The sequence below is a fragment of the Dicentrarchus labrax genome, unplaced genomic scaffold (genome assembly GCF_905237075.1).
Source record: "Dicentrarchus labrax unplaced genomic scaffold, dlabrax2021, whole genome shotgun sequence".
Taxonomy (NCBI): Eukaryota; Metazoa; Chordata; class Actinopteri; family Moronidae; genus Dicentrarchus; species Dicentrarchus labrax.
This window is the reverse complement of record NW_026136705.1, coordinates 31,059,597-31,203,775: the sequence shown is the minus strand read 5'-3', so window position 1 is coordinate 31,203,775 and position 144,179 is coordinate 31,059,597. Positions and strand designations below refer to the sequence as shown.

The window sequence follows — 144,179 nt, the reverse complement described above, 5'->3', positions numbered from 1 at the left end:
GGGCCTCGCCATCGCCATCAACAGCGGTGAGAGACAGAAAACGTTACCGTTGTTTTTAGGAATCCAAAATCAATTGATTTAAAACAAAAGCCAGGTTGTGTTTGTTGGAGGGTTCTGCTGAATATAACCCAGTTTACTGTCTCCAGAGGGCGCTGTGTGAAGGCTCAGAAATGACCTCACATGATGTCATTTGCAATCTCTGACCGAACTGTCTGCGGTTAAGTTGCATCGTGGGTAATTTAGGTACAAGCTTTTGAGCAGAAGAATGTGTGTGTACTACCAATACGTACTGATTGGGCCAAAATGTAGCATTCAGTGTCCAAACAAAAGCAAAATCTTCAGTATGAACTCCGAGGGAAATTTAAAGATCGTGGTGAATCAATAATATTTTGACCAAAGAACGAACTTCAACACTCGTTACATTTCAGCGAATTAATGCGACAAAACGCCCGTGAAAATCATGAAAATCCACCTTAACTTGTCTTTGTTAAGACCTCAGTAAGATGATACAGAGTTTTGGTGGTTTGCTATTAGCTGTGCTGATGTTAACTTCCACTTTCCAAAACCAGGAACTGGTCCAGAATACCGCAAAAACAAAACAGGGAACTTTACCGAAACAAATACGGTAGAACTTTTCTACCGTCACGGTTACAGGATATTAGTACTGTTGATGGTTAAAGTTGGAGTTTTATTCCTTTTTTATCGTATAAATAGAAGTTGTTAGCATCAACAGGAGAGGTGAATCTGTGTTAATGCTCATTATCTTTTTCTTTCTAGTGTTTAATGATATTTCAGTGCTTGCTAGTCCTCTCACCTGGATCCTGCTGTTCACTCTCATCGTCTCCATAGTAACACAGGTGAGCTGTAAAATCATCAGTGTTTTTTAATGACATTAATGCTTGATAGCTAAAACATAGGGCAAGAATCTGGAGATACAATGCGTGTCAGGATACAGGAGTCGATATTTTCTTACAGTTCTCAGTGTCCTGCAACAGTCCCAAATTCTACTTTCAACTGTCCCAGATTGAGCAACCGATGTCCCAAATAATAAAATAAACAATAATAAACAAACATAATGAATATACAGTAGTTTAATACATTTGTTTGAAATCACACTATGTGTCTGACTGCAATCAGTTGGTCACTGGTTGAGTTACTGATGTAAACTGTAGTGCAAACCGGATTCTGATTGGTGTACAGCGATGGAAATAATTTCCCAAACTCACGACAGGGACATCGTATATTTGAAGTAAAAAAATGTTTTTAAAAAATCTACAAAGGGAGGAAGAAGATCAAAATAACTATCTAAATATTTACAAGCTCAACAGACTATTTACATATAAGCTATAGAGTGATGTTTTTCTTTGCTCGCAGGTGAACTACCTGAACAAGTCTCTGGACACCTTCAACACCCTGCTGGTCTACCCAATCTACTACGTCCTCTTCACCTCCGTGGTTCTGTCCACCTCCATCATCCTCTTCCAGGAGTGGCGGAGCATGGCGGTGGTGGACGTGGTCACGACGCTGGGAGCCTTCCTGGTCATCGTGGTGGGCGTGGCCATGCTGCACCTCTTCAAAGAGCTGCAGGTCGGTGGTCACTCCCCTCCACATTAATGTGCTTTTAAAGCTAAGATTTAGCTCCACTCAGAGTTTCTGATGACGGTTGGACGAACTGGAAAGCGGACTGAGAACCAGCCTTACATACTTTTGGTCGTGTATCAGAGTTCAGAGAAAGAAATAGTGGATATTCTGTTCTGGTTACAGGCTGTAAGACTACAAAGTGCAACAGGTAGACGTAATAAAACATGCTTCGATTGTCTTGCAGGTGACGATGAGGGAGCTGACCAGTCATCTGTCTCAGCCGGTGGAGAGGGAGGGGCTCGCAGAGGAGATTTCAGGCAGTCCACGAGCAGAAGGAGATGGAGGTGAAGGAAGAAGGAAGAATAGAAAAGAGGATAAATATGGGCTGATGGACAACATGGTGATAGAGAGTCTGCCTCCTATGAGAGAGGAGGGACCGAGAGTCTTCATCATCAGCTGAGAGAGAAGAACACAGGTTTGTGTTTCCTGTGTGGACGTTGGAGTCCAAACTCACTCTGACTGATGTTATAAGCACTTTTTTAAAGGTCCAGTTTGACAGTGTTCCAGTTCACTATTGAGGTCCATCAGCTTTCATACAAAGAAATAATATTTAACTGGACATACTGTGCAGGTCCTGGACAGAAATCTGAGGGAAATTGACCCCATTTACACTTCATGTCTTGGGCAGATCGGATTACTATTGGATCTGAAAAAAGCTGAAATGCATCCAAGAAGGATTCACTTCAGTCTTAACTCTACAATCTGCAACATGACTACAAAGAGAATTAAAACCACCTCAAAGATACAGAATGACTAGAAAGAGCCACAAATAAACTACACACAGGCAGACACCTACAAAGAGACATAAGACATTTGAAAGTGAAAGAAAATGTATTAAATGAAAATGAAATTGTATTAAATCATGTCTGGATGGTGTCCATATATGCAACATTTGAAATGATAAGTGTAAATGGGGCCACGGTCCCTTATTCTTTGAGAAAATAAGGCGATCTCCTGCTACACCTTCAGATCGCCTTGTTTCCTTTTCCTCCTGAAGGTGACGAGAGATGTGTTCTGTAATGTGACAAAACGTTTTATATGTGAAAATTCTAGCCCTAACCCTAACCCTAACCCTAACCCCAACCACCATAAGTAACCAGCTTCTGATTTCCTTTATGCACAATTTAAATGACCTTTGTTTGTTATTGTTGTCAACAAATCTCACGCAGGAACCAAAACCAACGCTGTGTTTGTCTCTTTATACTTGCTGGCTGCTCCACGCTGTCTGTGGCAGTCTTTAAAAATACTGTGTGTAATGTGTTTACAGTAGCTGTGAACTAGGGATGCTACCCGAAACCATGTTCTGAATTGAGATCAGTTGTGAATAAATAATAACCTGCAGTATTTTTTTAGGTCACACACACATGCACAGACCAGGCAGTAGTGTAACTTGAGAGCACCTCGGAAGTGTGGTGACCTTTAAAGTCAAGTCGACAGTTCATCAAAGTCTGCTAATAAACAGGAAATAGACCCCAGAATTCTTTAATACTTTTATTTATTTCTTGTCTCAAATAGAATAAAACTAGTCATTTCGTCAACACATAGTTCAAACTTAAAAAAAGTATGTGTGAACAGGACAAAGTATACTCTCAGGATAAAAGTGGATTGATGAAGGTGTTCAAGATCATGATCCTCTTTCAGTTTCAGGTGTCACACTGAGGCCCCTTTTCCACAAATTGGTTTTTGAACCAGCTCCTGGACTCTCTTGGAGCCGGACATCGTATTTAAAGTAAAAAATGTTTTTAAAAAATCTACAAAGAGAGGGAGAATGGTCCATCTCCGATGGATTTAATGTGCATTGTGTGTGATGTAGCAAAGAGCTTGTGCTGGTACCACCTCATTTTTTCTAATTTGAACACCTAACAATCAAAATGATATCCCATGAAGCATAAACATAATAATTGAATTAGTAATGATCAGATCTTCTCAGAATAGTCCCAAATACTGTATCTCTGTGTGAACAACAGGACATCCTTTTAGTGCTGACCCTCCAAATCAAAGTAATTGGATGCATCATCAACACAATGCACAACGACCTTTTGAATAGGACACGCCTAATTTGTTCCCCAAGGAAAACCAACTTTTCAGGTTTTGAATCAATGAGTTTCGGTGGAAATGCTGTGAGCCGGCTCCCCACTGGTGGACAAGGACTATGAGAGGGATCAGATTTTGGGCAGGAGGGATAATCTGTGAGTTTTAATTAGGGTTGTTCAGATACTAATACCAATGTCAGAGAAACCTCCGATACAGCCTTAATGCTGGATGTCTGGTTCTAAGCTGATTTAGCCTGGCTAGGTAATGTAGATTTTCACAGATGGACGGACATGAACGACAGTAACGTTAACTTAACCGCTGTAAACAACCAATTCATTGTTTATTTTGATCATTTCATGGATTTGTTGACAGTAATAAAACACAGACTGTTTGGTGGGAAACGTTGGAACATTTCAAAAAGATATCTCTCCATTGCACTTTATTCATTTTGTTCATTATCATTTCAAGAGCTGTACAGACTTGGAACATATCTTGTAAAATTATTGATAATACACAATTATAATGATCTTATTTCTTACATCACTGTAAAAATGTTGAATATTTCTATGGTAACTGGTGAAAGTTCGTTTGAACAGTGTTGTATTTCTATCTATACATTCCTTGACTTTGTTTTTATTATGTATTTATTTTTATTCTCACAGAGAGTTTGATTTTATTTGAAAGAAAAACCATATCAGGCGGTCAGACTTTGTTTCTTCTTCCTGTTGGAGGATGTTTCTGTCTGACTTTATGTTTCCGTTGTTTCTGTCGTCTCTGCTGATGACTGCAGTCTATGATGCAGGCGGACAACGCGAACTGTGGTACACACTGACCATCATTCAGTGTTCGCTGTTATGTTAGGGAAAATACAAAAACACATACATTTCTATTTATGATGTAAAAGAACTGGTGGATCTAAACAGCCAAATAACACATTTGTAATGAAAGCAAAACAACAAATAGATGCAAAAGGACAACTTTTTTGCCTCCACCGTGGATAATGTGTGACCCTGACGACACTGAATGATGATCAGTAATGAACTGTATAGTGTGTGTGTGTGTGTGTGTGTGTGTGTGTGTGTGTGTGTGTGTGTGTGTCTGCAGCTGAAGACTCGGCTGTTTATGAAGCTCAGACTAATTAATCTAATTATAGACTTGCACAGTGTTTTGAAGCTGCTTAAAGAAAACAAACCGCAGTTATTCTCTGGTTTTAGCTGATTCAACAAACATCGCATGTACTTCGCATTAACGCCCGTCAGTTCCCACAATGCAACTGTGTTTGTGGTTCTTAGATTATTCATGTGTGTTAAAGTTTGTGTAATCCGTTGTTATGTGTGTGGTGTGGACCCTCACTCTCTCGCTGACAGTTGGAGGTTCAGATTGATACCGCTCTCATGTCTTTACCTTAAATATGAAACCACAGCCAGTTAGCTTAGCATAAAGACTGGAGACAGAGGAAAACAGATGCCTGGCTCTGTAACAAAATCCACCTTACGAGCTCCTTTAAAGCTCAGTAATTAACGTTATATGTCTGTCAGAGACACAGAACCCCACATACAACAGCAAACGATCATTGGACTCTTTGGTTGTTGTGCAGATTGAACAAAGCGGTTCATACGTTGATTTAATTACAACATTTGTGTAAAGTCTAACATGAAACTGGAATTATTAGAGTGTAAATAAAGGTTATTTTTTTGGTCGAAAAGTAACAGATGTTAGCTGCTACATTAGCTTTCTTGAGTCATGTGATCTGAGCGCTGTTTGTGTTTGTTGTTGAGGTTTTATCTCTCGCCACAAAACCGAGAACGGATTCTTCTCGGTTCGGTCTGTCATGTGACCGGGTTGCTCTGCAGATGAATAACTGAGCAGACTTTTGTTGCTGAAACTGGTTATTAAAGCTTGAAAATAAAACATACTTTGTACACAATCAGGCTAGCTGTTTCCCCCTGCTTCCAGTCTTTATGCTAAGCTAAGCTAAGCGGCTGCTGTCTGTAATGGACAGACATGAGTCGGTTCCTCTAACTCTGCCCACATGACGTTCACTGAATTGTGTTTTTCAGTCCGTCTGCAGCAGGTTTCTGTTATTGAAATGAATGCAAACTGAATTCTGTCTGCAGTCTCCCTGTATTGTTTTGAAAAGTGAGCAGCATTTATGCAAAGTATGTGTGATGTGAAGCTAAGCTGCTCGAACCAAATGCAAAAACTCTGGTTTGGTTTTTGTTTCTGATGCGTCAAACTTTATAAATATATCTTTATATTTTTAATGCACACGGTTCATTTCATTAAAGACTCTTAAACCACGTTGAGTTTCTTTATTGCTGCTTATTCTGTTGCTTTGGTCCTTTTTGATGAAAGTAATACTGTTTGACTACACTGTAAAACCTCATGAGTTAGTTCAAACTGAGGAAACCGATCACATTAAACCATTTAAGTTACAATTTCAGCATGAAAAAACATTTGATTTGAGTAGAAGTAACTTTTACTGTTAAGGTAACTTATGTAAATTAAGTTAATTGTACTAATTCCATTCAGTCAGTTGACTCATATCCAACAGCTGATCTACGGTAAAAACAATATATAATTAATTGAGTATTAAAATGGTAGCCAATTAGTTTTATTTTTTATTTATGTGACAAACATCAAATCTTTACACTTTAAGAGATCATTAAGAATTATATGGATGCATTATTGGGCTTATGATGATTAATAAACTGAAGTTATACAGCATTATAATGCTTAGAGTATTACAATGATAATAAGTTGTTGTCAGGTTTTAAAAGTGCGCTCTGGAAACTAATGAATGAATCCAAAATAATACCAAACTATAATCAGTATATATCTGTTCATTGCTCAGGTAAATGTTTCTTCCTTGAGGTCTTTTTTGCCACTCAGAGGCTCTCTGGGAGTTTTCTCAGAATGTGTGTGAGTACGGTCCCAGATGTTCAGGTTATGTTTACTATGACCAAATTAGTTTGGTGTGTTAGCATGCTAATATTAGCTAATTAGCCAGGCCTTCTGGGAAGTTGCGATCACAACAATTAACGCAAATTCAGCCAATCTCCGTCATATTATAAGATCATCATATGTTTGTAGTGTGGCCAGCTAATCCAGGGTTTGTTTTTAATAGTTTATTTAGCTTTTTCATTTACAAATGAAGCATATTTTTGTAATCCTGAACTGTTTTGGTAAACTCACAACCTGATTTTATTCTGACTGGAACAAGTTCTTTGATTTTTAATAAATTATACAAAAAATAAGCAAATTATTTTGGCAATTTTAACTTTCTCCCACTTTCATTCCAAAAAATGCCTAAAAACATCACAACATGCCTTTTTTTAGAAAAGCTGCGGTGAAATCGGACATTTTAGGCCGCAACAATCCCAAAAACAGGGAGAGAAATCCTGCAGTAACTGACAGAAGAAAACAAAGTACTGAGGCAGATATTTCACTCCCTAAACACAGCGTAGATCACACGTTAGTCCAGTTGTAATTTCTCTATATTGGCTCCCTGTAATGTTTTGTTTGGGAGTAATATTACTATACTAGGCTTTACACAGTCTGGGCCCTCTGTAACTAAAGAGTTGTTGACCTCTGACCTCTGGGAGGAGCCTCTGCAATGCAAAAAGGATCTCAAGAAAGTAAAAAAGTCTGGTTTCTAGGAAATTAGTTTAATTTTTTTTGTCTAAAAAGAAAAATAATCGAATAACTGAGTTTTCATTGCGTGTGCTCATTGTGTGAATAAATGTTGCTTTCTTTATCTTGTGGCTGTCTAATATTGAATTTAATGGCACAAATAAAGTTAACTGAAGTGTGAATATTTGGAATATCTATATCTATATTTTTTGACAGTTCTGTGGTATTTTACGTTGTTTTTTTTACTTTCTTTGCACCAAACAAATAAAAAAACAATAACCTTGTGAGGAGCTGTGGTTGTCCCTGTTAACCTGAAGCCCTTGAGCCTCTTTATAAGTCCTCCTCCCTCCCAGCTGGAGGAGCTCTCTTCAGGCCTGAGTGGTTCTGTGAATATCTTTACCAGGATCTGGTCCAAGGGGAAATTCTTACATCATACTTCCAAGAATTTCCCTGAATTTGGTCACCGGGAGCAACTCCTTGTACTAAGCTTTATGACAGCATCTCAGTGTCTACAGCCTCAGACCTGCTATATACTCCTATTTGCACTGGGTTTAACTTTTCATTCGAGCAAGCCGGTTAAATTTGAGTAACCTATTGAGTAAATGTTTTGGCTCAACAAAAAAAATGAATGCAACAGTTTGCATCAATCTTTTTTAATAGTGGCAACAAATGTGCTACATTGAGTTAGCTTGTTCCAACTCGTGTCCCCACGTTATTACACAGCTCATCAGAATAATGTTTAAAAGGTTTATGTGAATCAGTAAATTGGAGGTTTTATCTTGCAGCCATGCATTTATTTAAGTGGTGACAATACTGCCCTCTACAGGTTAACTGCAGCAACTGAAATGAAACTGAGAAAGTGTAAAGGTTTTTTTAACTGGCCAACTAAATGTGTTGTGTATGTGCTTGTTAAATATGTATTCTCTGAGTCATTGTCATGGCTTTACAATCATGACTGATAATGACCTCTGTTTGTATTAGCATAAACAGATATATAGGTAGTGTAAAGTGTCTTCTGAGCAAAATCGAACCCCAATTTTAAATTATAAATAAAACAGTTTTTCTTATTTTTGCATGTTTGAACAGTTAATTAAGTAATTAAGACGAAAATCAGGCGATCTTCAAATAATATTCTTCATGTTTAACCTATTAAGATGACTTGACATATTTATTTTACATACATATTTCAGAATCAATGAGTTCTCAGTTATTTAATGTTAAAATTGTTGTAATGTTACATAAATTATGACTAAGCTGCATAGTGGGCATTGTGACAACTGATGGTTGTACGATCTTAGACTGTGCAACGCGCAGACAACGATAATCAGAGGAAGATAAAAGAAAACATTAGTTGTAAACTAATTAGCATTGTCATTATTTCCTCTTCGGTACGTTCCTGTTCGTCTGCTTGTTGACCAGCGCTGATCATTACACACTGTTCCTGCTCTGCTGCTTCTCCTGCGGGGAAACAGCCTCGCACAGGAGCCAGGATGTTGTCAGTGAAGTGTTTTGTCAGTAACCTCAGTGGACTAATTATCCTGCAACAGAATCATCAGGAGACAGACAGACGACAGACAGACAGACAGTGTCAGACAGGAAACTCAACAACCTGCAGTTAGTTGGAGACAGAGTCTCTCTGGGTGTTCATCAAACTTTCACTCTGGAGCTGCCGAGGAATTTGAATTGCAAACTAGAGCAGCACTGCAGCTGGTCAGTGAACGCCACATCCAGAACGCACTGCAGCTGGTCAGTGAACGCCACATCCAGAACGCACTGCAGCTGGTCAGTGAACGCCACATCCAGAACGCACTGCAGCTGGTCAGTGAACGCCACATCCAGAACGCACTGCAGCTGGTCAGTGAACGCCACATCCAGAGCTCATTAACTGCAGACGAACACGTTTTAATTAAATAACACATCTACATGTCTGTGGTTAAGTGTGGAATATGTCTGCCACGAGGAGGTCTCTCACATCAAAACAACAAAGGAGGAAGTGCATTAAGGTGGTGAAGCAGTGAGGGATCATGGGAGTCTTCACCACCATTGGCGTCATTGCAGTCAGCTTCTCCCGGTTAGGATTCCTTCAGTGTTCATGGTTCAGGAGGTTTCTACCGGGAGCCCAATGATCCACAGAGGTCTCCTCCTCTCCAACACAAACAGACCCGCTGATTAAAACCACTAAACACACTGAATAAAGCAGTTCCACCTTAAACACACTGAATAAAGCAGTTCCACCTTAAACACACTGAATAAAGCAGTTCCACCTTAAACACACTGAATAAAGCAGTTCCACCTTAACAATCACTGCTTCTCCCACGCTGTTGGACAGACAAAGGACCTTATTGATTAAATGAACTCCATATAGAACAGCTCTACAGTTTATACACTGTTTACTGCTGTGGGTCCAGTTTCCTTTGTTTTGTTTTGTTTTTGTTTTTAATTCAACAAAGAAAATTACAAATTTGGTCAGGCAATATGTATATATATATATAATACGTATTAGAAATGAAGGGATGAACAAAAAAAATAAACAAATACCTTAAATTAGATAAATAAGGCCATTAGGAAAAAAATGTGACATCCGTTGAGGATTTTGTGAAATATGTTTCTGTAAAATTCTCTGTTGTTGATTTTGTTAAATTCATACAGATACATGTTTAAATTCACAACCCTCTTCTCTTCTCTCTCTGACTGATAGACTGTTCTCTCTGTTAGACTCTGCAGCTCTTATAAACAACATAATGTCTCTGTGTTTGTGTGTCAGTTCTCCAGACGTCCACTTGGTGTCACTGTGATATCAGACAGAGACAGCCCAGCAGGAGGAGGCGGACTCCCTCCAGTGAACATTAATCCCACTGAATGTCTACACTGTTAGACACACTGTACCTCCATCCTCCCCTTAAATAAAGACCACCGCAGGTCTCTGTTCATCGGCTGCTGGGTAATTGCTATTCACCATTACAACAGCAGCCTTTTTACCTGGATCCTCCTCAGCAGCGAGCGGTGACCTGAATATTCAGCAGGAGTCCCAGAGGAAGGTTTTAGCAGCGGTCGACAGTAAACGGCTGCTGGGTTGTTAAAATCACCTCGTACATGAACTCATTAGAGATAAACAGCTCAGGATGCTGTCTGTCTCACTGTCTGTCTCACTGTCTCACTGATCACTACCATCAGTATCTACATTATCTTTATTCACGAAACATCTGAAGAGGTTTCTGATTAGCAAAGTTTCAGGACACTTCATGGATCTGACATCACATATTTCATCTGCTTCCTTTTTTAAGTCTGATTATATTTATAAAGGAGGATCTTTTACATATATATATATATACATATATTGTTTGTGCTAATACATTACTATTTTCTGATGTATCTTGACTAAAATAACATAATGTTATGATTATTTTTCAAAATATGACCTTTATTTTCCAGTTTACAGACTTCCTGAGATACATTCACCATTTAGGGTAAAAGTTTAATTTCCTCCTTTAAAGAGTTCATGTGCCAACCTGTAAAACATTTTCCAAACAAATCATTTAATGTTTCTTATAAAAGGTTTTTATAAAAGTGGAAATAATAGTTATTCATATACATTTGAATGCCCTAATGTGTCTACATGTAAATTAATCAATAATACACGTTTAAAAGTTCATTATATTGATTATCTGTAGAGTTAAATGGGTATATCTGTGCAATGTGTCCTTAATGCAAGTTGTTACAATAGAATTCATTAGTTTTCAACCAAAACTTATAGATTCATCTCTAAGAAAACAAAACTGTCTCAAAAAAAGTTCCAAAATATGTTAAACCTGCCAACATGGCAACGTCAAGCATTTAAACACAGCGTCCTGCTGCCACAAACACTCAACAGAGCACCAAATGTGGATTCATCCGCCACTGAAAATAGTCCCGAACAAATATCCTGCTGTTTGTTTGATAGAAACTACAGCGAGCAGCTGTTTGAGGGCATTACTGAGCCTTTTTAAGGAGCAACCATAAACTCGATTATGTGACTGTGCAGTGCCTGAACCCTAATTCAGCACAACCAACTGTGAACCTATCGACACGTCACCCATCTGTTTGTGGAGTACCGGTCTGAAGCCTCCAGTCTGGCGCCATCGAATCAGGAAAAACTGCTCTTGCTTTTTCCGCTCCACAGAGGTTGAATTAGCTTCAGGACTCTCTGAAGTTACACTGTCTCTCTCTGACGAGGTTTTATATGCAGAACGCAGGTGTTTGTCCCAGTTTCATCTATTTATTTTATTCTTCCTATCTTGTAGTAAATTGTCTGGTGTTTGTGTATTTATTAAATGTTTTATTGTGTAGCTGATCTGTTGTTTCAGCTTTTGGTTTTCCTTTATTAAACAAAGTTTTTGATCTGTTTATTGTACCAGTAATTTATTCTGTGTTTTATGTTTAATTCAACACAACATGGTTTTATTTACTTCATATTTCTATTAAGGATTAATCCCTCCCCCATGTCATTGCATTGTAGACAGTTTACTAAGATCATAAGATATATATTATAAGATTTTTCATGGATGCACGATGTGGATTTTTAATTAATAATTAATGACCTGCTGTTTATGGCCAATACCAATAAGAGAACCCATACTTTAGCTTTTTTGTATTTTTAAAAGAAGTTTATAACTTTTAGAGTTTTTGCACTCGTTAAGGTAAGAAAGGATTCATAGCTCTGTTGTTTACAACGACAACAACAACCACAACAAAAACAACCTCTGACTCTCTAAATGTTAATTTCTTTTCAAAACCTACTCTGGCTTTCATAGAACATAAAGTCTATCAACCGTTTTGCAGAAGAACTGAAAATAAATTATTATAATTATCAACCGATAATTCGGCTGTTATTTAATTTTCCTGTTAATTTGAAGTAATATAAATTTCCCATTTCTGAGCAGATTATTTTCTGTTTATGGAACTTTTTATACAAATTGTTATCTGTATTTTGTAGGTATATCATTTCTAACAATTGAACAGACCTAATAGGCTTCTTCTTTTGACAAATCCAGTGTTGTTTTGTCTCTGATGTTTGGCCGTTGTTCTATTAGACACTTTACTGTCAGCCTGAAAGGGGCTAAAGCCCGAGGTTGAAACATGGTTTGTTTTGGTCACGTTAATAACATTAATATAATAACAGCAGATTGTGGTGAGAGTGAGAAATGTTGAGTGAAGCGTCTGATGCAGGTTTAATGACGATCAGCAGTCATTCAGCACATGATGATGATGATGATGATGATGATGATCACGGCTCTATCTGCTGCCGCTGATAACGACTCACTGTAAACCAAAAGGCCATAATTACATTTTGCACGCTTTGATTGGCTTTTCGTTAATTCCCTGACAGCCAATCAGCTCGGCTCCTCTGTCTGGGTTGCTCAACTTGCATCCATGTTTGACGGTCACTTTAAAACCCCATAATCCTCTCTGAGAGGTTGAACCCGCTGCCTCATGGATGCAAACACAAAAAGCTTCTTTTTTCTGTCCTTCCTGTGGTGGTCTGACAGCTCCACTGTCGTTTATGCACATTTCTTCTTATCTGACAGTTTCCAACAGATGTGGCTTCATAATTCCTTCAGAAATCTGCTTCCTCCACTCGTCATTATGTTCTGTCCTGTGTGATCTTTTATAATCCCTCAATTCCATCTCCATCAAGCTGCGAGTCTGTGTGTGTTCGTACATATGTCGTATAACTGTGTGGGTATGTAAGTGTGAGTTTGGTGCGTTGAGCTGGAAGGACTCACTGAGAATGAGCTGTCAATCAAAAGGTAGCCCCGCCCTGAAGCATACCCTGCTTTATGGTCTGTTTTACTCTAAATGGGACCATCAGTTACTAAATGAACATCCTGCTGTATGGAAGAAGACTGAAACTAGAGACTGCGACCAGAAACTCATCAGGAAACTGTTTACTGAGCTCATACATCAACTGAGAGGTCGACTTATTTCTCCATAAGACTGAATGGTAGCTGTGTGTTATTGCAACCAGTTGAGCTGCCCCCTGCTGGTCGTTACACAGAGCGCAGGTTTAAGACATTAGATCTTTTCCACACATCCCTGAACTCATGCATTAGATTCTTTAACACCTGTAGAAAGAGATTAGAAACACCTGGAAACAACAAATATAATCAGAACTACCAACATGGAGGTGAAACCAGCACAGGTACATTTTCTGTCTGTAATTGTGTTGAACCAACTGTGTCACAAGCAACATGGAATAGAAAAGAACAGGTATTGAATATAAAGACATTTTCAGGTTGAAACACATTTATTAAACTTGTCTTTTATCCTTTTCATCAGACTATCTCCCCCCAGGACCTCCGTACACAAAGGAGTTAAAATAAACCTCCTGTCACATCATTAGAGCGACAGTGTCTCTTGTGTCTTTTTACGATTTCACACCACCGGGAGAATGAAAGGTAGGAGGAGGCCGGTTTGGCTCCTTTTCTAGCTGCATATCCGCCCATTTAAAACCACGGGGAGGCAGCGGTTGTTTGGATTCGAGCGTAGCCGTTATTTCCCTGGCAGGCAGACTGGGATGGAAGCTACCAGAAACTGACAGAGATCCTGGATTGAGAGGGTGTAATGTGTCTATAAGCCTCCTTTAAACGGCCGGCTGCGAGACAACAGGGGAAGGAATGAGCAGTTTCTCCGGGGTGTGCTGTGTTATTTTTAATTGAAAATCCACCTTACATTAATCAGATTCCTTCAGATCTCTCTCCTGTAACCCCGGGCTGTTAACTCTGGAGGAGAAGTAGGCCGATGACGACGGAGATCAAGAGTGGGGGAGATAGAATGATTAAATAGATTTATATTATTATCATTGGTATTAGTGTCTTCTCTCTGTCAATATGTACCATAGATTAGTTTTCTCCATGAAAATAAACTAAAATACTAAAGCACAACATCATCTCATTAAAGGACAGATAGAGGAGGTTATTCTGTATGTTTTACTATCAATAAAACCCCTGAAACAATCTGTTCTTCCTGTTCTCTCAGCTCCAACCGCATTACGTCCTACTGAAGATGTAAATCTTTAAAAACACCAAAACAACCCAATAACTTACATGTTAAAGCTCCCGTGTGTAACACTGAGGAGCATCTATTGTCAAAAATGTAATATAATATTCATCAGTATGTTTTCATCACCTGAAAAAAAGAATTGTGTTTCCTCAGAATGAGACTTTTTTTTATCTACAGACAGACTCTGTATCTTCTAGTGGCGAAGTCTGCCATGTTGAACCACCATGTTTCCACAGTAGCTCAGAACAGAAACCAAACACTGGTTCTAGATAGGACTTCGCATGTTTTCTTCAATTGGTTTCAATCATCGACATATAAAAGATGAACGTCCCAGATACAGCCGCTGCCACCTTCCACATTCAGAGTCTACGTCAATCGTGACATTTTTATAGCTTCATAAACTAATTAAAACCAAACTGATCAATACTTATGAATACTGGAACAAACATCAGTGTGTAAGAACTACTTAGAAATGCCTAAAATCATCTTTGCGTCAAGATTTCCATGTAACTGCAGAATTCATTACATCTCCAAACAGCAAACAGCGATCTGCTGCACCCAAAGCTCCTCCCTCTGAGAGCGGAGACGTAATCTACTGTTACTTCAGTGTGAACAGATGTCATTTTGGGGCATTTGAATCTTCTTCAGTCTCAAATACAGAACGAAACAAAGAGTGAAGAAGGTCAGGATGGTTTAAATTCTGCAGAATATTTAAGGCAATCTGTCCTTCTTAACAGCTTAGCTGCAGGCTGTCTTTCTGTCTGTTATCTGCATTAACACAGGGCCTGAAGACGAGGACGAGTCTTTAAGTTTTTAAAATATAGTTTTGAATATCAGCCTCTAAAATAAGCTGAATATATGTCTCTACAGTTACTGACATTGCGGCTGTGAACTCCACAGAGTGCATACACATTATTATAATGAGCTGTACTGTGTTACCGTACAATAGTGTCCCAAATATATTCATTTGTTTCCCTGGTTTTTAAATAACGGAGTGTGTGAATCTCATAAATCAATAATGTGATCAATAACAGGAGCAGAAATGCATGAAGCACAGATTTTTGTCCTGATAAATATAACTGAATGCAGATATAAATCAATCCTAATTGTTTGGTTTCCACAGGGAGTAAATATGTATTGATAGTAGCAACAATATAAAAATATGTAGTATGAGAAATATATATATATCTCATACTATATATTAGCCATACAAGGTTAACCTAGTTGATACTAGCAAATGTCCAAGACTGATGATAGCTAACGTTATAATGTTTATGTAAAATAATGAGAAACGTATTCATCATCAGTAGAAAGTTTCTCATTATGATTATAATGGCAGACTTGTGCTTCCATAAAGTTTTCATAATGAATGAATGAATGAATTTTATTTAGAGGCCTAAAACGTGTTTCTACTGACTCTTGTTCTGTAACACAGAAATTCAGCTCATTTTCACAACTTTTGTTTTATTTCAAACTATTTCTTTGCAGTGAAGAATGGTCTGGTGTTTTGTCGGCAGCCCCTCGGGGATCCAATCCTCCTCCTCTTCATCGCCGTTCTTCTGGAAGTTTCTACGAGGGCGAGCAGCGGAAGCTAATGGGCCACAAACTCCTAATCAGGGCCTTTCTGGGGCTAATTGCCAGCTTTGTTTCGGCCCCGTCTGTCTCCGTCCTCCCTCACAGCCGGGGGAGTAATGAGGCGTTACGTGATATGATGTCCCCCTCAGGACACCAAACCATTCAATGAAAGGTCCTGGGAGCTCGGAAAAGAGCAGAAGCTAATGGAGAGAAACAAGGACGAAAAGACGAAGTCATGAGAGAAAGAATCGGATGGAGAGATGAGGGATATAAGTGTGATGAAGACAAAGGCGATGGGGTTTGTGCAGGAGAGAGAAGGAGGGAAAAGTTACAGAGAGAAGTGGAAATTAAGACATTGCAGAGATGGATCGATGAAGCAAAGAAACAAAAAAATAAGAAGAAAAGGTGAAAGAGCCACAGGGGACCGAGCTGAAGACGGACTCTGGAGAGGAATCAGAGAACCGGAGGCAAACAGCGTTCATTTTATTGAGCGTTCTGGTATAAAACAAATCATCTGAAAAAGCCTCATGTACTCCACAAAGCCTCGACTTTACTTACAAAAAGTGAAGAAACATCTCAACAATGAAGATGTCAGTCAACCTTCTTCATCGCCGTGCCCAGAGACTTTAACAGCGTTTATGAGAAGTTCAGTTCAGCTTGATAACGAATGAGTTCATCTGAATCTGCAGCTACATTATATATAGTTAGAAAAACAAAATATAGAAACAATAAAGAAATAGTTATTGATGAGTGTCCTGACATATACAGCTACCTTATTGAATCTCATATTTCTGTCGTCTGTCCAATGTGACGTTACTGTAAACTAATTCCATCGCTGTGGCGAAGTGGAAACCGCTGTTTGTGTTCATTAATCGTCCTTTTTCTTCTTTCAGAAGAAGAAAACAGGTCTGTTTTATCTCCACTTTCTGTGTTACTTTCTGCTGTTTATGAGGTTCATTATTAGAAGGTAGGTCAGCTCAGTTTATGTGAATTATTAAGGTTAAAATCCCCTCTGCTCCAAACTGTCAAACCAAACTCCATTCAAAAAACGTCTGTTTTAAGGGAGTAAAACCTTTATTTCCACCATCACTGAGACTATTCTGATTCTCTTCCATCTCCAGACACAATCTGCTCACATGTCATTTACTCCTATTGACTACAAATATTGACTCTCAACTGCGGTTTACCAGTTTCATCCTCTCTGCGGTGACTTACACCAGTGGTTCCAAACCTGGGGGTTGTGACCAAAGCTTTGCTGGGGGGTTGTGAGGCTTTCTTGATTTTAAGGGGAGTAAAAATAATTTCAGTGGTTATTTAGTTTAGATTAGAGCTGAAAGAGCTGAAAACCATCTATGAGAGAGAAGAAAGCACTGAAGTTTTTAATTTTATCCAAATTGCTTGTTTTTCTCAATCATTCTGCAGGTGCTGCATTCATATTTGGCTTCACTGCAGTCATCAGTTGTTCTGTATGTGTTGAATATAATATATATATAATCAAATAGGTCAATGAGTCAGTTTACCGACAGGTTGGGAACCACTGACCTCAACTCGCAATAATTGTTTCACCCAAGAGGAGTTGAAGTTGAAGACAAGTAAATGGTTGCTCTCATCTATGTCATTATTGTGCCTTGCATAAGCAAGCACAATACTATTATTCCTCGGGCTTAATTATTGTGCCTTGCATAAGCAAGCACAATACTACTCTTCCTCGTGCTTATTATTAAACTTATTATTATTCTTCCGTACGCTTTTTCGGCGCGCTTCTTCTCCCGCAGCTTTTGTCGCACATACACAAAAAAGGTATCAAAACGTGCGGCTCGATGAGGACATTAGTGCTATGACTTTTCTAAGAATTTCGCCAAACGGTTTGCCGGTAAATCGCCAAAAACCGGTCCAAAAAATGAATGGGTGTGTATTGCGAGAACCTCCAACTGAAAAAAACTGCCAGAGTGCGTGACATCATCGCTAGAGTGTGGGGAGAGAGAAAAATTTGTCGAAAAATAAATTTGTAAACTGCTGTCACGGCCACAAATTTCACTCTACCGAAATAATTTATAGATAGAAACGTAGGTAAATCCGTTGGGGTCGCAGTGATACCACTGCTGAAGCTGTCAGACAAATAGTTTTGGCGGGAAACGCACTGATGCGCCAGCAATGCCCTCTCACGGCCCCATCTACTCCCATGTTAATTTTAGAGGACAAATCCTGAAAGACGCTCGTTGAACCTCTTCTCTCTCAATCTCCCCAGGTCACATTTTTTAACTTTAGCCACTGAAACTCGGCAGGGCTATAGTCAACAAGATGACGACGCTCACGGTGTTTTCGGTTTTTATTTCGGTCGTTCCTGGCCATCCTTTTGAGGGGATTCATTTTAAATGTTTTCTGTCTCTCTGAGGAGTTAGAGACAGAGAGAGAGCGTGCGCAGCTGCTGTGGGCTCCCCTGATTGCCATGACAACCAAAGCCTGCTCACTCACACACACACACACACACACACACACACACACACACACAGCTAGCTACAGAGAATGACAAGACATTAATAAGCTAGCGCTAGCTAGTTAAAGATAATTAGCAGGTGGCTAACAAGCAAACAATTTAAAGCTGAATGATTTTAATATTAACACAAAATAAGTTCAATACACCTTAAATATTTTACCCTACTATGAGCTGTTCCTTAATTTACATTAGCACTCCTTCAGGAGCATAATACAATTAAACACATTAACCAAAGCTAGCACTTAGCTAGCGATTAGCGCTTAGCTAGCAATTAGCGCTTAGCTAGCCATTAGCATGTATGTAGCGATTAGCAGTTAGCTAGCGATTAGCGGTTAGCTAGCGATTAGAGGTTAGCTAGCGATTAGCATGTAGCTAAGCACTAGCTTTGGTGTATGTGTTCATATGTGCTAGCTTTAGCTAGCTAGCTAAAGAGAATGACATGATATTAATATGCTAGCGCTAGCTAAGGAGGATGACAGGTTATCAATATGCTATAGGGAGGATTACATGGCATTAATAAGCTAGCGCTAGCTGGCTAGCTAAAGATAATTAGCAGGTGGCTAACAAACAAACAATTTAAAGCTGAATGATTTTAATATTAACACAAAATAAGAACAATACACCTTAAATATTTTACCCTACTATGAGCTGTTCCTTAATTTACATTAGCACTGCTTCAGGAGCATAATACAATTAAACACATTAACCAAAGCTAGCACTTAGCTAGCAATTAGCGGTTAGCTAGCGATTAGCGCAGAGCTAGCGATTAGCATGTAGACATGGTATTAACATATGGGCCAGAGCAAGGCACAATCAAAATTGCTTTAGGAATTTTCTAGTATTATTATTCTTCTTCCGTACGTTTTTCGGCGCGCTTCTTCTCCCGGAGCTTTGATCGCACGTACACAAAAAAGGTATCAGAACGTGCGGCTCGATGAGGACATTAGTGCTATGACTTTTCTAAGAATTTCGCCAAACGGTTTGCCGATAAATCGCCAAAAACCGGTCCAAAAAATGAATGGGTGTGTATTGCGAGAATGTTCAACTGCCAGAGTGCGTGACATCATCGCTAGAGTGTGGGGAGAGAGAAAAATTTGTCGAAAAATAAATTTGTAAACTGCTGTCATGGCCACAAATTTCACTCTACAGAAATAATTTATAGATAGAAACGTAGGTAAATTTGTTGGGGTCGCAGTGATACCACTGCTGAAGCTGTCAGACAAATAGTTTTGGCGGGAGACGCACTGATGCGCCAGCAACACCCTCTCACGGCCCCATCTACTCCCATGTTAATTTTAGAGGACAAATCTTGAAAGACGCTCGTTAAACCTCTTCTCTCTCAATCTCCCCAGGTCACATTTTTTAACTTTAACCACTGAAACTCGGCAGTGCTATAGTCAACAAGATGACGATGCTCACGGTGTTTTCGGTTTTCATTTCGGTCGTTCCTGGCCATGCTTTTGAGGGGATTCATTTTAAATGTTTTCTGTCTCTCTGAGGAGTTAGAGACAGAGAGAGAGCGTGCGCAGCTGCTGTGGGCTCCCCTGATTGCCATGACAACCAAAGCCTGCTCACACACACACACACACACACACACACACACATAGCTAGCTTCAGAGGAGCATTTAAGCTATTAATAAGCTAGCGCTAGCTGGCTAGCTAAGGATAATTAGCAGGTGGCTAACAAACAATTTAAAGCTGAATGATTTTAATATTAACACAAAATAAGAACAATACACCTTAAATATTTTACCCTACTATGAGCTGTTCCTTAATTTACATTAGCACTCCTTCAGGAGAATAATACAATTAAACACATTAACCAAAGCTAGCACTTAGCTAGCGATTAGCGATTATTTTAGCGCTAGCTTTGGTTAATGTGTTTATGTGTGCTAGCTCTAGCTAGCTAGCTAAAGAGAATTAGAAGGTAGAAGAAGGTATTAGAAGGCTAGCTTATTAATTAAAATGCTTTGCTTGCTAGAGAGGATAAGCTACTAATGTGCTAGCACTCGCTAGCTAGAGAGGACAAAGGATTACTTTTCTAATTAAACGTCACAAAAGACACTGAAAATCTTAATTAGCCATCTATTTCAACTTGTTACACCTGACACAAGTTATACAGATTTAGTAATAAAACATCAAGTTAGATTTATTTTGTGAGGAAGAACTCAGACTGTTGTAACTGCCTATGACTGCACAGTAAGAATAGTTTTCTTTCTTAATTATGTATTATTTATTAATATGAATATTGTTATTCATATTATTGAAAGCATTACTTATTATTGTTGTTATTATTATTACTATTATTATCATTATTATTATAACTACATACTTATTATTCCCACCATTGTGGTTATTACTTATTTAGTTACTTTAGCAATTTTAATAAAAGCATGACGCTTCCTGCATAATCCCAGGACAATATTATGCCAAGCTCCATTTAAGAAATACCATATATTAAAAATTATTTGCGCTTACATAAAAGCACATAACTGTAGAAACTAATTCGGCATCAATATAATACATGAATACCAACTTTTTGGCCGACTTTGTCGCATCAACTCGTTACCAGCCTCACTATTTCAGTTGGAGAAGACCGTGGCAATAGATGGAAAAAAGAAGATTTGTCATTAAAATACGTGGTTGTTAGTGGATCACGCGGACGCCGAATTAAACATGGGTGTCTCCCCTCATTGTACTGTAAACTACTCGGCAGTGTCAGTAATGTATGGGCCAGTGTCACGGGCCAGAGCAACGCACAATCAAAATTGCTTTAGGAATTTTCTAGTTATTTTGGTAAAGCTGTTTTCCAATCCAGCGTCTGGAGATTTCTAAAAGAAAGAAACCTTTTTTCTTTTATCTAATGAATCAGGTGTCAAATCAATTATGAAACCATTTTAAATAAACATAAGAATATTATTCCCATCATAATGTTTAATAACGTTTTCGCTCCAACATGACCTTTCGGTGCCGTCGAATTCCAGAAAACAAGTTTGTCGTTTCTCAAACTGGAGGCGTATTGATCGTATTGATGTGTCGTGCTTTGTGCAGGGTGATTTTCTTCAGGAATGTCAGCTGAAGAGTCGACACTCTCTCGTCACATTATCATTTCAATACCAGACTGAGATTTCTCTGATCTTCCTCCGTTTCTCCACTGGGGCCCAAATTTTCCTGTCAGTCAAATCTAAAGTGGATTTCTGGAGTGTCGCTCAACAGAAAAGCTCCTGCCGTCTAATCTCAGTGTTTTTATATATCCACCATTTTGGCAACTTTTCTTTCAGTCTGACGTCTTTCACATCTTTCTGCAGACTTCTGCATTCAGAAAGTGTCATTTGTGCCCATTGGTCACGGCAGATAACGGCAGATAATTAAACTGGAGAGAGACTCTGTATCGCGCTGCTTCATCTGACAAAGCCGCACTGGTCTTTAGAGGGGATTTTTTTTATTTTTTAACCATCAATAGACTTGAAATAAAGAGTTCTAATGCGTCTCATGTCGAGCTGGAAACGGGAGATAAAATCGGATTCAACCTCCCATCGTGGTGTCGCCCTGTAGCACCAACAGATGATTTCATAATGTGACAGATGAGGAACATATACAGCAGATATATTACAGGAAGTGATTTAAAGAGCAAGAGACACTGCAGGCGGTGAACAGGACAGCGTGTCACTTAAAATCCATCAAAACTCTTTCTGATACGTTGAATATAAACTTAACCTTTAATCTCTGTGTTTCTAAACTTTTTATTTGACTAATTTTCTATCATTTAGTAAACTGACACGTTTTATAGATATTTCACATAATATATTAAAAACTGCACCATTAACCCAAACAGTGAACTCAGTAACTGGAAGAATTTTGTGTAAAACGAGTGATTTTAATTAACAGAAGTAAGCCAAATGCTGAGATATAGGTCTACTGTGTATATTTTTTACACTTTCTAGCACACCTTAAAATCAAGAAGGCCTTGCGACCCCCCATGTGACCTAGTGGGGGTCCTGACTCCCAGGTTGGGAACAAAACATTGAATCTGCAGCCTAGAACAAAAGCAAAGATCGTTCTCTCAATGTATACTTAAATGTTTGACACAGCACCACCAAGTCCTCTAACGTAAATGAAAGAATACATTTATGGACAGTTGTTCCATAGCAAATCTTAGTGATGAAGACTGTGTCAAATGGCCGAAAGCCCCAGGAGAACACATTTAAATTCATCTGTAGGAGAGACAGAACAAACTACAGAAGTCGAGATAATGTTCACTTTTTATTAAACAGAGTAACTGATCCGAATGTAATCAACAAAATCAAAATCATTATAAACTGATGAAAACAATTAAAAATAACATTATTCAGACAAACAAGTGTAGCTCGGCACGTGTATCATTCATATCATACAAATGTGAACACGATTTTCCTGATTTTTGTTCAGTTTCAGAGTATAAAAAGTTCTGCTGCGATGCTTCGATTGTGTGTTCAATCCAGAAAACACGGAGGAGAAAATACAGAAGAAATGTGACGTCAACCAGAACTCAACCGAAGCAGCTGTTCAACTAACACGTGATCAGTGGAGCCGCAATGCGTTGAGATTCGTCGTTTAAACCACACGGTAGAGCAGAATCACATAAACTGTACGTTTCACAAACGTCCACAAAACCTCAGATTTAAAGGAAGATTCACCCCAATATGTTTAACAGCAGTTTCTTCCTGTGAATGAACTCGTAAACATGTTTTGTTCTGATCATTTCAGCAGCATCGAGAGCAAATGGGGGCTCTGAAAATGGGCTTTCCTCAAATAAAAGCCGGGTCTAAAATAACAGTCGGGGGCGCGGTTGCCCCGAACATTTAAAGGCGGGAAAACAAGGGTGGATAAACTCCTGGTGTCTGTTATATAATGTACAACTCAGCAAAATGTACATTTCCATTGCTTTATTTAATTAATTCAATATAATTATGTCATTTTTAACATTACGTTGTTCCAGATTACTTAACTGAAGTGTTATTGTCCTATTTTATCATCATGTGTAGTGTTGAGTTCGTATTAGCAGCATAATGCAGTAAATATTGTGGTGGAGAAAACACCAATTAGAGGTCTTCGCGGGTCCACTCGGCTCTGTTGAACTGAGACGGGTCCAAATTACGCTCGAGCCATTATGATACAGTGTGTCTAATACCAATGTGTATCGCTGATCCTGTGGTTCATCATAATGACTGTCGGCCAGTGATGCATTACTTAGTAATAAGCAGGGCTGCCCCCTAATAGTCCACTTAATCGTTAGTCAATGAGAAGAGAATGAAACAGAGGAAGAGGAGCCAGTTTGTAGCCAGTTAATTAGCCAGTTACTGTTAATGTTATCCATCATCCATTGTATCTTTCAGTCCACCAGGATTTGTCGAGGGCAGCCTTAGTAAAAAGTTACACGAATGTGATTTTTTTTTCCCCGGCAATTAGTAGTGTAAGGATTACTATTTGAAACTCAGTAATTATATTATAGTTGCCACATTTCTTAGATAAATTAGCATTTGTTCATTATCGTAACAGGAGTCTGATGGACTGTTTCTTGCGTTGTGGGATCCGTTAGCTCATATTTTCAAGCCCCAAACCTCAAACCATAGGTGGTTTCGTCAGGATGGCAGACAATTATTTCAGCGCCCAGGACACCTACGGAGCACGCCTTTCAGTACCATAGAAGCCATGAATGAAGCAATTTTGACGCCGGAGAATTCAGAAACGTGGTGCATTACTTTATAAGCAATCAAAACAAATATTTGTTAAATAATTATTGTTTTTATTGTTGTGAAAACAAGGAAATTTAAATGCTTTACAGATTTGTTATTTTTCAGGACTCAAGACATCGAGCTTGAAAATGGGACAATCCCGGTAGGTAAGCCTCTACTACCTCCCGCTAGCTCCATAGTCTTCTTTACTGCATGTTGCATCTGCTGTTAGTTAGCCATCGGTAGCTTTGCCTACATTTGGTTGGTAACCCTTAAGTCGGGGATCAGTCAGTTTTGGAGGAGTTGGAAGCTTCACTGCGAGCACTTCCCGAGGCTAAGCTAACGTAAACTGTTGTTTGTTTTAAACAGAAGTGTGGAGGCGTTGTAGATGTTTAAAGGCACCTTTGATGGAGCTGAGCTGAATAACCAAACTAATGTGACTAATTACTTCTGTTGAGTAATTAGTAAATTAATAATTACTATAAATTCTTTTATGAAACACCCCAAGTGAAGAAGTTCAAGTACCTCGGGGTTTTGTTCACGAGTGAGGGTAGAATGGAGCAAGAGATTGGCTGGAGAATCGAGGCAGCAGGGGCGGTACTGCATTGTTGTCACGAAAAGAGAGTTGAGCCGAAAGGCGAAACTCTCGATCTACCGGTCGATCTTTGTTCCTACCCTCACCTATGGTCATGAGAGATGGGTCGTGACCGAAAGAACGAGATCCCGGGTACAAGCGACCAAAATGGGTTTCCTCAGGAGGGTGGCCGGCGTCTCCCTTAGGGATAGGGTGAGAAGCTCGCGAGGGACTCGGAGTAGAGCCGCTTCTCCTTTGTGTCGAAAGGAGCCAGCTGAGATGGTTCGGGCATCTGATGAGGATGCATCCAGGGCGCCTCCCGAGAGAGGTGTTCCTGGCACGTCCAGCTGGGAGGAAGCCACGGGGCAGACCGAGGACCAGGTGGAGAGATTATATCTCAATACTGACCTGGGAACGCCTCGGGATCCCCCAGTCAGAGTTGGCCGATGTGGCCAGGAAAAGGGAAGTTTGGGGTCCTCTGCTGAACTTGCTACCCCCGCGACCCGACTCCGGATAAGCGGATGAAGATGAATGAATGAAACTTCTTTTATGAGTAATTAATAACATGTTTCAAGTAACATCCCCAAATCTGGTCAAAATATTCTAGTAAATCAGCAGCCAGTGTGAAATATTTATGCTATTAAAGGACATTTAGGATATCTTTGGGATTTCGGATATAGTCGGGATTCAACGGTGATGAAACTTTCCCACCAGTTAATAAACTTGTGACTTTAACATTTTACGTTGATGATTCAATATCCAGTCATCAAACACACGTGGAGCGGACGACTACTCGTTGTTACGTAAGTATTCAGAGAGAGTAATCCGTTAAAGTAATCCATCTAACGCTGATACTGATATCTACAGAGCGCGTTCAGCCTCACTTGATAGGAAACGAGGAAAACGCGGCAAGAGATTAGGGAGGAAACCCTCTGCTGACTAGCGTTTTGGCGGTGCTATTTGCAGACATACCAGCACACACACTCATAACAGCGAAGATAACTTGTGAAGGCCACGATGTAGAGCCTACGAACAACTATAAATCAACCTTTACGTCATGTGATGATTGTAGCGTCCTTTGTTCGACTGTATTGTGATAAAAGCTAATTATGGTGGAGGCGGTGAAAATGATTTTTCTTGCAGGAGGTGAAAACAGAACTTTATTAATTTATTTGTGTTCATTATTTCTATTTATTTATGTCTTTGAAGCATTTAAACTGATTAAATTCATTTTTGGACTTAGTTTCTGTGTTAACTGATGGTTTGTCCAGCTCGGGCTTTAGGGAAGTAACTGATTACATGTAACTGAGTTATGTAATCAGGATACCAAAACTGTAAACCATTAGAGTTACAGAAAAAGATGTAATCAGATTACAGTTACATTTAGTAAAATGGGGATTATTTCGCAGGATTACAATTCTTTAAAAATACCGGAGCAGAGGACACGTTGATGCTAAACATCTTTCCATTTCCTTTCATTGTTACAGAACACATTTACATCAATACTTCTTACTGATATTGATTTCTCTTATCTTAATTTAGTGTTGACGTAGGCTAATCCATATGACGTAATAGGAAGTAATCAAGTTACTTTAATATTGTGATACATGGATTAGGTTACTGCAGGTTGTGGTCTTCTCTCTCTGTTTGGGTCTGTAAAGGTTGACTGGTTTACTGTTCAGGTCGGGTATATTTCAGATCGGGTCCAACGTTTTTTGGACCTCTGAAGACCTCTAACGACATCACATCTGCGTACGTTTGCCACAAAATGTACAAACAAAAGGCAGGAAACTCTTCACACTGAAACTGTATCATTGTGTCTGTGTGTGGAAATGCTTTAAAATGTTTACATGCTCACACTTCCTCAACCCTCTCGGATACGAAAGTGGCATTTAGTGTGAAAGTGATGAAGCTTTCAGTGTTACTGCCCAACTGGAGGAGGAGGAGAGGAGGTGAAGGGACGGATTGAGGAGAAGAAGAAGAGTGGGTGCAATAATTAAGATTTTTTTAAAAACGAGTCCTTCCTCTGTTCCCGGGTTATTATTGCAGAAGAGGAGGAGTTTAGTTTAAGACAGCGCTCGTAGAAAAAGTAGAGTTTCAGTGTTTGTAGGTTGTTGAGCCCAGTTTCTCGTCTTGCAGGAGCATGTCGACTCAGCCCAGGTGTTGTGTTCAGGTGCTCTCTGTTCATCAGAGTTCTGTTGTATATAGAGTCCAGTCACGGGGAACATGAACGCTCCTCCTGCCTGCCAAAACCTCCATCTTTTCTCCTTCGTTATTGAGATCTTATTCTCTTTCCCTCCTTATTTTCTAACTCATTTTCTTCTCTTTTTATGTCCTTTCTCCTCCAATGTCCTCCTCTTTCTCCTTCTTTCTTTATTTTCTAACCCTAACCCTTTTTCTTTCCCTCCATTTCTCCATACTCAAATCTCCTCTCTTCTCTTCTCCCTCCACCACCTTCCTTCTCTTTTCTTTCCTTACAGACAGACAGGCAGGCGGGAGCGCTCCATCCAATCAGGAGTCTCCGTTTTGATCACATGCCCGTGGAGGACAGTCCCAGCCCGGCAGCTTTGCCCATGCAGGGTAAACCTTGAGCTCCGGCTTTCGGGAAATCATGCGCCACCACACGGCCGTTCTCGCCTCCGAGACCCGACGCTCCTCCTCCATAACCACCGCCTGCCGCGCCTCCTCCTCCGCCCGCCATCCCGCCGAGGCTGGTGCTCATCATGGCGGCATCGATGAGCTCCTGCAACACAGAAACAGAGAAGAAGGAGCCTGTTTAAAACTTAAAGACACAAATCTCTGAGGGGGCTGAGGAGTAAAAATCAATTCAGTAGAAAGAAACATGTCACAATGAAGCTTTGTTTGTATCTTTATTTAGCATTTGAGTCGGCTTCAATCTGTCTCCGTCATAAATAAACCTTCATCCCTCTCGACTAATCCAGCATCGACAAATCAGAAATGTCTTTTCAGATCATCTTGCTTGGTGGATTGAAAATCATTTGAACACATCACAATAAGAAACTGTTGGACACAAACAAACAACGTCCAACAAACTGGATATATTTTACCAACTGTCTTGTTGAAACAGAAATCAGAGAGCTGTTTGCTTCCTCATATTTACGCGTTGGATTTTGATATAAAAATACAAAGAAATTGAGTTTTTGTGAATGTTTTGTCATAAATTGTTAAATAGGGGAACACAATAAGGGTAAAAATTTAACATTTTTTATTTCACCTGGACTTTAACATCGTTCAGCTGTGATATCAGTTGTGTATGTGGACACCTCTAGTGTGCAGCTATGAGGACACGTAAGGTTGTTCAGTGTCTTTGTTGTGTTTCACTACTCAGTCCCACCAGGAGGTTGTGAAGGCAACAACATATGTTTACATTTTGGCAGCATTAAAAGTTAGCCAAGTTAGCTGTTAGCAGCTCCTGTTGGCAGCGTACTACAGGATGTACAGACTAATATCACTGGATTACTCTGATACTGAAGGAAACTTAAAAACATGCTGATTGTAAGGCAGGTTCTGCAGTTATACGGAGCCTCTTGTTTCCTGTCATTTCTAAGCAGACTGTTGACATTTATTCTCAGTGGACATCAGAGATAATAACATCCTCAGGGAGTGTAAGTCACTCTGGATCTAAAACTTTGTGTCCAGATTTGACTGCGTTACGACTCGGAGAAGAGGTGCGATTTTGCCGCAGTTGGGTTGAATTACATTAATCACCGCAATAAGCCACAATAACTAACTTCCTGTTGTTTAAAGAACACCTGCACACACCTGTTCTTCTTTGGAAAGTAAGTAAGTATAAATCAGTGTGTGTGTATTGGGTCATCAGCAGCAGTAATAACAGTAAAAGTTGTTTTGGAGCAGCAGAGTAAAGCTCTCTCTGCGTCTCCTCAGTGAAACTAATGATGTGGATCCGGAGTTAATATCCTGTATCAGGCCTCTGAGGCACTCACACTCCCTCGCTGTTCGCCGCCTGGCATCAACAGTCATCAGGAAGATTGGTACAAATAAATCCCAGGTTTATTCATTTAGTGAGCAGCTCTAACACTCAGAGCAACACCTCCGAGCCGGCGCCCCCACGTCTGAGCAGCAGAGTCAAACACTCATCTCCCTCCTGCCTTCACCTCCGCGCTAACAGCTAACAATCCACCTGCACACACTGTGAACACTGGGCCGCACTGTATCTCTCTCACTTTAAAGGAGGGTTTTATTGTCATAGCAAGTCTACATGTGCTGTCACAACACAACAGTACAGCATCTGTCTCTGCACAAAGACTATTAATGCAGTTGCCTGCAGGCAGAACAGCCACCTGCTGAAACATCAGACAGCACATTTGTAACTTGGTGTCTTGAATAAATTATTTTTTTCTCTTTCACAATAAATAAATAGTGGGGAGTACTTACGACACCCTTATTTCAAACGTAACATACTGCAGTCCCTGTTGGACGATTGGACAAACGTAACAGTGATTGACTGAGTCCATTGCCGGTTGTTTTTTTGGCTGATTTTTGTCATTATGCTAATGTGATGCTCTGCCTCTGGAGAATAAGGGTGCTCCGATTGATCGGTCACCGATTGTAATCAGCTGATATTCACTCTAATTAGTTTGATCGATCATCTGGAGCTGTTGGAGCCAATTTTTTGAATTTATGGAGTGTTTAAGTATCAGAAGAGTCATTTTGAATTTATTATTAAAATTAATTTATTATCTGTTCTGATTAACTCAGACTTCGATCGGCTGTGTAAAGAGGAAGAGGTGTGACTGAAGAGGTCTTTTGTCTGAACAGACAGGTTGTTGAAAGCTAGATAGGATTGACACAGTCTTTGACCTCATGTTTAGTTTGAAAACGTTTTTTGTTGTTTGTTTTCTTTTAAAATAATAATCGACAACGGAAAACAGAAACGAGCGACTCAAGCCTTTTTTTGGATCTTTACTAACATGTGAGTCAAGAGTCAAACCCTGTAACCTGGCACAGCGGTTTGAATAGAAAAAGGACAAGACAGACGCATTTATTCTATTCCACAGGAATAGAAGTTATGTGGTCGGGCCGCTGCTATAATAACAGTCAGAGACCTGTTATAGTAATGTGCAGGAAACAGAGAGATGTTCTCGGAGCAGATAAATCAACAGTTTAGTTTTCGATATGCAACGTCATTAACGAGCCTCCTCGTTAATATGCGAGCTGAGTATTTCCCAGCAGCGGCTCCTGGAATCGCAGGTGAAAACATTCAAAAAGTTGTGTTTCTTGGGCGACTTTATGAAACTTACTGCTGACCAACAAAGGAACAAAGCAGACACATTCCCTGACTGGAGCGCCCTTACCTGAAAGTGTACGTAAACGTCTTTTTGGGCCAGTGTGACGGACGCCGTCGCTGTAATTACACGGTTCGGCCAGTATCTCTTATTGACTTCAAAGCGCCACCTCAAACCAACTTTACATCTCACTGAGGAGGCTCTGAGATGAACCATCAGTGACTTTGAACAACTGAAACATCAATCAGTAATAAACCGATTTGACACCAGAACAGCGTCACCGTTAAAAAAGATTCACTTCTTCTCCAGAAGAGAACATAGTGCAATATTTATGACCGAGGATCAATAATGTATTAGAAGAGGATGTATCATGGTATATTTCTGCATCAACTATAAGTCCCATGTGTGCTGCAGAGCTCCTCCACCATACATCCACCTCTGCATCAGGTAACCGCAGTGTAACCCCTCCATCTGCTCCGACTGATGAAATCCTCCACACATGTTGTGTCACCGCTGCCTTCAGCTTTTTTTGTTCGGTCTTTGTGCTCAGACGCACATGTGAGGAGAATAACAAAAGTCCGGCAGAGATGAGAGCAACACGCTGGTGGAGAAAATGGCTCTAATGACTTGTTTGTTCCTTCTGAGCAGCCCATCAAAGTCTGAGTAAAAACCAGCTCGGTCTGTAATGAGGCGACCGCAGTTTCATCACATACTGCCAGCGATAAAGAGGGGCTTGAGAGCAGAGTGTCAGATAAGTCGAGTTCAGCTGATGCACTTTCAGATGGCAGTAATATGTTAGTGCTCCCGCCCTGCGGCTCTAGAGAGTCCAGCAGAGGTCCTTGAGTAGGTCGCATGGGGTCCGCAGCAAAAGGAGGAACATGATGTTTGAACTTTTATCACATCTTTTGGAAGTACAAGGAAAGAAATAGAGGTGGCGGTTTTTATTGTAATCTATAGTGATCCTAGTTTGATCATTGATAGAAAATAAAAAGAAAAAAGATTCTTTTAGACAAATACTCATCTACTGTGGGGAAGCCCTGTCCAGCTAGAGCTACTTTACAGACAAGGACCACAATAAGCAAGAAATCAAACTGTGAACTCTGTGTTCATTAAAACTCTGCGTCAGTTAGAAGAAGAGCGTTGTTATTGTTCGCTCGTCAAACGGACTCACCTTCATTCTTCTGGACTCGATCCGGGACTTGTAGCAGAACTCGACCAGAGCCACGAGCATTGCCAGCCCCAGCCCACCGATCAGGATGTAAAACACTCCCGCCACGTTGCTCAGACTGAGCGCGCTCGTCTTGTCCTGTCAGCGCAAAGAGGCGGAGTCAGCGGCAACCAATCATGGTGCAGATATGTAATAATAATAATATATAATTATAATTCTACTGTAAATTAAAACATTAAAGCTAAACACAACAAATATCTTTCTAGCTAACAAGACACTTTTTCAATTTTCAAAGGCTGTGATAAAGAGGCAACACGTGACTTTAAAATGAAACATGAATTCTGAAAGAGGAACTCCACTCATTTTACATATAATCAATAATTACTTTATTCGTAATCCTGCTGGTGAAAACAAAAACTAAGTTTTTGGCTCAACAAAAAAAATGTACGCAACAGTTTGCCTCAATCTCTTTGGATTAAATTACATTCAACAAATGTACTACATTGAGTTCAGGGGAATTAGCTTTTCCTCTACAATCAAAGGTATTTTTAATTACCGCTTAATAATTGGTAACATAAAAACAAATTTTTAGTTTGGATTAGGCAACTCATAAAAATGTACTTGTCCCAACTAGTTTTTCCACGTTGTTTATGTCAATACAACTCATCAAAATAATGTTTGCAACTTTAAAGGTTTATCTTTTTACGGTGGAAAATCCGAAGGTACAAACTTGTGTACATAATAATGTATGTGGATAACTGCTGCTAAGTGCAAGCTGAAGCTAAAAATGATAAATTAACTAGATTAAAGTCTCTGCAAGTAACTTCCATTTGTATTTATTTTTATCATCTACGTCTGTGAATTAAGGAAACCAGAGTTGGTGATTGTTGGAAAGACTAACAGAGACGGTTTGGGTGAGTTTTATTTTGTTTCTGTTTGTGTTTTATCTGCTTTGGTAAAATTACTGGTTTTGTTAATGGAGTCTGGTGGGCCGTAGTGCCCATAGTTTTGGTCTGAGATGCTGGTGCGACCTCTAGTGGCAAGTCCCCCTTTAAAACTCATCTCCTACTGAGGGTAAAATGACCTTCTTCATTGCCTCAAGTCACAGCCTTTGACAATCAACCTTTATATATCTGTCACATGCAACGTCATGCTCAGAAAAACAAACAAACTAAAAACTAAACTCTATAGACGGGTTGCTTGTGTTAATTCACCGGCTTATTAATCTACCTTCTCTACACAACTTATATTTAGTATAAATAAAAGAAGAGTGATATCTGTTCTTCACAGTGCGATATCACTTCAGTTCAGTCCGTACTAACGAACACAAATGTGTTATCACACCTTAAAAAACATTTCTTTAAGAAAAATCTGATTTGATTGGTTGTTGAGAACTTCTGCGTGTTCTTCTGTCACATGCATCACTTGGTTTTTGATGGGCGTGACTTAGCGTTCTCATCCAATAGCATGCAGCCTGTTAAAAAAAAATAAAACGAATAGGAGGAAACAGCACTTAAAGTGGGCGGGGCCTCTCTTCAACAGGAAGTGTTGTGAAGCTGGGGGAGAGCCTATCACAGGGCTTTCCTCTCCAAACTGTCATGTTCACATCAGCCAATCAGCTTCTCTGAAAATTATACTAAAAAGACACTTTAAAGTCAGACTGAAATGAACGTTAACTATTACTCTTTTTAAAAAGAAATATTTGTAATATTAGTGTTGACTAAAAATCCCTTTGAGAACACAAAGTAAAAGTAAAGATGATTTCTTTTGTGTAATTTGTCCTCATTGATGTTATTTTAATACACATAAAGAACTAAACACAATGCTGCAGCAATATAAAATACTGATTGAGGATGCTAACTGCTAACCAAGGCTAAAGGCCTGGTTGCACCAGCATTTAAAACTGGTTATTGCTCCTGTGGACGACGTAAATCCCGACAGATTTTACATGCAGAGTAACTAGCAAGTTAATTAAAATTGGTATTTAGCTAGCTGCTAACAGAAAATGTGCCTATATATATATATATACAGTATATATATGTTGCTTTTATTAACCATCTTCTAAATGTATATAGCATATCTTAGTACAGGAAATGGGAAGTTGACCGACGCTCGCTCGACTGTGATTGGAGCACAGAACAAAAAGGGGCGGGGTTTAGGAAGGGTAAATTGGTAGTGACTGGCACTAACATGTTCCTGGCTTGTTTGCATTTTAGTATTTTATTTGTTACTATGAAAGCAGTTGTGGACAGCAATACATGGAAACTTCAAGTTCAACTATTAAAAGTGTACATTGCATTTTGATATCTGAGTTGACCTTACAGTAAATCTACTTTGACTTCAGGTGATTTATAATCACAGTCAAGGCTTTTCTGAATTCTTTGGAAAACCTTTAAAATTTAATTCCAAATGTAGTTTAAAATGCATTCTGACAGACGTAAACTGTCTTCATGAGATCAAATATTAGAGATCTCACTATAGTTTACTACACTTGTTGACACTTAAGGTGGCCTTTACGTTTCTCTGTTGTGTACAGGAATACGTTGGGATTGTCACCAAACCTTTTTAAAGTGAGTAAAGCTGATCAGTGCCCTGCTGCACGTCGTATAGAGCAGGTAGACGTAAAGTCCAATTTGTGGTGCAACCTGATTTCTCCCTGAGAGGCTTCTTGTGTGAATGTTCTCAATAAATGGCGGCAGAGTGTGAATGGAATAAATTAGGCAGACAAAGACGCATTAGTTTGTCAATTTTCTGATGTCTCTGTGTGGTTACCTAAGTTCTCTCTACTGTTTGTCTCGCTGCTGCATTTTCAGTCTGACGTTAAGTCTTTTCTCCTCGCTGCTGCACTGATGACAGACTGATGAACGTTTTCTCCCATTTGTTATTCGCGGTCTGTTGCACAGCGAGTTCAGAGGAAACAGGAGGTACATGACAGATTGGAGACAAAAACATCAGTGTGTGTGTGTGTGTGTGTGAGAGAGAGAGGGGAGGAAGAGGAGGGGTGGTAAAGCTGTGGTCAGTAGCTTCAATTTCATCAACTGTTGGTTAGCAGCCATAAACAGAGAGAGAGGGAGGTAGAGAGACAGCAGAGAGAGAGAGAGAGAGAGAGAGAGAGAGAGAGAAACAGTAAAAATATATTTGCAGTTTTGAAAATCTGACTTTTTACATCTAATGTGAATGTAAAAAAAATCTGGCTTTAATCTGGGGCTTCTCCTCCAGGCCAGAATATCTCCTCCTCTCTTTAAAAAGTAAAACAAAAAAACAAAAAAAATCGCCTGAAAACGTCTTTTTCAAACCCACAAAGATAGTCTAAAAATATAAATGTAAATGTGGCAGCCAGAGGCAGCGAGGATTTGTGATTAAAAGTGATGTAAAAAGTCACATTTTTCATTCCCTGGTCCGTCTGTCTGTCTGCGGCTGCTGACCACAGAGTATATTCTGGAGATCAGAAGGACAGCTGAGCAGAGAAAAGCCTCTGAAGAAATCTACTGATCTGGAGACATGAAAACCCCTTATCTCCAAAAAAAAGTCTGCTTTGTCAGAGTCTGGCTAAAGCCTGGCTCATTTTCTCATCAATTTGCATAAATTCATCTGACTAACGCAGAGTTTGTAACAAGTTTTGTGGTGACTGAGTTCATAAATTATACTCAGCACTTTGGAGTCATGAGGTTTTCACATGCTGTCAGAATACTTTAAATGTTTTAATTTGATTTATCCTCCAGTTCGGCAGAATGAGCAGCAGTGTTACACTCTAAAAACAAAAAGTTATTTTCACCATAAAATAAGTTCACTGATCGTAATAAGCAGATTTTTGTGCCGGCAGGTTCTGAATTTTAAACTTTAAAGAAAATTTTGACATTTCGGTTTATAAACTTTGTTTCTTTGCCGATATTTACAATAAAAGATCGACACCACTCTCATGTCTGTACAGCCAATGTGATGCTACAGCCAAGAGGCAGTTAGCTTAGCTTAGCATAAAGACTGGGGAAATGTATGAAAAGCTAGCCTGGCAAATTCCACCTACAAACACTTATCTTGTTTAATCAGCACCAAAGTTGTGTCGTTGCAGTCCAGTCTGCCACCAAAGCCTGTAATAGACCCACCGATCCACTTTAGGATACTGTGTCAATGTCTCGTTTTGCCTCACCTAGATGTGAAAGTACACACTTGTATGAAGGTGCTGTACAAACACAGGACTCAACCAGGAAACCGCCGTTCGAGTCCTGTGTGAAACCAAAAGTCAGCGTTTATCAGGTACAATGGTTTCCTAAACCTAAACCCAATCTGCCACGGTGTGTGTATTATACACATTGGTGTGATACCGGGTCGTTTTCAGGGAAATCACTGCTCCTGGCCAAGTCCATCAGATAACCCTTGGATAACCACAACTTGATGTTTTTCCACTTTGGATTTAATTGAATGGGGATGTTTCTTTCCTTTGGACAGAGCCAGGCTACCTGTTTCCCCTTGTTTCCAGTCTTTATGCTAAGCTAAGCTAAGCTAACCGACTGCTAGCTGTGACCTTATATATAACGGACATATGAGAGTGCTATCAACCTTAACATCTAACTCTCTTTTATTCCATATTCTGAATGTGTGTCTACATTGGCCTTAAAACTAAATGCAGTTTGGTGAAACTGTATTTTTACAAAATTTACAGATTGTGACAGCACAACAAATTCAGTTCTTCATCACATCATCAAATATAGATAAATGTTTCTGACAGACACCATCAGGGACTGAGGAAAAACAAACAGATTTAACCAGACCTGAAGCAGAGACCTTTATTGTTTGCTTTTCCTCAGTACCCGGGTGTCAGACCTCAAAACGGTGACTCTCAATTTGAAGAACTGAGGTTGAAATTTGTTGTAGCACCGCAATCTTCAATAATCCATTAACAGCAAGCTGCGAAAGCTGTGTCTCTCTGCCCTGTCTGGTTGTAAGTTTAAAGTCTGTCCCTATTCCGACACCCAGAATCACTGATGGTCAGAATATGGTCAGGAACACACCAACCGGTGGTGTCACAGTGTACTTACTCACCCTGGAGTACACTTCTACATCACAGTAAATCACCAGAGGTCAGTAAAAACAAGGTTTTCAACTGCTGTTAAAGGCCCTAATAACCAGCTTCTTCCTCTGATTGGGCACCAAATTAAAGTTCAGTACCTGGTGGCAAAAATATCTGTCCAGATGGAGGAACCATTAAAATGCATTTACAGGGTCCATCAGGGTCCTAGACTGTGTAATGGGCAACCAATATTCAAAAAACTATCTAGGTAATTACTTTAAATAGTAGAACAAAAAGATTCAAATTAGCATGAAATTAACATAAAGTTTCAATCATAATTAGACAATACCTTCAAAAAACTTTTCCTTTTCAGAGTGTATCTGCTAAAGTTTGAAGTTTTGGGGGTCTGATGGGGGTAAGAGGGTTTGGGTGAGGGTAAACCAACACATGACCTCGGGACCAGGCCGAGCGACCTCAAGAACTGACCTTTCTGCCGGAGTCCTTGTGTCCACACTCCCCTTTGTCATACCACCACTTGTTTTTCAACTTGTCTAAGACGGCTTGTTCATTGAGCTTCAGTACTGCTAGGTTTACTGGGATTCTTCAAAGAACCATGAGAGGAAGGGAGGGGGAGGGGGGTTGGGAATAACATAAATAACATTATGCACCTCCATGTTATCTTATGTTATTGTTCAGCTGCACAGCAACTGGGCTGCGGTGGCTGCAGCAGCAGCACCAGCAGCCATTTTAGCAAAACTGGCATTTGCAGTAAAGATGCTTTGGTACGCTACAGAGAACACCTCAACAACAACAGAAAGAAAAATAAAAAATCAACTAAAAAACAGGCACAATCACACATAAAACTGTTTTGGAAAATGTCAGCGTCAAAGTGATATGCATTAATACTCCATCTAGCTTGCTTTGGCCTGACTCCCTACGTGCGAGATGTGTATTACTATATCACTTTGGGTAACCGGCAAGAGCTGAAAACACTCCGGGATCTTTGGATTTACTGAGCGAAACACTCCTGTCCAAAAACCAGAAAACATAAACTATTTTGCGGTGGTTTGAAAGATTGCTGCAATTTAACTTTTTTGGGGGGAGGGAGATAGAGTCACCAGTGTCCTTAAACATGGAACTGATACCAGAGGTAAGATGACCAGAGGGGGTATTTTTGCTGAGCGAGCTTACTAAAGAATCTACGTTCGTGAACTAACGGTTTATTTCGACCAGTTGGTTATTGACGGAAAGACTAACAGTGTGAGTTCTGTGAGTATTATTTTGTTTCTGTCTCATTGTTTTTTAAGTTTGAATTTTGTATAACTAGTCTGTCCAAAATGGGGTAAGCAGTTTAAGCTAGCCTGGTGCCCGTTTTTGTTAAAGCGTCGTGTTTCACAAATGTTTGCGGTTAAGCCGGTCAAGTCGATTTACAGAAATAGCTCCTAAATAATAACATTTCTTAAATATCGACATAAGTTACATTGATGGGATAGATAACGTATTTTTATAATGTTTATTTTATGATGTTTAAAACAAATTAAATCATAGATCCACCCTGATAATACCCCTAGAATACAAACTACATCATGATCTCTGCTCCGAAGGTTACAGTAAAGTCCTGTTTTGTAATGAAAGTGTTCTAAGTGTGTTTTATAAAATACCCCCTGGATCAGAAGCTGTGAAGTCAGAAATTTTCCTCAACAAGGCCTGAGAGTGAATTATTTTCATGGATCAAATCACCAGAGGTGGAACCAGTGTTATTACTACTGTGAAAGACACCAAACTGTAGCTTCCTGTAAAGTTTCAGCAGTGCCATCCGGAGTGTTTTACGCTTTATATTTAAGTTGTGGGTTGTTGCCGGTTACCCCCTTGTACCATTGCCTGTCGTTACCCGTTTGGGGTTACGGTGATCTGACCTTGGAGTCCCCTCCCCCGGTGCCGCACTCTCCCTTGTCATACCACCATCTGTTTTTCAATTTGTCCAACAGGCCCTGCTCGTTCAGTTTTAATACTGCCAAGTTAACAGGGTTTCTACGGGGAGGATAGTAATAAGGGATAAAAGGGAACTAGATGTTAATGAGCAGAGGACCGCCATAGTGAAGATAGCAACATTATTACATCTGCTTATGACAGGCATGATATTATTAGTGTAGTCATAAAATGAATGGTTCTTTAAAGGACAGGTTCACTGCTCTTCAACCAAGACCTTGTTTAAAATGTTGTTTCCCATCATTTAAAGTTCTGAATATCACATCCACAGAGCTTTAGTGTGAAAGACTCTGCTGCAGCCATTCACAGGGCTTAAACACTGTTTAATGCCGCCATCATTCAGGCATTAAATGAATATAACAAATCTTTTCAAAATCTCAAAGCTTACAGACACTACTTGCATATGTTCTATAAAAGCAGTCCCAAATCATGCTTCCTTTCTTGAGTCCAAATTCTGGTTTCTGTGTAATGATAGAATATTTAAAAAATGATCAGACTGTGACTGTGAGCCGCAAGCTTTCCAATTTCCAAAAAGGAGACCAATCATCATTGAAAGAAACAGTGGCCTTATGACAGTACCAATGTATGATTACAATACATGGCTTACAGGTGAGCATCTAGGGGTTGAGTGAAGTGCCTGTTAGCCAAGGAGTTGGTTCAAGGAAGATACGGAGCTGGCAGTGATAGCTGGCTCTTGGATGGTCATCTTTCAATGGGTGAAAGAACTGTTGCGTGAAGTTGAAAGGTATCAAGTAGATAAGTTTGACTCCCTTTCAGTCATTTCAACATTGGGTTGGACTAAACTTTTGATTGACCTTGACCCAAAATGCTCTGGCCCAATGACCTTTGCCTGCTCTTTTCAATATAGGAGAGGATTGTTGACCTCGACTTGATACCATTCCCTATACACTTAAGAGCAGTGTCCTCAATCCAGGATCAGGATCTTATTCATGAGTGGTCGCTCTGGGTACTGACAAAACCTTTTGATTTAAAATTTGATCTTGGTTCTAACCAACTAAAGAAATTAGATTGTGGATAAAAAGATGAAGTGTGTATGCATGATGGTCACTCTGTGATAAAATGAGGACTTCTACAATTCACAAGGACATCCCAATTGAACCACAGCTACTTAACAATCAGAGGAGCCATTTCAGAGGAAGCCTTCAAACAATCTCTCTTGGAAGTCTGTCTCCCCAAGCACAATAGACTGGGAGGACATTCACGGGTACAACTTGGACCTGCTGGGGAGACTACAGCTCCAAACTGACCTAGGATCACGTGGGGATCCTCCAGGTAGAGCTGCTGGGGAAAGAAAACACTGGGGCTACTCATCTAGGCTCTGACATTTGAATGGATTGAGGGATGGCAAAATTTCTCTACTAGCTTGTGTTGAGTCCTGTGACCAGCTGTAGCAGAAGGTTCATTTCTCATAAGGTAAACAACATTTTAGTATGGTCTGGGTTGAAAAACAGCAAATGCATCCTATTACTGACTACTGCGCAGCACACCTCGACTTGCATTAATTTCCATTCATTACCTGGTAAATAAAGGAAGAACAACAGTCAATTGTTTGGATGTAAATACCATGTGAAATATTAAATAACATGTTGACATAAGTTGAGGTTTACTGAGGGGAAGCAGGGGCCAAAACGTCTTTCACTCTTTCCTACTATTTCACATTTCCCTTCAAAAAACACAAATACCCACAAATTGCCTGTTGTTCCCCTTCACATACCAGTGATGATCAAAGCTATTGATTAGCAGAAGGAAGCAGTGATGTTTGGCAAAGAAACATGAATCAATAAAATCATCAGTGGTCCAGTAGAACTTCAGTTTGAACAATTGGACAATGACAATCAATGTAATGACAGCGAAAGAAGAGTTTTGTTCCAAAGTGCATTATATATGCAAAAATATACAATAAAGATAAATACATTTTGAATAAGTCCAGCTGAAATGTGCACAAATTCAAAGATTATGTGAATCGAACTAAATTTTCAAGCAGAAATCTCAATTTGTAATTTTAAGAAAATCAAGCAAAAATGTTCCTGCTATATATGTAAGTGAAGTATATGTTAATACAATTGTGCCATCTTAAAACTAAATTACATTGTGTTTCTTAATTATCACCATCAGATCAGTCGGTTCAGCATTAAAGCCATTTGCTGTCAATCAATGGCCAATAAATGGGTTTACATTTGGCCTGATTATCTCACTTAGACCAACAATCATTCTTCACATTGCTACGTGTTTGTTTTAATCAATCAGATATTGTAACAATGACATTTTGGAACAATACTCTCCGGATGATCCACTTTGCAGCAGCACAGTCATAAATCTTAGCAACAGTGATTCTGTAGCAGCAGATGAGTGTAAATGAGACGCCGGTTGGAGTTTTATCAGATGAGATGATGAAATGAAGCAGTTGGTATCGTCAGCTGTTAGTACTGTAAGAGCCGGTCAACCCAGAGACAGAGTCCATTCAAGTGGAACTCATGAGATGTTTCTGATGTGTAAAGGTGATCCTCCAATATGCTCAGCAGTCAAGTGGCTTCACACAACTGCGTTGCTAGGCAACTGATAAAAAAAGCTGACTCCTTGTGCTCTTAAAAAATGGTGAATGATTTGGTGCTTTCTGCATCTGCAGTAACTCCCAAAGCTATGCTTATGCTTCAGTATAAATTACAATTTCTGAACTGTAGAGATATTACAAATTCTCATTATTAATTTGTTTTACACAAACCTAAAACCACTTTACTACAAAGGCAGAATGTGAAGCCAATTTGCTTGACTCTGCTCTGCTGTCTGTATGAAACTGGCTGATATTGTTGAAGCCTACACACAGCCAGTGATTAATTTCTTAACATAGAAGAACATATAAATTATTAAATTCAGCATGTGCTAATCTCATCTTTAGAGTAATGTCGTTTCTCTGACTCTGGGTTGGCTGCAAAATGCTGATGTGAAGCAGAAAGAATGAGAACAAGACGTTCTCTCACAGAACATCTGATAAAAACATGGACAAAGTCCACTGATGTCTGAAACAAAGAAAGGGAAAAACATGACTTTCAAAGCTGCTGTCAGGTAAAAATAAAATCACCCAAACTCCAGTTCTGATGATATTCATGTTTTAGCTGAGCTTTGGTTTTCTTTTGTTTCTTATTTTGGTTGTTGGCCTTTAGAGACAGTAATCCACTGGAAAGTAAAACCAAGTCAACGCCTAAAAAACAACCAGCAACCAGATATTGACAGAGAAAGAAAGTTAAGAGATTGATAATCCTTCATCTTAAACGCTCTTAAACCAACAATTAATTTGTACATGAACTAATTCACTCAACAGTTAAAAATAAATAAATCTACAATTAAAAGCAGGGTCCCAAATAGAAGAAGGTCAGGTCTCAATTAGAGGCCTGGTCCGGATTTAATAGAAGTTCTTTGGATTGCCGACACAAATGTAAATGTTTAAACTCTAGTCAATATGGACCTGCTACACATCGTTAGACCGCTTAGTTCATTCAGGACAAGTAATTATCATTTCTTATTTTTTGATTGAGTCCAAATTCTTATTTAATTCAGTAACTGTGAGCTGAATGAAACTAATAGTCTTGTTTGTTAACGTAAGCTTTTATCTGACAGCAGCAATGCTCATAATAGATAGATAGATAGATAGATAGATAGATAGATAGATAGATAGATAGATAGATAGATAGATAGATAGATAGATAGATGGCATTGTCAGTATTCTGGTGATTGTGGAGGCAGAGAGACAGGCATGTTGGCAGTCAGACAGGCACAACAGATGACAACAGACAGGCCGAAAGATCAGGAACAGGCAGACAGACTGAAACACTGAGACAGACGGACAGAAAAACACACATATTGACAAAGACAAACAAAAGAGAGAGAGAGACAAGACAGACAGAGAGACAGATTAAGAGACTGACAGTCGGACAGACAGACAGACTGACAGACAGACACACAGACAGTAAACGAGTCTAAAACCCAAAACTGACAGACTCTTCTGTGAGGGTCAGGTTTATGTTTTCATACAGATTTTTGAGAGTAAGAGAATGCATGAAGTTTGTTGTCATCTATAAAACTAGACTTTGTACAACAGCGCTCTGAACCCTCGTACCAAACATCTGTGGATTGAACCAGTGCTCCATGGTCTGCAGAGGTACAACCAAGTCCAAGTTGTTGTTTTTCAAGTCTTGTGTAAGTCTCAAGTCTCAAAGTCCAAAACCAACAAAACGCTGTAAAACATACAGTCATGAAAACCTCATAGCCTCTAGAAATGTGGCCTGAAATAAAAAAAAGTACTATTATATTATTATATTAGGAAACCTAGTTTAAAAAAAACTGCTCATTTCACTAAAAAGGCTAATAAAAATACTTTCACCGCTTCCCTTTGGCATCGGACAGCCCTTTCTGATGTGAAACCAGGACCTATTCAGAAAGATAAACCCAGCAGCACCAAGACACAGAGCCAGAATATTTTCACATCTAATTAAAAATACATTTTGAGCAAGCTAAAGTTGATGATTGTTGGAACATATTTTGGGTGTGAAGTGTTAATTACGATGAGTTAACAAGGCAGTTAATTTAACATTAGTCTTAGTAGAATGAGAGAAAAACCTGAGTTGAAACTGAAGGGGTGGGAGGCAGGATGGGGTCTAATAAATGATAAATCTAATCTCTAATACTTTTTAGATGCTTACTATTACATACAAAAGACCCTAAATTACATAGTTGGAATATATAGTTATTTATAGTGGATTTAGATTTTCAGTGGTCTTAACAGATATAATAATGAATCAAATATTAGTATAAGGATTGTCAACGCAAGCTCGGATGATGCTGGAAGAAGATTCAGGTCATTGTTGTTGAAATCGAAGTGCAGCTCCTGCTTTGGATTTTATCTAGTCGAGTCTGAAGTCATCAAACCCAAGACTTGAGTCTGCACCTCAGCGACCCAGAACACTGGCATATTCATGTTATCAAATAGTTTGAATAAATGTAAGTTTAGTTTGGTTAATGTAACCAAATCCTGATGTGTGACTGATACGCCTTTACAAAACTTCATTTTTAATCCAATAAACCTTTGATTTAAAACCAAGAAAACAAAATTCATGAAAGCATATGTCCCTTTAAGGACACCGCAGTTTCATAATTTAACATGTGCAATGTGTTGATGATCAACCGAAGCTGTTGACACTGTAGGACTGATTTCATATGCACATGCGTGGTTTGACCTAATTTCCCACAAAAACAGACAAAACAGGACACCAACATTAACCCCACATTCACTGTCCCCTGTCCGGAGTTTCAGAGTGTACCTGAGGGGCGATCCTTTGGGCGTGGCCACTCCATAGCCTTTAGAGTCCAGGTTGCCTCCTACTTTCATGGTGTCGCAGGGCTTCCTCTGCTCGATGTACTCGTTCATGGAGGACTCAAGCAGGTAGGCGTACTTCCCCTTCGACTTTCTGACTCTAATCACACCTTCATTGGTGTTCTTGACGAACACTGTGGGGTCGGCGCTTCGCATGTACGACCACATCTTCTCGAAAACTGCTATTTTGGACCGCTAAAGTGGGAACAGATAAAGACAAAACTATATCATCAGAAGATCGTATCAAATACTGCTCAAAGTACCTGTTATGTGAGTTCACTAGTTGGTGGAGATAGTAATCAGCCAGTCGGTGCCATTAAACCATTGCAGAATAAGAGGACATAACAAGAGAATGTCATTAAAAGAGCTCCAGTTGAAGCTCAAACGATGGAAAACCAAGTGAAAAACATAATGTAAACCAGACATTTCTGTTAGCATTCATATGAGGAAGGTTACAGTATCTTGCGATCTTGTTCGACAGTGATGGTAAAATGGAGTGTGAGATGGACAGGCGGATTGGTGTGGCATCAGCTGTAACACAGGCTTGAGGTTTCGATTTACCTGTCGATCTTCATTCCTATGACCACAAGCTTTAGGTAGTGACCAAAAGAACGAGACTGTCAGTATAAGAAAATTAATTTTCCTCCGTAGGGGGTCTGTGCTCAGCTATAGAAAGAGCTTGGACATGAAAAATACTATAAGCAGTCGGGAACTGCAAGTCTAGGTCCATCAACAGTGGAAAAATATGTCCTCCAAATAAGTCATAATTCAAAGTTTTCTGTGGAACAAAATGTATTTTAGGGTCAAAATGCAGCCGGTAACCATTAGGGGTGGTATTTGTATTCGTCCCGAATAGTCACGGGACGGGCATCACGGTTCGGTACATGCAGTCATACGACAAATACGTCTGAGTGAGTTTAAAAAAAAGTCGAGTCCTCACTTTAATCCAGGTGGCGGTATAGGGCCTAAAAGCTACCAGAAACTGTCATTACAGAAGAAGAAGAAGTAGTTACAAAAAAGGACAAAGAAGAAAAGTGATGGAAAGTGTGGAGTTGGAGGAGCTGCCGGCTTCATTTAAATCAGCTGTTTAGGAACACCTTGGCTTCCCAGTACAATATAGTGGTGATGGCACGCGAGTGGTGGACCGGACAAAGACTTTCTGCCGGCGATGTTTCACGGAGGTGCGGTATGTTGCTGGGCAACACCTCAAACATGCTAACCCACATAAGACGGCATCACCCCGACATATCTGTCACTGGTGCAACAACTTATCCCCGCTGCTTTTAAGCCACCTCTTGACATTAACACTGACAGGGCCAAAAACATCACAGAAGCAATTGGCGTATACATATCAACATCTATGTGCCCAAATGCCTATGTTACCAAAGTTGCCAGTTGGCAAGAAGTGCTACCTGACTACCTTAGTCTATCTTTTCCTCTGTATTAACAGAATGAGAACCCTCCTAATACATTTGTTTTATGTTTTATTCTATTTCTTTTTTACTTTTATAACAGGAGATGGTTTTTTATTTTGCAGTCAACTGGTGTCTGTTCAAAATAAATTAAAAAGCTTTCTTTTATATGTGATTTTATTTTATTTTTTTCCCGTTGTGCCCAACCCGTACCGAATTGTGACCCCATACCGAGGTACGTACCGAACCATGACTTGTGTGTACCGTTACACCCCTAGTAACCATGTGTCCATCGAAATGTCTCGCAAATATTGTTAGAATTTTGAGACAGAAGAAACTTTTATTTTTCACGTTTCTATCAACCTTTTCTAATGCGATACTTAAAAATATGTTAACAGCTACAGACACATGGTGCTCTCAAAATGGGCTGAGTCCCAGAGGTTAATAAGCCGAAAGCACAACATGTTCCTCAGTGACTCGCCCCAGTCCTGTTCAAAGAATACAGCACATATTTTGTCTTCTGCAGAATGACAGTATGTTCTGTCTGACCGTTAGACTGGAATAAAATGGATGTATTGAAAAATTAGAACAATGAGTCCATTTCCACCAACAGGGAACCGGCTCCGTTCCGGCTTTAAACCTTTCTAAGCATTTAGACCAAAAATAAAGTTGGTACCCAGCAGGTTTTCTTTAAGAAGTGCGTGTGACATATTCTAAAGGTTGTTGTGCATTGTGCAGTGCCCAAACCGGTTCAAGAACCAGAGCTAATTTGGTGGAAAAGGGGGCCAATGCCTCCTTACCCTGAAGAACTCTTTGGTGGAGCCTCCCTCCAGGGTACCGTAGGCGATTTCCGTCTGCTTGGCCAGGTCCTCTGCGCTCTCTATGGGGGAGACCATCCTCTCCACTGTGAGGAAGGCTGCCAGGTTGGCTGTATAGGAGGAGATGATGATGAGGGTGAAAAACCACCAAACTCCTCCCACGATCCGACCCGAGAGAGACCTGGAGAGAACGAGGGCGGAGACAGATAAATCACATGCTCACAGTCTTTTAACCACTGTTCATCTGCACATAAATTACATAAAAACAAATTAGTTGGATTTGTCTTGTAAGTTATTTGTGAAAAACAAGCCGTCATCCCTGCAGCACTCCAGCTGACCTCCAACATGGCCACCAGAAGACGTATTACATCACCAGAGAGGTTTCTGTCGCTGTCACTGCTGAATCGCTGGACAAATAATGTGTGTTACACTTGTTTTGTATCTCCTACAGTAGGTGTGACAGCTGAGGCTGAACTGCTGTCTCTGCCTGCAGGGACGCGGCACACGAACACAAGCCGTACCTCACATCAGCATCAAATACATCGACACATTCACCCCCTGCTCTGATACTGTTCGGCCCTGAGGCTCGTCTAAAGGTGACCCTGTGTGGTGTGTAATGCTCACACACATGCACACACTGATTGTTGTGTCACGATGAACAGGGTTGAGACAGATAGACGAAGCATGTCTCTGTGTGTGACAAAAAGTCCTCACAGTAATAGTAAGAACTCTGATACAAGGACTGTTTCTTTGTGTCTTTACTGATAGGACAGCTGAAGACAGACAGTGAAGGGAGGAGAGAGAGAGGATGACACGTAGCAAAGGGCCACTGGTCAAACTTGAACCGATGGCCACTGCAGTAAGGACCTAGCCTTGCTGAACTACCACGTTTTTAAGCTTCCCTACAAAGACTTTATCTTGCCAGGCTTCACGCAATGCGCCCAGTGGTTCGGACCAGGAAGCGTTCTTTGAGGAACTCCTGGCAGCTACAGCATTAGCTCCAGGTGTGGTTTAAGGCTCGGTGTGTGTGTGACAGTGTGTGTGAGAAGTGACAACCCAACGATGGCGGCTGCTAAAGAATGACAGGGACATACAAAATGATCCAATCGCCTGCAGTGTGATTTTTAAAAGTTCCTGTGACGACTTCCCAGTTGGTTCCGTGTAACAAACAATGTGCCGCAGTCGGGTTATCAAAGGCTCATTTGTCAACTGATGTTTGATTATTAATTTGTGTGATCGACTTTTTTTCCTTTCGTGTGAAGCACTTGATTGACACATCACTGCCGATAATGCTTTAATAGATAAATGAATGATACAGGCGCCACAAACAGCCACAGCCGTGTGTAATGACAGCAGCTCCCAACTGACTGATGATGAACGGCAGGTTAAAGACTGGAGCTTTGTCCTTTTTCTCACACATTATCATAAAGCCTCACAGAGGTTGTACATACAGTATATATAACGTATAAGGACACGCTTCACAACATCATTGCTTTAATGAGGTTATGAAGAAAACAGTTACTGAAACAGCCATAAACACACACACACAGTGACACACATACTTATATAAAACACACACACACACACACACACACATAGTGACACACATACATATATAAAACACACACACACACACACACATAGTGACACACATACATATATAAAACACACACACACACACATAGTGACACACAAACATATATAAAACACACACACACACACACACACACACACATAGTGACACACAAACATATATAAAACACACACACACACACTGTAGATCCAGAATAGAAACAGCCTCAGGCTTTAACAGTAACATACAACTAACTCGGCAGCACGTCACACAGAATTGTATGTGTTTCATGATAACATGTGTGTGTGTGTGTGTGTGTGTGTGTGTGTGTGTGTGTGAGATATGTCTACAGTAATTAAGTGCTGTATATCACTGATGGTACGCTTATATGTGCGCCTGCCTTTGTATGTCTCTGTGTGTGAGCACATTTTGTCTGGTCTGCACTTTCTCAAAGTTTGTGTTTGACGGGGTTAGCTGGAGACAACTAGCTTAGCTTAGCATAAAGACGGGAAGCAAAGCCTTGAAATAGTTCAAACATATAAAAGAACGACTTGCTGGTTTTAAATTTTTTTATCTGTTTGTGTTGTTTCCTGGTTGGGACATGTGATGTCCTACCTGGGGGAGATGTCACAGCCCTGCTGCATGAAGGCCCCGAGTGAGAACCAGAGAGAGTTAAAGATCCCAAAGTCATTGCTGTGTTCTGGAGCCTCTTTTTCTTTCTGCTGGTTCTGGTTCTGGTTTTGGTTCTGGTTCTGGGAGTACCCTGTAGAACAGAATCAGATCAAACAGGAAAAAACACCAACGCATTAAAATCCAGTTTTACATGTTACTGAATGAAAGTAAACACGATAAAAAAAGAGGTTTCAAGGCTTGATGATGATGATGATGATGATGATGATGATGAGGTACCTGGAGAGTGAGCGAGCTCAGAGGAAGAAGTCGGCAGAGCTCGTCGAGAGGCAGAGGAAGGCAGAGTTTCATCTTCATCATCTTCATCTTCACCCTTCCACTCATAAGGACTGAAACGACTCACCTGAGACGCAAAGTACACAGGTAACAGCTGCCTGCAGTAAAAGTCATGTTTCACACACAAACACACTTATAAACACACACACACACACACACACACACACACACTCACCAGGAAGAGCACCACGCTGACTCCGATGTAGGCGAAGACGATGCACATCCAGATCTCGTAGGCCAGCGGGTCGAGGAAGGAGAAGACGCCCGGTTTGGACTTTGTGGGTTTCTTGATCATGATGGAGATTCCCAGAGACATGAAGGGTTTGGTGAAGTCGATCACCTGCTCTCGCACCAGAGTGATGGTGAGCGGGGCGACCGCCACGTCGGCCTTCTGCAGAGAGAGAGAGAGAGAGAAAGAGAGTGTTACAGATACAAACATCATTTATTGATGCTTGTGTGTGTATTAGTGTTACTGCAGTGTATTCTGTGACCTCACAGACTCATGTTGGTTGATGATGTGCTCCTGGATTAGATCATATTTCGATAAATGGACAAACGAATGAATGAATGAATACTGATGAACATTAGTAAGAGGATGAAACAAAGTCTCTGAGGTTTCCAGAAGCTCCCTATATAAGGTTGGCAAGTAAAAATGTGGATTAATCCGCCGCTGAAAATAGTCCCCGACAAATGCTGCAACAAGTGATGAGCTGAGACGAGCTCAGGTTGCAGTATGATAGCTATTTAAAGACAGTGTGTCCCTGTGTAGCATCTTCTTCTACTCTGGCTGTTAAGAGCTAGTCTTAGCTAGTTAGCAGCTGTTAGCAACAGTACAAGGAAGGCTACAGAATGTTAAAATAAATAAAATAGCATAATCTTTACGAGCTATCAGGCTCTCCACAATACAAAAACCACAGTGACTCATAATGTGAGCTGATAGCAGTCTGTGAACAGTCTGGACCAACGCTAACACAACACACAGCCTTTCAGTCTCTATTATTCTGCAACCTGAGCTCAATAATGTCAAACTCCTTCACGTACAGTGAAGTTGGAGCTAGCTAGTTGTCGTACAAGCACAGCGACTGTTAACTGTGATGGATTATTCTGCTCTGTGGTTGAGATCTGGTCACACTCACCCCGTACACCAGTTCTCCCACCATGCCGTTCCACATCTTTGTTTCTGCGTCTCGGGCGCCGTACTTGCCGTCCCCCACCAGCTCGAGCCGGTAGACGAAGCCGACGTGTTTGGCGATCTCTGAGGCCAGTTCGGCGCAGTAACCTTCGTACCTGTCGTTTCCTTCAAGCTGCTCGTGGTTCTTCTTCAGCATCATGTACGGGGCTTCCTGTACGGAGACAGGCGGCGTTCAGGTTAAAAAACGCAGGAAGGTAAGTTGTAAACGCCGTCATGTCTTCCCAGTCTTACCAGGATGGTGGTCACTACGTATGTTCTGTTCTGCAGACCGTGGAACTCCTCCACCACTGGCCGGTAGATGTTGGTGTTCACGTAGCCTCTCCTCTCGTTCCAGAAGCCGATCTGAACACACAGCAGCAGAGTTACACTACGGTACCAGAATCTGTGTGTCCATCTGTGCTGTTTCTACTCGGTTACTCTCCTCGTCTGTCACTTCTGGTTTTGTTTTAAAGTTTTTTCACAAGTGAAGAAAAACAAAAGATCAGTTTTCCAAAATGCTAAACCTTCACGAGGATCAGAGGCAGGATGAGCGGTGGCGTAGAGTTTGGATGTGGGGGTGTATAGAAGGAGACAAGGTTATAACACAGGATTGTTTAATGAAATTCAGCATCCTTTATGCAACTCGTAAAACAAAATATATACACACACACACACACACACACACACACATATATATATATGTATTACCGACAGTAGACGGCGGTCGGCATGCAGCCAGTCTGGGGAAGCAGACGGGGGCAGTAAAGCAACTATACCATTATTCTCCTATGGTACGGCGCCTTGCATGCACTCTTCCACCATTGTTTTTGAAGTGAAGTTAGAGTTTACTCATCTAAAACTCAACGTCTGTTTCAATACGTTTTTTCTGTTAATCATATTTGATCGGCTGTGCATGCAGCTCTGCTCCACAGGCGCACCAGCTGTTTTTCCCTAAGTGCTTTGCCAAGACATAAGTGCCCGGGTTTAGCTCCTGTGGCTTCATAGTTCCTGGAACTACTTCAAACAGTGAGCTCTGCTGGTTTCTGCTTGTTTGTCTCAACTCGTCCCAAAGATGGCAGCATCAGTAAACTTAAGTGTCCGATGTGAGTCCTGGACCTCTGTGTGTCATTTTAACAACAAAGCCTCATTACAGCGAGAACTCAAACTGTAATACTGTTGTCTGATGGAGTTCAACAGAAAGCTGAGAGTCTGCAGGTTTTCATACCAAACAAGCGCTGCAGCAGCTGATTTCACTGATGATCGCACTTTTAATCAGAGGAGAGGGAGCTAATTATTAAAATGAGCTGATGTGGTGAAAACCTGAAGATTCCCGACTCCCTGCAGAGCGACGCCGCACCAAACTTCAGTTAGAAAAACTCTCGTTCAACAAAAAGAAGGAACAACCTTCCTGGGTCCGCTGTGGCTGAGCTCCATCACAGTCAGAGTGTAGTTGGTGCGATGTCCTCGCTCGTCAAACTGAACCCAACCCGTCAGGCCCTCCAGACGCACCTGCCAACACACACACACACACACACACGCCATGTTGACTCTAGGTTTCTATGGTGCATCGTTAGCATTAGTGCTGTATTGTGTATATTTGTGTGTATAAACCTGTTGCAGTGCTCGCTGTATGTCGATGCCCTGTCCCCAGGGGGCGGGAGGGTTTGCCAGACACTCCCCGGCGTTGCCACGGCGAGAGATGTCGATCCGTTGCCGCCGCAGGTTCTGAAACGCCGTCGCCATGACGCTGACGCCATCGTAGGTCAGAGCTCCGGTGTACTGAGGACGACAATGAGGTTCAGCACTAAATGATAAATGATTGATGCTATTTATGTTACTTTATTTATTTACTGTGTCGGACCGGCACATCCCTACTTTGAATGCAGGACTTTGGGGTATTTTCACTGTGTGGTACTTTTACTTCAGTTATAGAAACACTGTGTGTGTGTGTGTGTGTGTGTGTGTGTGTGTGTGTGTGTACCTTGAGCCTCCTGCGGGCAAGTTTGAGGTCTTTGCTGTCGAAGTCCAGCCAGTCCTGGTTGATCTTCTCCACAGCTGGATCGGACCGGTTCACCAGCTGGAAGCCCGTCACGTTGGGCCCGAGCTTCTGAAACTCCGTCAAGTTCAGATCCATGAAGCCCTGACGCACACACACACAGACACACACAACGCTCACTGACTGAACCCCTCCTGCACACACTGTATTCATGCGTTCTTCCAGTAAATAGACAGACTCACCAGATTGGCCAGGACGTAATGGTAGTTCTTCAAGTTTCTCCTCTGAGCAGCAATCTGAGCGAGAGAGCAGTCAGAATAAATGATATGCTAATTACATTTTTCTGATGTTTCTAATGATGATAAAAAGCATCCATTACACATTCATCACACTCATCTGTGTGTGTGTGTGTGTGTGTGTGTGTGTGTGTGTGTGTGCTCTCAAACAGCTGCTAATTGGAAGACTCAAATTCGAGGGATTAATTGCTCGCCGCCACCATCAGGAAGAGAAAGAGAGAGGGTCTCCTGATGACAGAGGACAGGAAGGGAGGAGAGGGGGAGGAAGAGGAAAGGGGGATAGAGAGGAAAGGAGGAGGAGGAGGAGGAGGAGGAGGAGGAAGCAGGTGCTGACTCCTGTCTCCCGCTCAGGTCCAGCTCCTAATGAGCATCAGTCGATGAGCGTTCACTAACACAGCTGGTCTGCAGGAGGAGAAAGCTGTTCCTCCTCCTCCTCAATCCTTCCATCAGCTTCACCTCCTCCTCCTCTTCTTGCCTCCTGTCCTCTTCCTCCTCCTTCTTTCATTATTATTGCTGTGGTTTCTGCAGGTTTCACCTCGTTCAGTTTTAGAGTAGAATCACCTGAATATAAGAATGTAGTAAAGCAGGAGAGGAAGAAGTTAGCTCCGACTGAACCAAACTCCATTCAGAAATCCAGCATGTTAAAACTGGTTTGCTTGTCGTCTTGCACACAGACCTCGGCATCATGACGAAGATGTTTCGGCATTATTTTGATCCGTTTATTGACATTAAATCTGTTTATTTTTGGGCTCATTCAGGGAAATGCAAGTAAACACAAATGATCCCACGAGTAAATTTGAACGAGGTGATAATTCACTCCCATTTGCTGTGAACACACCGTTATAATGAGCCGTTTCTATCGAAGAGGGAGTCCGCCATGTTGTCCTTTGAGACATTTTAAGACATTGTAAGTCCTAAAATTCATATTATTATTATCATATTTAATCTTTTTAAGACTTTTAAGACCCCATTATTGTCAAGGTTTAACACACAGCGCCTACACATACACACATTGTTACCAGCAGTGTAAATAATCAACCTGTCAGCTCGACTCAACATCATCACTCAGCAGATCCACCTGATACGGCACACATTCAACCAAACTAAATCAGCCAAACAAAGTCCAACTGCGACTCCAACACCGCCTGATATTTCCAGCCAGGTCGCATGAAAGTAAACCTAAAATAAATTCAGCTGAAGCCAAAAGCTTCATTTCACAGCTCCAAAGCACCACCTGATACTTCAGCCTCCGTCAGCCAGCTGGAGTTGAGCAGGAAGCGGAGTTTCCCAAATGACGGTTGGTTTCTGGCCAGAGTTCACACATCTTTACCGCTGCCCTCTCTCTCCCTCCCTCTCCCTCCCCCGTTCTCCAAAAAACATCCTTTCCACTGCAAACTTATCTTCCCTCTGCGCTCAATCACTCTGTTCCCTCTCCTGCCAGTCGATTATCAATGAAGCTTAAATCAAAGTGTTGCATGAAAATCAAAACACTGAATGCAGCTGCAACTCGAAAACCAACATCCTGCTGCTCAGAATACTGAGAGAAACCCACAAAGAGCACAAATACACACAAAATCACTCAAAGTTGAATGGAAATGAGAAGCGCAGGGCAGTTTCGGTGAGTGTGGAGACCCGGCAGCGCTCTGCTGGACTCAACAAAACAACCCTGGCCAAGAAATCTTCACAAAATAAACAAGACTCGACTGAACATTGCAGTTTTCTGACCTCAGTTCACTGGATCACAGGCTTACAGACATTCAGCACGACACTGACGACTACCAACAGATCTGTTTCACACTCTTAAAGCGAGGGTAGGTGAGTTATTGCAGAAGCAGTTATTGTTATATTTGTTATAATTCTCTTTACAACCTGACAGTAATCAATAAATCAAGTGTATAACAAGCTCAGTGAAATCCTTTCATTTGAACAGAATGAAATCAGGAGTTTTATTATATTACTATCACTGGAATTAAGAGTCTTATAAACTGTGGGGTAAAATTAATGTTTTTGTCAATGGAGTCTGGTGAGCCGTAGTGCTTGTTCATTTGTTTAATCTCATTTTAACCCTTTAAGATCTCATCCTCAGTTATATTATTCCTTTATTTAACAACATAAACTCAATTTCTTTATATTTTTATATAAAATCCAATCATTTTGTCTTCCTCAGCATGAACTAACTGATTTCAACCAATAATATCAAACATTCACCCGTCAAACTGGATCAGATTTTATGGAGAGATTATTGTCTGTAGACGCTAACTGCTAATGTTAGCTGCCGTTAGCTAGTTAGCTCACTTAACCCCCGGGGTGGCAGGAGCCACAACTGGCAAAAAACACATTACACTTCTTGTCCTATAACTTTAGTTTATGTTCATCTCTCTGTATGGACCTGAGGACCTGAGCACCCTGTGTCCTCGGTGATGTTTGGTGGTGTTTTATTGACATGAGGATCAGTGAGTGTTCACCAGGTTGAGGATGGAGTTGAGTCGTTCCAGCTCGCAGTCGATGATGATCTGAAAGTCCTTCTTATAGTCCAGATCTGCCAGCAGCTTGATGAAGCCGGCTTCTGTCAGCGTGTCCAAGTTAACGGAGGTGACCTGCCAACTGTGCTCCGCCGCCGTGTCCAAGATCCTCTGCAGCACCGACAGACCTGAGAAAGAAATAACATCAAACATCTGAATATGTGGATGTATTCACGAAGAGATCCCATCATTAATGGAGAAACAGCAGTGGCAGCAGGTAACAGTACGGCGTAAAAGTCTAACCGGTTATAAACAGTCTCAGTTTAATACTGATGCCTCTATATGACCTACATAAACACACAGGACCATCAGAGAGGAGATTGGGTATTTATATGTAGTTATTTTAATGTCTGCCACCAGCAGCAGAGGAGGTTGAAACTCTCACGCTGTAACAACTACAAAGTGAAACTGACATGGAACTTTCCCCCATGTATATACAGTATATATTGCCTTTTAATCAATAGTGACTGGAAGATGAATGGGGTGCTACTTTTTTTGCAGTAGTAGTGTAAAATAGGTCTTAAATTGTATTCATAATGCCCATTGTATCTTTAAATCTCATCTGTAATTGAGTTGTCCTTTCACATGTATGTTAATTGATAGTGAAAATAATGGTGCATTAGTTTGAGTCAGTAGCTTCATTCAGAAAATGTCTATCCCATAATAATGTGTTCACATCTGACTTTAGTGAATTTGAAGGAAGAAAGTGAGCCGTACTTATTATCTAAATCAACACAGATAATATTTATCTCCAGTTGAATGTAAAACAGTAACTCAGTCTACGAATGCATTCATGTGGAAGTAACATTGAGTTGGTCAAGCTGAAGCAAACACAGTTGAGTAGTTTCATCTGTTGCAACGGCTCGTAATGTATTAATGATCAGCAGAGTATCTTCAGCTGCCAGATTAAAAGTAAAATGAACAAAGTTTCCCTCCGAGCGCTCTAGTCAACCTCAATGTCAACCTCACTATCACCTCAATCAACCAATAATCAATGAATAAACTGTTAACGCCATCAAACAACCAACAGGTGATTCACGTGGCTAGTTACCTGTATTCAGCTGGGAGGACAGTGCTAATGCTAACTGCTGCTAAAACCACAACATGTCTGTTTGTATGTTTGTATTTATTCATATTTCCTCTTCCATCTCGCTGATAACCTCCGTCTCCCTCGTTGCTCGTGGCCGCCGCCGTGGAGACGGAGGAGTGGATGTGAAGAGACGGTGGCTCCTCAAACTGAATGTCAAGATGTGTTTTTTTAGCGGATCAAACTCCTGTGATGTTCGCTGTCTGCCTCGGGCTGGACTTGGCCCGGGTTTAACTTCAAAAAGCTGCTTCACACTGAGACGCCACAGACTCATGATGCTTCTATTTTTGTTTAAGTGGCCTGGTTTTAGAAAAAAATAGATATTAGTGATGACGATGAATGATGAAATTTTATCTGAGAAGCTTTTCGGGGCAAACTTCTTCTTTTTATCTTTAATCATTCACACCCGCTCCTCTCCTGAGCTGTGATCCATTATTTAAGCAGAGAAACCCTGACCTCACACAGTCAGACCATCAGCAGAAACGTGATACACCAGCTCGGCTTCATCATCAAACCTGGAAGACCTGATGGAGGGAAAAACAACCCTTCACCATGCTCTGTAAAGCAGGTTCCACGACAATACATCCATTAATAAAACCAAAAACCTTGTGGTGGCGCTGGAGACCCTGAATGTTTGTAGTAAATCTAATTTGAATCCAGAGATTTCAGTCGGGACCAACGAACCAACAACCGACCATCCAGGGTCCAAAATAAACGTTTTGGTTAATTTGCCAATGGAAGGCAAACAGCACAAAGTATTTTTATCGACCATAAAACTGCATCCCGGTTCAGACTTCCAGATACCTCCACTGCCCGAGAAGTTGATGATTCCCGCCATCACTCGAGTCAACTTCTCGGTTATCTCTGCACTTTGGTTTTGTAGCAGCGGTGGATACAGAGTGACAGCCGGCCGCTCTGACGCTCTCTGCTGACCCTCGGACAAACTGCTGTAGAACCGTTAGCAACTATGGTTAGGTTGTCACAAGTAACCATACTTCAGTACTTTAATACCGAGTGTTTGAATTGATACAATACTACCATTCAATAGTATCGAAAGTACCAAAGTTATAAAAAACAACAGCATGCAACCAGATTGTCAGCCTGAGCCTCAACCTTACTAACACTGAACATTATTACAAATGTGTCTGCGTTCAGTTCTGTACAATCAGTGTGCAGGTTGCTAATCTATAATAATAATTAGCATTTTTATTGTGCCTTTTTAAGTTTACTGTCATTTTTCCATGCTAGTATTGTATCAAAGTTTATGATTCAGGTGTTGTGACAGCCTCAGACGGTGGTCCGACCTCTGCTGCCGTCCTCTGTGACTGACTCTTCGGCTGAGAGGAGGTGGCGTGCTGGGAGTTTAAACTGAACTGTGAGCAGGAACGTGGTTTTTACTTTCTCTGACTGAGTGCAAATCGGATGTTTCCACTCCACAGATGACGAAGAAGAGGCTTTAAAACACGAGGAAGGCTAAAACACGAGACTCACGTAAGCCGATATCGGAGCGAAAAACAAGGAACAGAAAGTGCAAATGCTTCCAGTGTGTCTCTACAACCCAACAGGCAGAGTCTGTTCTGTGGTTTTTTTGAGTCAACACGCAGAGTAATCACATCAGCATTTTACAGTACACACACACACACACACACACACACACACACACACACAGTGTTCAAAAGACAAGTCAGCAAAATTCAGATAGACTTCAAAGAGTACAGAGAGATGAACAGAGAGACAAAGTGAGAAAGTAACTTCAAAGATACTGTCACACACACACACACACACACACAGAGGTAGTAACCCTGGAGGAGATGTCACTGTGTGTGAGTGTGTGTGTGTGTGTGTGTGTGTGTGTGTGTGTGTGTGTGTGTGTGTTGTGTAAATGCAGCACCTTCCAGCAGATTAAAGTCACATTATTTCTGAGTGTAGAGCTGATGAACGCTGTCATTAACAGCGATGGGAGGAAGAAACCAACGGATGGTAGAAAGCTCCAGAAATCCTTTTCTTACATCTGGAGAAGAGGATTTGTCGTCCAGGGGATCTCTGCAGCACTTCACTATAATGCTGTAATGTTGGTCACATTAGATGAACTGAGGCTCTAACAGGATCAATGTATGAACATCTGCTGCAACTGGCTGCAGCAGCTCCATAAGTCCAGTATGAACCTGTGCTATAAACATGTTAAGACTACTTTTGCATATTTATCACCCATAAATGGGCCAGTAGTGTTTGCACAGTGTCACTGACCCTCTAAGGATCATTGTGAAATGAACACAGGAGAGGTGCAGATTGTATGATCAATACTGGCCCACAGACTACCTGCAGGGTTCCTGATTCCTTTCTCTATCTACAAATCTACATCCTGCCTTCCCCATCCTAGGAAAACAAATCAGCTTGCAGACCCCTACATCACAGGGGATTTAGAAGAGGGTATACTCTCTATATCTGTGTACACCCTGCACAACTCCACCGTTCACAGCTCCAAGATGGTGGACCTGATCCAAAACTGATCCACTGAAAACCGGACACACAAAGACCCGAGGATAATTAGACCCTAACAGAGAGAGACCAGGTAACACCTGATCCAACAATTATAACAAGCAGCAATAATGTGAGATCATTGGATCTAATAATTAGTTCTCATGCTTTAAAGACTAATTTATACAAATAATAAAGTCCTAATGATGCTAAAAGCCCCAAAACAGACAATGAACACAGTGGTTAATGATAATCTACACAAACTTCATCATATGGCTGCTGCTAATAATCTGTATTTAAACTGATAAATTGAGTGTTTGTGTGTATTGTATGTATTTGTAGTGTCAGACTGTTGTATTGTTGATGGGAAATGACACATTCTGGAAAAGTCCTATTTTCATCAAATTCCAGAAAATACTCATTTACGTCGACTAATTTCCTAAAATATGTTCTCCTGCAGTCATTACGACATGAAAGCAGAAGAGTGGAGGCTGTTAGAGCGACACATTAATGCCCACAGTGTCACAGCCACATGTTCAACCACCACATCTGGCTGAAACGTTGAGCTGTCCACATACTTTTGGCCATGTAGCGATTAGCTGCTCCGCTGCGAGTGCAGAACAAAAGTCGAGGAAGCAGAAAAAGCAGAGCGAGGACGCAATGTGACGAGAGATTGTGTGATGACCTCTGATAGGTAACTGCTCATTAGCATCCACACAGTTTACAGCAGCTGCACGCACACACACACACACACACTGAGGCAAGTCAAGTGTGTGTTAATGATAATGTATAACCTTCCATTAGAGATACAGCCGACCAACACACCCACACTGATAGAGTGTCAGTCACTGATACTGAGAGAGAGAGAGAGAGAATAAGATTAAAGACAAAAATAGAGGTAGAGAAAGAGACACATTCACGGAGAGGAAGAGAGGAAGAAAGGAAGAAATACAGAAAGAGCAGTTTTATATCTATATTTATAAAACTGCTCTTACTCTCGGTTCTGCATCTAATTTACATAAACAGCCTGCATGAATTTACTATTAATGCACAGAGAGAGGACGGGGGGGAGAAGAAGAAAAGGATGAGAGGAGAACAGAAAGTGGAGAGGAGGAGAAGGAGGAGGAGGAGAGACTCCTCAGCAGTGTACCTGTATGTTTCCCAGCAGAGCTTTTACAGAGAATTACAGCATCAGCCTCCATCTGTCCTCTGGCACTCATTAAATCTGTCTGTCTGGTACAACTCAGGGCCAAATAAAGGTAAACACAGGGCCAACATGGGGCCAGAACAGGGCCAGCATGGGGCCAGAACAGGGCCAACATGGGGCCAAAACAGGGCCAACATGGGGCCAAATAAAGGCCAACATGGGGCCAGAACAGGGCCAGCATGGGGCCAGAACAGGGCCAGCATGGGGCAAACATGGGGCCAGAACAGGGCCAACATGGGGCAAACATGGGGCCAGAACAGGGCCAACATGGGGCCAGAACAGGGCCAGCATGGGGCCAGAACAGGGCCAACATGGGGCCAAAGCAGGGCCAACATGGGGCCAAAACATGCCAACATGGGGCCAGAACAGGGCCAGCATGGGGCCAAAACAGGGCCAACATGGGGCCAAATAAAGGCCAACATGGGGCCAGAACAGGGCCAACATGGGGCCAAATAAAGGCCAACGCAGGGCCATTTCTGTGCATTATGTTGGCATACACTTTGTTCAGGGTTCAGTGAGGTAAATACGTTGACACAGAGCTCATTGTGCGGGAATTGAAAAATACAAACAATCCACAGCGACCTTTTCAGGCCGTGTTCCTCAGCTCCAGACTATTTATTTATTCATTTATTTATTTATTTATTTCTAAAGGAATTTCAGCCTCTCAGGACGGGGCGAACTAAAACAAAACTCTCTCACTTTGAACAGCGTGTGTGTGTGTGCGTGTGCTGCATGAATGTGCAGATAACAATGTGTGTGTGTGTGTGTGTGTGTGTGTGTGTGTGTGTGTGTGTGTGCAAACGTGCATGTGGCGTGGCTAACAGTGTGTTAGCGAGAGATTAGCCTAGTGATGCAGCAGCGGTTATGTCAACCACACACACACACACACACACACACACACACAATCAGTTTCATGTTCAATTACACACAGTCTCTGTTCATGCGAGCTGATGCTTTCCTCTCCCAGCTGCTGTCTGTCTGTCTGTCTGTCCTCCTGTCCGTGTTTTGTTTTTGGATCAGTGGAGGGTTCACTGAGCGTGGCGCTGTCCGGTTCGTGGCGACCGCTGGAGAGTAAACGTCTGTCTTGAGGGAACCTCGATGGTGGGCAAGAAGACGGGAGAAAGGGCCAAATAAACATTGGCAGCGGAGGAAGGAGGGGAACACGTAAAAGCTTTCTCAGTCCTCTGGACAGTTTAAAGAACAGGAGAGGAAGAGGAGGTGAGAGGAGGACAATAAGGAAGAAGAGGAGGAGAACAAAGAGGAAGAAAAGGTTGTATTTATTGTCACAGTGATCAGTTTGTAGTAGGGGTGTAACGGTACACACAAGTCACGGTTCGGTACGTACCTCGGTATGGGGGTCGCGGTTCGGTACGGGTTCGGTACAACGGGAAAAAAAATAAAATAAGAGCGTTGGAAGAATAATTTCTCCCATCAATGTTTTGTTCATAACATTGATTGATTGATTGACAGCTAGCTAGTGTAACCTTGGTAACAACAGCTAACGTTGAGGACGTACAGCGATGTGATGACGTGGTTCTCAGTTCTGTAGCAGTGCGTTCGCGTTGGTGGAAAGAGGGAATGTGTTTGTCTTTAATGAGAATCACGTCCTTTGAAACAGTAGTTCTCAACCTTCACATGAAAGCTTCCAAACTCTCACAGACGGAACCACTAACAGTGTGTCAGCTGTAGGCCTAAAAGGCCGACAGCAGATGGAGATACAGCCTCATGTTACTGCGGTAACTGAGCCTGTTAACGTGTATAAAAACCGTACAGCAGCTCAGAGCCACAATATGCTATTTTATTTTATTTCCCACAACCGTTTGTCGACCCCCAGGAATGACCTTGCAACCCCTTTCTGGGGTCCGGACCCTCAGGTTGAGAACCACAGCGATGAGATGAGGTCTGACACACTGACTGGCTCCACAGGCGTGAGGATTCATCCTCTGGGGACCATCAATATCTACAACATGGTGGTCTAACTAACAGATGAGGAGGAGGAGATGATGATGATGAAGGACTGGAAACTCTCTGCTGTACTTCGCTGTAACAGCTGTTTGTTTCCAGGAGTCAGTCACTGTACAGAGAGCAAGGCTGTATCCATGGCAACGAGACAGAACGATAATTATGGGATGAGTCAGTGTGGATCGTTTCTTTATCTGTGTGTTGTGTGTGTGTGTGTGTGTGTGTGTGTGTTTTGAATAAAGGTCAGAGCAGGGCTGTAAGTTCATTTTGTAATAAATGGTTTGGTTGTTGATCTTGTACAAATCTGTTTGGAGAGTCCACACACACACACACACACAAACACACACAGAGAGACACAAACACACACACACACACACACACACACACAGAAGCACACACACACACACACACACACACACAGTGTAGCAGTGAGGCGTTTACCAGCAAACAGAAAATAGACCCTCAAGCAAGGTTTACTGAGAGAAGAAGGGAGGAAAGAAAGAAAGGAGAAGAGGTTAATCTGTTTAAGAGAATCAGCAGCTGTAAAATAAATGAGTAGATTTAAATATTAAAGTGTCTCTCAGACTGTAACTCCGCCGTCTGAGCTGAAATCTCAGAGGAAACTTTCTCCTCGTTAAACTAAGTTCTCGTCCTGTTTATTGATCGCCATCTCTAATCGCCACCGGGGGGCGCTGCGTGCTGACGTGGCCTCAGGGAAAGCCCCAACAAACAATCTAATGTCTCCTCGGCAGATGTTGAGGAGCAATAACATTAGACAGACTGCACCGCCGGGGCAGACAGTTACGCACTATTACCCCTGATAGACTCCCACCGATGGTTCCTGGGCAGATTTAAAGGCCGATAAGATTAGACAGAGTCTGCCACCAACTGTCAAATGGACTATAACATCAGATCGCAGGCCGTGGGGGGACACTAGGCCCGGCTGAGGGGGGGGTGGGGGCAATGACACAACTAACTGCCCTTTTTGGTTGTTTGTTTGTTTGTTTGTGTATTTGTTTGTGTTTGTTTGTTTGACTCGCAGAGCTGGAGGTAAAGTTTGACTCAGAGGAAGTTCTGGCTGCACTGAAGTGTTCGGCAGTGTGTGAGAAGCTCCCGGCTGACGAGATGAAGACGTCTGAGACTTTCCTGTCATTATGTTCGCTGACTGTCTGAACAGGAGCAAAACTGCTGCAGCTCTTCTGCAAAAGGTGAATTGTGTTTCTGCTTCTGGTTCTTTAAGACGGCTCGCTCCTTAATAAAAGCTATTTAACATTTCTGCATTAAGCTTTATGTACTATATGTAGTTGTGTTGAGTTCTTCCATTATCCCAAATGTTTCCAACAATGTTCAAACTCAGAGAAATCTGTCATTTTATTCAGGTAACGCTGCGTTTCACCGGTCGCCTGTCGATGGCGTCATATCCCCTTTGTGCCTGCGTCAGCGTTGTGGTTGTCTGCCAGAAGCTGTCATACATTGACTGTTGATCCAGTCTGAAGCCACATTGTTACCATCCACTGTTTAGATCTTGGTGCTTTTTAACTCTAGATTGGAACCGGATGAAGGATTTTAGTCATCGGACGTCTGGATCTTAAGTTATCAGAGAAACAAGCTGAGCTAACGTTAGCAGCAGCTCGGCTCGCAGCCCCTCCGGGACGTCCTTTGTCTGTCCAACAGCGTGGGAGAAGCAGTGATTGTTAAGTGTTTTGATGTGGTAGTAATTGCATATTGCACGATTAAATAATAAAAATGTCAACACTAACTGCTAGTATGAGACAGGAGATAAACACATCCTCTAACATACACACAGAAGTCATCCGTACTGTTGCATCCTCACCTGAGTTGGAGCTGTACATGTAGACGAACCTGGTCCACTCGAAGCGCTCCAGCAGGGCCATGAGGGGCTCCTGCAGCTGGGGCCGCAGCTGCAGGACGAACTGGTTGTTGGTGTGAACGGGGAAGGACGGCGTGACGAAGCAGACGTGCAGAGAGCCGCAGAAAGACATCAGCATGTTGACCGTCCGCCGGTCGTACAGACCCATGATGGCGTACACGCCCTTGGAGAACTGGGAGCAGACTGTGACAGCAGGAGGAAGAAGAACAGAGGATTATTATTTTCAGATAACCACACTTACAGTTTGAAGTTAGTCTTCGTACGACTGGTTCCAGATGTTAAAAGGTTTGAGCTTCTGCGTGCTGCAGGAGTAAAATAATGTTGATTCATATTTTCATAATCAATCCGTGGTCGTGAAACTTTTGAAAGGTCCTATTTTCTGCCAGTGTTTGGTTTGTCCGTTCAGGGCTCCTGTAGAAACATGGCGAGTGAGTACAGTTCAGGGCTGCTAGTTAAGCAGGAATTTGGTCATAAACCAAAAGTATTGGACAGATTAAGATTTTGCAAACAGACAGACGTGTGAAGAATAAGCATTTTATGTTTTTCAGCAGAAAACAAGAATTACAGATTTAGTTGCTGTCTGAGCTGTTTGTTCCACTCGTATGTTTTAATTTTTTTGTTTTGTCCTGTATCGTTGTCTCTTCACTGTAACATCCACATGACCTCTTTTACCCTCTCATCCCTCTCTGTCAGTGCACATCCCTCCATCCTCCGCCCTCTCTTTCACCTTCTGTCCTCATCCTTTAAATCTTGTCCAAAAATGACATTTGTCTGGTTGTCTGTCTTGTTGTTCAAGCTCCAGTTCGCCCTGAAATCCAGGTCACCAAACAAACCAAAAGTAAAACATAGTTCGCTCTGTTTTCTGTGACCCCTCTGTGCTTCACACACAAGAAATATTCACAATCACATTGATCAATAATGGCTTGAAAAAAAAAATAAAATCTGTAAAACATCGAATAGAAATATCTACAGGTGGCATTAGAAATGAATAAATAGTTTTATAGATATTAACGTGAAGATACTTCCTCAATTCCTTCAGACCCACACTTTTAAGAGCCAGACAGACTTTTGCAAACTGTTGCTTCTTTACGAGGCAAATGTTATCCATCGTCTTCCTCATGCAGTCTTTAATAAACTCTGAAAAGGTTTGCCCTCGTGAAGGTTTGCCCTCACTGCATCAGCGTGATCTGTCTGAGAGCGTCTCTTTACATTGAATTCCTTACAAACAGCGGCGGCCCTCGTTAGCGACCGATGACAAAACTATCTGTAACTTGAATCAGAATGATTTTGTTGTTCTGTGACAGTGCTGGTGGGTCATAAATGATGCAATCAGTCTCTAATGGCTGTGTCTGTTGGAAATGCAATAAAACAATGAATGACCTGCAATTCTGAATTAGAGACTTTGGTATTTTATAAACTTTTTTTATTTGAAGGTAAGAAATGTCCCTTTTTATAGAAGTGGTTTATTTGTCGTAGCTCATGTATCTGGATACGTATTGACGTCACTCACTAACACACACACACTTGTATTTGCACATATATTTGTTGGGCTTTAAACTGTTGAAGCACTAATTCTCTCAGTGCTTGTTTATTACTTTAATGGCAGCTGGTATGATTGATTTCTTGAATATATTTTGGCCAGACGGCGACATTTAAGCTTTTGCATTTAGTCCAAACAGTGACGTCTCCTCCATTTTGTCACATTTTTAGGCTCCATCTCTCATTTAAAACAACTTCCTCTGCAGAGCCTGTGTGATTTCTGTCATTTGTCATGCACGTTTAATGTTTTATCTGCTTTTGTCTATTTTTCGAATCTGTACGCAACATAGAACAGCAAAATCACCACTTGGTAATAAGCTAACGGATGATAACGTGTTCTTATCTTCATGGTAGACAGACATTATTCAGCTGACTTATCTGCTGCTGTGTAGCCGATAAAAGTTTCCAGTTTCACACAAAAGGCCTCCACGTGGTAAATCCCTGTACACACAATGGCTATAATCAAATTAGTCTTCATGCAGGGCTCCTTCACAGTCAGGGATTAAGTCTTAAGACAAAATAACACTCACTGCTGAGGCACTGCAAGTCATTCAGTGAATCACTGTCTTATTGTATGATCCTCTGGGGACAATCCCATTCAGACTGGATGAAAACCCGTCCGCATTATCTGTGACATCACCAGCAAAATGCTTATTTGGACAAAAAGAGGTGAAGCCTGAGTGCAGAAATGGTGTCCAGTCAATCAAACACCAAAATATATACAACACCGCTGTAATCTGTAACATTACTGCATTTAAACGTCTATTAACAGTAGAGCTATGTTGTATATGTAGTTGAGTCGTATACTTCCATTATCCCAGGGGTTAGGGGTTAGGGGCTAGGGTTAGGATTAGGGGTTGGGGTTAGGGGTTGGGTTTAGGGTTAGGGGTTAGGGTTAAGGGTTAAGGGTTGGGGTTAGGGGTTGGGTTTAGGGTTAGGGGTTAGGGTTAAGGGTTGGGGTTAGGGGTTGGGTTTAGGGTTAGGGGTTGGGTTTAGGGGTTAGGGGTTAGGGGTTGGGATTAGGGGTTGGGGGTTAGGGTTAGGGGTTGGGTTTAGGGGTTCAGCGTTGTGGTTGTCTGCCAGAAGCTGTCATACATTGTTTATCCAATCTGAAGCCACATGTTTACCATCCACTGTTTAGATCTTGGTGATCTCATTATCTTCCAATATCAATAATCTAGTATCTTACGTGTCACTGTATTATTGACTTATAATATAATATAAAATATGTCTGCCCTAAAAATGTTAGCAGGCAGACACCATGTTAAAAATACCATGTTCCTATACCGCCATGCTTCTAGATGACTCTTTAAAGTCTGAAGTAAAGGGGTCAGAGGTCGCAGGCCCTCATCCCTCAAAGTTTCTTTAAAATCAAACTGTTCAAATATCAATAAATCAGCATTAGATCAGCCACATACAGTATGTGTGTCATCTACTCTGTGCGTCCTCGGTGCAGCCTCAGATCCCCGCCGGCCAGCGCTAACATGCTAACAACAAGCAAGGTCCCTCTGAGTGGGCTAGCACTGGAAATAACCCTTCCCTCCGGGGCCGCGCTATCATGCTAACAATAGACGTCTGCCCTCGGGGGCGAATGCTATCATGCTAACGAGGTATCTGTCTCTCAGCATTAGCGCTGCCGTCCCACTGGGACGACAGACCGCTCCTTCATCAAAGAGGGCCAGGCAGCAGAGAGTCGACAGATGCTGAGAGCCTTGGGAGTATTTGTAGTTATTTGTGTTTGGGTCAACATCCCGTGATGGAGGTCCAGATGTGCGACCTACAAGAGACCTGCTGTCCTCGTGTAATCAATGAGCTGTGAACTCTTATTTCTGTCTGTCTTCATCTTTATTAGTCAGTTCCTATTTCTATCCTCATAAATTGTCTAATATAGAAACAGTCTACTATATTTATATCAGTATATACATGATATAACATCTTGGAAGCTAACAGTCGCTAACAGTAATGGTAGATACCGTTAGCTATTAGCTGACCCACCCTCCATACTTCGTCCCCTGTCATCAAACGGTCCTCTGGTTTCTGTTTCATTTCTATTTCCATCACTACGATCAATATCTACATTGTCTTTATCCAAAAAACATCTGCAGAGATCTCTAATTAGCAAAGATTCACAACACTTAATGGATCTCAATAAAATGTATTTAATCTGGTAAAATAATTCATATTAATAATTTCTCTCAATCTTCTCATATTTTTATCCGTTTCTCTTTTTAAAGTATGATTATATTTATAAGGTATCTTCAAACCTCTCCTGCACATTTCTCGTAGCAGTGACTAGTCGATTTCATGTGAAGTAAACTTTTACTTATTTCCCCTCAGCAGTCCGAGCAATCAGCTGAATCTTTACTCATAGAAGACCTAATTTAAAAGTTTGATCCGACTTTCTGGAGGCGGGAGTTGCACTGCAGGTGTTTCGGTTTAACAAGCGGCCGTGTTAACTGGTGACTTTCAGCTGAATGCATCAGTGGTTACTCACAGTGATGGCAGCTGTTGGAAACACAGCGCTTCAGTTCGGTGTATATTCCTCCGGTTCTTTATCTCTTAAATTAAACTGCCAACAAGAAGAATTCACCTGTCTGGAAGTTATTTTTAATGTGGGGAAACATACAGATTAGCAGGCAGTTTATGAGGAATCTGACACTATTAAACAGGTGAGTTTCCCACATTATAAGAACGTTATGAGCAATGTTGTTGTTGTTGTTGTTGTAATCGTGGAGGAAACAAGTAAAACTGGATTTCGTCGTAAGTCTAAAGTTTGGGGAGAATAATTACTGTTGGCAAGGAGTAAAAACTTTACTCTTCACTTTTGAAAGGAGCACAGAGTAATACATTTAGTTCAGTACACCAGCCCAAAGCTGGTTATGAGAGGTGAAATTAACTTAGGTAAGTGTTTAACGTAGATATTAAACAGAGTGTGTATGTAAAATTGATTAACTTTGACTTTACACTCGCTTTGTCCAACATAGGAGCAGAATAAAACCAGCTATGATCATCCAGTTGGCTGAGATATCACTATATTATGGACCATATGTGGCTGCCAGATTGGGCTGTCAGTGTAATGACTTGTTCAAATTCAAAATTTACAGTCTATAAGCGTAACACACAGTTTGAAGGAGTTTGATCTAGCAGAGGAGCTTTGACCCGCTGACCTCTCAGTAAGCTAAACGTTATGTTGTTTACTATGAAAATGGAGGACTGTAGCGAGCAGAAGCACGAATCAAAGCCGTCCTGAACCGACAACCGCAACACCAAATCATCTGAAAAGCTTCTGTCGACAAATCTCACTCACTATTCAGCACAGTCAGCCTCAGCAGGCCACTCGCCATAAGCTCAGCTAAACGCCGATGCTGCGCTGCGCGTTGGACGGTTCTGGCCTCCCAGTAACTCCTGATAATGGACACCTCGTTAGGCATCATGCCTTACACATCATCCATCGTTAAAGTCCACCAGTATTTGTTTTAATGAAGTTATTTATCCGGTCCGACATTTCTGTGATGTTACACTGTGTTGAAATAAATAAACTAAATCAGTGGTCCCCAACCTGAGGGACACTAGGGGTCGCCAAAGCTTCATGGAGGGTCACAAGGTCTTCTTGGTTTTCAGGCTTGCTAGTATAAAAATATAGACAGTAGGCCTACAACTGGGGATTTAATTAGCTTCTGTGAAGAAAAGTAAATGTAAACTGTTTAATAGAAAATGTCAAAAAGAACATTCAGTTTCTATGATTGTTAAAAAATATTAAAAATACATAATACAGACAGAATTGTATAAAAAGTTCCCTAAACAGGAAATAATCTGCTCAAAATTCATCCAAATCTCTCGTTTTACACAAACCTACAGTTACTGAGTTCACTGTTTGGGTTCATTGTACAGTTTTTTATAATATAAAATATGCATATCACTGAGTCAGTTTACTAAATGATGTTGGGAACAGTCTCCTTGCTGGTTGTTGACACACATTCAGAATCATTACTGCTTTTTTCTGCTAGCATTTAACAGGTCGCTGTTCAAATATATTTATTTAAACAAATAAATATCATAAACATGCGACAACTAGTCAACTAGAAAAATCTTTAGTCAAGGGCAACCCCAGTAGAAACATTGCAACATGCAATGTTTTTTTAGAAAAGCTGCTGTGAGGGCATTTTAGGACCCAACAATACCAAAAAAAAGGTTCAGGATTGCTGTTTTTGGGCCGAGTGCCGCGTGGGAACTGCTGCAACTTCTCCCTCTAATGTTGATAATAAACAATAGAATAAAATGGATTCAATATATTTGAACAAACAATAGTAACCCTGTTATAAGAATAAATAACCCCCCCTTCAACAATTACTGTTCAACAAGGACACCCGTCATAACATCGCAGGGCCTGGGCTGACCTCGCCGCGTACCCACTGAGGGTCCTCGAGTCACACATCTCGCTCCTCGCCACCTGAGGCTTTTAGACAGAGCTTTATTTAAACACAGCCCAGAGACGACGACGACAAGCGCCACGGGGCCCACAGCTGAGACCGAGTCTACCCACAGAGCCGCTCATCCCCCCCCCCCGACACGTCCGTCCAGCTCTCCGAGCTCGGATCTGAAACAGATAATAATCAATAAATGAGGGTTTGTTTTAGCTGGAGGGGATCGGTGGGTAATTGCGAGGACGTCTATTAACCGGAGGCCTTCATCGTCACCATCCTCCACCGGCTCCGTTCACTGCTCAACTGTTCTCTGCTGAAAAGACGAGACAGGACGGCCCGGAGACACACATCCGACGATCAGGTCACTGTTTCACTCCGTCGTTCTGCGTTCCCGTCACTGAGCCGACACTTTTCGTTGTCGCTTTCCCAGGATGACGCTTGATACTGACATTTAGATTTGTTTTATCCGAAGTGACTTAACGTGTGAGCGCAGCGGCGGATTCGGCTCAAAGTCTGTGATCGCTGACATTACGAGCAGCCAAAAATGGGAAAGTCAAAGGTCACAAGGACTGCAGACGATACAGCGCGCTGTCGGACTGTCATCCACACTCTCTGCCCTGATTTCCTCTCCGCTCTCTGCTGCACCAGTTGGGGTTGTAGGTGGAAGGAAACAAGCTGCCTTTAATGCGGTGGCACCTCATTTAACACTAGACTGTGTGTAAACAGACACATTAGCCAAAAAATCTGCTGAAAATATCGAATCAAATACCATTAAAATAAACGTTTAAACAAAAGTGTATGGTGCTGCAGAGATATGCTTATCTGATTATTGTGATTCAATATTCTGATTTATTGCGAATTATTAAATCAAGTCTTATATATATATATATATATATATATATATATATATATGACATTAAAAACAACTAGAGTTGTCTGTAAAAAAAAGGCACATAGCAGCAATAAGTGACAATAAAAGAAACTATGTATAAATATAAGACAATAACAAATATGTGGACGAATGTAACAGCGACAGACCAAGACTTATAAGAACGATATAAGAGATTAAAAAACTAAAACCCACTAAGAACAATCAAAACCCCACTGAGAACATGTACGTCAATGGAGGGGTTTTAATGGAGGCCATTTTGTATTTTTTAATACGAGACCATGACAAAAAGTTGAATCCATAGACTGTATAATCAAAAATGTCTCTGCGACATCTCCCATAGGTTTGTGAAAAGCCATTGTGAAGCTCTGTGTGGTCGGTGGAGGAGCTGAATAAGGCCTGGTTGCTGGAAACAGTCTCCTGTGACCCACCTTTAACTTTAACATTTAATATCATTAAACAGGTGAGGTAAATTCACCCCCCCGACAGCTGTCATTACGAGGAAATTAACTATAGAGACCAAAAGAGATAATGCCCAACGCAGCCAGAACACACGTCCGACAGTTACCTCTACGAAGTGCATTAATTCCTGATTACGAACACCTTTTAAGAGGGTTCGCTTCAAAATAAAGACTGAAAACAATAAGTCACTGTTTGCTTTCAGCTTTAAAGGAGTCCGGTTCAGTTACTGCCGATGAAAACACTTGTGATTATCACTGGAGCGGAGCTTAGTTAGCAGTTACCGGCCACATTTCATTCAGTCTTGAGCTCTCTCAACAACCGCAGCTCTCTCTGCCTGCAAAGCTTTCAAAATAAAATACAAAAATATTATTTTCTACACTTTATGGTTTTCTCTGCTGTACTGAAAACGTTACAAAATCAGCCCAGAATCAGCAGTCAGGATGGATCAGTTGATCAGCACACAGCCTCAGCTCCACACTGACTCACTCAGACATGGTGTATTTCCTGGTATGATGGTCCGAGTGGTCGACGATGGACCTTCAGCTCAAATAAAAACTGTAGATTTGAAGTTTTTATTGAAACCACCATGCAGCCGTCTCAACCTCAGGCTCTAATTACTGTGTTTAGTAGCGATACTGAATAATAGATTAAATGGCTGCCTTCCTCAGGGTGATACACCATTCACACACACACACACACACACACACACACACTCATGACACACACACACACACACACACACATCAAGTCTAAAGTCATTTAGGCTGCTGCTGCCTCGCAGGCATCAACGCAATAATCTCCTGCTGAAAATGCAGCTCTGACACACACACACACACACACACACACACACACACACCCTACAAGTGTTTCCTCCTCATCCGTCGCAGGTTCAAATCCCATCTGTCTGCTCAGAGTCTGAACCTCGTCCCTGTTGCCTCCTTGTCTACATTTACATTTCAGTCGTCCGCAGAGATTTACCCACAATTCATTCCAGAGGCGACAAATCAGCTGCTACACAAACCGAACCGCACCGACAACTGCTGTTATTCATCAGTAGAAGAAGAAAATCTGCTGGTAGTTTAGTCTCTTTCTGAGCAGCAGCAGCAGCTGATGGACGAACCGTCTATCGGTCTGTTCAACGGACAAAAAGAGTCTGACACATAAACAGGAGTTGAAGCTCCTGTTTTAATGTTCCTCCTTTGAAGCTTATGTCCTCTCTTGTCGTAGCCTACAATGATTCATACAATGAGTTCTTAATAATTTAACTGAGAATATGTGCAAAGACCATTAAAATCAAACCAGACATGCAGCTGACCAACACCAACACACCCCCGTTGCTCCAAGCAACTGTGAACCCATCGTCACCCATCGGTTTGTGGAGAACAGTTTTGAAGCCTCAGATTTGGCGTTATGGTCGTCACAATGACAGTTTGTCGGAGCCAGCGGAGGTCACGTACTGCGAGTAGAGCTGCTCTCATTGGCTGCGCAGTTTCAACTCGTCTGTATCAGGAAACAATGGCGGCTCGTCTGCTCGCACAGGATCTGGTTCTCCAGATAAACAGTAAAATGTGTTTGTGAACAGATCTGAGGAGAGAAACAGTCAACAACAGAATCTGGATCCATATCTGATCAGCACTGTTTGACAGTTTGATCTGAGTTTGGTGCGTTGAGCTGGACGGACTCACTGAGAATGAGCTGTCAATCACAAGGTAGCCCCGCCCTAAAGCATACCCTGCTTTATGGTCTGTTTTACTGTAAATGGGACCATCAGCGTGCTCTGTGTTTACTAGGTCTAGAGTGATCCGTCATTTCCGGTTTTCATTTTTTTTGTCCGACAACACAGATTAGCGCCATCTGCTGTTATGGAGACGTATTACGCCTCGCGCACATGCAGAGCGTACACTTTTCTGCCGACGGTCGGCCGTCGGGTTGGTGCGTCCTGGCCTTTATATAAACTGTCAATGGTCCAGGGTAGTATGGCTAAGCTAACCGGCTAACAGCGGCTACATTTGGCAGCAGTTACTGTCCATCAGGAAACTGTAAGTCACAGAGTTCACAGGGGAGCAAATAAAAATAAACTCTATTAAAAGCAGTTCAAACATACTTTTATACTTTAGTTGGATTTTTAAATGCTGCACGCTTCTTGTAATGGAGTATTTTTACTTTATCTGTATTTTTCCTGCAGTAAAGGATCAGAACAGTTAAGTTGTTGATGTGTGGAAGCGTTTCACCAAATCAGTGTTCTGCACTCGGAGCTGTTACACAGCGCGAGAGCGGGCGTTCCCAGGCGCCGCTCACCCGATTACAACTCAGTGTAGCATCAACATCATGGTGACGCTGTTATTTTAGGGTACAGCAGTTACATAATGGGGCTTTAAGGTCTGTAGCTTCCCTGCTGAAGTGTCTCTGAGCAAGACACTGAAATCTCACCAGCTCCAGCTGACCTCTGACCTCAGCGAGGGGTTTCCCAACAGGAAGCAGTTAAACAACCTCACTCACAACAGGTAGCACTTGTTTCATGTGCCTCAAACATCCAAACACTTTCTCTGCCCCGAATTATTCCTCAATGCAGTTTATTTCCTCTCTGGCACCCGATCCGGATCCAGTTTTGTCCGACATGAAACATGAAACTTAACGATTATTAATTAAAGATAATCCCTTTCTCTCTGCTGCTAGCCCCGTTGTATCTGAGCGCCGGCTCTTCCTTTCTGCCGGATTGTGTTGTTGAAGATAAACGTCTTTCCAGGCGATACAAGCGCCGCTCTTTTTTTTAACGCTGCACTTTTTCCTCATTTCACATTTGAGGCGTTCAACTGAGCGTGTAACTACGAGTGAGTCCTCAAGGGCAAAATGTCACCAGCTCTCTGTCTCTCTCCCTCCTCTCTTTCCACCGGGCTTCCTGCCTACACGTCTCCAACACGATGCATCCTTTATTTTTTATTTTCCACACCAATAAACAATAAATAACACACAAACAACGGGGAGCGGGGCAGTCGTGTCTTTTCCTTCTGTCGTCTCAATCTGTAGGCTCCTGATAAGGGAAGTCCTGGCAGCGAAACAGAGGAGAAACACCATTTAATTTCCCCTCCGTCTCCCTCCTTCCTCCTCCTCCTCCTCCCATCTTCATCTGAACCCTTGGGAGGGCGGTGAGTTAAAATGTTAGTTAGCTGGCTCTCATGCAACAGCTGCTCAGCTGATAGAGTTTATATTTAAAGTACAAACTTATAGAGAGGAGGAGGATTTCTATACTTTTCAACCCTCGCCTGTTGTTATCTATTGAATTAATTAATCATTTTCAGTTCTTTTTTTTTTTTTAAATGTCAAAATTCTGTGATTTCAGCTTCTCAAATGTGAATATTTTCTGTGGTTGTTTGTCCTCTGTGACAGTAAACTGAATATGTTTGGATTTTGGATGAAACAAGACATTTGAGGGCGTCACGTTGGGCATTTATCACCGTATTTTTATACAACTCACTAGTTGAAATTATATCAAGGCTTAAAGTTCTGCAAAATTCAGGGCGTGGTCGGTTTGAGTGACAGGTGGGCGCAGTCACAGACGGCTGTTTTCAGTTTGGGATTAGCCAGAGCGACTCTTCACAAACCTATGGGGGACGTCGTGAAGACCGTGGACAGTTTTACATACAATGTACGGGGTTCTCCCTCCTATTTCAGCTGCCAACTTCTAGTTTAGCCCTCCGCTACATTAAATGGGGATAAAATGATTCAATGGTGCAGCTTTTCTACAGTTTTTTTTAACGTTATCGGACCATAAATCCCATCGTTTTACAGCCTCTTCTTTCACAATGTAAACTAATGGGAAAAAGTCAGTGTGCATCACATGACAGACCCAGAAGTTAATTACTGGCTCTTCCTTGGGGGGGTTGGCGTGCTCCCTTCTCACACAAAATCCAGTTAACTGCAGCGCTTTAGTGATTTCTGTGATGGATAACGAACAAAAATGATGTGTCATAAGTGTATGTTTTGTCAAAAGTGTAGTAGGAGCCGCCCAGAGGCACGAGATAATAATACATATTCAGTGTAATAGTGTGTGTATGTGGTCCATTAAGCACAATAATAACATAACAGACTCATTTACAGTAACATTTCTGTCCCATTTAAAACAAAGTGAGTTCTGTAAAAACCAGCAAGGACTTCTCCCTCCATGTCTAGACAACCTTGTTTAATTCTACAATCCTGTAACAGAGCGACTTAACAGCCTGAAAAATTACCTGAAAAAAAAGAAAGAAAAACTTTCATTTCTGTGCTCTGAGGACTTTTTCCCTCATTTCATTCATCTGTGCTGACGGATGGATTTTGGAGCCGCTCAGCCCAAACCTATTACTTCAGACTGGGGGGTAAAAAAGCAATATTTTCTCATGAAATGGTTCCATCCTGGATTTTTAATGTGCAGCAGGGTGTTGAGTTCATGAAGCCATCAGCAGAGCCTGAGTCTGTGTTAACATGGGGTCACACTCAGGTTAGAGATCCATTCAGAACCCTGTTACATGCTCTATTAGACTGAGATGCTCGCTCTACCTCCCTGTCTCGCTTTCTCTGCCTCTCCCGATTCAATTCATTTCACTTCTATTCAGTCCACCTCCATTCAATCCAGTCTGATTTACTGGCATGAACGCTACGCCGTGTCGCCAACGTGCCCCACTGCATTTGGGTTCCTTCATAACAGGATGTGTTTATTGTTGCAGCAACACATTCATTACCATCCAGACTTGTCTTTCTCTGTGTCCTCCTCTCCGCTGAGGAGCTACAGCGACTCCGAAAGGTCACGACCTCTGCTTCTTGTCTCATATGACGATGTGTAAAGATTGGGACTTTTAATTAGCCTGATGAGGTTGAGCTGTTTTGATTTAGGATGTCGGGCTAACTTTATTTCCATGGGGTCTACCGTTCTACCGTCTTTATCATTGTTAAAAATGATTGAAAAAAAAAACATAATACAGACAGAATTGTATAAAAAGTTCCCAAAACAGGAAATAATCTGCTCAAAATTCATCCAATCTCTTGTTGTGAAGATTCATTCATTCATTCATTCATTCAGCATGGCTATCTACCAGAGCTCATTGATTACTGATTACACACTACAGTGGCCAACACTAATGTGAGATGCTGTTAGCTAGTTAGCTCGTGCAGCTAACGTTAGCTGACTTAGCCCACCCACTGTACTTTATTCCCTGTCGTCAAACTGCCCTCCTCACTTTTACAGGAATATGTAAATACACAGAGGCTTTAAAGCATTAATGTTGTTGTTTATCTGGCGAGGACAGACTCTCAATAAATAAGTGATGTGTCTTAACTGAGCTCAAAAGTCTGGGCTCCAGAGCCCTCACAGAAGAACAGGCACATCCAAACTGAAAATGTTAGATAATAAACAGCGCTGGCGCTTAATAAGCATAAATAAAGGGGAGAGAAATAAACAGCGTGCGTGCAGGTCGTGCACAATATATGCAGCAGGAAAAACACTGTTAAAGAAAACAACAACAACACAGAACGGCAGTATCAAAAGCATGAGATATGCAAATGAAAATAATCTTGTGAACAAATGTGAAGACGTAAGCAAAGTGGAGCAGTTGGTAAATGTGAGGAAATAAAAAGACAGTTGAAAATGTCCAGACAGAGACAAAATCCTCCGAGGGTCCAGACCTCCAATAACAACACAAACAGTCTGACAGATCTGAGACACATCACAGGTTAGTCACTGTGTGTCTGCCTGCCTGTCTGTCTGTCTGTCTGTGGGCTGAGACAGGGAGCTGGCTCTGCATTATGTGTGTGTGTGTGTGTGTGTGTGTGTGTGTGTGTGTGTGTGTGTGTGTGTGTGTGTCATTCTATATAATGAAGATGACTGTGTGACACAAATAGCCAGAACAAGAGCACAAAGTCTCTCCAGTCCTTTTGTTTGGAGTGCTGACGTCGGCTGCGCTCGGTTTCGCACTCACTATTTCTGCATTTAATGTACTTTCACATTTTGTACTAACAGGAAGTGATGCGATGTGTTGTCCTGACAGACGTCAACAGCAGGAAGATATCCAGAAACAAAAAGAGAAAGTTATTTTTTGCTTTTGCTCCGAGATGCCTGAAGCTTCTGTCCAACAGTCGGTAAAGTCGCCCTGTTAACTCCACCAACTGAAATATCTCAACAACTATTGGATGGACTGCCGACGTCTGTGCTTCCACCCACCAAAGTATCGAGGTCCAATCATGATGTGAAACTCTGTTTTTATATCTTCAAATAACTCATTCAAACCAAACTCATGATAGAAAATAACACTTGAACAAACATCAGCGTGATAAGAACAATAAAAAACATCTTTTAGAAACATTTATTTGACATGGAAGCAGCGGGGTTTATGATCTATACTGCTGTCAGCCACCAGGGGGCGTTAGGCTGTTTTGGCTTCAGTATTGGGGAGCTCAGAATCAGTTTTACACCTTAGACAAGTAAAAACTTGCAATATTAACATTAGCGTGTTAGCATGCTGACGTTAGCATTTAGCTCAAAGCAGACACTGTGTCCAATAGGCTGTCTATCAGCAAGAGTGGCAATACAAATCGTATCACGATTCAGTATATTGCGATTTGTTTTTATCTAATTTTATGAAAACTGTCGTAGCATAAAGAACACACCGTCGTATGAATACGTAAGTAAACACAAACATCTGTGTTAGTTTGTTTATTAAAACTAAATCTTACATCTCCACTGCCAGTGTAAGTACAGCCTCACCAAGCAGCTCGCACTACTGTAGACTTTTAATAGAGTTGAGAAGATCTGTCGATTATACCATAAGTTGATTGAGTAAATGGTATTGTATACATTTAAATCGGCTCAAGCACAGCTGAGTTGAGTCCATGTCTTTCCAGGTCATACACTGAAATGTAATGAAATGTGTGTTTTTAGATGCTGTACGTTATACGACCAAACAGACACATTATTTTGTTTTCTATACTTCCTCTTTATGAATAAACAGAGACACGAATGTGAACTCTTGCACAGGAAGTCTATTCGAAGGAGTTTATTGTGAAATGAAGTGGAAACACTCATTTCAAATATTGTATTGGCTGAGGTTTAAATGCCTACTGAACATGTTTCCTTCCTACAGTAGCAGCAGATGTTGTTGTTGTTGTTGTTGATGATGTGTGTTAAGACTCCAGCATCAGAGATACAGCTGCAGGTTTTTCCATGAACCTTACAGCTCATTTCATTCACATGATCCGTGTGTGCAGAACCATCCCCCTGCACAGATGCCCGTACTGTAGACTGTGTGCTACCACATGCAGTTAATCTTCCATCCAGAGTCGATGTTCAATTCAAAGTTATAACACAGAGAGACCTGTATCGCTACAAACAACAAAATAAAGTTATATAAAACTTATTATTATAATTATTTGTTCGATGTGTTGAATAAAAGCTCCGATGCAACAAACACTGCAGGACACTAAAAAGAGAAATTCCCTTGAGACAACGATGAGACCAAAAAAAGATTACAAAGAGTGTTTGTTGTCTATTTTATAGCCTACTTTGTTGTTTTGTAAAAAAATAAATATAAATACATTAATCCAACAGCCTGGATGCAGAGCAGAGCTATTCACCTGCAAGTACAAGTTCACTTCAGCAGGTTCTTACTGTATTTTAGAATTACAGCCGATTATAAGAAATCAAATTACAGCTCATTACTGTATTCTTATACATTTACAACACAGTACTGGTCAGAGTTTTCTCAGTATTAGTTTCCTTTAATTAGTGTGTATACGCACTGGTCCTTTAAATTAAAAACCATATGAAAGAGGAGCAGAAAACGAAGAAAAGAAAACAGTAAAAGTTCATTCAGGTCTAGTTTTGTGTTGTACTGTCACATATTTCTATTTTAATACATTTTTGAGGATGCATAAGGAATATTGTCGCTAACTGCTACAACTGTTAAACACAGATGTCCTCAGGCCATCCAGAACCGAAATCAGTGGAATTATAACTTTAATAATTTGCACATATCATTTATTTTATATGCAAATAAACTGCTTGCAGAACCGTTCAAGAATTCAGTATCTTCATACTCTGTCTCAAAGGAACTAACAGAAAATGAATGACAACCACCCGATTTCAAACCTCAGGAAGCCGTTATTACTCAGAACATTGGTTGACTGGCACTCACTGAAATCTGAATGCAGCAATAAACTGATTGAACACAGAACACGGCTCTTCTTTATCTTTAAGTTGGACAGTGACTGACACTTCCATCAGCTCAGATGGAGCACCCAGATAATTCCTGCACCTCCCAGTAGCTGACAAAAATGATTTCCTTCCATCTCTTGTACCTTTAGATTGATCTTTGCAGTTGGTCCTTATTTCTCCCGAGGAGGGTTCAGGAGAAACATAACATTCAGTAATCCCTAAGAATAAAAGAATATGATTTATTTCACGGGAGATAAAGAAAAGACGGTTGTGAGCAGCAGGAGCTTCCTGTGGGCTACAAGATGTCTGATACGATTACTGTGACACACTGAACCGTCTTCACTTCAGCTCCAGATGTTGGAGCTCGAGGAGAATCTGAGATATTAAGTAAACTAATTACGCAAAACAAATGAAACTTGTTTACATGCCACAACACAGCAGTTCAGAGACACTCCACACTTAAATAGATCTAGGTGAACTAAACTATATGACTGTACTGTTTAATATATATTAAAAAAAACAGTGTTAATGGCCATTAATCTTTAATCTCTTGGACTTTTAAATGTAAACTGATGGAGACACATCATTCACAGGAGGTTATGCTAGCTGTTGCTAACCCTCTACTCTGTATGTTTATATTGTGGCGCAGTGGTTCGGGCTTCAGATGCTGTAGAAGCACCGGACTGCAATCTTTACCTCAATCCCTCACTGACACATACACACACACACACACACACACACACACACACAGAGAGTTAGCCTCTTCGAGCCACTAGCTTAGCTACAACAGAGCCGTTAGTTTTGGTACAACACAGAACATTTTACAAACGGCGCGAATGTGCTTCTAGTGACTGTAAAAGCTTCAGCAGTCTCTCTGGGTGCATTTACACTTAATCATGCAGTAACATTCTTTAAATTTAGGACACACTGTAAATCCGTTTACATACTGTAAATATACAGTCGTTTAAAAATGTGACCAGTACTGTGTTTTAAGTTTACATAACTACATTAATGGACTGCATTTTTATTTCCAGTAATACACTTATTCTAAAACACAGTAGAAAAAGAAACTGTAAAAAATGCTGTCTAACAGTGTACTACCTCATTTAACTACAAAAAGGAAAGAAAGGTGTCCGCTGGCTGGAGGGAGCTTACTAATAACCTACTTGCTGTTGGCTATATTTTATGTAATTTCCAGCAAAGAAACATAAATATCACAATACCAACAAAGCAATTAGATAGGTACGTGGTTTCTTTACATGACAACATTAGTGTATATTAGCTTTGCTTTATCAAGCGGTATCAAAGCTAAGAAGTGTATTTCCTATAGTATAAAACCTTCCCAGCTTCCCTGGACTCCACATAGACCACAGTTTATGCTCTACATGTTGTGATTGAAGCTGTATTGTTCGGTTAGACCAGCTGTCAGACCTGCAGACCTCGTCGTCATCGAGACTAATTCCTAATAAAAGTGACTGAGCTGAGGCTGAGCTGCTCGTATAAAACTCAGACGTGTCAGATGCAGCAGCGCCGAGGACCGACTCTCTGCTCTCAGAGAAATATTTGTTTTCCTGCTTTAGATGCCGCCATGCTGCTCTGCTCCGACTGTAGAGTTTGTCTCACAGGAGGCAGAGCTCAGTCTGTTTTACATTTCACACAACAACAGACCGGGGAGAAAACAACAGACAGAGCGAGAGAGAGAGGGGGAGTATCATAGTAAGAGACAGAAAGGAAGAAAGAGGGAGGGGGAGAAGGAGGTTGGTACACATGGTATAAAGAGCAATGAGGGCAGTTTTATATCAAAATACTGATTTAAAATTCATGAAATGCCATATTTATCTTACATTATTAACAGTAAGTGTGTTTACATCCACCTGTTTTTTATGCACACTGTCAGTCTGTACATAACAAAAAACATGGAAACGCCGTAAATAGGGAAAAAAAACATTGGAATATTGTTTTACGCTGGTGGCTTTTATCAAAATAGGGAATAATAAATGGAAACAGTCTGGTTTTGGAGAATACCGTTTCCTTTTGTAGTTGGTTTTTTTGCTTTTAAGCTGTTTTCAAGCTGGAAATAATCACTTCCTGTCGGGTTAGAAACGTTCTGTATCCAGATAACGTTTAAAATATGTTTCTGAAAAGATTTTAGTTGAGAAAAGCAAATGGAAACAGAATCTTGATCCATATTTGATCAGCACTGCCTGGTTTGACAGTTTGAGCTGGACAGTAGGGTTGGGCGATTGGACGATTATATCTGCTATCAAGTCAGTTGCGGTTGCTTTTTTGACTGATTTCTCGGGCAATTATTGTCATATTATTTAGCTAATTTAATGGTCTACCTCCAAAGAATGAGAGCCGCTGCTCAGCTCCAGACTCTCTCTCTCTCAACAGCAATGTAACATCACACACTGAGTGAGGCAACAGTGAAAGAAAAAACTGTTGTAGAACCAGAATATTTCACATCTAGCTCTGTGAATTAAGGGTTTATTTTGACCAAGACTCTGACATAGGGGGTGAAGAAGGAGAAGGGCGAGAGGGAGGTTGGGCATCGGAGAGGCAGCGACAGTGCGAGGAGACAGAATATTTTCACATCTAACTCGGTTAGACAGCAGAGTTGGTGATTGTTAGAACAGTGAAAAGACTAATAAAGACTGCTTTGGTTAGTTTTATTTTGTTGAGTTTGAATGAAGTGTCTTTTGCAAGGACTTAACGAGGCAGTTAAGCTGGTATTAGTTCAGTAAAAAATAGAAACTTAAATTAAGTTCACCTGTATTTTTCTGTTTACAGAGGAAAATCAATGTTTCTTTCTTGATGTTTTGTGAGTTTATTTTGTTTATTATTTTGTGCAAATACTATATGGACGAAAATTACAGTACATCGCTGAGCATGACAGCTATAAGAACAGCGGTAAAATTTCAGATTTTACTGCCTGGACCACGAATAGAAAGACAGAGGTTAAATAAGGTATCTATCTAGTAAGTTTCCAGGGAGAAAAACTGAACCGCACTGACCTCTGCCCTGGATCTACAGCACTGGCCTCTGCCCTATATCCGTCCTGTCCTCTGTCCCTGTCAGCGTTAGTCTGATATCTTACTGCCTGGACTACCAATACAAACCCAGAGGTTATTATTTCAATCATATTCTCAATCAGCAAATCACTGCTAGATATTTTCCTCAAATTGTTCTGCTTTAAGTTGAAAAGACAAAGAGAGACAGATGAAATAAGTAAGCCAGACAGAAATAGAAATGCGGACAGGTAGCTTCACAGGAGAAGACAAAGGGAGACAAAATGAAAAGGGCAAACAAAAGACAGACAGACAGACAGACAGAGATAGACAGAGAGAGGGGGGTTTGTCGGTAGTAACCAGAGGGCAGGTGGGATCAGCTCAGGTGCAGCAGCTCCATCATTCAGACTCTGTTCACGTCTGGTTTAGAAAAATAACCTGCAGCATCGAGCAGAATCAGAACACACCTAAACTACAACTGCTACTACTACTACTACAATTACTACTGCTACTGTTACTTCAGATTAATTATGCAAAATATCACCAACAGATAAATTTGTATTATATTACATCACTAATAATCCAGTAATATGATCTGAAATTGGTCATTTAGCACAATGAGTACTTTTGGTACTTGGTAGTAATATTTGTTGCTAATACTTTTATGACTTGGTTAATTTTTTGGGCTCCTATGTTCAGTCAAAAATATAAACCTTTTTTATAATGCATCCTCCAATTTGCACTGAAAAGAAAAAAATAGGAACAAATCGTCTCTCGTTAAAAAGTACAAAACGTTCGTGTTTGGTTAAATAAAGCGGTAAACTGGAGTTAAATGAGTAATGTGTGTCCGTTAGTATCAACCTTTGATGTCTGTTCTGATCAAGATGTTTCACCTTGCTGAGTTGAACTCCCTGAACACTCCTGCAGTACAAAGACTGCTCCGACTAAATCAAAGGAAGAGATTCTGTCAGATGAGAGGTGAAGACCCATGTATGCATGACTCAGCAAAAACACTGGCACTTGTTGATTAAGAACTGCTGCGAACCGTCTGGCACGAGCTGGAAGCACTTTTTGGGATTCAGCAGCACTGTTGGGCACTTTTTTTTTTATATTCAAAGCTTCAATTGAAGGTTTCGAAATGAAGTTTGAAATATGTGTTGTCATATTTAATGATGTAATAACCCCAAATTAAATTTTAAATACCCTCTAAGAAAATCATTCAATTTGAACAAAGTGATTAATCAGATTAGTCTTTTAAGGTAGAAAATTGGTTGGTTGCCATTGTTGACAGTGGCTGTGGTTGAGGGAACTAGGGAGTGAATGAAGAGAGCACCGTTAGCAGTGAATCAGAGAAATAAAACTTAATTACATTCTAAATAAACACGGCTACACCTCCGCACAATCCTTCGAGAAAGAGTCACATTGGCAGATTTTGTGTGAAAATGTGCAGCTCAGCCCTGACATCCTCATCTTTTTTTTTCCACAACCCAAAGTTATTCCGTTTACTGAGGACTAAAGAAAGCAGAAAATATTCACGTTTGGGAAGCTAAACTCAATAACTAAATTTTTGACAACTAATTGATTAAAAGACCTGCGCAGCATTCGAATGCTAAATTAAAATTTAAATGTCAACGTTATGAATGAAGCTTTGAACTACTGGATAAAGCCCAAAACTAAAAATGAGAGAGCACTGTTAATGAATTTTTAATCTCAAAACGACACTAAACTGTGTTTAATATGCAGCAAAATGTAGTTTGGATCTTAAAGATGCAGAGTAGGGCCTTACCTATCACTGAGCAGCCTGGGGAGGAGATTTATATACTTTTAGTTTTTAGGACAATTCCATCATTTTGAGACTAAATTTGACTAACAGGATTTAGTATTAACTGCTAGAATTCATCGCCAGGCAGTTTGGAGCAGCATCTAGAACTCCATGTTGGGAGAAGACTTTATTTACAGGTCCACAATTTTATAATATCCCCGGTATCAATACAGTATATACCGAGGAAGTTTCCAGGAAAGAAATATGAAATAAGGTTATAATTATGCTGAACGACACAATTAGTGTTAAATTATTGAACTTCTCTAAAACTTGTGAAATAAAGGTAATATTAGTATGATTACCGTTACTATTATATGAATCAAATGGACAATATAGATCTCTGACCTGTATCTACAGCACTGACATCTGCCCTGTATCCGTCCTGAGCTCTGTTGCCTAGTATTATTGTCAAATGGACTAAATTAAATCTTTATTAACTATCTCTGAAAGTAATATATAATAATAAATAATATAACATTTTTGGAATTCATTAAACTTATGAAATAAATGTATTAATAATATTATTATTGTTACTATTATATTAATTAAATAGACAGTACAGACCTCTGACAGCAGTGATCTATGCTCCTTATCTAACATGTTCAGGCAGCATCTACACAACCAGTTTATAACAAACTATAATGTAGTTTTAAGCAGAGATAAGGACATATTTAAGTCACTCACAGCGGGTTGGGCTAAACAATATGTCTGCTAGCACAACCTTTATAAAGGCTTACAACAGAAGGCAGTTGAACTGAGTGTCATTATATCTGGCGATTTATATTCAGGTGTAATAAGGCCAGCTGGTAAATGCAGCGTTTTGTGCGGAACAAAACAAGGTCAGCACATTGTTCTCCAGACCTCCTGTACTGTACTGAACGCTCCCTGGAGCCAGAGTCCATTTAGTGCTGAGCTCCCTCTGGTCTATGTCCATTTACTGCTGCTGTCTGCTCTTTTAAAGCCTGCCTCCAGTTGCTTCTATTTCCCTTTCCTTAAATCCCCAGTCCGCTGAATGAAGTCTGGATGATGGAAAAATTATGCACTGACCCATGATGGCGACTACAGCCTTCACAAACCTGGAGGAGACTCAGGCAGCCCAGTCGAATGTCATACTAACAACACCTAATGTTACATCAACTAACCACCAAATCTAAAGTCATTACCCAATAAAAACATGTTACAGTCCAGTGGGACACAAACATAACAACAATAATAATAAGTGCTTTCTGAAAGTATTTGATTGAAATAATAATTCATTCTTTAGAGAGGAACTGAGTTAGCATTTGAGCACCTCTGGTTCCGCCTTCTCGAAATCAATGGGTTTTTGTTTAGATGTCTTTAATAAAATTTTCAAGTTTTGTTCTACAACATGAAATACTTCAGTAAATACCCTACCTGGGAATTTTGAAGCTTTTATGTGTTTTAAAAAACGAACGCACTAAAAACTGCTAACAAGTAGCTAAATGTGACATTAAACGTCAGCACACTGAACACACTTATCTACTCACTAGTTTGTCTTTATAGCCTCATCTTATTTATACCTGTGCTCCTGTGAACTAGTCTGGTGTTCATTTGTGAAGATTGTCTTGCTGGACAAAATGTGTAAGTATCATAAAGCTTTCTGAAATCCTGTTGGCTTTTTGTCAAAGGAACCAAGAAGATGCTAACTTCCAGATTGGTCAAATACAACATCTCTGCGGCTCTCTATAACAGAAAGACCTGGAGTTCAGTCAGAAGCTGAACAAAAACATGATGCCGAAAGTCCACGCCAAAGGGAGTTACTGTGGGAGCTGTACTGGGGAGCTGACCAATCAGAGCAGACTGGGCTTCTTACAGAGAGGATGAACAGAGGGGCAGCCATGGCCAGTACAAGAACAATAATGAGATCATTGTTGCAAGCAAATCTTTTATAGCAGACCCCTCAAATACAAGTATGACCCTGAAAAGGGGCATAATATGAGAAATGTATAAATATATAAGAAAACTTCCTGCACAAACACACTGCTTGTTTCTCTTTAATATATGTGAAACTCCATGAATCAAAAGCTCTATTTTATTTAATCTAGTAATTTTGGAGCATTAAAGGGCAGAAAGATCACTAATGAACTATCGGCGTATAAATTTGTCTACATCCACACCCAGCAGAGACAGAGAAACATGATCATTTATGTATTTCGATTGGTGCGTACGGCCACCCGATGAATGTAGTGTTAAGTTAGTAATATTCACTCTGTTTTCACTCTTTTGTCTCTAATAACTCCTGAAGGAAATATCCAGCTTTTCAGAGCTTGTTTGAATCCAACCTTTGCAGATCAGGGTCTGGGATCCATGATAAAAATCAATTTTCATGTCTGTGACATTTAAAAAGAAAAGTTTAACGTCAGACAGCAAGACTTCGGTTTCTGAACTCACAGGCGTAGGTCATGGCGAAGCTGCTCCCCGTGTCCACCATGTCCACTTGTGGCACCAGTTTAGGGACGTCCTGGTGTTGCGCCAGAGCAAAACGAAACACCTCGTACTCATGGGAGCCGGTGGGGAAAAGGCCTCCTGTTTGACAAACACACAGAGACACAGTGGGAATGAGTTCCTCTCCCAAAGCAACCAGCACGGATGAAATAACTGTTAACAGAAAGGCAGAGTTTGGGTTTAAAGACGGAGCTACTCATCGGTTTTAGGACTAGAAACTATGATTGTATTAATAAACTCAATTCTTGAGCATTAAATGACTGATACAGCACTGTGAGTGTGCACTCTTTAGATGATGTATATTTTAAAAGGTTGAGCAGCATTTGAAGGTATTATTTATTCTAGAACAACAGTCTAAGAGTGAAAGTTTCTGCTTCTTTCTACCAGTTTATTTAAGAGTCTTTCCTCTTTGTTTTTTGCAAATTGCTCCGGGTACATTTGAGTTTAACATTGTCACTAAAATGAACGACCATGCTTTGCAGTAATTGTGGTTAAAAGCCTCTTTTCTCATTCTATCAATTGTCCTGGCACTCACACACTCTCAACATAATAGTTTTGAGGGTCACGGAGGAATTATCTAAACACTTAACCTCGGACTGATTGACCCTCCTGTCTCCTCTGTGGTGAAGTGGGAAATATATATGTATTTATATTACTGCACAGCTGTACAGGGATGGCTCTGGTGAAAATGAACTTTTAGTTTCTTTTTGTACAGAAGCTGTAAATGAATATTTGTTCTCACAAAGAATCAGACATCATTTTGTTGAAGCTAATTAAAACTGCAATCGGGCCCTCTTACTGTGCACTGTATGGAGCGTGATGCGGTCGGGTTATGCACTAGCGTCATGTGTAAAGAATGCTCCGGGTGGGACTGTTGTCAAACGTAATGTGGTGCAGATTGGACAAAGTACACTGAAGTTATGACAACTTCCTGTTTCATTGCCCCGCCACTATCACAAATAGCACAACATTTGACCGTGAAGGTGTTTAGATTGCACTGATTTGAAGTCGATCAGTTCTCCAGGAGGAGCTTGTGAAAATACAACCACCAAAAATGACCACTAAATTAAAAATGGCCGACTTCCTGTTGGCTTTGGGGTATGGGTCCAAGAGGCTTTTTTGTGTGTCTCGTCATAATACATGTGCACACTAATTTTCATACATATCAGTAAAACGTGCCTTAGGGGGCTGCGTTTAGGAGGCAGGAGAAATAATGTTACACACTCATGAAAATAATAATAAACATGATGAAACAACAAATTCCTTGAGTATGTTAATGCAGTCGTGATGTGAGTGTATCCATAAATATTTGCCTCTGAGATGTTGTGGAGCAGAAGTAAAGTAGGAAGGGATGTATCGATAATAACTGTGATATCTGAAAGTTAAATATTTATATTGTGTCAATAATACACATATAATCCAGCACCTCTTGAATCATTTATTTCCATTCTTGTGTACACTCAAACATAGTGGCCGTAATTCATTTGGAAAAAATGTTACAACAGGTGAAAACACAAACGATAGGACCCAAATGCAGAACACGAGACAGGATCTCGATACAAAAATACACAGACTTTACTTGCCAGAGAACGTGTTCGGTACACAGGAGGTCAATCCAGACAAACAAACAAAGCCAGTGGAAAAGCCCAAAACCCAGGGCACACAACACGAGGAAAAACAGGCTTCACACGGAGGAACAACGACAAACTGGCAACGAGGGGAAGTAACACAGGGAATATACACACCCCACAGGTGATTACACACAGGTGCAGACAATCAGGGCCGACCAAACTATTACAAACAGCGGGAAAACACAAAGGCAGGAAGTGAACTGACACATAATAAAACAGCTCTGGTGTTTCTGAATCTGACTGATAGCCCAACATTTCTAGTATTTTCAAATGTTCTACAGATATCGCAATAATATCGTCAGCGTGAGTTCTTTTGGCCACAATGGTCGTGTTGTGAAAATCCGATATTGGGACAGCTCTTAAAGTAGCATGAAAAGGAAATACTCAAGTTCCTCAAACGCTGCATTAAAGTGACCAGAAATACAACACAGAAGTCCCAGAAGTGACAGATTAATTAAAATAAATTGTGGTGATACTTTTGTAAGTCAAGTCTTTATTTATACAGCCCAGAAAATTGCCTCAAAGGGCTTTACAGTCTGCGCAACATATGTCGGCTTCTGTTCTTAAACCGCCAGTTTGGATGAGAAAAACCCTTTAATGTGGGTTAAAGAACATCAGAGGAGGACAGACCCGATCCACATACATCATATACACAAATTATGATGATGAAAATACAAATAAATGTAGATTATAAAACGTATGTGAAGAGTTAAAAATGGTAATTAATCATTTGAGTGTGATGATGTTTATTTACAGTAAAATGCCGTTTATATTTTATCTAAAGCAAACTCTACAATATAGAGATACTTATAGGAATATTATTGGAATAGAATATGATTTATTCATCAGAGCTATAAAGGCTGGAAGCGGTCCATCTGCTCTGACAGAAGGGCTCCCTGATTCAATAAATACATGCAGAGGAAACCAACGTAACTGATTTTCAATGCTCAGGCTCACTGGTTGGTATGCGGCTGCAGTAATGCAGGTTAGCTGAACTTGATGCCACATCAGCACCAAATCCTGAGAGGAGAGTGCAGCGGGAGTCTGGCCCCCGACGGATGAATCACATTAGAACTTCATATTGGGAGAGTGACACGCTCTGCAGCCCCCAGCTGACTGATCCACGCTGAAACCAGCCGAGGTTCAAATGGGAATAAAAGATCTGATGGAGGATTCATCCGGCGTGCCAGTGTGACATTATTGATACTGAATACAGCAAATAGAACTGATTGATTGCTTTAAGTGAGTGTGTGACGCCCAGCCTGTATGTGGAGAATCATCATATATGTTAATTATTCGAATTAAACAGGTCACACTGTTCCATTTATATAATAATATGTCCTGTTATAAACAGTACAGTGTTCTCTGGATTTACCAGTGGGAGAAAGAAACTAAGTACATTTACTCAAGTACTTATGTACAATTTTGAGGTACTAACTTGAGTATTTCCATTTTTTACTACTTTATTAACAGGTTAAATTAAATAAACAAATATATCAATGAATATAGTACGACTCTGTCCACTGCGCTCCTGCTGGGCGATATACCGGGTGAACCAGGTATACCGGTTTTATTTTCCCACATGATATTAATTCTTCATTTACCGCTGTGCTGAAACAATAGATGCAATAGAACATTTGAGAAGTCTTTAAACACTTAAATACTTTGATTATGTCAGTTTATACTGTTTCTATTTTTATATGTTTTGCTTTGATGTCATATTTTATTTTTAAGTGGTGGTTTTACTACGTTGTGAAATCGTTCTCATTCTGATTCCTTCACATACAGCGATCAAAGCATTCAGTATGTACATGGAAATGTTTTATATTCTATGTGCTCCTCACAGAATAAGCCAGTATAAACCTATATAAAAACTGAATGAATGAATGAATGAAAAATACCTTCATATAGCCTACTGCCAGAATCTGAAAACTATCAGGCTGCATCGAGGCTCAATCCTGTGTTTCTATCTGACTCTGTGGTGCTGAGTCCTACAATATTCCTGTTAGAGGAAATCAGTCGAGGTGAAAACAACATGACTTTACTTTTACACAGCTGAACTGTCGTTGGGGGAATATTCTATATTAAATATATATCATTTATATTTTCTTACTGGATGTTGCAGGAAGATCAAAGTGCAAGGAACACAAAATACTGTAAGTCACAACATGAATATATGAATAGTAAGACACTGTAAGTCACAGAGGGAATCCCAGCCACTGGCATTATTACAGGAGAGCTCAGTGGGGATCCACAAACACAAGTCACGACAATAATACGATCCCAGAAATATCACAGGGAATGTTGCAGGGAATGTTACAGGGAATGTGAAGGGAATCACTTTTGTCAGAGCTGGTGGAGTGTCAGGTTTCCAAAAATCATTTAAAGTCCAAATATTATATAAAACTGATATAAATGAGTTCTATGTGAGGGTTTCTATTGATCCTCACACAGTGCGTCATTGTGTGAATATAATCTTACACACTGTGAGTTGTAATCTGGATGCAGAAAATGTTTCCACATATTAAAGGAATACAGTAAGAAATGAGATCCAGCAGGGTCCGGCAGCCGGGTCTGGCACCGGTCCCGGGGCGCCCCTGGGTGCGGGGCTCACTCACCTATGTTGATGTTACTTGGGAAACTTGTGCCGCTGCAGAGCCCGAGCAGCGGCAGCAGCAGCAGCGGGAGGAGGACCGAGGACACCGGGAAGCTCTGCAGCCGCATGTTTCCTCCAGCAGCACCGACAGGAGACACGGAACAACCGGCGTAATCCCATTCACAGCGGGGCCGGCACAGATCCACCGCAGCCCGGCCACACACTCACACATCCACCGGCAGTCTGCTCCAGTCTCTCTCTCTCTCAGCCTGTCTCTCTCTCTGTCTGTCTCTCTGTCTCTCTCTCAGGGGTTCCCTCTCAGCACACATCCATAGTTGGAGCGCAGAGCTCTGCAGCCGCGTCGACTCTGAGTGTCAGAGTGTTTGTTCACTGGTTCTGTACCAACTGCCCCCCCCCCCCCTCTCCTTTTGCCCTCTCTCTCTCTCTCTCTCTCTCTCTCTCTCTCTCTCTCTCTCTCTCTCTCTCGTTCAATTTAAATTCAATTCAGTAAGCTTTATTGACAGGAACCTGAGGGGAACAATAATCCCAGAGCACCAGAGATAATACAGTTCAATAATGTGAGGAGGAAAAACACAATTCATTTGGTAAATGAAAGAAATCAATGAATAAAAAGAGCAGTAAAGGCTGCACAGGCCGTTCTGGTTTAAAGTATAACTGTATCTTTCAACCTGGACTTAAGGAAGGGGGACAACAGGTTCTCCTGCCAGCACCGGTCGGCCCTGGTGTCCCTGCAGCAGTCTCACTGTGTCAGACTGTCTGTGTCTCACAGGAAGTGTCTCACACTGATGCCGAGTGTGGAGGACGAAGCTCTGAGGAAACCTTTTCATAATGTTTCTGTCTTTCTGAAGCAATATGAGACAGATAAATTCCTCAGGCTGTTTATGGATTCTGGTTTATGAACTGGATCAACTGTATCTTGGAGAGCGTGAATGTGGACTTTAGGTTTTGTGTTTTTTGGATTTATGTGTTTGTTTGTGTTTCTTTGTATTTTTATTATCAGTTGGAAAGTCATTTGTACAAAGTTTGTCTTCCTGTTTCGTTGTTGTTTCTGTATTTTGTTGTTAATGGCGGACGGTTACCTGCTGGAACGTTTGTTTTGTTGTTGATGTGTCTGAATAATCCCATTCACTCATTCATTGATTCATTCACTCATTCATTCACTGATACCCGTCACTGCTTTGTTGTATGTGCTCCTGCATTATGAGGTTTGTTGCTGAGGTTTGATTGTGGTTCGGTGTTGAGTGAGAGCGCTGCAGTCTTCCACCGTCGACGTACGTCCACTGTTTGTTTTCTTACTGACGGACTCACATTGTTAGTGTGTGACAGCGTTATGGAAAGGATCCTCACAGAGAACTGTAACACTTCTACCTCTCCTCGTCCGCTCTTCAGCGTGTCGTCTTATCCGTACACAAATATTGACAGCTCATTCTCAGTGAGTCCGTCCAGCTCAACCAAACTCAGATCAAACTGTCGAACAGTGCTGATCAGATATGGATCCAGATTCTGTTGTTGACTGTTTCTCAGATCTGTTCACAAACACATTTTAATACCAGATCCTGTGTGACCAGGCGAGTCGCCATTGTTTCCTGATACGGACTGCGCAGCCAATGAGAGCAGCTCAACTCGCAGTACGTGACCTCCGCTGGCTCCGACTGACTGTCTTGGCGACGACGATGACGGCAAACAGTCAACAGGTCCGCCATGAGTTGTGACCTGATCTCTTCTCAGAGTGGGTGATACCTTCATTGACTTGATATTTGCATTGTTTGTGAAAGTACTTATGACAACAACAACGGTTTAGAAAATATATATCTTGCGGCGAGGGTGAAGCGAGGGAGTTACAAACTGTTCCTACACACTGGAGCTTTAACAGTAACGTTTTACAGTGTATTTTATATTTTGGTGCTTTCGTTTCCGATGTTGCTATTACATTAATTGATTCACATATCTATTAATGTACACTATCCGTCTTTATCGGGACCAAAGGAAAGCAGGCACAATGACATCTACAGTTTCTAATCACAAAATGGCCGCCCTCCTACACAGTTTGCCCACACGAGGAATAATGGTGACGCTGATAATCCCCTTCTATTCACTTCCTCGCCAGCCAATTTACTGAGACAAAACAAAGAGAGAGAGGAAAGCGATCTCCCTCTTTCATCCGCATCCCTGCCCAATTAATTTATCTGCACTCGACAAACAGGCTAACGGCAGCGTAGGTGGATCCGCTGGAAACAAGACGATCAACTTCTTCTGGAGAACGCCTGGTTCTCCGTTATCTTCCAGCAGCTGCTGTTTGATGTGTTTGTTGCAAATATCTAAAACCATTATTGCACCCAACCGTGATAGTGTCTGTGTTACTGGCTGAGGACGTCTGTAATAGTTCCCAATGTAAAACTGTTCACAGTGAAGTCTGTGTGTAACTAAACAGCAGGAGCGTCACTGTGGAACATTTCACTGTAAACAGAAGTTCAGTAGGAGGCAGTAAAACACTATCACAATACAGCAAGTAACAGTAATATTAGCACTAATAATACTAATATTAGCAGTAAAAGCAGTAGTAATAGTGATATTAGTATTAATAATAGTAATATTAGCAGTAATATTAGCAGTAATAATAGTAATATTAGCAGTAATAATAGTAATATTAGCAGTAATATTAGCATTAATAATAGCAGTAATATTAGCAGTAATAATAGTAATATTAGCAGTAATATTAGCAGTAATAATAGTAATATTAGCAGTAATATTAGCAGTAATAATAGTAATATTAGCAGTAATATTAGCAGTAATATTAGCAGTAATAATAGTAATTTTAGCAGTAATATTAGCAGTAATATTAGCAGTAATAATAGTAATATTAGCAGTAATATTAGCAGTAATATTAGCAGTAATAATAGTAATATTAGCAGTAATAATAGCAGTAATATTAGCAGTAATAATAGTAATATTAGCAGTAATATTAGCAGTAATAATAGTAATATTAGCAGTAATATTAGCAGTAATATTAGCAGTCACTGATGAGCCTCCGCTCTCTTTGCCTCCTCGGCTCATTCAGACTCTAATTAGCTGCGTGTGATTAGCCGAAGCGGCACAAAGCAGCGAGACGTCTGGTTTATCTGCACATGAGCAACATCAAACAGTCCAATCTGCTGCCTGCTGACGGGCTGCTGCTGGAGATGGAGCCGCGATAACACTCGTCCTCTCCCCCGAACAACAAGGACACATTTGTTCGGGCCTGAAGACAGAGTTTGTTCCTGATGCTGATTATAAGCGCCGGAGGTCAGACGGATTCATCCATTAATTCCTCCTGTAATCTTTACATTTATATCTCTGTTATTTATTTATTCTACGCGAGCTTTTTGTTTATTTGGATGAAAGAAGAAACTTTAGTGTAAATTCTGTGAGTGCAGAAACATAATGTGGACATATTGATTTATTATTGTCAGTGAGAGGCTGTACACTGTAAATCCAGATACAGTCATTTAACTTCACTTTGTACATTTTATTTGTACAGTGAAAACAAAACACCAAGTAAAAAGTTATTCATCAGGAATGTTTCTGTAAGTTAGTCTCACTTAAAATGACTTTTATTTAGCAGCTTAATCAAGATTTTCTTTAACCTAAAAAACTGAGTTTGTGTGAACCTTTTCTTATGTCAACGGCCCGGATCATAATCTCGCCCCCCCCTCGTATGTACCCATACCATACATCATTGGAAAGCTTAGAATCTCGTCTATTCATTGATCAAAACGCTTTTGGGATACAATCACAACAGCAGGCACAATCGGCGCCTCAAACTAGCAAGAAAGCAATCATACAATTGAGCCAACTCACCCAAGAAGCCTCATTGTAATCCTGGAATCAGTAATAATAATAATAATCCAACAAAAACAGTCCTGTTTCAGTACCAAAGGTCCAATATATCCACTCCAGTAAGATTTATTGTCCATCTACATGAGCACATAGATAAATGCCCATGAACAGCAGTTTCTTAGAGTGTTATCTTTTAAACGAGACCAAAACCATTCATATACTGCAAATGGTTGAAGAACAGCTTTAAATTTACTTTGGGTAAATGTTGTTTTTAGGCGTTTTTACATACACGGTCAGTTCCAACAATGTTTTGAGATAAATGTACTTATCTGGTTTTACAGTGTAGGTCATGAAACGGCACATAAAACAGAAAAATGCCAAATAAAAATATTTTTCGACAGATTTAGCATTTAGTAACATGAAAAGTGGCAGGAAGTGTATGAACGGTTGATAGACCCTAACCCAAGGCATTGTGGGATTGCCGGTGGACGGCTAACAGCCTCGCTAACAACAACAATGACATATGTAAAGAAGGACGACATGACAGCTCTCCAAAAGTGAATCCAGACCCTCTCTATCGCCCCCTGGTGGCCGACTGCAGTGTCGCTCATAAAGCCTCCATGTCAGCAGGAGGACAAACAAAAAATCTAAATCAAATAAATGTTTCCCAAAGATGGTTTCTGTCATTTTAGGTCGTTCTTATCACGCTGATGTTTTCTCAAGTGGAGACGACCATCTTTTATATGTCGATGGCCTCGACCCAAGGCATCGTGGGATCGCACAGCCATGCTAACAACAACAATGGTTTTCAATACAATTCAATTACTGCAATTCAATAATCACAGGAAACATTTGTTGTCAGAGGTTAAAAGAGAAAACAAAGATGTGTGAGTGAGGTCGGTTGCTTTGGGACTGTCAGCCGTCACATGTTGAGTAAAAACAAACCTCAGACGTTGTTTTATCCGTTTATTCTTCAGTATTTTATAATCCGTGTTGCTGTCATGTAATCTAACAGGAATAAAGTCCTCACATGTTTTCATCCTCTATAACCTGCTCTATTTATCTGTTCAGATAAATATTTCAGTCTGTGCGTTTAAGTCGCCGCTGTCGGACAACCAGCTGCTGCTGCTGCTGACAGTCGATGTTTCTATACATTAACTGATCTGAAACAAGCAGCAACCTCATGAAAGAATGATGCTTTTAATCTGCAGTTTTCCATAAAGGACGATGGGAGGATGAATAAATGATGATGGCATTGTGCCCACACAGCAGTATTGTGCCCATGCAGAGTGTGTGTAATGTGTGTAATGTGTGTAAAAGCTGGTTTACAATGCCCGCCGCTCATATTCACGTCCTGTGAGCGTAAATCATGGATGTGGAAGGGAAGTGTACGTTCATCGCTCTGTTGTTCTGCATCACCCCAACCCACCCCTCACCCCTCCGTCCTTCCCCAGCCTCACCTGTCACTTACATTTACATAACAGCCATCCAGCTGATGTGACCCACACATTCAGAGCGCCGTCGTACAGCTGCAGTGCCACTCCGGACACAACCCGAGGATTCATCCTCTCATCACCTAAACGTCTCGTGTGACAGCGGTTTGGATCAAAATGAAAAATAAATGGATCAAATTCTGATTGTGAAATGAATCATTTTGCTTTTGGTTGTGAGGCTCAAAGCCCCAAAAGTTTAGAAACCACTGGTTTAATATTTAAATATGTATCGTATTTCTACATAAGCTAAACAACAAATATGACGTGCAGAACTTGACGTGGTTCCTGAATAACACAAAAACATCAGGACCGTAATGTTGGTGACGTAATGCAGTTACTGAAGTTAAAATGGATGTTTCAGTGGGGGATTCATTATGACATGTTGTTTTGTTAGTTTGGAATAATAATAATGTATATATTTTATATCTATAATAACAATAATAACAATAATAATAATAATAATAAGAAGAAGAAGAAGAACAACAACAACAACAACAGTGATAATGAAGGTTTCTATGCATTGACATCAACTTGTTTATGTTTTTATGTAAAATCCTGACCTGGAAACTAAAGTTTATAACGAAGACCTCACCTTCAACTCATCATTTGCTCCTTCTTTGACTCAAACTCTTCCTTTTTGTTTATTCTTTCTTTTTCTCTTTTGTTCGATTACAGGAACCACTGAGTCTCTGACCTGTTCGAGCTTCATCCCCCGACCTTCACCTTCATCCATCATACGCAGTACACCTTTCTAATTCCACATCCTCGTTGGCCTTGGTCTTTGTTAGAGAATGGAAATACTTGAGTAAAGTACAAGTAGTTCGCAACTGAACTGCCACAGCTGCATGAACACTGTGTGCAACCGACTCGTATTCCGGCAGCAGTAAACATTCAATTACCCTCAACATAAAATATTGCTGTCTGTATTTTGCAGTTTAGCACAAAGGTTCACATCCATTATGTCTGCCAGCTTGTTTATAATTGTTCATAACTGTGACTGTGCAGCCATTGTTGTTATTGATTGTTTCTTCCTGCAGCCCGAGCTGAGAACTGACCTGTAAACCCAGAGCTTCCCTCCAGGTCCCTTTCACTGGGAACAGTTGGATATCTGCGGGTTGCTCGGAGGCAGCGAGACGTAGAGCGATATTATGAACTTTCTGGTGACTTATAACGTGCACTTAAGTGTGCAAACGCACCATAAAACTTCCTGACAAAGACACTTTTAAAAGACATTGAAACAGCAGTGTTTGTGTCTGCGGTGGCTTTAATCTGACCCAGAATCAGATCAGACACCAAATGTGAATGAATGTTAATGAGTGCAGAGACTCAGGGAGCAACAAGCAGGTACTCGCAGTTACAACAGCATAAAAACTGTGCAGCAACACGATTCATCGCGGGTATGCTCCGGGGAACAGCAGCCAGGGGCGTTTCCAGACCTTTTGATGGGGGGGGGCTCTGACATATGCAGAAGTGGCGTGAAGTATGTGACTCAGCTTTCCACTCATTCAGATATCTTGAGGTCAGAGGTCAAGGGATCCCACATGTGGATTCAAAAGCATCAGAAGTAAAGTGAATCTATTCAAGCAATATTAAAGCGAAAACAAACTCATCTTGTTTGTGAGCGGCTGAGAAATAAGCGTCCTGATTCTGGACGCGCTGTGAATTTTTTACTTAAAATGCGACATCTTGTAGTTCTTTAATGAACAAACAAAAATGGCTCCTTGGCTTTAAAATGGAAAGACAGCACGGAGTGGAAGAGGGAAATCTACAAAACATATATTCTCTTATTTTTATTGACGAGGTCAGGATCTGCTAGTCACTACAAAATCAGCTTAATTCTGAACAGATTTGAATGAATTTTGGTTTGTTATTAATTGGACGTGATTCTGGTTTCTAGCTGGAATAAAGTTCAACGTGGTGAATTCTTTCCCAACAGTCAGTTTCCTGTCAGACAGTAATGTGCACCATGTGTTTATAGTTTATGCACCAGCTCACACACACTAGTACACATTAATAAATTGTTCATTCTGTATTTTGGCCATTAAGTGTTGCTCTGATTAGCAGTGGCTGTTCTGAATATGTTCTCTGTTTGAACGCCTGCAGCATTTTTCCAAGCGGAGACGTAGAGCTGATTGGCTCCGCCCCCACTGACTGAATGAATTCCAACCAGTATCAGGTTGAAGTTTATAACAAACTTTTATTAAAACGGGTTCAGAATTAAGCGAGTTACAGTCGATTGTGTAGCACAGTCTGAATCTCTCAGTGCTGTTAACTAGAGGATCTAAACTGAATCTGAAGTCCTTTGTCGCTCTGATATCACAACTCATTTTTCATCTCTTTGTGACGGGTGTTCCTGACGACATGTGTATTTTTGAGTTTTTCTATCATGCAAACAGGAGGGTGACATAATTCCCAGGATGCAACAGAAAGCACTCGTACACATACTGCAGGTGCTTCAGACGGTGGAACTACATCCAAGAATTACTGGACTCACAGCAGAGCTCACATCACTCATCCCCCTAAATCGTCCCCGGTGACATAAAAATAACAACCTCCTGTCATTCATTATTAAACTGCGCGGAGTTTCCCTTTAACGCGGGAGGTTCCTCTGCTGCTGAGAGTTCAGACAACCTCAGCATGTGAATCCATAACAGGTCCCGCATTAATAAAACATCCACACCGCCCTCTGGCTCCGTGTGTGTGTGTGTGTGGGCTGTACTGTGTGGAAAGTCACCTGACGTTATATAGTAAGTTATAGTTCATACATTCAACCTATAGACTGTATTCAGTATTAATATGATGACAGACTCTCAGATATGAATCCGAGCCTAAAGTTTAGGGAATAAAGTACTAACTAGCTAACATGATCTAACATTACTGAATGTCATGATATTATTGGTTGAAATCAGTTTGTGCTTACGTAAGCACACGTCACATTTTGTTTTACAGGATTTTGATATAAAAATAGAAAGAAATGTAGTTTTGTTGCGTTGTTTGACCTGCGAGGGCCCGTTCATCTCTTCCTTTCTTTTACGTGTCTGAATAAATATAACCAACAGAGTACTTTCACACTGTGAGTACATTTGGGAGCGTGTATTATCTGTAGTATTTGTTTTCTTGCTTCTGCTCGAGTAAAGAGTGCGTGCTACATTTGCCGCCTGTGTAAACAGGCAGAAAGTCAGGCCGGTGTAATAATACAGTAAAACAGGAAGTGAGGCTGATTATCAGTCACTCCATCAGTACGTAAGAGGCTGATTTTGTTTTTCGTTCCTCTCTGGGTAATCAAACGCCTCTCACTCCTCCTCTTGTGTGAAATCAAAGACTCTAATTGCCACGAATCACCGCGGCGTCTCAGCGTGGTCTAATTAACACAGCCGTCAAAGCAAAAGGTCAAATGAACTTCCTCCTCAATCATTCTTCCCGCAGTTCTCTGGAACACCTGAGCGAACCAGGAAGTCCTCGGTTGTTTTATTTATGGCGCACGAGCACATCGACGGGTCGCGGGTTCAGATCCGGCTCAGCGGCGCCGGCCCCGTTCTGCTCGCCGTCAGCCTGAATTGTTTACCAAAGCAGTTTTAACAAAAGCACTTAAGACAAAAAGCACTTTACGGAGCGCCGAAAGGCCCAAAATAACACGTTGCATCAACTCAGAACACATTACGGGGAAATGAGTTCATATGATTTCACTGCAGGAGAAGATCTGAGTGCAGCCAAAGGAGGAGGTGAACTGAGGAGATCCCTCCTTCTTTTCACCTCGTCCTTCCTCTTTTATCCTCATCCTTCCTTTCTGGGTTTCTATCCTCCATCTTTCACTGCTTCAGTCCTTCTTCCACTGCGTCCTTTTCAAAGCTTTCCATCATTTTACTCCTCTGTTCCTCACCTTTTCCCTCAACCTCTCCCGCCCCGGCCTTGTTTTTTGCTTTTGTCGTAAGTGAAAAGGTTGTCAGCGAATATTCTGTGTCACAGTTTTCAGAAGAATTCACATTTTTGTTAACAAATAAAACAGAATACAAACAGTAATGTGACAGACAAATGAAATGTCAGCAACTTCACCAGCGAAGAAAGAATTTTCTACAGTGTTTTTTTTTTTTACTGTATTTTAGGATTTTACAAATTTACAACACGGTACTGGTTGTCACAGTTTTGTCATTAAATGACTGTATTAGTTTAGTTTAATTAGTCCTTTAAATTAAAGATTGTATAAAAGAGGAGCAAAGAACGAAACAAAGAAAAGAAAAATAAACAGTTAATGTTTGTTCAGGTCTAGTTTTTGTGTTGTACTGTGACATTTTAATAAATGTTTGAAAAGGAAGTGCATAAGGAAAATTATCCCTTTGTAATTTCTTCATTATTATATTATTATTATTATTATTACAGTAATATTCTTTTAACAGGAGGATACACTGTAAAACATTTACCTACTGTAAATATGCAGTAATTCACTGACTGAACTGTGACCAGTATTCACTGATGATGATCACAGACGAGTTGAAACTGTGCAGCCAATGAGAGCAGCTCAACTCGCAGTACGTCACCTCTGTTGACTGGTATCGCCAAACTGGAGGCTCCAAAACGGGACTCCACAAACCAATGGGTGACGTAATGATTCACGCTTGTCCAGGACATCGTGATAGAAACGCCGTGATTCTCTCGCCGAGGTTTACTTATTCCACCACCAACAGGAGCACAGAGAGCTATTGCACTGTGAAAGAGGACTGATGCTGTTGGTGCTCCTGAACAGAGCCAGTATCATACACACCGCTTCGGACCGCCATGTTTGTTTATGTTCTTGTTACAGAAGTCGGCCACTAGCACCTCATTCCTTGTGATGAGATGTGACTGGTCAGGGCCCAACGTCTGGTCTGTCACGTCTTTCATCCAAGTCACATCCGAGTTTGTGACTCTGTAATGTGACACAGTGACCTGTAGTCTTCCTCCCTCTTCGCTGCCATCCTTCCTTCCTCTCCTCTGCTTTCAGGAAGACAAGAAAGTAAAGACTTCCTTTCACCGGCTCGACTGTCAGCAGTGGTTAGACCTCCAGGAGACGAGAGGAGGATGAGGAAGAGGAGGATTATAGAGCGGGGAGTTGAGTGTTTTCATTCATCTTTCTGGGTAATTTTTTTTTTTTTTTTAGTTGCGAGACCCCTACTGTGAGACCTGTCAAAGTAAGAGAGATGGAAAGAGATAAAAAAAAGAAAAATAAGTCGAGGGGAAGAACGCCTCTTTCCTCCCGGCGACAGCAAACAAACAACAACTGCAACAATCGGGGATGCTTAAAGCACTCTAAACATGTTTAATCTTTTTACTCTGCTTATCTCTTATTTCTTAAATGTCAAGTCATTTATTTTTCTTTTTGGTTTGATGTGTTTCCACGGTAACGGGATGCAGGGGCAGAACTTAAGGCTGAGAAAGGACTCAAACACTGCAGCTCGGTCAGTGGCCCTCCGCTTCAAAATATGACCTGTAGGTTCATTTCTGGATGCACCCGCCATCGGGAGTCAGGTGATGCCGAACAAAAAGAGAGAAAGTGGACAGATGGCTCAAACAAACACAGGACTTAAACCCGGAGAACGTTGAGGGTGCCATGTGTGAAACCAAAATATATAATAAATAAAACATGATACTCTTGAGGCAGTTAACATATTTGACCCGGGCTCCCGAGGGGCAATCTCTGCTTTCTATCGAATGCTTCATGATGGAGCTCTGATGAATACGGAGGTGTACAAACGGGCATGGGCAGATGAGTTGAATATGGAATTAAATGATGAAATTTGGGAAGAATGTCTACGTAACGTGCAAATGTGTACAGTTAACACCAGACACAACCTAATACAGTTTAAAACACTCCACAGACTCTATTATTCGCAGGAAAAGCTACACAAATTTTATGATATCCCACCAGTATGTAACCGATGTAAATCCAAGATAGATACTCTAGCACATTCTTTCTGGGCATGTAGTAAACTTCATTCATATTGGAAGTGTATTTTTCAGTTTTTTTTCTGAGGCTTTTGGTAAGAATTTGGTACCCAGCCCCTTGGTAGCGATCCTGGGGGCCACAAGTGTCCTATCCTCCGTCAAAAAATTTGAAAGAAGAGCTATTCAATTTGGGATGGTGATGTCGAATTCATTTATTTTTTTCTACTTTACTCTAATCCAAGATGTGCTGTGTTCTGTATGTTATGTGATCTTTGCAAGGTTTTTCCTGTTTTCTTTTTCCTGTTTTTTTCCCTCTCTCTTCTTTCTTTATTCTTTCTCTTGAAAATCAATGAACAAAATAAAATATGTAATAAATAACTTATGACCTTTCAGGGACACTGGAAGGAAGAAAATCTGTCCATATATTGACATCATACTAAATTCTAAATGCAAGATATTCATGGTTTTTGAATTATTTTGAATGACCAAGATGATTTATAGCCTATTAAATAGTTATTGACAACATTTTAAACAAATTTGATAACTTTTTAGTCAATAATGAATGAAAAAAACAAGGAAAACCTTGGTTCTTGCCATAAATACCAGTGTAAACATAAATCCCAGAGAGAAAAGAGAAGGTTTAAATTTTTTTATCTTTGTAAGTATTTAGTCATAAATCAATGTATTGGACAAACTGACATTTTGACCTGATGATGGTGCCAAATAAAAAGTTAGATGTAGACTAACACACAACAAGACACAAGACAGAAAACATGACTCCACTATATCTTTACAAAGGGGATATTTGTTTGCTGCTATGAATCTCTCTGCTATGATATATAACTATTACATAAATGTAATTAATGACTTTACATTCTGTTGAGTCTTTAGATTAAACTTTATCAAGCACCACTCGAGAGCAGAAATGTACACATTTATTTGTTGTTTAAAAACCAGAATGTGTCCACATATAAATACGAGTGAGTGTTAACAGCAGCAACAGTAGCTGCTGTTCAGATGAAAGTGAGAGCTGCAGCAGCTGTCGGTCAGGATCAGACACTTGCAGCTACAAACAGCCTCGTGTTTCTTCCTCAGCTCAGACGGCAGCCCGTTAATTGACCGGAGATGACGGGGGGGGGGATGATGATGCCTGGCTCAAAGGCTCGTCGGTGAGATGGCCCTCAGCTCCGGTTCAAACAGTCCTCGTCAATCACAGCCTGCGTGATTCCTCTAAACCTCAGGAAAGTGTTTCTGTTGATGTTTTGAGAGGATCTGGAAGCTAAAAGTAGTCTCCAGTAGACGGGGTTTTGGTACAGTTACTTCTTCCGGGCATTCTGGGAAAAAAAAAATCTTTTTCTTTGATGGTATTTCTGCTTTATTAGATAGATATCTAGGTCAACACACACATCACACACGTTTATTTCTCTTTCTCAGAGATCATATCGTTTTCTGTCTGCTGTATTCGGCAGTTTATGATGAAATGATTTAAGCCGCTTTCAGACGAGCACTTCATGTAGATCATGTCTGAGTAAACGCCTGATTAACCTGAACGTTCAGTGTAAGTCTGAACCAAATGCAGCAACATCATGTGAAGGCCTCAGCAGGTTAAATACAAAAAAAGATCTTTCATCACTCACTTATCTACATTCATTCAAGTGCTCTACTTAAATACAGATTTTTAGGTATTTATATTTTAATTTTTCCATTTTATGCATCTCAGAAGCAAATATTGTACTTTTTATTCCACTACATGTGCTTTAGTTACTTTACATTTACAAGTTTTCATTCCCTTCCTGTGCAGTGGAAACCATGTATATATCAAGATGTGTTGATTGTGAATGTTTGTGATAAACTGAAGGATGAAGAGTTTTTATAGGTTGAGAAAATTCTCCTTAAATATACTCTGCAGGATTTATCCATTACTCCTCCACCTTTTGGTCGAGCTCAAGTGACGTTTGTGGAGAACCTTTTTGAAGCCTCGAGTTTGGCGTTATGGTCGCTGCCATGACAGTTTGTAGGAGCCAGCGGAGGTCTCATTGGCTGAGCAGTTTCAACTCGTCCGTAACAGGAAACAATGGCGGCTCGCCTGGTCACACAGGATCTGGTATTCCAGATAAACAGTAAAATGTGTTTGTGAACAGATTTGAGGAGAGGAACAGTCAACAACAGAATCTGGATCCATATCTGATCAGCACTGTTTGACACTTTGATCTGAGTTTGGTGACACTTTTACACTGGCTTCACTTCACTGTCAATGGTCGAGCTACATGGAGAATGTATGAAGAGAGGGAGCAACGTTAGTGAGAACAAAGCAGTAAATTAGTAAAATAAAACGTTATTTTCTGATTGTTTCATAGCAGTTACGTTCTAGCACAAATAAACACAGCCACACCTCCGCACAACTCTGCAGGAAGGCGACATATTTCTGTATCTTGTATGAATGCAGCTTAGCCCCTAAAGTCCACCGAGGGTTACGCTCACTGGAACGAAGTTTCCTTCGATTTATAACAAATTATACCAAAAACAAATCTCAACTATTGCAATTTTCACTTTCATTGTGCAAAAGGTTTACGAAAGCAGAAGTGAAATCAGGCATTTAAGGCCACAACAATCCCAAAAAAGCCTGCAAAATCCTGGAGGGGCTAAACATAGTACTGAAACATAGTCGGCAACAACTGATGCCCCACAATAAAACCACCATGTCCGGTGGAATTTCAGGTAGGCTAGCTTCCTCCTGTCTGCCCTGGAAACAGACTGACCTCAGACCCTGAGCGTTGCCCAAAGGCTGAGGCCCAGAAACAGATCTGATTATTTCTCCCACTGAGCTGTACGTATTCCACGTCCGACACAAACTCTTAAAGAAATGTTTGTCTATGTTTCAGTGTGCTAAAGTGTCTGATGAGGGAAAATCAAATGCCGAAACACACACGTTATTTCTTCCTTCTCTGAACCAGCAGTAAACTGTTCTCTCTTGTCAAACCATTAGCGGCCAATCAGCTTTTAAATCACTTCCTAATTGCTTTTTATGACAGTTGTTATGGCAACCGGGCTACTCTTTGAAGCCATTTGATGGTTTTTAGGCTCCTCTGGGGCTCTGTGAGTGTGTGTGTGTGTTACATTGTGGAAGTACAGCGCTGATGATTTGCATCTACTGGGCCACAAATAAATACAGAGAGGAGTGCAGTGATTTAGCCAGCAAAACACTCTCTCAAACAAACACACACACACACACACACACACACACACACACACACACTTGTGTTCACGCTGGGTTGGTGGTTGTACAGAGCTGGCAGGGAGGCAGGCAGCTGCAGGGAGGACTGTTTTAATCCTCAAAACTGCAGGATAACTCACTGAGCTGGAGGGAAACCAGCAACCAAAAGGTCACAGGTTCAATCGCCACCATCACCATCAGTGGATGAGGTCACAGTGCTCATGGGATGCCAGGAACCCAAATCAAGTTGTTGATCTCACAAGTTGTGACACAGCAAATTCAACCACTCCCTGTGAATTCTGCACGACCTTGTAATTGTGTTTGTTCATTGCAACATTCCCACAAATTCCACCAATCATAGTTTACTGCGCAAAACATTGAGCCTTAAGTCACCTTACTCACTTCCTTGTTTCTAGTTGTGAAGATGCATCTTACATTTATCCTCCAAACAGTGCGATTTTATTAAGTAGTCCAACTTTACGGCCTTGTTGTGTTTATTCTCATGCAAACTGTTCTAACTCTAACTTTACAAGTTTGTATATTTGAATTGAATTATCAGTTGGAAGCTTACTGGTTGTGACGTTGAAGTCACATGACCGTGGTGTAGTTCGTTTATAGCCTGACCCTGAAATCCCAATGGGCATGGCTTAATAACGTTATGTTTGAAATACGGTTTGACTCCTTGATCCGTGCGTCTTCAAATCCCACTGAGAGTGTTTCAGAAGCAGATCGTCTTCAGAGAGCGTTTGCTTTGTGAAGATTATCTTGCTGATCAATACGTGTAAGTATCATCAACCTTTGTTCTCCACAGATTATTTTCTGCAATAATCCAAAATCCAGTGGAACAATCCCATTGGCTTTTTGTCCAAGGAATCAGGGCAATGCTAAATTCCAGGTTATCATCATCTGCAGCTCTTTTATGTCAGTGATGATCCTCACAAGTATAAAGGTACGCGAGCGAGTGAGTGTGTTGTTCGAGGTGAAAGCCCCACTGTTCATCAGGACTAACTAACACTAACAGCAATGCACTGTAAGCACTTTAAACACACTCTGTCTCCATTATACAGTACTGAGAGTGTGTGTGTGGGTTAGGGTTATATCCGTGTTGACAGCTGTGGCTCTTCAGCTCATACAGAAAACAAAGAGATCAGAACAGATCTTGTTGTTGTTTATTAGACATCATTTAACTGAAGGACGATCCGCTCTGACGTCTTCTGGAGACGCTCAGCGAACCGAACACACAAACCTCACGAGATCCTCTTTTAATCACATCATCAACCGTTCTCCAACTCCGCAAACCTTTCACCCCATTATTCCTCCCTGCTGAAAACTCTTTTTGTCCAGCGAGCAGGCCGATGGTTTCAGTGGTGTTCCTGCCGAAGACAGTCTGTCCTTTCAGCTCCGCTCAGCTGCTGATGAAAGGAGATGAGGAAACACACCAACTCATTCAACTACTAAACAAAAGAATCTGCAGACTTTAAACCAAAATAGAACAGACAGGGAGCTGCAGTTCGTCTATCAGTCTCACGGATAAACAGGCGCAGGTTTAATTTATAACAGAAGTCGGAGTGGGCATGCAGTAGTATGACTGTAACACAGATAAAAGATAACTGGCTGGTTAGGACTCTCCTGGGGGGGAGGGGGAGGGACTCCCACTAGGGGTCGCTAAAGCCTCATGTGGGGTCGCGAGGTTTTCTTGATTTTATGGTATATAAGAAAACTAAATGAAAATACACACAGTAGCATCTCAGCATTTGACTCACTTCTTTGAAGAAAAGTAAATGTAGATTAAGTACATTGTCTTAGCATCAGGGACAAGAAAACACTGAATCAAGTCATCAAATCATTGTTCAAAAATATAAAAAAAATACATCATACAGGCAGACAATTGTATAAAAATTTCCCTAAACAGGAAATGATTTGCTCAAAATTCATCCAAATCTCTTTTTTACAGAAACTTCCTGCAGTTAGTTAAAACTGAGTTAATGTGACAGTTTTTAATATAGTATGAAACATACATAAAATATGTCACTTAGTCAGCGGTCATCATTTTAATAAATGATAGAAAAGGGGTCCTTTACGGAAAAAGGTTGGGAACCACTGTCCTACACGCTTGGAAGGTGAGTGGTATACAGTCGGTTTCATCAATCTGCAACTATTTGGTAATATCAGCAGCTTGCTGTGTCTTAAGTTGTTGCACTTGCTTTATGTTTGGCTGTTAGCAAAGTTGTCAGCTCTAAATTTTTGATCATAAAGTGATGTAATAAGAACAAATGTGCAGCTACCACGATGGGATTACAATGTTTGGTGCCACATTCACACAAATATCAAATCTCACATTTCTTTATATTTGCTTCCCCTCGGAAATATCATTAATCATCATCCAATCAATTATCATTTCTATGCTGATGACACTGAATTGTATATCTTTGTTTCACCAAACAATTCCAACACACTGTGTGCTCTCATTGCCTGTCTCACTGAAATCAATATATGGATGGGTAAGAACTTTAAAGCTAAATGAGGAAAAACTAACTGGGAGACAAACTACACTTAATGCTGGGGGACTTTAGCAAAAGCATTAGAAATAACGTCATACATCTGGGAGTGATTTTAGATTCTGATTTAAATTTTAATTCTCATTTAAACAAAGTAATCAAAACAGAATTTTCATCTTAAGAATACCTCCAAAGTCAGACCTTTTTTAAGTCAGAAAGATGCTCACAGCTAGTTCAGAATTGAACTAAGAGTCTGAAATAAAATTAGGAAAATGGATGACATCATCATCAAATGGATGTCAATTGATTTTAAAGTTATTTTACTTGTTTATAAAGTTTTAAATGACCTTGCCGAGAGACCTTCTTTCATTTTATGTTCCAGACAGATCACTGAGGTCCTCTAATGTTTTTTTTCTCCTCATCTGTCCCATAAAAGTCCTGGTAAGTCTGTTTTTATGTCCCTAAACTGAGGAATTCACTGCCTCTGGATACTAGAACTAATCTGGCTTTTATTTTGGAGTAATGTTAGTTTTAAGGTTTTAATTTTTGCTGATTAAGTTATTTTATAAAGTTGAGTTGAGTTAGTGATGATTTAACCATAAATTTTACTTCTGTTTCTGCTGGCTGTAGCTGCATATTGATCGTTCAAATATGAGAGTGGTAACAATCTTCTCAGCTAACCCAGAGCAAATAAACATATTTCCCAAAATACTGAAGTATTAAGCTACGTAAAGTTAATTTTGGCTGATATGTAAAATCATCATTGAAGGAAAAATAAAACACTTGGAAACAAACAGCTTTTCTACCCTTCCTGTGGTTTTCAGAAGGTGATTTGGGACCAGATGCAATCAAACAGAACAACAGAAGAGCAATTCTGCACTTGTGGTTGAACGCCTCACTGCTTTAGAGTACAAAATGAGTTTAGAAACCCAGCAAGAGCCTGTTTCTAAGACACATCTGACTCACTAGATGGAAATTCATCACAGCACAGCAGCACCTGGAAATTGGGCTCATGGCAGGGGTGCAGCGCTCCCCTATAGTATTCCGTATGGAAATGGGAGTGATCATTAGGACATCAAATTGGATTGCAGAAGAGAGAAAGCTGGAAGGAATTCACAACTGTGGCCCTGACTGCACTTTGTACAAAAAGCTGCTGCTTGACAGATTGAATTACAACCCGAAATGGGTTGAGGATAAAAGTCATGCAAATCAAGAAGCTATTTGAAGGGGAAACTGTCAGACAAAAGGTTCTCCACTGACAAAAAGGACAATCTAACAACACTGGGAGTTTAAGTAGATGAGACATAAACCTTACAAATGAAGAACAACTTAAGGTGAGGACAGAATACGGTGGTTTACAGGATGTAAAGAGCTAATTCATAATCAGATTTTCAGCTGAAGTGATCATAATTTATTTAAAATGTTTTTTTTTATCATATTTTTATAGTTTTGGCCATCCATCCTGCTGTGATCTGAAGAAGCTGCGTCCCCGCTGGATGCAGCGTTATGTCTGAAGGCTCCGTGGGGAATCACCACATGAGCCATCAGTTTTAAATGAGTCCGGTTTAATCAAATGATCTGAATCAAAGGTCTTCTGTTTGGGGCATAATCATGGTTTAAGTTTTCAAACTTCAGTTCCCATAATGCTTTAGGGGATCAGCGTCAGATCTTCTCTTCTGCTGCTGAGACCCTCATCCACTCTCACATCACATCCAGAATTGACCATTGCAACAGCATCTTATATGGTACATCCTCCAAAGTCCTTAATAAACTTCAATACATCCAGAACCCTGCAGCTCGCCTGCTCACCCATACACGCTCCCGTGACCACATCACCCCTGTCCTACAGAACCTCCTCTGGCCCCCTGTCCAACAACAGATCCAATTTAAAGTCCTTCTCCTCACTCAGAAAGCCCTCCACAACCAGGCCCTCTCCTACCTTGCAGACCTGCTCCATCGCCACACTCCTTCCTAAAGCCTCCGCTCTTCTGATGCCAACCTCCTGTCTCCTCCACTGAGGACCAAGCATTGTACCTGGGGGGACAGAGCCTTCTCCATAGCTGCCCACTCCCTCTGGAACTCTCCCCCCAGTCCCCAAACAAATCCGAGACTGTACTGACCCATCCAACTTCAAATCACTGATCAAAACCTACCTTTTCAGAACTGCTTTTAATGATTTTAACAATGAATTATTGTTGACTCTTGTAGATATAGTTATAATTTCTTAGTGTGTTGTTTTTAGCTTTTTCTTTTCCTTTTTAACTCATGTGAAGTGTCTTTGAGTTTCTTGAAAAGTGCTCTATAAATTAAATGTATTATGATTATGATTATGATTATTATTATTATGATTATTATTACTATTATCTTCACAATTTGTGTGTAAATGGCGAAAAGCGTGGATGAAGTCAATTTACAGAAATAACACCTCTTAAATCTGCATGTTTCTTTAACCATCTTAAAAAAACTATATTTTTTTGGATCAACATGATTAAGTTTAAAAAGATGATTATACCAGTTGGCAGTCTCTCCAGGATTTTGCTGGCTTTTGGGGGATTGTTACAGCCTACTCTTACTCTCTCTCCCTCTCTGATCCCAACGGGTCGAACCGGGGTCTGCTTGTCGTTTTTACAGATTAAACTACCACAAGTTTATGAAGTAGTTAAAATGTGACCAACAACTACATTGATGTACTGTTTACATATTAATACATCAATAATATTAAAATAATATTAACAGTTTAGCAGCTGGTCTATTTTTGACAAAAGTCGCAACCCAGACGAGTCAAGCAGCACAGAGAAAGTCGCAGAAAGTCAGACTCCGAAATGGGAAGAAGAGAATCCGGTCAATTTTAATTAAACATTAAGCACTGAGAAACTAGCGATCACATTATAAAACAGCTGTGCCATCATTTACATTTTGTGGTTCATATCACAAATAAAAACTCCAAAAGGCAAAAGGAGCTGAAGGATGATGGGAGGAAGAGGAGGAGAACAGAAAGAGGAAGTCTTGTGAGAAGAAGTCTTCACAGCAGGTGATCTTTTTAATAAATTTCCGCCTTCAACCAAACAGTTTGACGATAGATGTTCACTCTCCAAGAAAAATGCTTGTCGAGCTGAAGTCAGCACCAACCAAATTCAGCATTTTTATGTTCCTGTCAGCAGAGCGCTTGTCAAGCTGTTTCTTCTCCTTTATATCTTTCTCATTTGCATTATGTGGAGGTGTTAAAGACATGATGGATTTCAGGGTGATGGACTCTGACCTCGGTCATCAAAACCAGCTTTTTTTCCTGAATCCGCCTGTTTACGACAATTGTTTAACTACACGAGAAGTAACATTTATTATTATTATGATTTATTATTATTTCTCCTCCCACTGTAGTTCTGTACTGTATGCTAACAGTCAGTGGTGGAAGCACTACACTTTAACATACAGGAATTTAGTGGAATCAACTCATCTTTCCTCATTAACTTCAAAGTTTTATTTATTTTAAGTTAAAATTTAAGTTTTTTGATTTGAAATGACGATGATGATAAATGAATGAACAGAGTTCAATCAACTCATTAAATTAAGACACGCAAGCAGCATTTCAGACTTCCCAGCATGCATTGTTTGAGAGTTAAAACTCTCCTGAGACGTTTCTTTTTTATAGTTTGAAAACAACCTAAATGATGGAAACTTACTGTGTCTCTCATACACTTTACTACATATAAATATGTGTAAGATTCAAATCAGTGAAATGAAAACTGACTGGAGAAAAAAAGAGGGCGCAATCTATTTTTTGTCTGCTTGTTCGTTGTTGTAGTAGGTTTAAGTAGGAATTTGAATCCAATACTTTTACTTGTAATGGAGTATTTTTACTCTGAACACCCTGCGCACTGCTCCAAGGTTGAAGCACAGAAACAATATAAACTGTAGGGGAGCTTAAAATGTAATAAAAGCAGGGCGAGGCATCATAATAAAAAACCGACAAGGAGAAAGTTAAAATAATATGTTAGTAATCATGTCATGTCTCGTGCTGCAAGTCAGTTTTTTTTAAATATTTAACTTTAACCAAGTGCTGTGAGTGCCGACACCTAACCATTAAAACATTTTAATAACGCTTTAGCTGCTTCGAGCAGATATTCATAGACTTCACCTCCGTCCAGAAACAAAACATTAGCAGGTACGCTCCGACTAACACGGTGTGATTTCCTCTCCTCTGCAGACTAAAAGTAAACCTAAATGAAGTTTCGTGCTGCTGTGCATATTCATGAGGTCTGTTAATGTCCAGTGTTGTTTTAATACGAGGTGAGCAGAGCAGCGGGGGTGCATGCCTGATTTAACTCCTCTGGGCCTAATGGACGAAGGAGCCCTGAGAATGCAGCTCCACATGCTCGGAAAGCTTAATCAGCCGTGTGTCCCTGCGTGCTTCAGCCCATGCAAGGTCCTCCACGGGAACATTTCTGCAGCGGCACACAGCTCACCTTGTCCCTAACGTATGCAGCAGGTCAGAGAGATGCTGAGCTGAAACCACAGGTCTGTGAGCAAAATCCCTCGGCCCTGTTAGACCTGTCAATGATCCATCCAGAGGAGCCTCAGCTCCAAGTGTCTTTCTTGTTGGAAAGTCAATCAAACGATGACAAAGAGACACAAACAACCACAAAGAGACACAAAACTACTACAAAGTGACCCAAACTGACTGCAAGGAGAATGAAGGGACACAAAAGGAGCATCAAGAGATCGGAAATGGCTACAAATAACAGGTTTATAACCTTCCAGATATCCAAAGCTTTTTGAAAATAGGGGGTTCGGTATCCTCCAAACTAAGCAGAAACCAACAAAACACTTGTTTGTGTAGTGTAGTTGTTGCTACTGTTGTTGCTGTGCACCTCTGTCTGTGTGTCTGTCTGTCTCTCTCTCACCCCAACTGGTCGAGGCAGACGACCACCCACCTAGAGCCGAGGGGTCTGTCCTTAGTTTTTCCTTGCCCCCGTCACCAAGGTCTTGCTCATGGTGGTACTGTTGGGTTTCTGTAAATAATGTTATTAGGAGTTTGGTCTAGACCTACTTATTTGAAAAGTGTCCTGAGATAACTTCTGTTATGAATTGGTGCTATACAAATAAAATTGAATTGAACTGAAAAAAAATATTTTTGTGACTGTTGGCACTGTTTTGATCGACTGATGTTGTCTAGTCCAACTATTGGATGAAATGAAATGATTTGTTTCCTGCTGGTCATCAACATTTCAGAGGTTTGTTATTTAGTCACTCTTCAGTAATCTTAATATAAGTAGCTTTTTTCTCATTATCGCAGAATAAATATTCTGTGACGATGAGGAAAAATTACATATGGTCCACTTTGAGTTGTTGTATGAATAATAAAAGCACAAACATAATTAAGGACAGCCGCCCGTCCTCCCTCCTCTACCTCCGGCTCTCCTGGCCGACACATCAATAAATCATCCAATAATGTGATGAATAATTTGCGTCCACTAATCTATGTTCTTTCAACCTGGAGTTTGCACATCTTTATTTCATATGCTGTTGGCCAGCGAGCGCTGCTTTCCCTGCAGAAACAGAATGTTGGTTATGTACAGTCTGGGTTTTGGGGATTGTTTCGGTTATAGATGTAACTTAAAATCTTCAAGATCATCATCAAGATCATTATTAAACAGACTTTATCAAGTTTTAGTTTATATATTTTACTCTCTAATCGGGTCAGACGTTAGCTAGCTAATGTTAGCTTTGTATTAGCTACACAACGGTTACATCCGGCGGTTAGTGGGCGTAAATATTAAATAAATAATATCCACGTTGATGGAACCAGTTTTAATTGTAAAACTTCATGTTTAACTTCACAAATGGCTGGTGCAACTGGCTCCTGACCTCAATCAGAGGAAATCAATTAAACTCCAGAATACAAATCAAAAAGTGAAGATTCAGACAGAAAACTGTACGGGACATAAATAACACGGAGGGAGGGACTGTGCCTCCAGCACTGACAGCTTTATGCTGCATTCAGGTCGTGTGGGAGTTCCAACTGTCGGGAAAAGTTGACAGCTCAAAGACGTGTGAGTCTTCATGTGTTTGAATGTGACGCTCAGGCGATCCAACACGATGACTGAAGGTTCTTCTTCACTTTGTTTGCTCTAAATAATTATGGTTCCGTCTCTTCAGTCTGACTTTATGTCGGCCAGACAGAATGAAACAAATGAAACCTGCTGTAAATGGTCTAATAACAAATAACCACATCAGAACAGCTGTGAAACAAAATGAGAGCAACTTTCAACTGGTTCACTCCTTTAGCTCGGTTTATTATTGCTTAATAAAAACCATATATATATAAGTATTTCTAATTCATTTAGTCTATGTTTCAGATCCAGAATTATTGCAGTTCCAAGATCCAACGCGAGGTCAAAGTTCAGAGGTCGGACCACCCTGACAGTGATGGATGGAGCTCATAAAAACTCCTGTGACCCTACAGTGATCCTGGATATTAAAGGAAGGACAAAGAGCTGCTAAAGAAAGATACTGAAATGTTGTTTTCAAGTCAAAATGACAAACTGAACTGGAACTGTTAAAACCAACTCAGTTTAATCACTTTGTAGTTGTAAAACGTGGCTGTTCTTCATTTTATTAACATGAACAAAAAATGGATACTTAAGTTATTTTAACATTTAACAAACATTTATTTCAGATACTTTTATTTTTCAGCTGCTCCTCTCATTCACTCTCCTCCACCGGCGTCAATCACCCAGAGATGTGATGATGGTAAAGATGGGAGCTTTAGACTTCTGCTGGCTGGAATGAATACTCTACAGGATAATGTAAAGAAACATTCATCATAAACCCTAACATTTGATATTTACGCCTATTGTACTTCAGTGCTTGTAGTCCTGAATGTCCTCAATGCATCAAGATATTCACATTCTGTTTTTCCAGACATGTAGAGGAACCACCTGCCTACTTTCAAACCAAATTTGGGATCAATCAGAGCTTGCATTATGAAATTACAGAAGTTCAGGTGTATCATCTCCCATCGGTTTGTGGAGAACTGTTTTGAAGCCTCCAGTTTGGCGTTACGGTCGTCGCCATGACAGTTTGTTGGAGCCAGCGGAGGTGACGTACTGCGAGTTGAGCTGCTCTCATTGGCTGTGCAGTTTCAACTCGTCTGTATCAGCACACAGGATCTGGTATTCCAGATAAACAGTAAAATGTGTTTGTGAACAGATCTGAGGAGAGAAACAGTCAACAACAGAATCTGGATCCATATCTGATCAGCACTGTTTGACAGTTTGATCTGAGTTTGGTTGAGCTGGACGGTCTCACTGAGAATGAGCTGTCAATCACAAGGTAGCCCCGCCCTAAAGCATACCCTGCTTTATGGTCTGTTTTACTCTAAATGGGACCATCAGTTACTAAATGAACATCATGCTGTATGGAAGAAGACTGAAACTAGAGACTGAGACCAGAAACTCTTCAGGAAACTGTTTACTGAGCTCATACATCAACTGAGAAGTCGACTGACTGAATGAAGACTGAATGGTATCTGCCCATGGAGTTGCCCCGGCTGGCAGTTATATAGAATGCAGGTTTTCTGCATTGGCTTCACTTCTCAAACCCAGAAGCTCTGTCCATACTGTCAGTGGGTTGGGGTATCTGAAAGCACTTTTGGGGTCCTTCCTCAGTCAGTTTGTGGTTTTGGGAAACAAATTCAGAAGTTGGCCGTACACACACTTTTAACGGTCGAACACAACAAGATCTCAAACCCCGAACACCAAATCTGTTCAGGACTTATTGAACTTTGCCCTGATCTGATTCCATGTCTCTGTGTGTGTGTGTGTGTGTGTGTGTGTGTGTGTGTGTGTGTGTGATGGAGGTGTCGCGGCTCTACCTGCAGCTCTCAGGTCAGCCTGTAACGGTGTTAATTACCGTCCTCACTCTGTCATTCTGTTTAATGTCGGCTCATTAACCTGCTTCAAACTGTTTATCGACGCCTTCTGCTGCCATCGCCTTCCGCTCCGCTTCCACTCGTTCTTTTGTTCCTGTAGTTTTTTTTTTAAATCTGTTTGTGTTTCATCCACCCATCTGTCTCCCTTCTTCCTGCTCTCCTTCTCTCTTCGTTTGGACTGTCTTATTTAGTCCTCAATCTGAAATGAACAAAAACAACTCCGTCTTCCTGCCGTCGCTCTCTTTCAGTCTCTTTCACACAAACTGCTTTTTGTCTCACTTTCAACTTCCATCTCTTCCTCTAACTTCTTCTTTTGTCCCTTTTCTGACACCTTTTCTTCTTCTCTTCCTCCCTCGTCGTTCCAGCCGTCTCTCTAGACTCTCTTCCTCCTTCATCTTCGTGAGTCATGAAGCCACTTTTGAGAGCTGCAGTCGTAGCAGAGCTCTGAAAGCCTCCAGGAAGCTATTAGTCGCCTTTTACACTCCAACACACAGTCTTCAACCACAGGTCTTCACTGCTTGGATTCTGGTAGAAAAACAGAAAATATAAAGTGTCACATCTGAGTGTCCTGATATATTGAGGCCCTCGATACTCCAAAGTAGAGATGCTCCAGTTTTTTCAGGTTTTAATTTGCTCCAAGTGGCCAAAAATGGCAGCGGCCGTATCCGAGATATTTTGGCTTCATTACTGTACGGTGGGAGGATGATCGATGAACTGTACTTAGATTGAACTGTGAGCTCAGTACGTGGAGAGGTTTGTTTACACCACCAGCACAGGATGTTTGGACCGGGGCGAGTGGGAAAGAGAGCCAGAGGTGAAGGGATTTAACTCCAGCGGCTCCGACCAGGACTATGACACCCGGCGGGTTCAGGCAGCGACAGGAGGGGCGTGAGGCATTGGAGGAGTGATTCGTCAGAAACATTAAACATCAAGATAAGATCACAAACGTGTGATGACTAGTCAACTGGGAAAATCTTCAGTCGGAGACCGTTCTACTTTATTATCAGTCAATCAATCAATCAATCAATGTGACATAGAATCAGATATCAGTGTCAGACTTTTGTACTTTCACTTGTGCAGGATTTTGAAAGCAGGACATTACCCTATTATATAACATATTTACACTGTTGTATATGTTAACTGAAGAAGGTTAACTAGTAAACCGTTATGGATCTTAATCCTTCTTCCACCACTGTAGATAATAAAAACATAAAGTATTGAAGCAACGATGTACTGCACACTGAGGACTCATCCCACCGTAGGATAAAAAATGGTCACTCCTCTGCAGAAATTTCAGTCCACAGAGCCACAACACCCGAGTGCCGCTGTGCTTTTCTTATTTTAGCAGAAAGTGTCTTTGAAGTCGGGCTTGATTTAGAAATCTACAAAGCTTTGGCTCCTGTGTGTGTTCGTCAAACACTCTGCAGAGGAAGAAACGAGTGGAAACCAGGCCGCTGTTCCAGCGACGGACAGCAGGTTGGTTTGTCTGATTAAAGCGTGACACTTCGGTTAAAATAGATCCAGAAGTTTTATTTTGGGAGACGATTTGTGAAGGGAAACACGACTTTATCTGAGTGTCGAGAGTAAACAGCAAGGAAGGAGCTGCATTTACTCAAGGACAATGTTGGATGGGTTTCCATTTACTACAACTTTATACTATATTCCACAGCATTTAGGCCCCAGGTTACGATGCTAACGGACTGAGCCGAGCTGCTGCTAACGTTAGCTCAGCTTGTTTCTCTGATAACTTAAGATCCAGACGTCTGATGACTAAAATCCTTCATCCGGTTCAAATCTAGAGTTAAAAAGCACCAAGATCTAAACAGTGGATGGTAACAATGTGGCTTCAGACTGGATCAACAGTCAATGTATGACAGCTTCTGGCAGACAACCACAACGCTGACGCAGGCACAAAGGGGATATGACGCCATCGACAGGCAACCGGTGAAACGCAGCGTTACCTGAATAAAATGACAGATTTCTCTGAGTTTGAACATTGTTGGAAACATTTGGGATAATGGAAGAACTCAACTCAACTACATATATAACAACTACAGTGTTTAATTGTTATAGATTATTGATCTAATCAACTACATAGAGCCAGAGTTTATACACTGTTTAATGCAGAAATGTTGCATATTAGATCTTTAATTATGTTTTTATGCTAAAAGTTTTTCACTGAAGAAAAAGATCTGAATACTTCTTCTGTGTGTGTGTGTGTGTGTGTGTGTGTGTGTGTGTGTGTGTGTGTGTGTGTGTGTGTGCGCGCGTGCTCCAGGTCCAGTCATTATGAAAACTGAAGAGTCGGCAGAATAAACAGCTGATGGACCAACCCCCCATCTGGTCTCTACCACACACACTCTCTCTCTCACACACACACACACACACACACACACACACACACACACTATCACACACACACACACACACACACACACACACACACACACACACACACACAGTCATGCATCTTTTGCCAAGAAATACAATAAATTAGAAAGAAACACTCACACACCATCTTGGCATTCACACATGCTCACAGATGCTCATACCAGTACACATGAATGTACACAATGCACACACACACACACACACACACATACACACACTTTGATGTGCTGAATACTTGTGTTATGTGTATCCAGTGGTACAGCAGGCCAGGGTAATTGTCCCATTTACAGACACTCTGGAGACAAGACAGACTGGCTGCCAACACACACACACACACACACACACACACACACACACACACACAAACAGTGTGAGTTGTTGTTGTTGATGTCGTTGTTGTTTTGTTTTACACTTTATCAATGCAGTTGTCACTACACTGTAAATGTTTCAGTCCTTTTGTCTTGGTCTTCCCCAGAGTCAGCTGACAACATGGATATGAGTTTAATCTCAGACGGAGAGGTTCAGGTGCGTTTGGCCTCGCGTAGCACAAAGACGGGAAGCAGGGGGAAACTGCCAGCCTGTAGCTCCATCAGCAGATAAACCAAGTCCTGTTTCCACAGAGTGTTGTTTCTGGCAGAGAGCTGGGATTCTTTATGCACCTTTGTTTCTATGACAACATTTTGACAGTTTCTAACAGTTTGCTATTAGCTGAACAAACGTGTTGAGGTTGTGTAAAACAGCTGCTGACGAAGCAGGTGGAGATTTCAGTTAATGCTTTCCGCCTCTTTTGCTCTCCACTGTTTACCTGCATTCAATCAAAGCTCGCTCAACACTGCTCTAACAAACAGAAACCACAACACGAGCCAACAGATTTTACATTTCATCTTTTTGAATAGAGATAATCTTTCCATATTGTGGTTGTAATGACGCCTGCAGCCTCTAGGGGGCATCAGCGGAACTCAACTTTGAACTCAACTTGGTTTGTTTGAGTTAGTTTGCATACCAGAATATTTTAGTCAGCTCTCTAGAAAAAAGAGAGATTTCAATGTCAAAATACCGTCCTGCTTAATTAAGGGTTTAAAACTCTGAGCGAAGTAAACAAAACAGCAGCGTTCAAACAGCAGCGAGCCTCCGTCTCTCTCTGCAAACCTCGTTACTTGGACTGAGTGTAGTTTTTGGCCATCAGTCAAACAGATTCTCAGTATGAACCTCACGAACCTGCCAGACAACGTAATGGAAAGCACGAATGAAAACAGATTATGGAATATTTTAAAACGATAATCAGGGTTATAAAAAGCTCAGATTAACACATGTTTATGTATTTATGTTATATATAGAGTATATGTGACCATTCATGAACAAACCCTCACAGTCTCTGCGCCGCCGCTGTGACACCTGAATGTGAACGCAGTTTTACGGCAGCGTGCAACTTCACATGATAATATTGGTTCTAATTACTAATTTTAATGAAACCCTTTGATTTGTTTGATCAGTGAACCCTTACATCCTAAAGGAATATAAATAATGGAGGCATGGACACAGACCGTTCAGACTTTATGATTGTTTCAAAGGTTGGGAGTCAGTACTTTTTTAAGCTGGTAGCCGGTAAATCTTTGGTGCTCATAGTGTCTGTAAAATGAACCATTACAGGATTGAACTGTGGAGAATCTAACTGGGCTAACGATGTGCAGCATGACCAAAGTTTAAACATTAAAACTCACTCAAGCTGGCAGTTAGGAGGTTTTATACATCCAGATAATTTCTATAAAATCCCTCTAATTGAGACATCAGGCTAGTAAAGGAGACTATTTGGGACATTTATTAGAAGGTTTACGGTAATAAGCTGTAGAAATGTTACAAATACTAAATTATATGTAGGTGAACTATCAAAATAAAGTTTTATCAACTCGTACCACAAAAGGACCACCATAGCGTAACGATATACAGAGCATTATTATTGTTTTATACAGGATAATGTAAGTACTTCCTGTTTTGGTGCTGCTTCCTGCTGACTCTGCTGCTTGTTTTGTGTGTGTGTGTGTGTGTGTGTGTGTGTGTGTGTGTGTGTGTGTGTGTGTGTGTGTGTGTGTAATCCTACATAAACTCATTTATACATCAACAAGAGAACAATGACAGTAGGTGACGTTGTAGAGCATAAATTCACACAAACACCAAAGATCAGCAATTATTTCTTCAGTTTAATCTTTATTTTATTTTGGCGGGGTTAGTGTGTAAATGCAGTCGGTTTCCCAGCAGCTGTTGTCACGGTTTCAGTGTCCATGTTGGAGTGTCACCGGGTCATCTTGATGTACGAATGTTTCCACTTTCACACCTCAGATCACATTGCAGAGGTGTGAATATGCTTTTAGCCTTGTACACACACACACACACACACACACACACACACACACACACACACACACACACACACAGGGTCAAATCCATTACCAGAGGAGCAGAGAAGGCAGCTGACAGCAGCATGTTTCATACCTGTGGGACACACACACACACACACACACACACACACACACACACACACACACACACACACACACACTAAAAGGGCTTTCACACATACATCCTTTATTGTTGTTGTTGTTCAGTTTATTGACAAAAGCTCATGTTCAGAGCTTCAAGTTCATGGTTTTAACAGCAAATGTGTCTTCTTCTTTTTTTAAACTTATAGTCAAATATAAATTCTGTATGTACAAAATTCATGTGTATAAATAAGGGCTGACTGATAAGTTCAATATTTCCAACTGAGTTCATTACTTGAAACAAGCTCCAAAAGTTTTAATACAGAAAATAAACTCACCAAATGTCAAGAAAGGAAAAGAAAAACGTTGATTTTCTGCAGAAAAATTCAACCGTAAAGCTTCTGAATTCAAGCTTCTCTCTGAATTCAAACTAAGATCTTGTTCAACAAGCTAAAAACACACTTCAATCAAACTCAACAGAAACTAAATAAAACTCACCAAACTGTCTTTATTAGTCTTTACACTGTTACGCTGTTTACACTGTCTTTACTCTGCTGTCTAACAGGTTCAAATATTCTCCTCTGCAGGGTGCTCATCTTCCCTAGAGTTTCAAACTAAAAGCACACCCAGGTTTATGTAATCTGCCTGAGCGGCTAAAATACAATTGAAATTTTCCAGGACAACGTAGATTATTTCCAGGACATCTAGTCTCTAAAGTTCCAGGTTTTCCAGGACGTGTGGGAACTCTGAATATAATATATATTATGTATGTGTTAGTTAAGAAATACACAACAGAGCCCAGATGCACGACTCCAGAGGCAACGGTACAGCTTAAGAGAGACAATCCAGGCAAAAAAACAAATCCAAACAGGGCAGAAACTGAAATCCACGAACAACAACAAACAAAACAAAAAGTCAACAGAAAACAACACAGACCGACAAAGAGTCAAGAACAAGTGAGTGCAGCGGTATTTGTGCTGGGAGTGGGCCGGCTGCAGACTGAGCTGCAGTTAAGCTTCCTGTTGGCTGAACCATTCATTCATTTCAATGAATTCAGAAGATCTTCACTGTCCAGACACCTAGTGCTTTATTTTAAACATTCATGCAGTTTACATGTTGATTTCAGGTATCGGCTTCATTGTGCTGCAGCTCTGCTTTTATAATGTGAGAATCCAGGAAGGTTTGCTGAGAGAAATAAACCTGCTTTTGTTTTTCCTTTGGCCAACAGCACCATTATCTCTGTTACCTCCACCTTCTGTACACCTCCTTTATAAAAACCATGTCCTTTAACAGCCACTCCTATACTTACACACACTTTATCTGTCAGTCTCTTCTACAAGCCTCACTGTCTCACTGTTATTCTTCCTCATTCTCTCAGTTTGAAACACTGTCTGCCCTTTTATTTATCCTTAGTATAAAAGAGGCTGCAGCCTCCATACACCCAGTTTCTCTTTGTCAGACCATGTTTTTATCTCCCTTTACAATATCGTATCATTGAAACTGCTGCTCAGCAAGACAGAGAGAGAGCAGAGGATGTGGTTTTCCTTGCAGACATGCTTTGGGCTTAAGTGGTATCTTTATTGAGACAGTAATGTTGGTGCAGTATTGGTGATGATCAGAGGTGGGACCAGATCTCAAGTCCTAAACGAGTCATAACACGCTCCTCTTCAAATGTGATTGTAATTTAACAGAACAAAGGAAGCAAAAGATTATTTGTGGTAAAGTGGTTAAAAACGTGTTCTCACTAATTATCTTTCTTTTTCCTCCAGTCTGATCTGTCCATTTATGTACTTGTGACCCTTCAAACATCACAGATTCAGCTGGCAGAGCAATAATTCCAGTTTGCATAAATGGTACAATCCATGACTTTATGTATTTAGGTCGGTAGGACTTGCTGTGCAGATTGCGTCTGGCACAGTGAACGCCTGACAGGAGCGACCTCATAAGAAGAAGCGGGTATCAGCCGACAACTGTGAACTCTTGGTTTTCACTGGGTTTGAAGAGATGAAAAGTGTTCACCCGGTTTGTTAAGACGAGAGTATTTGCGGGTGTTGGAGAAGAGGACTTGTATATATATATAGTGTCTGCACCCTTGTTTTAAATACAATGTGTGGCCAAAATTTTGCTTTTAGTTATTGTATCCTTGAAGAACAGGGAGACTTAAACCCCAGCAATATGTAACTTTTAGTTTTGTTTTAAATTGGAAGAAAATTACAAGAACTTTTTTTTAAATGTTTGAAATTTTGGTGCAATCATTTAGCATTCGTTCTTGCCCAGGGCAAATTACATCAATCTGAATACACACCTAACAACACCCCTCCCTGCTTGTGGAGTCTCAGTGTGACGTAACGGGGGGGTCGGGGGTTCAGCTGTGTTTCCTGATGCAGCAGCACTGAGCTCCGTCCTCTGAGGGTTGTGTTAACACTGAGGTTAATAGGAGCCGACCTTCATGTTCAACGAGACACTCTGACTGTTAATTTCACCCACTGACCTCAGAGCAGCAGAAATGCATCGTTACGTCTCAATAAAATGAAACAGATGTCTAACAACTGCCACAGATTTCCATGACGTAAGATATTCCTGCTCCCCAGAGGTGAAACATTATACTCATCAGTATGTTATTTATTGTTAGACTTCACATTTAGAAAATGTATGATTGTAGCCATGCTATTAGCATCCCTAGAGGATGAATCTTTCTTCCTATAATCATCCTCAAATTGTCCAATACTTTGGTTTATGAATAAATTCCTTTGACAGAATGGTGAACATGGTAATCATCATACCTGCTAAACATCAGCACATTTGCATTAATCGTGAGCATGTTAGCATACCACACACAATGGAAGACATGCACCTGTATTGAAGGTGTGGGCTAAAAGCTGACGTCCTCTCTGTGGTTCAACCTGTTCAAACACATTATACAGTGCAATAAAAGAAAATTATAAAATGAACGATACTCAAGTAATTCAACACGTACATTTCTGCACTGAGATGATTAAATCACATTTACATATTCCCATAACCACAATAACAAAAAATCTATTTGGCTTTAACAGTTAATGAAAGTACAATACTGTTTAATACTTCAGTTTATGCCCAAATTCCTGCTAATTAGCAAATGCTAGCAAACACAGCTGATTGTTCTGGAGGCAGACACCCTCTCCACATTCAAGAGTAGGCTTAAGACATTCCTCTTTGATAAAGCTTATAGTTAGGGCTGGATCAGGTGAGTCCTGAACCATCCCTTAGTTATGCTGCTATAGGCCTAGACTATCGGGGGATTTCCCATGGTGCACTGAGCTCCTCTCTTCCTCTCTCTTTCTGCACTCATTCATGTTCCATTAATGCATGTTACTAACTCCACTTCTTCCCCGGAGTTCTTGTGCTTTCTCGTCTCGCAGGCTCTCATGGATCCTGGTGGAGCCTCCTGCCATGGTCCTGCTAGATTGCCATTGCTAATATTACTGATATTATTGTTATTATTATTATCAATATTATTATTATTAATACAGTTAATATTATTACTATTGTCACTGCTCATTGTCCCCCATCGTTGCTGTTGTCATGTTCATCATCATCAGTCACTACTATTAGTGTAGTTGTTGCTACTGTTGTTGCTGTGCAACTGTCTCTCTCTCTCTCTCTCTCTCTCTCTCTCTCTCTCTCTCTCTCTCTCTCTCTCTCTCTCTCTCTCTCTCTCTCTCTCTCTCACCCCAACTGGTCGAGACAGACGACCACCCACCTAGAGCCGAAGGATCTGTCCTAGGTTTCTGCCTTTTAACAGGCAGTGTTTCCCTTGCCCTTGTCTCCATGATCTTGCTCATGGTGGTACTGTTGGGTCTCTGTAAATAATGTTTTAAAGAGTTCGGTCTAGACCTGCTCTATTTGAAAAGTGTCCTGAGATAACTTCTGTTATGAATTGGTGCTATACAAATAAAATTGAATTGTCTCGTTTGTGAATTTCGTAACAAAGAGAATAACAGCCTCTGTGCAAGGTTTCTGTGCGTAATCGGATGATAGATTAAAAAACACAGACTTGGTATGAACAGGCCTATAGCCATATATCTTTTTTTTTTTTTTTTTGCTTGTTATGTTAGATAACTTGAACCTTAATACGATATTGGGACAATAAAGAATAAAACTGCATATTCTTATCTTTCACACATCCACTATACAATTTTTAATGTTGTATTGTTTATTTTTGTGATTATAACTTCAGATTAGATTACAGATTCAGTTTCCGGCTGGATAGTAGAGCAGCATCGCTTCCTGAAGCTTTGTGTGTGTGTGTGTGTGTGTGTGTGTGTGTGTGTGTTATTAATCCATGACTGCATTTGTATTGGTATGATGAGAGTGTGGATGTGTGTGATGTACCATACAAGCATGTTGCTCCATTAATGCTCTACTGATCCACAGCAGCATGTTCAGAAATACATGGAGGGCTTTAGGATGATAACACACACACACACACACACACACACACACACACACACACACACACACACACACACACTGTATGGATTGGATGTTTTCATTTATGTTTTAAGCTCCATGACTCTGGACTGTAAATGTGTTGAGAACAGTTGACTGCACAGGTTTCTGTATCTCAGCAGTTCACAACACCCACACATCCATTTTGTCGCGACCCGGGCGGGTTGCACCCGCAGGAGTTACGAGTGCTGTGACACAGAAATATGGTTCCACCCTACACTTATTCCTGAGAGGGTCATTAATAAAACCAAACTAAAATCTAAATCTGTAAAAAAAAAAAAAAAAAGTCCTTTAGAGAATACAGAGTAAATACTTAAAGTACGGTATATGTGTGTATTCAGAAAGAGAGCTTCTGTCCTTTTCAATCATCATTTCAGTTCACTTAAGCCTGAATCCTCTTGATCACTGATTCCTTTATGCTCACAAACACACAAGGCTCAGCCAAAGAGCAAAGCTCATTGGTTTGCCTCTCTACAGTGATCTTTAGTTAAAAGGAAAATACTTCTGCATTATGACTTGAAACTCTGAGAAACGACTGCGCTCTGTTCGAGAGCTGCCAAAGTCTGGTGTCGTAGCAGTCACTACACTCATGGTTAGTCTCCCATGGGCTTATTGCCTGCAAAGATCCCAGGCCACACCCATTCCCCAGGCCATTCCCATATAACCACAGCCTCTTGTCAGTCTGGTTGTGGAGAAACTCAAGGCCCAGCTGTGAGACACAGGCTAGGAACCATCAGAAAAAACAGAGGGCCTCGAGGACTAAGGGAAAGAGATAAGTTAAATTTTTGTGGTGGTTTTGTGACTGTCCTGCCCATGAAAAGAGAAAAAAACTGGATGCATTTATTTTGAGGCATTACCTTGCTGTTAATTCCCAAAGCTGTCATGGCTGACATACAATGGTTTGAGACTGTGAGTTTCAACTGAGTTTCAACCAGAGGTGCCAGGAGTATTTTGGTGAGGTAGAGGAGGTACCTCTGACCTCCTGTTCCTGCTGGGAACAAGCATATAGGTTTGGAGTTTCTGTTTGAATCTTTCTGTGCTACTGAACATCATGCTCAGACCAGGGAGACACTTCAAGCCGCCGAGGATGAAAACGATGAGGTGGCTGCTGACGGAGAAGAATCCCTGGACGGTGACACTGACAACGAGAGTGACAACCTGACTCCGCTGAGGAAGAATCTGCATCTCACTGAACAGGTTGTGGCTCGTGGGCTTGATCCCTGTGTAGAGGATGTGTGTGGTCCAAATCATCAACATTGGGACCATCACATGGAGGAGCTCAGCAGCATTTTAGTTGAGATTGCCATGGAGGAGGGAAAGCTCTCAATGACTCTAAGACAGAGAGTTGTCAGCGCCTGGAATAAGATGCTTTGCGCTCCCATGCTCACTAAAAACAGATCCTTCGAGCCGGAATTGAACCAGCGACCTAAGGATTCCTGCTATCAACATCCTACAGTCCTCCGCTCTACCAACTGAGCTATCGAAGGGAACAGAGGGTATTGAGCGACTGTAAATCACAGTGACCTAAACATGGAAAACGGATAATTGTTTTAAATTACGTGCACGCTCAAATGTTTGACCCATTTGTAGAAACAAACATTGGACACCAACTCAAAACACATCCTTTGAGCCGGACAAGATATCTAGTAAAAGTTGTGCTAAAGTTGTGGCAGCTGACGTTTCTTCGATAACTGATGATTCTGTGTTACAATCCGAGTAATTGTGGACTAGAATGACTTTTGCAAAAGCTGAGCTCACTAGTTCTATAGAAACACTTCCACATTTTCAAAATGAGCATGACACTGACCCTGTCCTGCTAATACAAAGAGTCCGCCTAGTGAAGGTGTGTATTCATATCAAATGTCAGCTTGATACACAAAAACCAACACGCACACAAACACACACACACAGTATAGACTCTTCATGTTAACAAAAAAACGCATGTGAAGAGAAAGCAACATACAGATCTGTCCAGACGAATGAAGTAATGACATCAAACGTAAAGTCTGAATAAGTGCTGCTCACATATTTGGCCGATTTGGACACCAACTAAAACCACATCCTTCGAGCCGGAATTGAACCAGCGACCTAAGGATTCCTGCTACTATCATCCTACAGTCCTCCGCTCTACCAACTGAGCTATCGAAGGGAACACACAAGTGTACACCACTGGAAGTCACAGTGACCCAAACATGGAAACCGGCCACCTGTTTTAAAGTATGTGCACAATCATTTAACACCGAACATTCACAATGGCTATATCTGAACACTGCCATGTAGATATAGGCTTCATGTTGTATGAAAGCCAAATGTCTAACCCTGAAATCCCACCGGGACCATTCAAGAGAAAGAAACCAAACAATGTCTTTCTCCATTTCACATCCCCTCTACCCTAATTGACTTCCTAAAAAATAAAAGCACCAGGGAAATGACTGAGGGCTGCAGGTTTATATAAGAGAGATGACAAATATAAATGTAGTTCTGATCTCATACATATGCATGGTAGAGATGAATATTAAATTATTTTAGGGTTGAACTAATAAACTTCTCCCCAGCCTGGTCGTTTAAAAGACCCCCATCTGGTTCTTGCAACACGCCCTGCAAAGACTCCCCCACAGATCCAGATGTGGTCGGGGAGTTGACAGTTCTCCATGAACTCTGAGAACAAAGAACAAAGAGAGACAGCAGGTGTCTGTTAGCCTGTTCTTCTGCACCCAGGAGACAAAGCAAAGACACATCGCTGTGATCCACATGGACTGACACTGACATGTTATTTTACTCATTAATGTGTTGTGTGTATATATATGTACCAATATGCATATATGTAGGCATACATACAGTATGTGCATTTGTTTGTGGAGTCAGAGTTTGATTGCAATTTATGTTTTTTGTAAATATTTGTTTTTTGGGTTTTTTTTGTGCAATTAAATTTTTTGTGTGTGTTTATGGGACACTGTATGTAAACCTGCTTTTGTGGCGCACTTGGCTGTCCTCAACACAGCCAACGTTTCCTCTACGGCCTCAAATTGACTTTTTTTTAATAAAAAGGTAGCAGTTTCTCTGTTTTGCTTTGCGTCTGGTAAACCCAATTTGAAGTGTGAATAGGATTTTCCTACCAACAGTCGAATTAAAAACAATATGCGCACCCAGGTTTACGTAATCTGAGTTAGGGGCCACATGGATTATTTCCAGGATATTTGGTAATTTAAGTCAATTTCCAGGTGTTTCCATGACTAGAAAACTAGAGTCTAAATTGCCAGGTTTTCCAGATTTCCCAGGATGCGTGGGAACCCTACTCTCTGTCTTTTTAGTTCTCATTTGGGACACTTTCATATGTGGTCCAGGTCTGATTTACGGTCTAGATCTACGTTAGTAACACAGGTCACTTTAGGACTGTTACCCGTTCACACTGGAATCTGATATGAGCCACATTTAACATTTAATCTGACAGTCAGATCTGAGTAATAAATCAGAGTTGAGACTAAGGCTTGCGGTGTGAACGTTAGATGCCCTCAATGTTAAAAGTATCAGAACTAAAGTCATTAATCTGTCACAAATGTGATTCCATGATATCTTCATTTGAGCATTTAAAGTGGAACTACAGCCTGTTAATGCACTTAGATCAGTCATCAGTAACGGGAAGGCTTTTCTAAGCATCAGAGCAGCAGTTTAACTTGAGGCATCTTAAACAGCATCTAATCTCTGTCTGTCTTTTTATTACACTGATTGACAGAATTCAATTTGCAGAGAAGAATAACTGAGTTTGTTACTTAACATTTTAATTCAGTTTTGCTGTAGAGGATTTTGTGTATTTTATTTGTTTCATTATTTCTTCCTGACCAAATGAACAGCATCCTCCTCTGCCTCACTCTTTCCCTCATTACCTAATTTCTCTTTAAGATAGAGAGAACCAGGAACCAGGAGGGGAGGGGGTTGTTCGTTGTCAGCTGCCCAGCCTGAAGGCCTTGCAGCTGGGGGACACGTCTGCATGGCCCAGGGCCAATCCTGGAGCCCTCGAAATGACCCAGTCTGTGTGCTGTGTGTATTGCAGGAAATATCAGCCTGCACATCCATCCTCCCTTCTATCTATCTATCTATCTATCTATCTATCTATCTATCGTTATATCTATTGTTATATCAATCGATCGATGTATCTATCTAAAGTACTAAAAACACCAACAGTTTGATGTCCAATACTTTGGTTTATGACCAAAACTAATGACGTTCCCATTAGCCTCAGCTGTACTTTGTGTTAGGCTCTAATTAGCAAGTGTTAGCATGCTAACATGCTAAACAAATATTAATTTAAATGTCCCGGTTATCAACATTTTCATCCAAATTGTCCTGGTCCACGATATGGTAAAAACATCCTATTGTGAATACTTTGACAGATATTGTGATAGGATTGGTGTTGATTAGTTCAGGAATGAAAAAACTATGTGACCTTTTTTTTTTGGGATCTTTAAGAATCAAATATGTTTTCTTAGATTTTTCTCTGCAAAACTACATTACTTCATTTTAATGCCGTAGTTTCTGCGATTGGATATTGCACTTGGTCATATTGAGATTAGATTTCACCACAGTTAAGATAATAATTATATAATGATACTTGTTTTCAGTGCTAACGTGGACATTTCTAATGTTCTGTCCCACTCATTGCTACCTAACCCAATATAAAGCTATAGGCAAGCAGCTCTTGCTAACCCCCAGAGGCTGGTGGTCTGTTCGGCTTTTAAATTGGTATTACAATGAGGACATAACGTGAACTTAACGTAATGTTCCTTTTTATAATTGTATGTGTTATTGACAAATGTTACTCATTTAATACTATAAAAAGTACGATATCTGGATGTACTGGATACTTGTTTCAGCCGAGTACTCGCTCAACTGGAGTTCTTCTGCACTGATTTATCATTTTTTAATGAGTCTGACAGTGTTACAGAAGATTTAAACATCAAAAGCACATTTTCACTCGTGATCCAAATTTTAAACACTAAATGAATCATTAAGGAAGATTTCTTTTTTACAGTGCTCTGACTCACATTCAGCCTCTCTCTCTCTCTTTTCTGTCCGTCCAAGTTATCCATCTGTTCGCTCTCTCTCTCTCTTCATCCCTAACCTCCCCTCTTCCTCCTCCTCTGACGCTTTGTCACAGACACACAAACGTACACTGAGCGTGCTCAGCGGGGAGCGTTAGTCATGAGATCATCTCATTAATATCTGAGAGAAATGGTTAATGAGGGTTAATAAGACACCCAGCAGGACTGACAGGCGTGTGTGTGTGTGTGTACGCGTGTGTGTTCGGGGTTTAATCAGCGGGGGTTTCAGAGTTTAATCTACTCCTCATCACCAAGAGATGAGTGAATGAAGAAAGGAGGAAATGAATGGTATTGATTACACAGACGACAGTTTCAGCCGACTGATCTGGATGATCGGACGCGAGCGGTCGTGTTCAGCGTGAGTAAGCAGCTCGTTGTCACAGTTCACAGTCAGGTGCTCTTCGTTAGTTGCCATGACAACCCTGGAGGCATTTAGAAAGCTCATTAGAGATGTTTTTTGTTTTCTCCTCTGTGTGTACACTGCAACGGACGAGACAATTAGATTAGGTTTATTGTGAGTGGATTGCACGAGATTATATCGGACAAGGGTTTCAGATGAGACGGTGAGATTAAATGTCGGATTGTGGATTAATTAAAATGAGATTTAAGAGAAAGTGAGGAAAGTTTGATCATATTAGATGAAAACAAAAACAAGGTTTGATTTGGTTACATTAAGTTAGATAAAGTGAGACAATGATACATTATATTAGATGAAACGAGTAGGTAAATTCAGATTACTGAATGAGACAAGCAGCAACTAGATTAGACAAAATTAGAATTAAATTATATTAGACGACGAGATAACGAGACTCCAGAAAGTCACTGCGTCCAACCAAAACGTTCTGAACTCGTCAAATCCTGCAGCAGTCAGTGGGACGCCGCTGTAAGTATCCTCTATAGCTACTGTACCAGCTAACTTAATCAATGCAGAGTTGCATTAAATCATCACAGACCAGTTATATTAGTACAAAATGTCTCAGTTTGACACTACTAGAAAATGAAGGTTCCTCCCAACCCCCCTTCCTTATTTTAAAAAAAGTAACCTCCAATAGAAAGTAATGAGAAAAGTAGAACATTTTACACTTCCTAGGACAGCTTGCACTCAAACACGCACATATCGTAGGGAGACGCCGCCGCAGTGATGCCAATACTTCCTGTACTTACCCAGATTTGTTTGTAAGTTAAGTAACATATTAGTCGTTTTTTCATATGTTTTCTATGTGTGACATGAAGGAAGCTACAGTTGCATTTCATTGTGCAATTCTGTATTGTATAATAACAATAAAGGTAAACTTTGTTCCGCAGATGTTTTGCTTTAAACCAAAGTATTGTACAAATTGAACATCATGCTGTGTGGAAGAAGACTGAAACTAGAGACTGCAACCATAAACTCATCAGGAAACTGTTTACTGAGCTCATAAACCAAGAGATAGGTCGGCTCATTTCTCCATAAGACTGTATGGTATCTGTGTGTTTTTGCAACCAATGGAGCTGCTCCCTGCTGGCCATTACATAGAATGCAGGTTTAAGACACTTCACAGACCTGGAAGCTTTGTCCGTTATATAAACTGACTTAATCTACCCGCACAAATCATTTTAGTTTGAAGGGAACAAACCATTAAGAGTTCATCATCTGGGGAATGTGAATGAACGTAGAAAATGTTTTTACAATCCACCCAGTGTCTTTCAGTCTGGACCAAAGTGGCCTGGCAGATTTTGTTTGGGCGAAAATCACACAAAATCAGTGTTTGTCCTTAAAAAACAACATGGCTGCAGCTCTGTGGAAGGAACAAAGACGCAGGAAGGCTGCAGACCTTCTGCTCTGCTGAGCCTGGAAATCTGATCATCACACACACACACACACACACACACACACACACAGAGCGGCGTACTCATATGTTTTCTCTGTTTCTCTGCCCATTTACTATCCGGCTGTCTCTCCTCTCTTCTATTTGGCTAACTCATTCTCTCGCCTTTGTTGTTTTCTCTCTTTTATTCTTGCTCTTCCCTTTACTTCTCTTCTCTCTCTGTTTTCCTCTTTTCCAGTGGCAGAACAAAAATAACTACATTTACTCAAGTACAAATTAGAAATAGTAAATAAGTATTATTACTTCCATTTTATGCTTTATTAAACTTCTGTTCCACTTTAGAGTTTGGAGGGAAATATTGTACCTACACTGCAAAACACGGCAAAAACAGCCCTTATTCTTCAATATAATTAAATATTCTTTTACACTGTAAAACTTACAAAACTTAAAACTTGTCCAGAATTATTAAAACTAGCATTAAAATATAAAAGACTGTAATGGGCCTTAAAATGAAACAAAAAAGATTTGAACAAGTTGTGTTTATTACAAGCAATTAAAACTCAGTTATTTAAGATAGAGTTTCTTAAAATAAATGTTTTGGTCACTGAATTGAATTTAAGAAAAAAATCTTACAATAAGACAGAATTTCTTCAAACAGCACAATAAAAATGAGTGACTTTGTCTTAAACGAAAGCACCAGAAACATTCTTATTTTCATCTTTTTTATTAAAACAATGAAAAACTAAACAGCTGCTTCATTTCCAACACTAGGACCAGACGACTTCCTCTTAAACTGAGAAGTTGTGTGAGTGAAAATAAGTAGAATAATCTTGTTCCTCTGCTGGGATATTATACAAACCATTGTTGGAACTGGTTCAATCAAGCTCAATATTAGCTGTAAGATCTTACAGAGACAGATATATTTTCTTAAAACAAGATAACTTTTCTAATGCAAAACATGCTCGACAAGATTATTTTAAGACTCATTTCCCAGAAACAAGGCTTTTTTTTATTGACTTGAGTTGTCTGTTTTGCAGTTTACTTTTTACTCAACTACATTTATCTGAAAGCATTTGTTACCTTGTAGATTCAGATTAATAATAACCTACAAAGTATAATCAACTCATAAATGATGATGTATTATAGTTCAACCTTTACCAGCTGCAGCATTAAAGTGATGAACACGTTAACGCATCAAGAATTATAATAATAACAGTAATATATATTATTCTGCATAATAAGAACTATTACTTTCCAGCACTGCTCTTTTCTCTCCCTCATTTATCTTGTTTCTCTCTTTATTTACTACCCTGTTCCTCCTGCTTATCTCTCTCCACGCTGCTCTCAAACACTGCTCCCCGAGCTCCCATGATGCCTCTCTGCACAGTCACACCTGTCCAGAGGCCATTTCACATTCAACTCTCTGCTGTTTACAATTGTTCACACACACATAAAAACACACATTAGTCAGTGTGTGTTAGGAGGTGTGTGTTCTCTCAGTTTGGGTTCAGCTGACAGCACATTCATATGAAAAAGGTGTGTGTGTGTGTGTGTGTGTGTGTGTGTGTGTGTGTGTGTGTGTGTGTGTGAGCGAGCCAAGTGGAGCTCTGGATCAGCAGTGTCAGCATCCCTCTAAGCAGTTCACCTGCAGAAACACACACCTGTCAGGAAATGCCTTTACACACACACACACACACACACACACACACACACACACACATAGCAGCTGTGTGACAGACACATACTCGTCATGCTAACACCTTTGAGTTACAGTACAGGATTCGCATTAGTAATGAATGCAGCATTCATAAGTATGAAAGTGTTCCAGATGATTTCGAACAGGCGTTGCCAATCTGGACACCAGCCTGACCGACGTGCACCCAGATACTCTCAGAGCGAGGCGTATATAGTGTTTCTGGGTCTGTGACTCACTATTCAACAATTTGATTTGGGGAGTTTCTGTTCTTTAGAGAGAGGTTTCCAAACCATGACACCAAGGTTGTTACTATCAGCCAATATCTTGTTGGTAGGCGGGTTATTTTATTGTCACTGTTTATGTGTGCCACCAATATTATTTTCAGCTGATGTGGAGACTGTGGTAGCGCTTTCTAGGATTTATTGATATTGATTATCATTGTTTTTTTCACACTGATCCACATACAACAACTAGTTTTTGTTTTGTTTGCTACTTTTCATCATAGCTACGTTGTTAGCTAGCTTTGTAGGACAATGACAATCCCCGCCTCAATCCCGCCCATTAACCTCTGATTGGTCAACTGTTTTGCTAACCGGAAAGGCTGCATGAGCAAATTTGAGTTGTTAAAGGATGTAGTTTAATTTTAAGTTTTTTTCATATAGCATTTTTATTATTGTTGCTCATAGCACACTGTGTAAGGTATTTACACTGATCAGCCATAACATTATGAGCATCGACAGGTGAAATGAATAACACTGGTTATCTGGTTATCATGGCTCCTGTCAGGCAGCAAGTGAACATTTTGTCCTCATTGTTGTCAATGAAAGTTGACTTTGACCCGGCTGGGTCAGAGCAACTCCAAACCTGCAGCTCTTGTGGGGGGGGGTTCCCGGTCTGCAGAGGTCAGTGCCTATCAAAAGTGGTCCAAGGAAGGAAAAGAACAGGAGACAGGGTCATGGGGGGGGGGCGAGGCTCATTGATGCACTTGGGGAGTGAAGGCTGGCCCGTGTGGTCCGATCCAACAGACGAGCTACTGTAGCTCAAACTGCTGAAACAGTTAATGCTGGTTCTGATAGAAAGGGGTCAGAACACACAGTGCAGAGCAGTCTGTTGGTCTGGGGCTGCAGAACATTATGACCACCAGGGTGCCCAGGTGGTCATAATGTTATGGCTGATCGGTGTATATACTGTAATAAAATGCAGAGCACAATGGTGAACTTCATCAAGTTCCTTTAAGGTGGAATGAGCAATACGAGAGTACAGGATGTCTTCATAGTCCAGCACAGACAGGATGGTCAATGTCACGGCCACGGTTGTGCTTCCTGTTGTGTTTGTGGGCGTGGCTTCCCTCCTGGCTCTGCTCACCTGCCAATCATCAGTTCATCAGCCTTGCAGTGTTTGGAACCCCGGCTCTTCATATTCCTCGTATTCCTTCCATCTCCTGTTTGCCTGTTAATCTTTGAGTCATTCCAACCTGCCCACGCCATTCACCATCACTCCTCTCCTCCTGGCTATCTTCTTTTAATAAACCCTTCTTAAACCTCAGCTTATCTCCATATGCATACATATTCTGGAAACCTATTCTTATCTTCAGAGCCACTGAAAGCTTCCATTACATGATAGCATGCAATCAAATTTCTCAAAATGTTTAATAATTGACCAATTTGACTCATAAAACCATCTTCCAAAACTTCACTCTGTAATTTAATTTTCTGTTGGGTGACAGTGGGAACGGTCCAGATGAGATAATAGTTGTGGTGTAGCAGGCAGCGCTGTATGTTGACACATTCAGGGGATTATCCTTCTGTTAACATTAATGATTTAATCTTAATCCAATTAGACCAACAGGGTGTAAACTCACCTCATCACACATCTCCTTCCTTTTCTCTGCTCTTTTCTTTTATTGTAATTTTTCCTGCTGCCTCCTGTCACTTCATATCCTCATCTCCTCTTCTTCTTCTTTCCTCTCCTCTTCTTCCTCCTCCTCCTGCTCCCGTAGAAGTGACAGTGAAACAGCAGCTATATTAAGCACCGTTCAGGAGCGCTGACTGTTGCGTTATTGTTCACCGGGTAATAACAGCTGTCATCTGTGAGGACACAGCAGTGGAAACCCGTTCAAAATCCTTCCACGGCTGTCAACTTCACTGTTAACCTACATTGGTGAGGGAGAAATAAATGAAGAAAAAAAAAAGCAAAGAGAAAGAAATGGAAAGGTAGAGGATCAAGAAGAAGGGCTTTACAGTATTAAGCTAAACAGTTATTTACAGACAACGCATGAGCTCAAACAGCCTGTTCCATACATACAGCCTGACAGTGAAGGTCCACTGATAAAGCTGCACTTTAATAATCTGATTACTCTTCAGTTTGACCTTCACTAACCTGATTTCAGAGGTGTTCATATGAGCGTGGAATCAGCTTTCATTTTTAGATTAAGTGACTAAAAATAACCTTGTTAACAAAGCTAGATTACTGCTGGAGAAACCTAATTACCTAAACCCTTAAATGTTTTTTTTTTTATTTGCATGACACATTCCTAGGACATGCAGGGAATGTGCCAGTAAAGTAGGACCTGTATCTAAATGCTTCATTAGACGGTCCCTCCTGAATTTTGTGGACTTTTTTAGGGGGTTGGGGGGGTTGTTCCGGTCCAAAATGCCTGATTTTACAACAACTTTTTAAAAATATTGGGATGCATGTTGTAAAAGTGAAAATTGCAAAAATAATTTGTTTTTTAATAATTAATTAAAACCAAAGGCAACCTATTGCAGTGGGAATAAAATCATTAGTAGTTTGGTGACGTATGATTCAGCGTTTTCTGTGGTGGACTGCTATGATTGGTGACAGGTTGGTCAAATTTGTGGAAAAGTTGCAGTGATTTGATAAAATTGCAAGGTTGTGCTGGATTCACAAGGATTTGGTTAAATTTGCCTTAATTGTTGCAATCACAACTTCCTGGAGGGATTGATTACTGATTACTTTCGTTTCAGCAAGATCCTACATAATATAACATAGTTAAAATCATCCATGTGCAGGCTAAAATAATGTACATGATGTTGGGTAATCATGTAGAAAATAAGACTATATTTATTCTTCTGATGTGTTTATTCGGGATACCCATTAGTTGTTAGCAAGGTAGCAACTCTTCTTCCTGGGGTCCACACTAAATCACACATACCAAAACTCATACCCCCCTCATACTCCCATCCCCAGCCCCTGGTGCCACATGTCGAAGTATCCTTGAGCAAGATACTGAATCCCAAATTGCTCCCTGATGCCGTGTATCGGTGTGTGAATGTGTATGAATGTTAGTTTCTGTTCGATGGACTTTGCCATCACTGAGTGAATGTGTGTGAAAGGGTGAAGGTGACACGTAGTGTAAAAGCGCTTTGAGTGGTTGGAAGACTAGGAAGGCGCTATACAAGTACAGGTCCATTTACCATTTACCATACTGTGATGGCCCCTGCCTACTATGCTGAAGTGCGGATGTGGTGGACAAGTTATTGTTTTCCCTGTGTGTCCTTGAAGGTACCATCAGCAGCCAATCAGATTTGGAGCACCTGGGTCAGGAGGTCTTGTAGGATATCAGACTTTATATTTATGGTTCTAATATTAAACTAATGTTCTCATCTTAACCTCATACAAGTTATTTTCTATGTGAGAGCTGCTCCAGCTTCAAGGCCCTGATAGCTTGGCTGGTTAAAAAGCAGGTTTGGTAAAGGAAGTAAAATATTGTATCAACCATTAAATATACAATTAACCTTTTTCCTCATGAAATTACATTAAAATTTCTGGTGTGGCATGACCCACGGTTTGCACCATAATTAAGGTGTTAGCAGTGCACAAGTGCTAATGAAGCATCCATTTGTTATATCTGCATTGACCACAATCTCTGGTCTGAACATCGACGTTCACAGCACAGCTTACGAGAAGCTGAAAAAATAGCAGCCGAACAAACTGTCTTTACTCGGCTGACTGATCACAGAAATTCAATGGACAAAAATAGTTGGTTAGTCATTTATTTTATTTCCCCTGCCTTCTGTAGCTCTATACCCCCATAGTTTCACATAATGAAACTGGGGGTAATAAATGTTCAGATGTTCTGTTTATAGACAGTAGGAGATAGGTGGGATTTTAAAGGCTGCGTGGGTGATTACGCTTCTATTTGTTGCTTTGGATTCTGTCCTGACAAGCCAGCTGACATGATGACAGCGTACCATCACCTTGTTATGCATTAATAATTAATTTGGTCAGAGGAGGATTAAAGCGGCACATTTGTAGAAACACGAGTGACGCCTGTCTAGAACTCATGAAAAAATACTAGCGGTGTGGATTGGTCTGTCAGTCATCAATAAAAAGACTTTCTTCAGACATCGGAACTTAAATACTTGTAGTATATTCAACAACAGTATGTTATATATATATATATATATATATATATATATATATATATATTATATCCAGCTGACATTCTCTTAATTAAATGAATTTTATCAAAATAATAATCGTATACAGAACATTTGCAAAGATGTAGGTGTATAGGCAATGACATGGAACTCACATTACATTTCTGGTATAGCAGACTTTTTATAAGAAAACATATAACTTAGCTTTGGAAATAACCGCACAGAACTCACATTTGTAGGTATGTGGGCGTTTCTAACATCGTCAACCCCCGTCACCTAGAAATTGTTCAATATTACTAAATTGTTTTTTAGGGTTCACTTTTGCAACAAAAGCACTTTAGTTAAGGTTGGGGAAAGATTTTAGTTAAACGTTAATAAAACAAATCTTATGTCTCAAGTCACTGCTGACTTTTGAACAATGCTGTAGTCACTAGAAAACAAATCAAATATTCTGTCAGTAAACATTTTACTGATGCATTCATAACAATATTTCTTTATTATGTTAATAGAAAATGTATGTATATGTATGTAGAAAATGTATTCAGTCGGCATTGTGTTTCCTTCAAAACATATTTGCTGTTGCAAATGAGTATTTAAAACATAATTTCTAAGAGACAAGTGTTTCCATCCTGGCCACAAAGATGCTGCAACTGAGAGGACTGTGGTTTGTAAGCATCGAGTGTTGGAGGGCTTTATAACCCATTCCCACTTAACTGGTAAGGAATGAATTCCCTCCACACGGGTGTAGGGGCCGGATTGGGACTGGGCCATAGTCTCTGAGTGCGGAGGCAACCTGCTGTATATATCTCCCTGATCACAGGAAGTGGGCCATCAATGTCACATTGATGCATTGGTGAAATCAGACGAGGATAATTTTATCGAGGACATATCGGAGGAACAAACACCTTGCGTTCCATTTGTCAAAACTTTTACATGAAGTTAACTTGAACTAAGTTTCTGACATGTCTCCAATCACAGCTACACTTGAAAATTTGACGCCCACCTTCCCCGAATTCAAAATTTTCTACGCCTGTCCTTCTTCAAATGAGAGGAGGCGAGGGTGAAATTTGGCCGCCAGAGGACATTTGGTGGCTCCCCACTCTTCTCCCTTCCTTGTTCCCTCTTCCTCTTATATTGTTGAATTCCCTTTCTTTCTTTGCCTTTCTTTCCCTTTCTTAGTAGTTTGCAGACGTCCAGTTTTTTGTCTTTCCCTGAAGCAAGCTTTAATAAGGCAGCGATGATGCAGACATATTTTGGCTGAGGTCATCTTCGCTTACTTGGCCTCATTATTGCAAAGCCTTCATCCTCCTCCTCTTTGTCCTATTTCTCCTCTCCCTCATCTTCTGCCTTCATTGGCAGTCCCATCTACACTAAAGGGATCTTTTCCCTGCCACTAATGAAGCAGTTGAAAGTTATGACTATTTCTCGACCAAGAATCTGCTCTGAGGTAAACTTTTACATTCAAAGAGAAGGAATTAACGCTCATACGGTCTAATAGCTCTGAGTGGATCGGCTTAATTACGGCCAAATCCAGTGCGTTCACCCTGAGGGAGTTCCCCAACACAGCCAAACAGACGAACCCCTTCCTCAACACAGCCTGAACTTAACTCATCATTCATATTTCCCCCTTAAGTAGCTTTAAATGAGATCTAAAACTATTTGCTCCATAGGGCTAGTTCATGCATATGCAATAGATTTCATTGGTCTAGTTCAGTGTCATTGTATTTAATGCAAACCTCTTCAAATTCTATTTTTTTTTTAAGATTTAAGATTAGTTTTCAAACATACCCAAGGACAAGAAAACTGTTCTTCACGGTGATTTTTTAATAAATGGAGTTAAATTTAGAAAATGGTTGATTGAATAAATTTGATCTTTCCTGAAGGTGATCATAGTCCTAATCCTGGACTCAACTGGCCAGTGGCTCCTCCAATTCAAATTAGGTAAACATCTGTGAGGAGACTTCTCTTCCAAAAGCTGCTAGCTGGACTGGTTGGGAGGATTAAAAGATACACAAAGTCCTTTATACTACCTTAAAATATGCAAGGACTTGGCAACGGCTGCGCATGCGGATGCTGCGTTCGATATGATAGCTACATTTTTGTTTTACATTCGTTATTTTTTCTGCTTCGTTGTTAAAACATGTATTACCTATCCCAAAAAAGGTCTAATCAAGTCATCTGACAAGGAAGCGTGGGGTTTGGATTTAAGAACAGTCGACTTTGAGATGATTCACAAAGCCAGATCGGCCAGTTCCCCAAGAGGAGAGGAAAGATCCGAGTAGGAGCCATGTTGGCCCAGTTTGGACTTAAGGCTGCTCCTGGCTAATGTTCGGTTTGGACAAATTGGGACTCAGGCTGGCTGGCCCACATCTTTACAGAGACCTGCTCCTTAAACATCCTGTTTGTATTGATGATGCTTGGCCCTCAAATGCAGTCAAAGGACTCAGATCTGTTTTTCATGACTGTGTGAACAGCACAAACCACATATAAGCTGATCTTTTCAATTATGATTTCGGGCCACTTTCATATGTGGTCCAAGTCAGATATGGGTCTGATTTGTTGCAGTGCGACCTCAGTGTGAACAGTCATATAAGAACATTTGTAACCTGTTCACATAATTATTAGATGTGTGCCATATCAGATTCCATTGTGAACAGCCAAAAAAAAAAAAATCTGATCTGAACAATCAATCAAAATTGAGTGCTAAGGCTTGCAGTGTGACCGTAGCCAAAGTGGACGGACAATGTTAATGTCGTGTGTGTGTGTGTGTGTGTGTGTGTGTGTATAACCGGATATATTGTGTTACTTTTTTATTTCAAAAGCTTCAAGACTTAAACTGACTTGTCTTAAATGACCTCAGATTTGATTTGGATGTGTTGAGACTAATGCCTTGAGACATGACTTCTACCAGTCTCGAACGATTTCAAACTTGACTTCTCTTGAGGCTCTTCTCGATCGACCTCCGACATAGATTGGCTCAAATGACTTGAGATCTGATTTGGACGTGTCTCAAATGCCCTCAGACTTGAATTGGTAACATTCTCAAAGGACATGGGACTTTACTTTAAAATGTCTGAAATTACTTGATACTTCACTTGGACTTTAATCAAATTATTTGAGACTTGACTTGCCCCAAAATACTTAAACAGCTCTGCTAGTAACCTTGTTATTGATGTTAAAGAGAAGACTCATCATAACTGAACATTGAGCTGCACAATGGAAAAAAAGACCTGAAAACCGGACATTAGTTATTCTAGCACTGCTCAAGGTCTTAGAATTAGATAATTCAATTGAACATTTGCTTTAAAACTGAGTATGTTTCACTGAGATTAATGTTACATTATCTGAACACTTACTGAGGCCTTTGAAGGACTGCGAATGGTGCTTCAGGCTTTCATATTCTAATTTATTTTCTTCATAACTTTCAAAGTGAATTAAGTCTAATAAGTAGGTTAAAACATTATTATTTCCAGGCTTGCTTCATCATTGTGACATGATATACTGTATATGGTTTCTGTGAGAGGGGGAGGAAATTGCCAATAAACCGGTTAGAGAGGAGAGGGAGCATCAGGCACCACTCTATGGTCAAAACAGCAGCAAGCTTTTATAAATGTTACAGGATTTCACAATAAAAGTCAATATTTCCAGTTTCACTCCAGTTCCATGGGAATATGATGACTCAAACAAAGTCCACAATACTTGTTTTATAATACAAGTGCTGCTGGCAAAATGCATCAAAATGATATCCTGCCGGTGTCCCTTTGAAAAAGCTGCTGTAAAAATCACATTTTATTTTTCTTTATCACAACAGCCTGATGCTGCGCTGTTAAAGTTTGACTGCAACCATCCAGGGTTAACGTTTGGTTAGGTTAAAGCACATCAGTGACTTTGTTAACGTTAAAACATGGTTATGCATGGTGAGAAGAAACCAACATTAACCATGGGGTTACACCAAAAACTACACCAAAAGCCCACAAAAACTGAGCTGGGCTTTTGGTTTAGTGGCCATACAGGGTACTGCAAGGTCCACATCCATCAAGTGATGCACACTGGCCCTCCAAATCAAATTCAGTCTTATAACATTTGGAAAATGTTGTGTGCGGGGAGCCAACAAGAAGTTTGTCACCTCGGCCAGAGGAACCCACATTGGAACAAAATCCGTCTGGCCCAGTGATGGCCCCCATACGATTAGGTAAGCCCAATCAGCAAACAAGCCAACAGCCAATAGTAAGATAGTGTGCCGTGACAATATAGCCATATCTCAATTGTAAATTGGCACTATTCTGGCCCTATGTTGGACCAGTTTCCGCACTGGTTCCAGATGTCAGCTGTGACTAAACCTTTGACTTTTCACTTGTAAGCCATTGTCAAAAATAGAGCCAGAGTAGAGCCTGCTATCATACAGTCATACAGTTGGCTGGAATATGGTTATATTGTCACTGCATGTGGACGTCTCGCAGGAGCAGCTCTCACCCAGCTTTCAACGTATATTGAAGGACTCTACTGAGCAGACTCTACTGAGGAGACTACTGAGCAGACTCTACTGAGCATGCTCTATGGGCCTAAAAACAAGGAAGTGTGGAAAAGCTTGTAGAGGCTTTTTTCGATGCATGCAACAAGTGAGCAGCTCTCATGAGACTGAAGAGGGCACCATCTTTGAATCGTTGACTAATCTTTGATCCAGTTTCTCTTAGCACATCCTGGTCGGCTGTAGCTCAGCAGGTAGAGCAGGTTGTCCATTAATCAGAAGGTTGGAGGTTTGATCCCCAGTTCCCCTTGCTGCATCTTGAAGTGTCCTTGAGGAAGAACTGAATAATTGTGCATCAGAGTTTCTGTTTGTGAGGGCCTTTGCCATGCACTGTGTGAATGTGGCTTGTAGTGTAAAAGTGCTTTAAGTTTTAAGAGGAATAGTGAGTTTACTGAGTGTTAACGCCACTGAATATTAGCAGAAGTAAAATTGTAGCATTCCTTCATTCGAGAAGTGCCATTCTTCAACCAAAAATCAGTCAATAAATTCTGTTTCTGTAGACAAACAACCTTCAGTTTACAGGAGTGCTCTGCCATCTGTGTAATTAGATATATTTACTCAAATTCTCAAATTCAGGGATTTTAAATAAGCAATTTCAACTGTATTGGCTGAAATGAGAACAAACTAAATGAAAGGAAAGGGGAGCAGAGAAATGAGAAACTGTAGCAAAAGAGAAGGAGGAAACAAGGAGAGTGTAAAGGAGGCATTTTAATCCTGATGTCAGCAACAAATTGCACAGTGATGGGCCCGTACACACCTTCCCCATTTCTTTCTTTTGAAAAACAATCTGCAAACAGCAGCAAAACACACAACAATAGCCTATTAAATAACATGGTTTTTCCATCCATCCTCCCTTTAGCTCTCATGCCTTCTATCGATCTACCTTAGCAATATATTTGCAGGAAAACGAATGTTTTCCTCCCCGTCTGTCACCACAATAATCAATCAGTAATTCATAGAACCTATAGAGCCAGAATCCATTCAATGTAAATGAAGTCATTGTGTGTGCTGAAGCAGGGATCCACAGCTTTTGTCCAGCAGTGAATAGTGTCCTGGGGAACTATATTTGTCATCCAATAAACCTCCAAAACTCACAAACAGGAAGACCCCACCCCCCACCCCCCTTCCTCCTCTTCAGGCAGCTCATACAATACACTGCTCTCCTACACACCTCTTTGTGTGTAATTAGATTAGGCTGCACATACTCCATGTGGCCCACATAATGTCTCCAGCGGCTCAGTTTTAATTTTCATTCCTCAGCAGCTTTCTGCAGCTCATTAAAGTGGCAATCGTCATGGTTTTGTTTTCACTTTGGTTTGCAGTGGGGTGGGGGGGGGGGAGTAGCTACGTGCATTCACTCAAGTACTGTACTTAAAGATTATATATGTGAAATTCACTGCCACTAGATGTCACACCAGAGCAGCAGCATCTCAGAACAAAACAAACACTCCAATGACAAAACCTGTCATTTTACTTTGCAGATAATTTAAAAACACAACTCAAAATGGACAGAAACAATATAAATCAAAAGAAAACCATCCTCAGTCACCACTCTGGTTGGGTTGAAGTAAATCCTTCATTCACAGTTAGATGTGAAAATAGTCGCAAAGCGGACTGTCATGGCATCCATGGGGACAAATACGCTAGTCCATTAAAAGTTATTGTCTCTGCCACTGACAGACTCAGGTTGTTATTGTCAGTGTCTGACAGCATTATGGAAAGGATCCCTACAGAGATAGACCTTTAGTTTAACCACAAACAGCTGTAATATCAGTATCACTCTCCACCAGACTCCACAGACAAAAGCACTAATTTTTACCTCACAGATCATCGTAACATTGTAACTTCATTCAAAATGGGCAGAAACAACAACAAAAACTGTAATTTTATAATTCATGTTTACACCGGTTGAACAAACAACAGCTGCTGTAGTTTTTCTGGTGGCAACAATCTGTTTCCTGCAGTGCAAGCAGGACAATCCACCATACTACTGGACACTGTTATTCAGCCACATACACAGAGAGTAAGAGAGTGGTTGCAGCAGACTCACAGCCCTTCTTGGTTTCCCAATGGCAGGTTTCTATTTAAAGTCCTGGATGTCGGACCTTCCCACCGGCACATGAATGCAGCATAACGGTCGCAGTATTTTGAGAGAGGAATCTGTGCTGTGAAACTGTTTTCATGGAGGAACATTTGCAAACCTGACTAAAAGTCTTGTTACCGTCCCCCTAGAGGCTAAAATTTTAATTCCGCCTCACAATAGAAACACCAGGGAGCATCCTCTGGTGAGCACGAACCTTCACAACTAATTCCAATCTGATCAGTTGTTGAGATATTTAGTTACGGACCACTGACAGTATATAATTAATGAACAGGGCTTTTGTGTCTGTGAAGTGAGCCAGAAGTGTCTTAAACCTGCATTATTTCTAATGGCCAGCAGGGGGCAGCTCCATTGGCTGCAAAAAATAAG

General features: G+C 40.7%; 2 protein-coding genes and 2 non-coding genes across 9 annotated transcripts in view; 1 reads left to right on the top strand and 3 right to left on the bottom strand.

Moving 5' to 3' along the window:
• nipal4 (NIPA like domain containing 4) overlaps window positions 1-5,976 on the top strand; it is a 20,089-nt gene extending 14,113 nt beyond the window's left edge. For both annotated transcript variants that reach the window (XM_051400840.1, XM_051400839.1), the window contains exons 7-10: window positions 1-26; window positions 778-857; window positions 1,375-1,587; window positions 1,826-5,976. The exon at window positions 1-26 is cut by the window's left edge and continues 142 nt beyond it. In XM_051400840.1, the coding sequence (XP_051256800.1) occupies window positions 1-26; window positions 778-857; window positions 1,375-1,587; window positions 1,826-2,041 (535 nt within the window). In that variant the 3' untranslated portion in view covers window positions 2,042-5,976. The remainder of the gene's footprint in view (window positions 27-777; window positions 858-1,374; window positions 1,588-1,825) is intronic.
• A 16,692-nt stretch (window positions 5,977-22,668) lies between these two features.
• LOC127363861 (glutamate receptor 1-like) lies at window positions 22,669-90,317 on the bottom strand. Of its 5 annotated transcripts, none has more exons than XM_051400828.1 (18): window positions 89,948-90,317; window positions 85,645-85,779; window positions 62,850-63,089; window positions 54,225-54,409; window positions 51,706-51,759; window positions 51,449-51,607; window positions 51,079-51,246; window positions 50,872-50,976; window positions 49,720-49,830; window positions 49,433-49,639; window positions 48,472-48,687; window positions 48,240-48,363; window positions 47,946-48,093; window positions 45,740-45,938; window positions 43,475-43,722; window positions 38,066-38,180; window positions 31,145-31,279; window positions 22,669-27,449 (listed from the first exon to the last, which is right to left on the bottom strand). In XM_051400828.1, exons 1-18 carry the CDS (start codon window positions 90,051-90,053, stop codon window positions 27,237-27,239), a joined length of 2,868 nt encoding a protein of 955 aa, XP_051256788.1. In that variant the 5' UTR covers window positions 90,054-90,317; the 3' UTR covers window positions 22,669-27,236. The 5 variants fall into 5 exon arrangements, with proteins under 5 accessions (XP_051256788.1, XP_051256789.1, XP_051256790.1 ...); XM_051400829.1 differs by lacking the exon at window positions 38,066-38,180 and adding an exon at window positions 36,636-36,750; XM_051400830.1 differs by lacking the exons at window positions 22,669-27,449; window positions 31,145-31,279; window positions 38,066-38,180 and adding an exon at window positions 33,948-36,750.
• Window positions 90,318-125,573: 35,256 nt separating this feature from the next.
• trnay-gua (transfer RNA tyrosine (anticodon GUA)) lies at window positions 125,574-125,662 on the bottom strand. Its single transcript is given in 2 exon segments — window positions 125,574-125,609; window positions 125,626-125,662. It is a non-coding gene; the product is annotated as a tRNA-Tyr (tRNA).
• Window positions 125,663-126,235: 573 nt separating this feature from the next.
• On the bottom strand, window positions 126,236-126,324 carry trnay-gua (transfer RNA tyrosine (anticodon GUA)). Its single transcript is given in 2 exon segments — window positions 126,236-126,271; window positions 126,288-126,324. It is a non-coding gene; the product is annotated as a tRNA-Tyr (tRNA).
• Between the last annotated feature and the right edge of the window lie 17,855 nt (window positions 126,325-144,179).

What these genes read in the sequence shown, in the direction of transcription:
- LOC127363861 (XM_051400828.1), bottom strand. Translation starts at nt 90,053, where the DNA reads ATGCGGCTGCAGAGCTTCCCGGTGTCCTCGGTCCTCCTCCCGCTGCTG. An exon ending in ATTACGTCCTGGCCAATCTG is followed by an intron (nt 51,608 to 51,705) that starts GTGAGTCTGTCT and finishes TGTGTGCGTCAG; the next exon opens with GGCTTCATGGATCTGAACTT. An exon ending in TTGCCCGCAGGAGGCTCAAG is followed by an intron (nt 51,247 to 51,448) that starts GTACACACACAC and finishes TGTCGTCCTCAG; the next exon opens with TACACCGGAGCTCTGACCTA.